The 144,179-nt window shown below is 40.3% G+C and overlaps 2 protein-coding genes across 3 annotated transcripts; one reads left to right on the forward strand and one right to left on the reverse strand.

Moving 5' to 3' along the window:
* Positions 1–14,823: 14,823 nt before the first annotated feature.
* Positions 14,824–37,457, reverse strand: HSPH1 (heat shock protein family H (Hsp110) member 1). Of its 2 annotated transcripts, XM_068672655.1 has the most exons (18): positions 37,195–37,457; positions 36,895–36,952; positions 33,641–33,781; positions 31,779–31,901; positions 30,668–30,767; positions 27,351–27,484; positions 26,673–26,917; positions 25,622–25,850; positions 24,588–24,694; positions 23,110–23,243; positions 20,730–20,935; positions 19,819–19,950; positions 18,929–19,066; positions 18,374–18,499; positions 17,745–17,852; positions 17,524–17,643; positions 16,222–16,383; positions 14,824–15,686 (listed from the first exon to the last, which is right to left on the reverse strand). In XM_068672655.1, the coding sequence occupies exons 1-18, from the start codon at positions 37,299–37,301 to the stop codon at positions 15,486–15,488; spliced, it is 2,571 nt and encodes an 856-aa protein (XP_068528756.1). In that variant the 5' UTR covers positions 37,302–37,457; the 3' UTR covers positions 14,824–15,485. The 2 variants fall into 2 exon arrangements, with proteins under 2 accessions (XP_068528756.1, XP_068528765.1); XM_068672664.1 differs by lacking the exon at positions 19,819–19,950.
* Positions 37,458–54,201: 16,744 nt separating this feature from the next.
* Positions 54,202–117,909, forward strand: B3GLCT (beta 3-glucosyltransferase). The gene is made up of 15 exons (XM_068672679.1): positions 54,202–54,465; positions 62,335–62,396; positions 63,718–63,757; positions 72,292–72,401; positions 85,758–85,834; positions 89,049–89,160; positions 93,852–93,988; positions 95,316–95,379; positions 102,255–102,386; positions 103,185–103,254; positions 107,549–107,662; positions 109,563–109,662; positions 110,632–110,751; positions 113,050–113,194; positions 116,271–117,909. Exons 1-15 carry the CDS (start codon positions 54,375–54,377, stop codon positions 116,436–116,438), a joined length of 1,542 nt encoding a protein of 513 aa, XP_068528780.1. The 5' UTR covers positions 54,202–54,374; the 3' UTR covers positions 116,439–117,909.
* The last annotated feature ends 26,270 nt before the right edge of the window (positions 117,910–144,179 follow it).

Below are 144,179 nucleotides of genomic sequence, written 5' to 3' on the forward strand. Positions count from 1 at the left end.
TGGGTCTGCTCTTTGCAAATTGCTGAGCAGCTTTGTGAGGCTGATGTGTGCCTTCAGCTCTCGCTGCCTTAATCGCTGGTCCTTTGGTAATGAGTATCTACAACATGAATTAGCCATCTGCTAAATACTGCCCTGCTCCACGTGTGCCAAATCCCCACATCCTTATTTGGGCAAACCTGCCTTTGAGGAGGAAAAATGAGTTTCCCTGCAAAATGTTCCTTGGCTCTTTCTTTCTTTCTTTCTCTTTTTTTTAGGGCTGTGTTGATACAGGCTCATGTCCTCGGTGGGAGAACTCCCAAGGTAAGCATTTATATTTTGAATACAATGCAAAAACCGGTGAAAAGGTCTTCAGTGTTGCTCAGTTTGAACACTAATTAAAATTCTTTTGATTTTTCACTGAGTTTAGCTTTCTTATATTTATCCTACATTGCCTCTACCTGTCAGCAGGGTCAGTGCTGCTCCCCAGACAGCCCAGCTCTTGTGAGCATCATCGTTGCACCCGTTTCTTTATGTTTGCCCTGAAACTAGGGGCAGAACAGCTGCAGAGATGTGCAACCAGACGAAAAACAATTTCTCTTCTCCTTTTTCATGATGAAGCCAGCAGATGGTGCTTACTGTCTGTGCACGATTCTCGGAGAAAGCCTATGAGAGCTCCTGTCCGGCTCAGCTTGTTCCTCCGCTACCCACTCGCTTATTTATGGAAGTCACCCGGGGAGAGCGATGAGGCTCACAGCCACTTGTCACTTTTCAGAGGGCTGAAGGATTGGACACCGAAGCAAAACACATCCCACAGCGTTGAGAGCTTTAGGATTTGAAACCCCTCTGATCTGGGCTGTTTTCACGGGCTGTTTTCTCAAAATGCTGCTTTGCTGCCACCATAATCATTTGTTTTTTCTTCTTTAGAATTGGAAGGTGGGAGGAGGAGAGGGAGTTTTATCATCTCCTTGGACAGGTTTCAAAATGCAGCTTGCAGGAGACAGCTTTTGCCTCTTGTATGAGGCTGCTGAGGCCCAGGGGAGCCTGTGCAAGCCGGGATAATTCACAGGGAATATTGATCAGCGTGCGCTTACAGGAGGAGTGCTCTGAGACCTCTTTAGCCTGAAAGAAAAGAGTGAAAAATGTCTCAGAAGAGTACCTTCCTGAGACATTCCCTGCACCGGTGAGGAAGTGCTACCCACCATAGAGTCATAAAATTGTCTGGGTTGGAAAATACTTTCAGGATGATCAAGCCCAGCCATCAACCTGACCTACCAGTTCCCACCACTAAACCATGTCCCTTGGCGCCACATCCACACAGCTCTTAAATACCTCCGGCGATGGGGACCCCACCAGTTCCATGGGCAGCCCATTCCAATGGTTGGCCACCCTTTCCATCAAGAAATTCGTCCCGATGTCCAACCTAAGCCTCTCCTGGACAAATTTGAAGCCATTTCTTCACATCCCATCACTTGTTAGAAAAGAGACCCACACCCACCTTGCTGCAACCTCCTGTCAGGTAGTTGTAAGGAGCAATGAGGTCTTCCCTCAGCCTCCCCTTCTCCAGACTAAACAACCCCAATTCCCTCATTTTCTCCTCTTATGTCTTGTTTTCTAGTCCCCCCACCAGCTTCATTGCTCTTCTCTGCACACACTCAAGCACCTCGATGTCCTTCTTGATGTGAGGGACCCAAAACTGAACACAGTACTCGAGGTGCGGCCTCACCAGAGCCGAGTACAGGGGGACGATCACTTCCCTGCTCCTGTAGGTCACACCAGTTCTGACACAGCCAGGATGCCATTCACCTTCATGGCCACCTGGGCACATTGGTGGTCCTTCTTGCCAAGGGGAGAAAATATTTGGATGCCCACCTGTACTTTGGGAGGCTGAGGGAGTACCTGTGGAGGAGCACATCATGGCTCGCGGCAGGCTGTTCGGTGTTTATGTACATGAGCTATGCTGTCATTTGATGAGCAAGAGTGTGAGCACAAGAGTGCTGAGGATGAAAAGCTCTATTGAATGTTTACACCATTCACACCCATTCAAAGACCTTAACCTGTCCTTATTTATTCATCTATGTGTTTCCTTTCAACAGACACACAAACAGAACAGAAAATAGCCCGGCAGACTGCACCTTGCTGTGAGCACATCTTTTATTAAATATTATTCTCTTTCTCTCATTCTTTGCAGCAGGATTATTAGGACTCCATTAAAGCAGTGATTTCTACCTCCAGCCATGAGTCGACAGCTTTAGTAATAGGTAACAATTTTGCTTATCTCTAAAACCAGCAGGAACTTCATTGAAGATAATGTGCATCCGATCCATTCTCCCTGCTTCCAGGCCTGCAGACACCCCGGGTTACTGTGGCCCCACCACAGCGGTGGTGCTACCTCCATTTCCAGTAGTAGCCTGAAGTTTGAATGTCTCCTTTGATGATGGAAGCAGAAGCAGTATTCTCATTTTTTTTTGCATTTTTTTTTCTGTTCGAAGGATTACCTATTGTACAAGCCCAGCTAGGTTTCCTACATGGGAGGGCAATTTTAGAAACACATCAAGGCTGGCTAGAAAAGGCGCTGGTCTTGTGGTTGGCCTGGACTGGTTTCCTGACTGCTCTTACCAACTTTGGCAGCTCACCAAGGGTTGCAAGTAACCTTCTGCTGCTTGGTGCCTGCTCTTGACAGTCAGACCTCCATTCTTGGGTTTTCTCGAACTACATCATTTCTTCCTGGCTGCTGGAAACTTGGTGAAATCTCAGAAATGTTGGTGGTTTTCTGAGACTGTCAGCTGGTTCTTTTTGCCTCGCTGGAAATTATGCAAACTAAAAATCTCTGACTGATTAAAAACTGTGTGATCTGTTCCTATGTGGGTAGTGTGAATCAAACATTTTTCTAAATTATTTAGATGTGTCTAGATTATGTCTAGGCTTGAGCAGAGGAACTGAGGGGTTCCTCTAATCCTTGGTCTGCAAGAAAAAGGACTTTCATATTCAGCTCACTTTCTTTGCTGTGTCTGGGACCATGGTGCATGCACAGCTCCCATCACAGAAGGTGAAAAGTGCTCAGCAGCTCCGTGGCCCCGTTTCAACAAAGCACAAGCAGTTGCTAAACATTGAGCTCAGCGGGAGACATGCAAATGTGCTTCCTTGCTTTGATGGATTGAAGACACAGAAAGGTCTCTAAAACCCGCTTTGCTACCAAGGAAGTCAATTGCAGAGCTCCTATCGATTTCAATGAGAGAAAAATCCTTCCAAGGGTAAGTAAATAAATATAGCTCACCACTACAGCGATCAGCACTCTCACAGCTTCGAAATGTGAAGTGCTGAGCATCTCTAGCCTGACGGCGAGCGTGCTTCATCGCCCAGCCCAGACCTTCCCCCATCTTTCTGCCTCCATCTGGCCCCAGGAGCGAGCGAGAGGAGTCACATCTCCTGCGGGTCACCTTGGGTTTCCATAGTGACTCTGGGAAGGCGATTGTCTTATCAATCAGAACCTCCGTTACTTTCATAAGCAACTATAAAATCTCTTCTGGTTTCTATAGCAACCATCTTTAAACCCATATATTTGTTTTCTCTGGTCTTAGCTGAATTGTTGGAAATAGTGCAAATTAACTGCTGGTGCGATATTTCTTAATTTTTTTTTTCCCCTTTAGCTATCCTATGCTGTCATCCACAACAGCACTTGTGATGAGGCTATTGTCCTTTTGCTTCAGTTACTCAGGTCCTCTTTGCTGCATAACCACAAAAGCAACACATCTTGAAAATCATCGTTTTCATGAGGAATGCAAAAACCCAAAACCTGAGGAGTTGTCTTTCCCTTCCCAGTCCAGGCCCTTGTATCACTCTGTCCCCAGGCACTGAGAAGAACAAGCAAGCGGTGATATTTTGTTCCTCTATATCCTTCTTGTGATAGCTTGCAAGAACAGAGCCTTCCCTCCAGTAAGCTCAATGCAGAGCACAGTCATCACTTAACAGCAGCACTGCGAGTTAGTCAAATATTATTGTCTGCGTGGTGTGAAGAGTGAGCACAAAGTTAATGGCCCATCTACACTGCAGACCCAGGAGATGTCAAGAAGGTTATTTTTTTTTTCCAGCCTAAATGTGGCAACAGCAGACAAAGCTGATATCACATTGTCTATGGTTTCATTCAGCAGACAGCAGGCAGACATAAAGTTATCTGAAATAGCTGACACTGGCACAATGACAATAACCCTCTTACTTCATCATCCGACTATAAACACCCATTGCTTTTCACTCTCGCAAAGCTCATTTTTCCTGGGTAGATCATAAATGGAGAATGTGTTTAATTCAAGGTTATAAAATTAGTAATAGATAATTGCTCAGCTCTGAAACTCCGGGGCAGGATTTCTGGAATCCTCGGCAGCAGCAGACGCAGCCACACTTGTAACTTTGTGCGGCCTCCAGGCTGCTTAAAAAGATAGGTGGACCCTCCAAGGGGAAGAAAGGACTTGGATTCCACTTAGGGTGCTGTTTTCTAGCTGCCCTGGGCTTTTCTTGTTCTTCTTCCCCTGCATTAGGAAAACAAAGTTGGGTTTGCAAGATGACAGGATGGTTTGCTTCTCTCTTCATTTCTAACCTGTGCTACAAACCAGCACTTGGTCCCTCGGATGTTTCCCCTTGCCCAGGGCTGGCCCTGGTGCCTTGTGCTGGCACCATGGCAGTGGCAGCTCCCAGGAGAGCTGGGGGGGATCAGGTGTGTTCAGTGTCCAAAGGAGTGAAAGCATTTGTGCTCAGTAAGAAAAGCAACCTGCCGTTGGGTGTGGGAAACGAGCTGCTGGTGACTTTGCCAAGCTGTGAGCTCAGGACCAAGGCTCCATTGCATTGCTTTGGACATGGCAGACACCCCAGAGCACAGCACCGCAGCTCACACTGCTATAAATGCTTTGCAGAAGGGCAAACTGTTCTCACTGGGAGCTTTGCTGGAGCTGGTCCTCATCCCTCAGCTCCCAGTATGTAATGGGTTTACATGGCAAGGCTTTAGCAGTGGGAGAGTGACCTCTGTAAGAAGAGTGCGATGTTAGATAAGGGCCAGTGTCTGCTGGCTCCCCTGCGGCCCGTGGAGAGGCCCCTGGTGGAGCAGGCTGTCCCCCTGCAGCCCATGGGTCCCACATGGAGCAGATCTCCACACTGCAGCCCCCCCATGGGTGGAGGAGCCCCCGGTGGAGCAGGTGGATGTGGCCTGGAGGAGGCTGCGGCCCATGGAGAACCCCCGCAGGAGCAGGCCCCGGGCCGGAGCTGCAGCCCGTGGAGAGGAGCCCACGCAGGAGCAGGGGGTCTGGGGGGAGCTGCCCCCACCCGTGGGGGACCCGTGCTGGAGCAGTTTGCTCCTGGGGGATGGACCCCGTGGGACGGAGCCGTGTGGGAGCAGTTCCTGAAGAGCTGCAGCCTGTGGGCAGCCCCCGCAGGCTCAGTTCAGAAGGACGGCATCCATGGGAGGGACCCCACGGGGAGCAGAAGACTGACCATGAGGGAGCAGCGGAGATGAAGCGTTAGGGACTGACCGCAGCCCCCATTCCCCATTCCCATGTGCTGCTCGGGGAGAGGAGGTAGAAAAGGGTAGATGGGGGGAAGGTGTCTCTACTTTGATTTTTTTTTTTTTAATTTCTCACTGCTTGCTAGTAATAGGCAATAAATTACATAAATCTCCCTATGCTGACTCTGTTTTCCTCGTGATGATAACTGTTTGTTGAGTGATCTCCTTATCCTTATCTCAACCCCTCAGCACTTTTTATCATATTTTCTACCACTTTCCCTTTGCGGAGGGGGAGTGAAGAGATTGGTTGTGGTGGAGCTCAGCTGCCCAGCTTGGTAAAACCACCACACAGTGTTTTTGCCCAAGCAGATACCCCACGGTTTTCAGCTAAAAAGAGCCCAGTGAAGGACCATGAAGACGAAGAAGGGGCTGGAGCACCTCTCCTGTGAGCAGAGGCTGGGAGAGCTGGGGCTGCTCAGCCTGGAGAAGAGGAGGCTCAGGGGGATCCCATCCATGTCCCTAAACCCCTGAAGGGGAGGTGCAGAGATAAGGAGCAGAGCTTACTTACAGCCTGAAGGGGAGATGGCAGCAGAAAAGGATGGGGCACACAGGGAAGCAATGAAGCAATGCCAACTAGCAGGAAAAGCTGCTTTCCTCAGGCAAATGCTTGCAGCACCTCGGCCGTCATTTCAGTGAAGAGCTGCTGTTGCTGGCCAGACCTTCTCAAGAAAATTTGCACAGCTTTGCCCTCCAAAACACAGCTAGTAATAGATTTGGGTCCATTACATGTGACATGGCTTAATGAGAAGCTCGCAGACTGAGACTGCTTAACACCGAGCTGTTCTCATCTAAATTTCAGGTGATACACAGGCAAGCTCAGAAGCCAGAGCCATAAAGCACCAATCTTTTACCTCTGCCAATCTGAAGATGTTACAATATTTTCTGCTTCCACAGAGAACACTTTAATGTCTGTAGAGGCCACTGATGCCATGTTCTGGTTCTTTCTAAATAGAAACTAGAGAACAAGTCATATGAGGAGTGGCTGAGGGAGCTGGGTGTTTCCCTTGGGAGCCAGGGGGATGTGGGGTGGCCACCATGGGGCATGCTGTGTGCCAACCAAGTGGTCTCCATGACAGGGCAGAGCGGCTCCTCACACAGCACCCATCCTGTGCTGCAGGTGTTGAGCAGCTTGCAAGCATCTGTGAGCAGGAACGGAGATGTGCAGAGCTTTATTTTTCACTTCTAATATACCCACAGGAACATCATTTATCCCCTCCTGTGGTGTTTCAGTGCCCTGCTCTCTGCCAGGTATTGAGCTGCATGCCCCAGTCGTCTTTCAGGCAGCTGCTCCCAAACACAGTTTTATTATTTATGCTGCTCATTTTCCTGCTCCCATGCCAATCAGATGATGCCCATCCAGTACTAAGTACTAAGACCCACTCAGATTTGTCCTCTGGCCCCCATTGCCGCACTGCTGAGACATCTGAGACCTTAGCAGTGGTGACCAAAGGACAAGCCTTTTCCCTGCTCTTCAGCAGAAAAGAAAGCTGGAGTGTGAAGGTGGGCATGAAGGGTGGGAATTCAAATGGTTTAAGCTTCTTTTCAGACTCCAAATTTCCTTTGCCTTTTATCTCCCTTTTAAAAGGCAATTAAATTGTGGGGTTTTGAAATGGGAAAGCAGTTATCTGAGCTCAGCAATGCTCATGGAGGGGCAGCAATCACCTCTTTGACTTCTGATAGCAGTGGAAGGAGGTGCATTTCTGTGTATATCTCTTATATCTCTGCAGGCATTATTGCTGGTGCATGCAGCAAAGAGCACCGATACCGAGTCCTGTGCTACATGAGGCTGGGATGGATGCCTGAAGATACAGGGTCACAACGGGCATTGTCTGCGTGCTCTAAAGGCAGGTAAGCAGTCTGCTGATTTCTGCAGGAAAGATTGGAGAAGGTTAAAAGAATATAAATGGGGAGGGAATTGCTTTTTTTCTTTCCCCTGCAGGAGGAAATTGCTAAGGTCTGTGACTGCACCTCTGCGGAGGTGAGGAGGAGTGAGTTAGGTCTTCCCCAGCACTTCGTGAGCCTTGCCCCAGAGCCAGATGCACCCGGTGGGAGTTGCTGCAAGTCACCGTGCTTTTCTGTGGGAAGTTCCTCCCCTGAGACATTCCTGAAGGATTAGTCAGCTTCGCATGCCTCAGAAAGAAACCTGTGCTGCAGCTTTGGAAAAAAGAATAAGAAAAATAAAGCCAAGCAGAGCTGTAGCACAAGCCAGGGGAGCTGCCCATGAGGACCAGGGGCCTGCACACCCGCAGGAGCTGCCTGGTGGAAGAGGTTGGATGAGGAAGGATCTGGCCACAGGGTTTCTCTTGTTCATGCACATCTCCTGGTCACCTGCAAAGGCCAGGATGGCCGGGGAGGTCCCCAGCCCTCGTAGCGACCCCAGGTTGAGTCTGTAGGGCAGAGCCTACTGCACTAAGCACAGGAGCAGGTACCTCAGTGAAAAACGCTGTAGGTTCCAGGAGGAAAAGTCATCCCAGAGCAGAAAATTGTCTCTATTTCATCCTTCTAGAGAAGAGTGGCCATGCTGGAATATTTGAATTAGCCGTGTGTGAATAGCACATCTCTGTCTAATTTTGGAGAAGTGTGTGATAAATCAAATACATCCTGAGCAGCCCTGAATGCTCGGGTTTGTTCCAGCTATTGGGTAGGACAGAAGAATAAACATGTAATTTGTGACTAGACGGCTGCATCGAAAAGCAGTGTTTTATTCACATGAAGTAATTTGAAATTGCTTCAAATGAAAACCTGAATTCAGTGTTTTGATATTGGTAAATAGCAGAACAAAAGTGATTTTACTTGAAACTAAAAATGTCTCCCAGGTTTCCCTTCTAGGCCGAGGAGGTACAGGCATCTTCCCACAGAGGGGGTTTTTGTCGAAAAAAGTTAATTGCCAGGGAGGACAAACCTGTGGCCATGGCCACATCAACCCCAATTTGTCCATCTCTTTGGTCCAGGACTGGGCGGATGATCTCCATCACGTTCTGAAGCCTCAGCCCTCTTGGCAGGAGGATCCACCTGCAGCCTGGCTTGGTACACGTGCCCCAGCTTTGTCTGCTTCCCACCAGCTGTGCTGGCGGAGGAGGAAGGTGCCTACGGGGAAAATAACCCAAATTTCCAAAGTCTTCAAGAAACGAACATCAGGAATGTATTTAAGATGGATTGAAGTGGTTGGCTTTGACTTTTATGAGGTTACTCCTGTTGTATATTTATTGAACAGATTGAAAACCTCATTTGAAATGTTTTCTAAAAGAAAATAAAATCATTTTTACGCTAAACATGCTAAACCAGCCTCTTTCAGAGACAGCCAGGCTTTTCCTTCTATTAACCCCAAAGTGAAATGGTGCTGAAAGCCATGGTCAGGCAGATTGCTTTCCATTTCAATAGACTCCAGTTTCCTGGTGTTTTCATCATTTCTTGACCAGCCCTGATGAAAGTTGCCAGGGCTGATGTCTGACGTCAGGAGAGGTCTTGTGAGGCTTTGAAGGGACAGCTCCAATGAACCAATGCATTGCTTAGAAAACATCCAGGGCAGGGAACTTCTTCACAGTAATTTCAGTACAGCAAAACGGGGAGCATCTTGCTGTGTCAACACGATGCGTTTTATTCACTGAACATCATTCTTTACAGGAAAGCAATTCTCAACTCTTCCATATTTAAGCAGGCTTACAGCAGAGGTACAGATTTATTTCTTCCTTTTGCTTTCCAGGCTGCAGACACAGACGTTACCCAAGTGGTATCTCTATGGACTTGCATGGCTGGGCTCAGATCTGAAGCAGTAGCTCTCATTTCCAGGGGGCCTGAAGGCAAGAGTTAACCCCCAGACATGGTGCACATCCCAGAACATCGCAGCTCTGTGCTATATAGGGTATTTCTTTCAAATGGTTTGGGATAGGGTTTCTCAAAAAAAAAAAAAAAAAAAAAAAAAAAAAAAAAAAAGGATTATGCTTATTTATTTTTTTTTTTAGAATACTGTGAATTAGTTGCTTTTCAGGTTGCAGTCATAACTAATCTTCCCTCTCCCCCTGCTTTTAATCCGTAAGGATGCATAATGTAGATTTTATTGATTTTCAGCATTTCAGAACATTTACATTAAATAGGTGACCATGCAACACGCCTCTCCTGCGTGCTTACATCCACTGGACCTCTGGCCCTGGTGCGAGTTGGTAAAGTCTGATTTTCTCTGATTAACCCTGATTTCACCACCCATGGGTTCCTCCCACTGTTACCAAGAAATATTTTGGTGTCACGATTTGGTTTTTGGCAGGTTCTTAAATGCTTCTGGAGTCTGCACGGCGGAGCCCCACCAGTCATTTTGCCTGCTGGCACTGGCACATGCTGGCGGCACACATCGGTGGCAAGCATATGAGGAGGGAGGAAAAGCATATTTTCCCTAATGAGCAGCTGTAGGTGTGCATCCCCACTTCAGATCTGTTATAGACACCCATGTGATGCAATTTCTGTCCATTAAAACAGCCCGTGCTGCATTATCTCAGACCTTCAATTACCAGGTAATCGTACAAACGACGTGTCTGTCTGGCTCAGGCCAGGACAAAGCGGCAGCCGAGCAGCACGCTGCCCCTCTCAGCAGTCTGGATCTCGGTGCTGGTGGCAGAGGTTGTGTGCGTGCCCACAGCACTGAGGGCTGCACCCTTGGGAGCCCAGCACCACGAGGTTGTGACGGTGGGCTCATAAATCCACCCTTGGTTATGTGCTGGCTTGTTGTTAGCACAGCTACATTCGTCCCCATGTAGCGTTTCAAGTCAAACAATTTAATGGCCCGTTGGCTAAATGCTGAAAAACCTACCTGGAATTCAGCAGGAGGTGAGGAGTGAGTAAAATCTCCGTGAGGACACTGGCAGATCACCCTGTATCACACGAATCCTTGTGGTTCGGGGGAAGCTATTTACTGACGTGGGTCTGCCTTGCGCTCTGCGTGGAAACCATGTTAATGTTTTGTTGTATGAAAACGTTTCCGAGGCAGGGATATTACTTCGTTTTTATTTGCTGGGCTTTGTGTCTGGCCTGGCACAAAATATCATTCACTGAAACGTTGATACTGGCATGCATTTATGTGCCACTGCAAATCGGATGAATGATTAGAGATTTATCCTTTATTTTACCGCAGATATGAATCAGCGGCTAGCACACACAAACCCAGCTGGATGCAGGCTGTGTGAACATCCACCAAGCGCACAGGCCTGTTACAGACAGCTGCTTTTCGATGGCAACACAACTGGGTTACTTCATTATCACCCCAGCAGCACCGCGGGACACCTCAGCTCTGCTCTCAGAGGTCACTGGTGGCGATCGCTGCCCAAACCACACCAAGTGACGTTTGTGGTGCTGGTTTTACTTCGGGGTCAATCCGATACATCTGAGCTGGAGATGCAGCTGCTGGAAACACGCTGCAGGTGACAGCATCAGCACAGGCACCACGTGCCATCAGAGCCCCAAGAGGGATCAGCATCTGTGTGTTGGGGTCTGCCTTTAAAGCCACCCATCACTGCAGGCAGCACTGGGCAGCCTCTGGAGCCTGTGCACCTGCCCCTGTTTCGGTAGATGAGAGGTGACACATGAGGACAGTCCTCTTGTCCTCTAGGATGGGTTTTGTCAATTCCATAGGGAATTTTTTTCCTACTTCCCCATGTACATCCTGCTGCTTTCTGAGAAGCAAGAATATGGTATCCACATTTGAAACCGACTTCCTTCAGGCAAAAAGGCTAGAGACACAAATTTAAGGTATCTCAAACACTAAAAATGCAGATGTTGAAAGGTTTTATTAAGCTTCTTTTTTTTTTTTTTTTTTTTTAAGCAAGCAAACAAATCCCTGCCAGCACCTCGTGCAACCCCAGCCTTCCCCCTGGCAGAGCACCAGAAGCTGAGAAGTCCTTGGCTCTGTGCAAGCACTGCTCTGCAATAACTAAAACATTGGTGTGTTATCAACACTGCTTTCATCAAAAACCCAAACCACAGCATCACACAAGCCTCTGTGAAGAAAACAAGCTTTCTACCAGCCAAAACCAGTACAATCACCATCCTCTGGAACCAACACCAGTTTGGGGGATTGATCAAGGTTCATGGAATAAGTAGCGCCTGACTTGGACTATTGCATAAACACAATTTTTTTTGTTCATCTATTTACTTTTGGAACATTTTTCAAAGAGGTGTACTGTGGCTTAATTATAGGGAGACAAATCACAAAATAGATATAATCAAAGGCCCCAAATACACCTCTAACAGAGCAGTGGAGGCCCTGGTAATCAGGTGCTCAACTATAATGGGGAAATTAATACCTTGCCTCTGCTGCATCCAGAAACTCACCTGGCAGCCCAATACCTTTATTTATAGAGACAACCAGCACCCCTGGTTCACATGAGTGAAGAGCCAGGACCCAAAGATCAATCAGAGCAATGCTTCAAGTCCCTCCTTCTTTTATACGTTGTTTTAAAGGGTGACAATCTCCTCTCTTTGAGCTTTTTGTTACATGAATACTGTGATCCTGCTTTCTCTCCTCCTCTCCCCAAAACAGCTTCCTGGAAGACTTTTTCCTGGAGTCCTTCATGGGCACAGTCAGCATGCCTGCCTCTCCCCCAGGTTATCTTGTCTTCTTTTTTTCTCCCCCCACACCAGGAAGATTTAGCCAGCCAGGCAGAATCACCATTCCAGGCTACAGAGTGCTGACAGAGCCCCAAAATCTACCCGTTCACCTGGTGCTTGGAGCATTCTGGTTCTACAAGTCAGCCACCTACTCAGACTGGAGTTCCCAAATTTGGGGGAAACCTGTGCCTAAGGTTTGTGCACAGGCAGCAGTGCATGCAATTGAGTTCTGTACAGCTGGTTAAGAAACAGAAAGAATGAAATTCAACCTGAGATGCACCACGTGGACTGCCAGATGGTAAACCAAAACTTCTTTGTGTTTGTAGGAGGTGTACTTCATTGTCCAGAGAGTTTATCCCGTTATGGCTCCATCATTTTGATCATGTACATCTACAACAAAAGCAAGATCTATTGCAAAAATGTGAGACACAGTAAATAAAAGGAACATTTCACTGAGGGACAAGATAATCAAGTGTTAAAATGCATTGGCCGAACTTTAATAATCTATGCACTGTTAGTCCATAAAAATATGCTAGATCAAGCCTTTGAGAGTGGATATACAGTAGATGAAGATTTAGCTCTTTTTTCTTTGTCCTTAATCCAGAATTACAGGAAGATCAAATTTCAGGCAATTCACGTGGTATGAGCTTTTAAACTTCACTTTAAAGACAGAGTTAATTCACAAGTTTTATGTTGACAAGATAATGGCAGTTGAGGCATCTTTATACTCTGAACTAGGGTTAATAATGACCCCATAAGGCAGTAAGAGTAAGTGCTCTGAGTGTTTTTCACTTATGATCTTTAATATTCTTAGAGGGGATTTGACCTCCTTGTATACATCACGCACATTTCTAGAAAAGAAATTCGTGACTGTATTCCTTAGACTTCTCTATGATCTTTGAAAGAAGTCCAAAGAACCCAAACACAGCTTGAGAAAACCATTATCTCAGTAAGAATACACTGAATACTGATGGATATTCTCCCTATTAGTAATGCTGTAAGAACAAAAACAGTTGTAAAGATCTTGTAGGGAATTTAGGAGATGAGTGTTGTAAGTAAATGACTTCACTCACACTATCCAAGACACTCTGTCAAAAGGCTTTCAAAACCTTTTTGTAGAGCAATTAAGTTTTCTTCCTTTAGAAGAAAAAAAGAAAGACAGACCTTTGTGTAATAATCAGGAACAGGGTACGAGGCCAGTAAATCACCATGCCAATAAGATTAACCTGGCCAGCCATCAATTCCTTGCACTGCTGAGCATTGCCTCAGTATGCTGCAGCATGAAGGAAGGAAACTGCCATCCCAAACATCCTCCCCTCCCTGCTACTGATGTTGAAGTGAAAAAGGAAACAAATGGCATTCATGTGTGTCTGGTAAAAGATAAATTAAAAAGAAAGAAATTCATAGAATTAGGGGGAGGGGAGAAGAGGAAAAATTGAATCACTGATTTCTGCCTTCATTTTTTCACCTCAGACTAAAGCCTAAGCACTCTAAGTATTTAAATAAGCCACTTAATCATTAGGGATCAAGCATTTACCACACTATTAGCTGCTATGTAAGTGTTCCAGAAACCTGTGAAAACAGACTCGTCTGTTCTCAGTACAGACTTCTTTTATGAAAGTTCATTAGAGGAAAAATAGAGCAGTACCTTCTCTCAAGGTAACTGAAGACATAATTCATCACTCCAGGGCCAGCAAAGCTTCTTTCTGTAGATCCAGGACTAAATGTTCTGGCAGAATCCTACTTAAAATAAAGTGTCCTCACAAAGCCTTTCTCTGATCAGGCTGTTTCCTGCTACAGCATCCTACTGATTTTGCAGTGTAAGTTCTGGTGTGTTTTATAGTGCCAGAGCAACACTTTCCAGTTCAGCAAGTAATAAACCAGCACACAGTCATCTGTTAACCCTTGATGCTGCCATTACACTGGTGTCTAAGTACTCCACCTTCTACACTTCAAACAGGATTTTGAAATCTGATGGGACTTCCATAGCTTCTTCCAGCATCCAGTGTCACATAGTTACACATGGACTCTATGCTCTAAGGCATCAGTAGAGACGACACCTTATGGAATATGCTTCCAAGAAGAAAAATCCTTCCCTCCTGGCTTCAGGTGCCTAACTCCATACTGTAGTTTGATGGCTCTCTCAGAACACAAGTGATCTTTTCAGCATCCTCTGCTACACATACCTAAAAACTAAGCTCCTTCAGACAGATTTTAGAGGAATTCTTAATTTTTTAAATTGCTACCACTGTCTAACCAGAGCCATTTACTCAGAATGGTATGAAAAAATTTAAAATTTTTCAGTTTAGCCTGCAACAAAAATGCAGAGCAAAATACTTAAACTAGAGCCTAGTTTAAGTATTTAGCCATTTTTAGCATCTTATTCTGAACTGCAGATCCTTGTCTCCAGGGTACAGGATTTTGTACATTCATAACTTAATGCTTTGAACTCACTGCACAACTTTCTTCTAAGACAAAATCATTTAGGTTGAAAATGACCTTTAAAGATCAAGTCCAACTGTCAAGATGACCTGCTGAGTCCCATGACTAAACTATGTCCCTTCTATCTCTATGCTAAATGTTGAGGGTTTTTTTTTTAATCTTGTGGAAGAACAAACCAGCCTTGTTTATCTGTTGCCAACAGCAGGAAGGTCAATGCTTACACCAGAAGTACCAAAACCAAAAAAAAAAAAGTCAGGAGATACCAGTAAAATGAACTTTATTTTAAAGCTCATTAAAAGGCTTCACAATAACACTAACAGAATTAGCATTTCCTTCATTTTATATACCCCACATGAAAAATGTATTGTTTAGCAAGAGACGAAACGTAAGCGTTTCTGCATGCTACTAACACATTTCACCATCTTATTGTCTGATAAATGCTTTGAACTGCAATAACCAAAAGCCTTAGAACAGAAAATTTATTCTGGAAAGTCCTTATGAACGGGACAGACACTGGCTTTTTATTGACATACCCAATCAGATGTCCAGATGAAAGAAAACTACCTTGGCATCTACAAATGCCTACGAAGGTTTCGATTACAACCTTTTGAAGGAGCAGTATATTTCAGAGCAAGGGCTTCTTTTCATCTTTAGTGATGCAAATGGTTAAATACTGCACAGAAGCTTAGTATGAACTCACAATTCCACAGGAATCTGAAAGTTACCAAGGCAATTTTCCTTTTAGGATAGTCATGACCAACACTATTACTATTCTTTCCTCCCATAACACAACATATTCCAGACAAGTTAAGAAAAAATATAAATAGTTCCCAAAACAATGCATTCCCACCCCCCCAATCACATACGACAGCAAAAATATCTTCTGTCATGGGATGAAATAACTTGCTGCAAGTGCTGTGGTTTAGTCCAAGTCCATGTTAACAGTGCTTTGATCACTTGGATGACATTCGCCATTTTGTTGAGGCATTTCTGAATTTTTGTCGTCTTCCCCCATGTCTTCAGTTTTATAATCGCTCCGTTCATTCAAGGGGTTTTCCTCCTTAGGAGAGTCAACTTTTGGTTTTGGTTGGGTCACAATAGGCTCACAGACATTGTTCAACTCCTGGAAGAGCGAGAGGAAAAAATGTGCTCAAAATATGTATTAAGGACACATCAGCTTCACTATTTGAAGAATCCTGTGCCTAAAAGGCTGTTTTAAAACTTGCTTATTTGTTTCTCAAGTAGATACTGTACCCTGAAATAAAATAACAGATTTACTTCTCAAAGTTCAGTGTGCAAAGTCCTTCACTTAAAATTTTCAATATCACGTGTGATTGTTTTCTTTCTTGGTTTTGCCTTTTTTTTTTTAAAGAAAAGATTTTGTACCTTTCAGCCATTCTGAAAAACAATCTGAGTTTTTAAGGTGACTGAAAGACACAATGCCAATAGCTCCACAGAATTATTAACAGTATGGCACAGTTCCTCTGCTTTCTACTCAATCTCAGTCTGTCCACACTTCCAAGCACCCTTAAAGAATACTGGAGCAGTCAGGTGAAATAAGAAAGGAAGGGGTGGAGGGAAGAGGCAAGAAGTCAGTCTAGCTTTTTATGCTAGCCTATCTTTACAAACAGCCTCTAAAGTTAGTGTACGGTACTTACTTGTAGCTTTGCCTTAATTTCACTTGAACGCACAGCTGGATCCTGATCTAAGCTCTTCTTAGCCTGTGCGCTCACAGCATTGTTCATCCACTCTACCACCTCGCTAACACACTTCTCTACTTTCATCATTTCCATTTCATCAATATGGATGTATTTTTCATCCTGCACAAATACACATTTTTTATTAGTTAGTGATGTCAAGTTCAGCGGCATCAAGTTACAAGAATATCCCAGTTATTTACCAATTATCTTCATTGATTTTCAAAAAACAAAGTCAGCAACAAGTTAGATATGTTACAACAAGAGACAAGAAAAACAGACAAATGTTTCCTTTGTTCAATATTCAAATAGGAAAGTTAATTCACAGAGCAAATACAGACTTCACAAAGAAGTTGCCGTAAACAAGTTGCCCAATAAAACACCACAACATTCTTAACACTTTTTGCTAAGTACACCCTCCTTCCCTTCTTGAGAATCTCACACAGACCCCTAGCAGTTAAGAACATGCCATTCTGCTGTATGTAGAAAGGGTTACAGAGTTGTTCAACTCTGAGCTCCAGAAACAGTCACACAATTAACTGATACCAGGGCACTAGACCTATTCTGCAGCATCACCCATGACTTTTGCTGGGAATTCAAAAGATGGATTCGATGTACTTAAACGTACTGTATTCATTAATATTAATTTCAAGACGATACAACTACTGAATAATTTAACTTAGTGCTAATTTTGCTATTATAGCTGTGAATACAGAATTATTTGTTGCAAATCTCAAAGTTATTTTGGGTGTTGTGGACTGCCCCATTAAAACCTGAGCACTAAATTTTTCAGAGGCAGGCACGCTTCTCAAGAAAGTATCTTCAAATACCAGTGGCAAAAGAAATGTGTACATAAATATGCACGATGTCTTAGTTCCATGTTTTAGTTCCTCCCAGGTAGCTTTTATACTAATGCTTCTCAGCACAGTACCATACCCATTCTTGTTTCCAATAGAATGGAAAGAAGAACACAGCTCTGAAGAAATCAAATTAGCCTTTAAAAGGTCAAGAATCAGACCAGTCTAATCCCTCTTCCTCTTTTAAGAATGTACTTTTTGGCCTGAAAACATTGAGAAGCATCAAGCAACTGAAAATGACGCACTGCGCAAGGTTTTGTTGAGTACTAAGAAACATTTATGGTGTTAAATTTGTGACCTACAAAACCAGACTGCAGCTAATCTGAGAGAATGTGAAACCTCTGCCAGCTGGTGGGCCTCAATGAGACCCTATGTGGTAAAAGGAAGGTACTTCGAGGCCACATACCTTATTCCTGAATTCCCCAGCTATTGTGGCATAATACTGGAGCCTGTGTCCCAGTTCTTCTAACACCTTCGGTCGTTCCTCTGCTTCTTGATAGCGCATTTCAATTGGGGTACCTAATTTCTAGAAAAAACAATTCCCATGCATTACGGATTTCATCAACATTGTTTACAGTGGTATTTTGGAAACTTTGCTTTTCACTTTGGGCATAATAACAGACCTACCTTTAAATCCTCTAGTTTGTCTACATACACCTGCTTAGCTTCATCCTCGCCCTCTTCATACAGCCAGCCTTCTGTCTCTGTTAGGAGCGCAGAGAAGCTTTGAAGATCCTGTGTGTCAATATAAATCAACATATCAAACACCAAAATAGGCACCAATTGGCTATGCTAGTCTTGTAGGAACAGTATACTGGTAAATGTAAACAATTATTGGCCTCCTACATAAACATTTCTTTTGTCTGATTAAGTCCAATAAACCACAGCAGCTTCTGAACTGAGAACACACACCTGCAACATAGGCAGCATCTATAGCCACTTGCCTTGGGCTAGGCCAACGATTGGGCTGCGGTTTTAATTCATGGTTTTGCCTATGAATACAACACAGCTTCCCTTACTAGTCAACAACTTTACTTGGAAGCAAAATAAGTTCTGTTGCAAAGGGAGCGAAGTTGTTAGGGATACACACTATTTGCTAAGCCTGACCCTAATTCTGGATCAGCCCCAGCATTATTCAATGGAATTAAGATTTCCAGCTATTTCCATGACAGGTGGGTGATAAAGCTTGACCAAGGAGTACAGAATAGATATTTAATGTCAGTATTTACAGAGAAGGTGCTGAAACTATAACCTACCTTTTCACAAACAAACTTCTCATATGGTCCAGACAATTTGTCCCTGAACTCATACACATATTCCTCCACTGCATTCTTCGCATCATTTCTCTCTTTTTCCAGCTTGTCTTGCATAATCATCTTACCCTGTGCAATCACAGAAAAAAAAAATTAATTAAAAAATACCTATATTCAAATAGCTTTCTAACAAGCACGGGTGGTGTAAAACACTCAAATCTCCCACAGACCTTAGCTCACATTAGCTTCTGGAATTCTCTTAACTACCAAGTAGACTCACCTGAAGAAATGTAATGTCCTTTTCTAGGTTACAATAGCTTGAACCAATCTCTGATTTCATTCCATGCACCAGTGCTCTGAAACTATTGTTATAAACAACACTCCAATCTTTTGTTAAGATTTCTCAGTTGTGCTGAAGTTAGACAGTTATTAGCTCACTTTAAGTTAGCTGAGTTTACCCTCTAGGGTTACAGTAAAGTATCAGACATTGCGCCTTGAAGAGCAGACAAGTGGTTAATAGCTGCAAACAAGAAAACAGTCTAAGCCCCACTAACTCACCTCTGTTTCAATATACATATTGAGAAGATCTTTTCCTAACTGCCAAACCAAATTAGCTTCAATAGGCAGTTCCACATTCTTCACCTTTATCTTGGGTTTTTTAGCTTCTGGAGGCTGATCACCTTTCTTCTCATTTGTCTGAGTTGGAGAGAAGAAAAATAAGATAATATTCCTGACTTCCTTCTGATGAATTAACAGGATGATGATAGAAACATTCATGGAAGAACATGCAGAGATTTTGTCTTCTTTGAGGATCTTCAAAATATACTTGCAAGGCACTTTCCCTTCAGGCTGCCCACCTCTCATCCTAGCCTCTTTCCAGTCTATTTCACAGCAAGTACTGAACAACAGCAAGGACATTTCCCAGATATATTATCTATTTGCAGGTATTTCCAGAAGTACCCCTCTATAGCTTAACACTTCACTAGTGGTGCTGACAGCAGCAAGATTTTAATCCAAAAACATTTTTCATCTTACACAGATGAAAGGAAACTACTAGCAATATCATGCAGGCACATGTTTTTCACATTGATTATCTCCCCTTCGGTTTATGAGTTCTTAATTCCAGCTTCTCTCAGCACACCTAGTAAGTTGGCCTCTTAACAGCTGTTAAATTGAAGTGTCTGCACCTCAACCAAATTAGCTACAGAAGACTGCATAAAGACAGGGAAGTGGTAGAGAGGGACTTACTTCTTGCAGGATTTCTTTTGCAAACTCTTTATGAAAAATCATCACAAGATATACAGATTATTTTTCATAATTACTAAAAGGTTTAAAAGTGAAAAAAGGTTTTGAGTACCAAGTTCCTTACTTTTTTCCTGGAATATTACAATTTTAAATGCCACCATTATACAGTATAACATTTTCAACAGAGTTAAAGGGTCACTCACTTTCTTGACATCTGGGGTTTTGTTTTCTTCAGAGGGAGGTTCTGATGAAGGGGGAGACTGTGACGTTTGCTGACCATCAGTTTGTACCTGGGACTGTGTTCCAGCCTCACTGTTCTCTTGCTGGATATTTTTCTGAAATGAAAGCCCAGGCACAAAGGATGTAGAAGGCATGTGCACTTGAATTTAATCAAAGTTACAGGGCACCACTTCTGATGCACATACTATACCAAGTGCCCTAGAAAACATTCTGTGCACACGCAGACACACACGCTTTAACTGATACAGACTAGGAATAAGATAAGAAGGACCTGGTGAAAATGCTACCTACCAGTACCACCCTGGCAGTATAATACTTGCGTGTGTGTGCATTCTACCACTTTCTTTTTAGAAGTGGCTTTTAATTTATTGAGTCATAGCTTAAGGTTTCTTCCCCCCTCAGAAAAATATTAAAGCATCAAGTCCACCACATTATTCCCCACTGTTCCCCTTCCCATCAATGCTGTAAAAAATGGTCCAATTTTCCCTTCCACGAGAAGTTCCAAAACTTCACTAATACAGAGGATTACGCGCAAATCCTTTTGACACAGAACACGGATGACTAACAACCCAAACTACATTTTCCTATCTGGAACACTCTGATAACTATATCAGCTGTAAGCAACCCCACCCTCAAGCAACCTGCTTCCTGCCATTCGGCATTTTCCCTGAAAAGTGAATTTAAAATCCACATCATTTTCAAGATGGTAGTGATTTTCTCCTCTTCTTATAAATGTATTTTTCTAACAGCTATGCACATCTCAAAATTAGCCTCATTTTGCATCCTTAGATTTTTTTTCCTCTTCCCAAGTATGTAGCAGCAGGACACGTTTTCATCAGCAAGGATATTCACACACAAGAAAGGGTTAACTCACATCATTTGAATTTTCAGCAGGCCTCTGGTCCTGGGTTTCCACTTCAGTCTCAACACCAACATCCTCACTATCTTCACTTTTAACTGGTTCTACCATGGATGCAGTGGACACACTGAAAATGCCATGAGTATTAACACGGACTTTCACTTTGACTTTTGACTTCTCTCCGTCTTTCTGGGCTGCCACATTCTGGATAACATACCTACCTAGAAATCAAAAGAATCAGAATTCACACAGTGGAACAAAATAGGTAACATCACAGAGCTAGAGAAATACTTCTCTTCCACACAAGGACAAAAAACATTTGACCACACCACTAATACCTGTGCTAATCTCATGGTCCCCAAATGAAATGAGTACTATGAAATATAAAACAAAAAACATTATTGTTCCATCAGTTTTACCTTCCAAATACAAAGGCATAACATTGTCATCACCTAGGGTAGGTTCTCCTGTCACTATTTATACAGAAATATGGAATAAATATGGAAAGTAAAAGCTTGCTCCCCTTGCTTGTATTATGTGTGATGCTACCATGGGATGAACAAAAGCTAGAAAGATTTAATCTAATGCCAGTGTTGCGGTATGTTGACCTACAACACAAGATATAACAGTATTTCTAGATTTCTAGAAGTATAATTAATTAAAAATTTATTTTTAGCTTTTTATCCATATAAGTCTCATGATCTTTTACTCTAGGTGAAAAGTGAAATTGTTTTGTCTCCCACAACATTTGACATTTTGAAGTAAGAAGCAGACAGCTAGCTTAACAATATACAAAAAGCAAGATCTGACACTCAAAAGAACAGACTTGTTTTGCCTTCCTATTATATGTATATCACAAGAACAGTGACCTGAGATGATGCTTTACTGATATCCTCACTGGCTGGATATACACATGCACCATTTCCTCATCAGCAGATCTGATCCTTATGCATACAAGCTTTTATTAGCTTACTTTACAGACCAAAGAATGTAATCCCCTCTCTTGTAAATCCAATAACACTGTAATTGTGACCTGTCCTCTTTTAGTAGTCTCATCAGACCTACTGACTCACCCATTAGGGCAACTGACTCTGTTCTGAGCAAAATTAATTGGTGAATAAGCTGAAACCAATCTGATTTTCAAAATCCATGCTCAGTTGCAACAGAGGAGTTAAGCATCTCATTTGTTAAATCCATATAAGTTGAAATCCCACTACTAGTCTTTACAGGAATAGCTAACATAAAAGCAAGTCTGTCATTTCCAGAACTACAAAATATTAAACTGGCTTCTAAGACAGTGTTTGAACTTCGTGCTCTCAGTGAGCCAACCAGAAGTTGGTTCACTGTAGGGAAAATAACTGATTTTTCCTGCTGGGGAAGTTACAGGTGACTGAAAATTATAGGTGACTTTGCAGTAATTAGGTAGTAGGTGAAGTATTGGTAAATCAGACTGATGTTTCTGCCCTGTGCATTCCCCCAACCATAAAGATTTATAAAGTTCATCTTTAGCACTATGATTCTGGTGAAACTCTAAGTGTATTGTTATCAAACTGAACAGCTATATTATGAAATACCTAACCAATCAATAGCTCAGAGGTACATGCAAGTTATTTTATTGAGATTTGTCATTGTTTCTACCAGCCTGAAATACTCAAGTCTAAGAGAAGTAACCACTGAACTTTCTAACAAAACCAAGCAATTACTTGACAATTCAACAACTTCTAGCTTAATTTTAACGTGCAAAAATGCAACATCCAATTGCATGCCTAAAACTCCAGAGCAAGCACTTAATTGACCTATCTTTACCAAAAAAATATTTTTCTAACTGAATTATGAACTCCTCATACCTGTCATCACTGTCAATGTCATAATTTGTCAAAAAGGATCAAAGACTGCTCACGTTACCAACAGAATTCAAATCAATGCCTTAGTCTTGCAGTTCCTACTGTTTAGCACTCAGTAAGATTTAAGCAAAGCAGACTTATGTCACACCCAGAAAGAACAGAAAAAATGCAACATCCAGTAACAAGATATATTCACTGCTCCTGTGTAACACACATTTAAGTTCTCTACATACAGGAGGTATTTTTCAAGTGTTCCTAGATTGCTTTAGCAGAAGAGATCTTGCAATTCGCATTCTAGTCATGAGCATTCTGTTACAGTTCCCCTTCAGTTCACTATAGGAAGGAAGCAACTTTTGAAGCCAGACAAAATCCAAATTTGGTTACCTATGGAACAGGACAGTCAGTAACTGCGTCCACAAGAGACCAAAATCTAAATATACACATCACACAGCTTTACTGCAACACAGCACACCACTATTACAGAGCTGATTCAAGACCAACATTGCTATCAAACAACTTAAGACAGCAACACCTCCAAGACAGTTACTTACCAATTTTTGTCTCTGGATACGGGACTCCAATAGGATCAGAATAAAATGCTTCTAGCTCAAATGGACCTTTCCTGTAGAAGGTAAGAACTTTGGAGAAAGGTGCTGCATGATTTCTGCTGAACACTTCATGAACCCTATGATTAGGAAAAAAAATCACTTTTAGCATGATCTTTGAGCTGAAATACCTTAATTTAGCATCAGAACTCTTTTAAAAACACCACTATGCTTTGACACATTTATCCTTCTGAACAACTCCAAGATACTCCTCTACTGTACTGCAAGGAAAATAAAATACTGTTGTGTATTGCAATCAGATAGTATCCTGTTCTGCTAATTTTGAGTCTCAGAAGCAAGTAAGTTTAATAAGTTTTAGACGTAGGTGGCAGTTTAGCAGCAGTCCTCCAAAATTTGTTTCCTCCAAAGACACTGAGTTTGGAATAGCATAATTTAAACCACAATTTGCACTGTTCCTCACTTAAGTCTCAAAAGGCTAATTATAGTCCCATTAATTCCTTACTCACTCAGCTTCTATGGCTCATTTGAGAACACTGACACCAGATTATTATTCATTCCCTGATATGACAGAAAGACAACTAGCTTTATTTTATGTTCTTCTTCTAGGTTCTGTCTGCCATTATGCCTGCCTGATTCTGATTTCCAAACTTTTTTTAATCTCCTATGAAAGCATCTCATCTAACAACCTAAGAGTGAGAAAACAAGAGCTCCACCTAGAATGGGAATCCGGAGTTTGCTCTCGGAAGCCTGTGACAGAAGAAACATTAAATTCTGCGTTTTCACAAGAAATACAAAAGAGAAAGCTGAGTTACAGAGAACCTGAAGGAAAAAAGGCAAAAAAGAATATGAACAGCTACTCTAGTACTTTAAGCTCCCCAGAAGTTAACCTCAGCACTTCCAACATCTTAAGACAGTAAGATGTATTTCCCACAGGCACGGCACAGTTAATAACGTAGGTCAGAGTTTCAGACATGGCAATTCCAAGAAATTTGTCTTATGCAACCAGAGGAGTTAAATTTTTGCTTCTGTTTCTAGCCAGACAAATAGTATCCACTTAAGCTCACAATGTTTATAGTGCATAATATTACTACAGAAACCAGAATCTTGATAGATGTTAGGAACACCTTGGATAAAAAAGCCATAAGGAAAAATGGTATCGGTATACAACAGTTTTTGTAGTTCATTTTATATTTCAAAACCTGACAAATACAGGTAATGTGAGAGTATATTGCTTGTAGGTTCAAGTTTTTTTTTTTTTAATCTTTAATGTATGAGGGTAATTACAGCTAAAACTTTAACTCGTGCCTTTACAACAGAATCTCCACCGTGAACGACCTGTGGCGTATGACGTACAAGCCTTTCTGCATCAGAGTGCCAAGAACCTAGTTTAAATGCAACCGAAAAAATTATCCTTTAAATGCAAAGGCTAGAAGTTTCACAGAACTGTAGTTTGAGCTACCTACCCTTCAGTGTCCTCTGCTTCTGTGTTCCACAACAGAGATATTGGGAATGGTGTAGCATCTGTCACAGAGAATTCTCTCACTTTAAAAGCTGGAGAAAGAATTGCACACTAAAAGAAAGAGATGCATTACATTACACTTGGTTAATTGCTCTAGCTCCTGCCCCCAACATTTTAACGTATTTAAAGACAAAAAAGAGAACTGTGGTGACTTCACTAGAACAGAGCTAGGTGAGTTGCTTGATTTCAGTAGTCTTGTAAGAGAACACAGATATACACGTATGTTCATATTTTTGAGTAAGCAACACTTTCAACATTATTCTTATTGCAGCTTGTGAAAAAGGTAGCAGTCTAAAGGAATGACAGGACTGTAAAGAATGGAAGTGCTGCTTTACTTAGGTCTAAAATTAATAATAAAATAAAACATTAGGCATGTATTTTACAGGTTCTACTTCCCTGCAGACAACTGATTGCTAGTGATAGAAAGCGATTAGTGAGATCGGGTAAAGAAACCAGTCAGAGAAAGAATCGAAATAAGGGAATGAGTAAAGCAGGGAAGGAAGACAATGAGTGATTTGCCTGTAAAATATAGTTCATTGATTAGAATGTATAAAAATAATTTGGAGGTGACAGGGAAAATAGAATAAAAGTCAGTTTTGCATTGACAGAAAGCTTGATACCAGAAAACGCAGAGCTGCAATGTTCTAGGTTCTACATAGATCTCGTACACTTTCTTGATAAAAACATCTCAGCTTGACAGTGACTCTTAAATTCCACTCACTAGAAAAGATTCCTAGGCCCCTTCATCTGAAGAGAAGAGCAGGCTGCTTATAGAATACACCCAGCATCAGTACTTTAAATAAGCTGTTGCACCACAGAAGAGTGCTCTGAATTCTTTAACAGCATAGTCCCAATTAAAAGACTCAGTGAGCAATGTATGCACACTTCACCATTTCTCCCAAGTGCTTGGCCACCTCTTCAGACAGCACTCTCAGGAAATTTAACTTTTCAGTTTCTCACATGCTGCCGGTACCATACCTGCAGAGCACAGCCTCTAGCTATGGCTTCATCTGCATTCAGTGTTGTACTGACATCTTTGCCAAAGAATTTAGCAATCCTCTCTTTGACAGCAGGAATGCGCGTTGCTCCTCCCACAATCTCTACAGCAGTCACATCTTCCACTTTCAGCTGTGTTTGTTCCATTAATGAAAGCAGAGGCATCTCTATCCTTTTCAGCAGGTCAGCACACAATTCTTCAAACTGAGACCTAAGAAAAGAAATACCACACCATGACTGTCCCCTCCCCTTAAGATTTTCTGGTATTTGTTTCTAAACTGATTTTGATTTCTGATCAGGTTTATTAACTACTCTACAGAAAGACTTGAAAAAGCTAAGCCCCTGTGAACAGGCTGAAGTGACAGCCAGCAACAAGGCAGTACAAGAACAGCTGCTTACAGATTTTCCTATGCTGCTATCAATGTAGCTAACATAGTAAGATGAAGGTATTGTTTTGGCAGGCACTGTATGTTTGCCTCTAAGCAGAGGTTACAGATAAGAGTGCAGAAAACTCATACTTCCTTTACAAAGAAAATCTGTTTCGTAAATACTGGAGGAAAAAAATCCACTCACTTGACAGCAGTTAGAAGATTAGTAGTGCAGTGACTACAAATGAAGTTGTGCCTGTGAGTGCATGCAGAAAAGATACACAGGGAAAGACTATTTACACTACGGGCATAATATAGTCACCCCCAGAAGTGCCATTTCTGTCCTCCATTTCTCTCCCAATATCCACAGTTCAGTAAAAGCAGGAAAAAAAAGGAGAGCTTGAATTGTTTCTATCTTAAGAGCAGTATGGGATTTAGGTTACCTAAAATATACTGCAGACCTAAATAGCCAACCCCCCGCCCTGGTTTGCATGCATCAACGCATGGTTTTAAAAGTGTGCCATTTTACAGGAAGAACAAGCTTCTTACGCACGTATTATCACACTGAAAACAAAGGCTGAAGTGTAGTGCTCAGCTATCAGAGCTTAGTTACTTTAACACTTAGAAACTCAAGCAACAACCTAACCATCTCCTATAGAGCTCACCTGTTCATTTTTCCAGATACATCAGTATCATTCATGAAGCACTCAATGTTTAGGGGAATGTCTGTGCTATTAGAACTCATCAGTTTCTTCAGCTTCTCACACTCCTGATACAGACGAAGAAGAGCTCGAACTTTCGATTTTGGATCCAGTTTGTACTTCGTTTTTATTTCTGCACAAAAGTAATCTACCAACTTTGCATCAAAGTTCCTTCCACCTAGGAAAGGGTCAAACGCTGTGCCAAGTACCTGGTTTGAAAGAACACAATTTAGTCTAATACTCAACAGAAATCAAATAGAACAGCAGTCTTCCAATGCCAGCAAGCATTTGTTTTGAAAAAGGTAAGGGGCAAGTCAGCCTGTGTTTGGCTTAAGTATTTATATAACCACATCTGTAAAAAATTGCTTTTCAATTTTACAGGGGAAGTAAACCTCAGTGGGTGACAATCCTAAGTATTCACGATTTTAATACATCCACTTAGTTTAAGAGGTAGTAATTACACTACATATCTCACATCGGTGTATTACTGAGCAATTTACAGCCTCCATTTAAAGTCATCCTAATGAAGAATACTGATAAAATCTCTGCACCTCAAATGCAAGAATTATTTCAGAATTTTAAAAACAGGTTTATACAGCTGATTCTACTGTCTCAAAGTCTTTCATCATTTAATCTTACTACCTTTAGTTTACTCTTGTTGAATGCACAGGCTGATACTTGAAATGCAGAATGTCCCATATCAACAAACACAACTATTCGTGGCTTCTCTTCAGGTGCTGGAAGGTCTTGTTTATAAATCCCATAATTCAGAGCCACTGCAAAAAAAAAAAGAGATTATCAATGTAACCTCTGGTTAGTCTCCAACTGAATGCCATCACATCCCTGCAAACATTAAGCTACAGAATAAAGAGCAGCCAGGAGAAAAAAAAGGCATTCACCTAAGCAAGGTCTTTCCTACATGAAAGCTTTATTTCATTAACATGGATGTCATAGGACCCAAGAAACAAGTCCTTCCTCAGTCATGTGTATGCTCTGTCCCTAAATGTTTAAGCATGCAAAACTAAGAATCCATGACCCTGTCTGAAGGTTTAATCTCCTTTGATCTGTTTACTAACAGCTCAGTTTTTAGTGTCTCATACTAATCAAAGATGCAGAGTGTTTTAATAAGAAAAACCCAGTATTGAATTTAAAAAGCATCTCCCAGGCATGAAGGTCATTTCTCAGAATGCTATGAAAGGTCAGGAGAGGCTGCAAAAGGGAATAATCTGTCTACACAGAGCATCAGGCAGGCACAAGTTGTGAAGTGCTGCAGAAGTGTGGAACAGAAGCCAGTGTGGCATATAAACACAGGGTGATACAGTCAAAGGACAGAACAGTAACAGTTCTGCTGCAGCATTTTGGATATATAGCAGTGTCACAGGGAGGCAGGAGGCTGATGCAGTAATTAAAGAAAAATAAAGGCCTAGAGAGTTTCACCTACACAGTTATGTAGGAAAGGCTCAGATTTTGGCATATGTAAATGCACATTCTCACATTTTCTAGCCAGAAGAAACCCCAAACTGAAGATAATAGGCCAGGCTCCTAGCCAGATTATCAGGCAAGAGAATTAGAACATTAGCGAAGGTGGTAAGGAAGGCAGAGAACACATACTCTGAGGAACAATGTTTTATTATCACATTGACACCTTCTCGCATAAGGAGGAAGGGACACTGGCTCACTAACTTCCTTAATCTGGATCTACTGGTTTTGATGTGAGTATTTGGAACAAGTTCAGCCTCATTTCCCATTGATCAGTGGCTTGAGACTTATGGATTCTGGTGTCCAGTGAAGTTGCCCTGCACTTTGTACACTCATTCTCATCTGTGTAGATTCCTTGGGGGTCTATAAATTCTAGCCCCCCCCTCAATCAATCCCTCCCACAGCCAGGTCATGAACAGGTGCTTAACTAAACCCCAACTATATTGCATGGAATACATCCAAGTGTTACATCCTTGAGATCTAGATTTGATTAAAATGTGAATGAACAAGACCAACATAGTGTTTGTATTTTTTTTTGAGCATGCTGAACAAGTTACCTTTGTTCCCAAGTCACGTCTTATGAAGAAAATAAATCACAGCAGAATTTGTCTCTTTAGAAAAATACACAAAACTTTTTATTTTCTGCTCTACTATAACTAAGGACCCCACCCCCCACAGATATTATCAAAGACTAACACTTAATATTAGAAACTGTTGGACAGTACTCAGCCTTACTAGGTAAGGAAAAGAAAATGAGAAATGCTTTGTTGCACAATAAAGGAAAGCTGCTGGTACTAAGATGAAAGATCTACATTTTTGTGAATTGCTCATTCCAGTGGCAAAGCTTCTGAAGATCCTTACTAAAAAGCATACCTGATGTGGGCTCCCCACTTACCCAGCTCAAGAATTCACATTATCACATTTCCTAGAGCACTCTTTGCTATATAAAGAATTAAGCTAAAACTAGATGATGTGAACAGGCACATATGGCTTCTGTAATGATACTGTCAGATTTGCTCTTCATTAGGTGCAAACACATTGCATTCAACAGAAGAGTCATACTGACTGAAGCATCTATGTTTATTAGGATTCTTATGCTTTACCAGATACTCATCTGAAAATTATTACAGAAAAACTTTAAGATACCATTCCATCAATTTCTGTTAAAAATTACTTACACACTTAAAATTATCTTCCTTAGAGGAAGAGCAGCTGACATTATCTACCCAGACCTGTGCAAAGCATTTGACACTGCCCTGCATGATATCCTTGTTTCTAAACTGGAGAGACGTGGATTTGATGGATGGACCACTAAGAATGGAATCAGCTGGATGGTCACAATCAGTGTTCTGGTCAACAGCTCAATGTCCAAGTGGAGAACACTGATGAGTGGTGTTCCTCAAGGGTCAGTATTGGGACCAGCACCATTTACATCTTCACTGGCAATACAGACAGTGGGATCAACTGCACCCTCTGTAGGTTCACTGGTGACACCAAGCTGTGTGGTACAGTCAATACTCTAGAGGGAAAGGACACCATCCAGAAGGACCTGGACAGGTCTGAGAGGTGGGCTTGTGAGAACCTCATGAGGTTCAACAAGCCCAAGTGCCAATACAGCTGGGTGGACTGCAAGCAGCCCTGAAGAGGACTTTGTGGTATTGGTTGATGAGCAGCTCAATGTGAGTCTGCAATGTGCACTTGTAGCCCAGAGACCTACCATATCCTGGGCTGCATCAAAAGCAGCATGGCCAGCAGGGCAAGAGGTGACTCTCCCTCTCTGCTCTTGTGAGACCCCACCAGGAGCCCTGTGTTCAGCTCTGGGGCCCCCAGCATGAGGAGGAAATGGAGTTTTAGAGCAAGTCCAGAGGAGGGCTAAGGATTATCAAAGTGCTGGAGGAAAGAAGTACTAATCAGGAAACAAGTGCTAATCATTACGATATTTAAAAAGTAGACCCCAGATGCAAACAGGGAATGTAGGAAAACTTAGAATAAGAACATTTGTTTTAAGAAAACACCAGACAAGCTCTTGGTTGTGCCAATGCATTTTTAGAGTCCTTAACACATTAGCAGGAGGAAATCAATTACCAATTTTTGTTTTAAAACCACAATTATACCAACAAATACTTTGGAAGTTAAGTGTTAACAATTAATCAATGAATTTCTTTTAAGAGTGCCTACAACCCATAACTGCGCATTGTAGGTTTTCTTCCAGGAAATACAGGCACTAAACTAAATTGACAAGGCACATGCAGCAACTCCTAAGTATATATTCAAGGACATAACCACCACGAAAGCTTCATCTCTTCTACCCCTTCACACAAGACATTAAGATGGAAGATGCAAAATAAAGAGAAGAGAAACAGGTGTTTAGAATGTTTGTTTCATGTCCAATTTTTAAAGCCAGCACTGTTTCCTAGAGTAACTACATACACCTGCTGCCATAGGCACACTTTGAAGAAACTGCTGTTTTCCATACTTACCAGCTGTCATGTCATTCATTAATCTAAGACAGTTTAATCCAACAATCTGGGCTGCATCCAGAACAGACCTCCTTTCAGCATCCGTGAAAAATGATGGAACCTGAAGAAAGCAGGTGAGAATGAGAAGTTAGTAATACCAGAAAATGAGACACTTAATCTGAAAGCATTCATAGAAATTGTATCTATTCCTCATCTTCAAGAATGGGGCTCACTGCAAATTTTTAACATGTAACTAGTTTGCTGAACCAAGACTTTAAGTACTCTACTCAGTCAAGCTGAGATTAAATAAACATCAACTATTTTAAATGAGCATACATGAGCAAGAAGCAATTGAATTATTTATATACAAATACCAAGGACCATAAATACTGGTGCAAAACATAAAACAAGGTGTTACGGAGATAGAGACAGAATAATCTGTCAATTAAGTGATACAGAGAAACTGCTTTGGCCAAAATGACTTCAGACAAGTGGTAAGATTCTGAAGGAGTACATTGATAATTTGCTACAGATCTCTCTCATCAGCTTTGGACAGTGACCTGTGATGTCCTCAGAGATTGAGTGTATCATTAGATGACATTAACTTCTCAGATATCAAGTAGACAAACTCTTCTCAACAGATTCAAATGCTTATAGATACAACAGGAGACAGATTTGTTCAGTCAGTGAACACAGAGGCAGATGGCATTTTATACTTTAGAATGGAATGACTGTTCTTGATCTGAGATAGTTCTCTTGTACAGTCATAAATTGAAAAAAACAAAGTTAATTAATTTCATCTGCCAGAGGGTAAACTTTGATAAAAAGGTGTCTTTGAGTGTGCTTAGTCATGGAATGAAGTTGCAGAAGGGTAAACACCTGGATCAGGGGCATTCTTTGTCCCAAAATTCACACATTTCTTAAGGGAATGAGTTCATGAACTGGCTCAGGGACTAGAATATGGAAGTAGCCCTGGGACTTCTTTAAGTCAGAAGCTCTAAAGCTAGTTAGGATTAATCCCTTTGTAAGCACTTATCTGGAGTTCTTTTTCAGTATACACGAATAGAAACAAAATGTCCTCAATAGTTGAAGTTTAAAAGACATAATGTTCCTGTGCACTACAATTACTTACAGAAATAACACAGTCTGTTACTGGCTTTTTCAGGTTACTCTCCGCAGTCTCCTTCAATTTAGTCAACAACATAGCTGAAATCTGCTCCACACTGAAGATATGCTCCTCATCCATGTACATGACCTGAATAGAAGAAATAGGGAAAAGTAATGCCATCATTTCAATGGGAAGAAAAATTAATTTTGCTAGGCTGACTAATAATTTAACCTTGACATGCTTAATTAGTTTATTATAGAACTGCAATTTACAATTCAATTTACCAGTTAAATGTCTACAGAAGCAATAATTACATTTTCAGATTTAAAACACTGAAAACAGCATCAATATTATAGATGAAGAAATTAACTGGAGTTTATAGTGATTTTAGAAGTGATTGAGTCTAGAACACAAATAAGGCTGGGTCACATGTCATGCCAGACAGTAAAAAATCATTAATTTTTATTTATTTTTAAAACTGCTATCAACTACAGAAAAGTCCCAAACTACCTGCTCTTTCCTCCTGACACTTGTATATGTCTGCTCAAGACTTGTGCAGCTCTTTTGTTAGAGGCTCCTCAACAGTTCACATGAACCAACTAAAAACTTAAGATGAAGCTCGGCAAAAAGTTTAATTTCTTGGTAAGGGAACAGTACAAAAATATTACTGAATCAGTCTCCTGGGTAATAATGCCAATGATCAAATGAGGGAGCACGTAACAATTGATTCTTGAAAGCAGTACTTGCCTTTCATCCACATCATTCCAATGGGAAAAAAATAAAATATTTCACTTTTAGCAGAGAAACATCCCAGTCTAACCAAGTAAGACAGACTGAATCAGTTCTTAAAACTTATTTTTTGCAGTTAGAATGAAAAAAAGGCAAAAAAAGCTACTGATTTGTTCTGCAAAGACTGAGGAAAAAAGAAGAGATACCAAGTAGCACTATTCTCTTACTACACTACACTTCCACTTACATAAAAGACTCCTACATGCACTTTAAAGGAAAACATTAATTTCTGTCTGCAATGCATATTAACATCACAAGTCACAATCAATGTAAGAAAAGGCACCTCCTCTTTTTGAAAAGCTCAACTTTCCTTCCTTACATTTCTTTTAAAGCATGATCTCTTATGCAATCTATTCATTACCAAGGCCTGATTCTATACTGAAGTTTTGAGGCATTAGTTCAAGGTATAGAGGAAAGCAGCAAACAAAATGCACAGCCTTAAGTAAGCCAGGGTCTTCATTAGTGAAGCAGTATTACATGTGAAGTTACAAGGCTTTGTTATTTTTGTACACTTTTGTACATGAATCTAATGCTGATGGCACCTATCCTAGGAAAAGCTGACATTTTACCACTGAACTTGTAGTGTAAGCAAGACTCAGACCCAGACTGAGTTGTAACTGGCCAGTTACAAGTCAAGTAACTTATAGGATACCAGACAGTCCTAAAAGAAATCACTCACTTATAACAATTCTAAACCAAGTTTCACACTACTTTCTAAGGAATATGTAACCATGTAATTAGACTGTAACAGTGCATTCCACACAGGAGTGACAGAAAGGTTAATACTTCAAAGTAAAGCCATACAACCTTGTAATTATCTTAGCAGTTCCTCCACTGTAATGTTTGAGCTGGATGTACAATTTGCCAACAGGGAAGCTCGTATTTCAGCAATTACTTGCAAATGAATCTTAATTTGATACTTAACATGCACTACTTAAAGATCAAGCTGGCTATTCATACAAGAGCTCCTCTTCAAGAGAAAGGTTAAAAAAACCTTTAGGGTAATGAAAGGAAGCTTGCATTTTGCTGACTAGGCATTGAAATGTAAACTTTCCCATGTAGATATAAAACCAAGAAGAGTTATACCACAGACATACCTTTACTCCAACTCCACCATTCTTCATAGGAACTAGATCATAACTCAACTTCTCTTTTTCCTTTTGAACAAAAGGATCATTAAATGCGCGGCCATGGAACCTCTTGAAGTTAGATACTGTGTTGTGGGCATGAGTGATTTGCTGCAAGGAAACATACGACATTCAGAAATCTATTCTTCATCAGCCTGCAACATTCAGTGCTGCTATATACCCCCCAGCATCACACATTTTAAGAAAATTTCACTTACCACATCAGTTTCTATAGAACCTGTAATTAGTATCTGGTACTTTATACTAACTCATTACTACAGAAATCTGACTCAGAGGGCTACACGCTTACAAACCATCATATATTATTTACTATAAATACCATAAAAGTGTCTCTAAAACCTCAAAACAATCATGTGAGCAATATTATTTTATAGTGCCCATTCTTTAGTCATCTACTTTAGATGCAGTTCAAGTAAACGAATATGCTTGCAGTCCCCAAGCATCTGCCACATCTGTGAACTCGTACTCCAACCCCAGCCAGCTCACCTCCAGCTAGTCACAAATTGCCATCACATTAAGCACACAGAATTATTCATTCCATTATTAGCTTCAAGACAATCAGCCTCCTCATTCATTTCAATGTTTTTTTTTTCCCTTCAGCTCTTCTTAAACCAGGTGAGCTCCCTGATCACATTCACCTAGCAGTCCCTTAAATTCTTACAGCAGACCATAAAAGGACACAGTTCACAGACACAGTGAGAAGCATGAGACACTATTTTGGTCCCAATGTCAGTTTAAAGTACACACTGAACTACAGCATGAGCTGCCCACAGAACCAACTGACCAAGAGAAACATTCTTTATCAGGAATACAATGCAGAACAGAAAGCAGACAGCTAGACTGTCCTAAAAGAGATACAGCACAGATCTCAAAGTAGAATGAAACCCATTCTTTTGGAGAGAAACTAAAAGCGCGTTCTTCTCTAGAATAGCCTTAGGCAGGCACCAACAGACTGCATGGCATTAAGTCAAATGATAAACATTTTTCTAGCTTTCACTACCTTCAAAGAAAAGTATCAATTTCCCATTGCATAAAAAAATCCATCATGGAATTAAAGAATGCAAGCTACATCTCATACTAGAAAGCTATGAAACTACGACAGTTCTCCAAGAGAGCAGTTCCCTAACAAAGAATCCAGCCACATCTGTACTATTAAAGACAAACCTTCAAAAAGCTGTGGGTGGGGAGAAAGATGTTACACCCAAATTTCCTACTGCAAATTGTCCCTGACTTATTCTAATCACCCGACAGTAATCAACAATTACTAGGAGGAACACTAGTTTGTACAGGTTGAAATCCTGCCAGAAACTATTCCAATACTGTAATGCAATAGAATATTTAAGTTGCTGTGTCCAAGACCATTTCCTGGCATGGCCTCATTTATTTGTATAGCCATAACTCCAGCGTACTTGAATGCTACGTAATTCATAGCTGTATTGTTGAAGAACATGCAAGCAAAAATAATTTTTATGTAGTGGGCAGAGAAGCACAAACACTCTGATGGCTTTTACAGCCTAATTTAGAATTACGCTCACAGCCTTTTCCAAGAGAACAATCTTTAGATATTTTTAGAGTAATTGTATGCCATTAGATCTGTAGCATGTTTCAATATCTTCCTGCTTAGTCACAATTAAGAAAGAGAATTATGGTCTGTTAACTAAGATACTGCTCTCATCTGCAGTGCTATCTGACTTATTTAAGAGGAAACCAGTTCTCAGAGAATACATTCCAACAGCAGCTCCTCAAGTTGGAAAGAGATCACCTCTGAGTATTATAAGCTCTCATGTAGTCACACTGTTGAAGTCACTAGTCAACAACTTTTATTTTTTTTTTAAATAGGAAACAGAAGGGAAGGGACCACCTTACTCCTTGATTTTAGTAGCTAGCACACTCGAAGACACAGAAGATGTAGCTCTCAGTTGCTCATGTGAAGAAACTCCCACATTTACAAAAGAAACAATATACCTGCCAGACTGAACACTTACAGCAAGAAAAGTAGATGCTCACCAAGCACAAAGACAACATATTAATATACATTAAAGGTTAGTCTGAAGGCAACTGAACTCACAGGCATTCATCACTGGGAGCACATTCCTTTAAAAGCAGTTTTAGAGACAGAATCTACTTTACTTTCAGCTTGCTTGAAGTCTTCAGCTGCACTTAACAGAACATTGAAACACTCTCAAGAGCATCTATGTAAGATTTACATCACTTGCTGTTTTGAGTAACAACTCATTTTTGCATACAAGGGAATTGTTAAGTTTCTAATCTGAATCAATGGAATCACAGTCAAATAAGCAAAAGCAATGCTAAAATCAAGCTTCTCTAAAGAAAAAAACAGTTACATATTCACTATTTTATTCCAAACATTAACCTGTAACTGGAAGGGTATGCACAGATGCAAACATATAAGCCATTCACATTTCATTGGCCATTCAAAATTAAGTGAGATATTACAGGGGAAAAAAGTCTCCTTTAGTGTTCTCTCCATGGAAACCCGCTGCAGTCCTTCTACTACAGGAGAGATCTGCACAGGCCAGCAGAGGCTGCAAGCTTGGTCTCTACCAGCAGTAGTTATGCAACAAGCCTCTAGTTCAGGGCTTGACAATACCTGAGGATTTATTTAAGCACTACATTTAGTTACTCTGAGTCATGAGAGAATTTAGCTCTCCCTTTAACATGAAAATATTACTTCAATGAAGAAAGCATTCAGTATTTCTTCAGAACCCATTCAGAGCAGCTTAACCAATAAAACTTGATGATTTATATTTTCAAAAAACCACGCAAGCATTCACCTTTCAGTGGAAGCAAAAGTAGTAAGGTACCTTAATTACTTTAGGAACCTTAGGCAACACTTTCCTGTTCCATATAATTTTAAGGAGCTCTATGCAGCAATTCAAAGGTTTTACCGTAAATGCAAGGAAAACGGTACATACAGGCATTAAGAACAGAAATATGATGCTCAAGCTGTCAGAAAGAGAGTGATCAGTTGGAAAATATTACTATTAAAGAAAGAGAAAGCAGTGAAGTTCTAGCAAAGCCAGCCTGCATTTCTCTGAGGGCAGCACGGCACAGAGGGCAGGATCTGACAATGAAAATTGTTACTTGATTTTAAGTAGTAAACAGGGACTCTTTACACCCAGAAGTACTTGAGCAGCTTGCTGCGGCTGTTTTGGAGTTGTGAGCGCCTGGCAGGGACCTACCTGGTTTTTAGCCGAGACGCCGATCGCTCTGTTCTTGGACCCAAAGGAAACCACGGAGCTGCAAAGAACAAGAGGCGGCTTAACTCGGCCCCCGGACCTGCTGGGGTGGCTTTTACCTTAAAACACCCTAATTTCGGCGGGGATTTATTAAACCAGGGGAGGGAAGGCAGGAGGGGGGGGGGAAGCTGCCCCGTTCCGGCCCGGCGGCACCCCCTGGAAGCTTCCAGCACCTTCCAGCCGTGAGGGGGGCCCCGCGCTGCGCCCCAATGTCCCCCCCATGCCCCCCCCCCCCGTACTCACGGCGTGCAGCGGTCGCTGAACTCGTTGGCCACCGTCTCGATGCCGCCGGCCCGCGCCACGGCGATGTAGCAGCTCTGGAAGCCCAGGTCGAAGCCCACCACGGCCATGGCCGAGGCGCCGTGAGGGCGGCGGTGCGGGCGCTGCGCGGGCGCGGAGCAGAGGGCGGGAGGCGGGCGGGCGGCGGCGCCGCTTTAAATACCACAACGCGGCGAAGTTTCCAGAAGCTGCGGCGGCCGCTCGCCGGCTCCACGTGCGGCTTCCGCTTCCGCCTTCGGCCGCCTTCTCGAACGCTGCCCGCCAATCGGCGCCGCCGGGGGAGCCGTGACGTCAGCGGTTGCCATGGAGACCGCGGACGCCGCCGGCTCCGAGGGGGGAGGGGGCGGGGTCAGGCGGGAAGGGGAGGGGTTGGGGGAGGGCCGGGAACGGCCGGGCCGAGGGTGGGGGCGGGGGCGGGGAGCCCGCCTGCTGCGTGGGGGTCATGGCCCCGTGTGGCCCTGTGTGGAATCACAGAAACATTCGGGTTGGACAAGCCCTCCGAGATCACCTGGTCCAACCATCCCCTACCACCAATGTCACCCACTGAGCCATGTCCCCAAGCACCACGTCCAACCTCTCCTTGAACACCCCCAGGGACGGTGACTCCACCACCTCCCTGGGGAACCCGTCCCAGTGCCTGACTGCTCTTGCTGAGCAGAAATGTCTCCTCATTGCCAACCTGAACCTCCCCTGGCACAACCTGAGGCCATTCCCTCTGGTCCCATCACCAGTTATCTGTGAGAAGAGGCTGACCCCCATCTCCCCACACCTCCCAAAATACCAGTATTTTGCCCCTACTCCTTTTCTACACACCATGCTGTACAAAACTACCTCTAAAACTTCGCTTCACAACAGATTTAACATTCAGTTCTCTGTCGGATCTTCACCCTTGGGTATATATGGGAAGGAATTGGCGCCCTAAAATAATGCTTGCTTATTTTAGAGGAGGCGGATAGCTGAAAATCCACTGAGACTGTTCTGTGGCTGTAGCTGAGGATGTAATTTATAACTTAAATAGCCAAACATTAAGGCCTGTGTGTCTGTTGATGAGGTTTTCCGTCCCTGCTTGACACAGTAAATGTTCCTGATACCGCACTTCCAATTTTCAACAAGGAGGTCAATTTCTTCAAATTATTTAAGGTGCTTAAATGTCCCAATTTTTCTTGGGTGATGCGGATATGCTCAAAATGCTTCTGTCTTCTTTACAAATGTATTAATTCCTTGAATCAGTACTATTCTTGAATCCTGAATAGTACTTCTATAGAGCATGAAGGTGAAAATCCAGTCTCTTTATTACCAGCTCATCTGTCCGTCAGCCCTAGCCCTATCTAACAACAAGCTGCGTGCCTCATATTTTCAGTGGTTGTTTAGAAAATCCTGTTGTGTATGTGATAAACATACAGCGTAACTGCTAGTTTCAGTGTCAGCATAGATGATAAAAGCAGATACCAAACATTCCTTTTGCTTTTTCATCCTTTGCTGTAAATTGTTTATCCTTGAATAGAAATACGGAAAACTTGACTGTTTGCCCAGATTTGCAGCTGGTCTCTAAAGGGAGAAAAATGTTAAGCTCAAACAGTGAATTTGGAAGTTACTCTGCTGGCACCATCTATCCGATGGTTTGGTACGGTGTTGTGCAGTGCAGTCGCTAGGCTGCAGCTTCACGGACCTGGGATCCCAGCAGAGGAGCAGAGTTTTTCTTGGCCTGGGGCTGTTGTATCACGAATAACAACCCTGTGGTTTTCATTGCTGCCGGAAGCCAACAAATATCAGATCAAAGAGCTATCAAGAAATGATGCGGCATTGATTGGCTAAAGTTGAAATGCTGCTTAGGCCTGATGGTGAGATTTGGGTCTGTCTGGCTAGTCTGTGCCACTGTATATACAGCCAGCAGCACTGGAGTCATTACAGATGTGAGTTACCAAAAGTTTTAGAGACAAGCTAATACACCTTTTATAAAATCTAGGAAGAAAAAACAAACAAACAAACAAAAACTCAAAAGTCCTGGAACTTTCTTCTGACGATATGGAGGTTGTGTGTGTCTCTCCTTTCTGAATAGAGATACTGTGGGTCACTTAAGGACACATAAGGGTCACATAAGGACAGCTGAAATGTCTTGGGTTGGGGGAGAACACTGTAACTAACTTCCTCTGGGGATTACTTTTGTTGCAATGCTTGTGAGTTTAGAGAATAACTGGTGTGCTGCCCTTCCCTTCATTTGTCCCACCGCAGCTCATTACCAGGATATACAATGGTTAACCAATGTTTTTCAACTTTTTAAAGTTGCCGTGCACAGTTAGAATATTTGGGTAGACTGAGCAACACTCGTGTTATCTATTTAGGTGCTTAGCTTATGGTAAATAAGGAGATGGTTCAGTGACCATGGTATATATTGTGAATTTTCCTTTGCTTCTCAGCATGTGGAGCTACGTAGGTGCTCCTGCTGTCTGTGGCAGTTAAAGGAACCTTTAATTATGTCCACACTCTGACTTGGAAAAAAAAAAAAAAAAAGAGCAATCTGGTCTTCATCAGCCCAAGCAATGCTTTAAAATAGTAGTTGATCAGGCCTTTAAGGAATTGTTTTTATTTGGTACTGGATGTTCTATGTTGTGGCCTCTACCAGAACTAGAGGCATTAATGTGTGTTGAGAAACTGAATTTGAAACTGGGACAAGGGTGATCTCATCTCTTACACCAAACCTAATGTTTGTAAACTGTCTTGTGGGGTAGAGTCAGAATGACATTAGTGTATACACAGTGAATATTACCATAGTAAAACATGACCCAGGTGAACTAAAGAAGACTAGCTAAAGACCCGGTGGAAGGCCAAAGTATCACAGAACACAACATAGGAATCTATTGGGTTCTGAGGATTTCTGCTGTGTTTCAGGGGCCCAGATATTGAGATGTATAAAGAATGCTGCCTCTACTGTCCCAGCAGACCTCCTGTACGTAATCTTCATGTTTTATTTAAAACAGAAAACAGGAAGACCCACCCCAGCACAGGCAGGCAAGATCTATACATTGCATTAAAATTAAATAGACCTCTGTATCATTTATTTGGGTGTTTCATGTGTGTACTCACTTTCCATTTGTGGACTGAGCTTGCATTCCAGCCCATGCTGTATCATTCTGATCTATTTGGAGGCTGCCTGTCCCAGCTTCACTGCAGCTGGCATTCTGTAACTGTAAGCAGTTGGCTCCTATGATAGTACCCAATGGACTTGCTGGTCAGTCTGAGGTCCTCATATTTTCTGCCTCTCCTCATTTGAGAAGGCCTTTAATGCAAACCTGGAAAGATTAGGGTTCTTTCGGTCTTGGGTATGAAACTCAGTTTCAAAGGGTAAAGGGTATTTAAGATCATTGCTTATCCCAAAGACAGGCAGATGTTCCTATCAAGTCATGGTTCTCCAGAACTATGAATAAATTTGCAGCATGCCTCCAGTAGTTCCTTGCTATACGATACTGCACTACGGTTATTTTATTTTATTTTTTTGACACGGATTTTCATGTCACTGTGTTAACACTGTAGGATGTTTATTTTGATGTACAAAAACACTTTGCAACATGAGTGAAACAGATGACAGGAATAAGTAAAATGCCATGGGGATTTGCAGGCATATACATTTCTACATCCACATATAATTTGAAATGCCAAATGTTTGTTCAACTATATGAAGCGATAAGTCACATTATGCTTGCAATTAACTAAGTGTTTTCATTTGGCCTTTTGTCTTTTCTGTATAGGAAGCATTAATGATAAGGGTTTATGGCATTATCCTTGTTAATACTTTGATCCACATACTTAGCCTGGAGAAGGAAAGAAAGAACGAAGAGGATATGCGCCAAGGTGGTAGTGTAAGCTGTTTGAAGCACAGCAAGCAGTGGGCACTGCTTTCCCAAGGTTGATGTCTGAGCTGCGTGGTTAAGAGCATCCCTAGTGTGGGGAAAACTCACTTTAAAATAAATAAATAAATAAATAAATAAAAGAGCAGCCTATTTTATTATTAGGTAAGCATTCTTCATAGATTTTGCATGCCTCTTGGTAAGTCTCAGCAGTCTGCAAACTCTAACGCGACTCTTCATGGCTCTGTCCATGTCTCAGCATACTTTAACACCCAGCATAGCATGGATCCAAATCCCATTGTAACCAAGGGGGGGGGACGCTTTATCTTCCTGACACTCTGAATAAGATTCTTAACACAAGAATGGCTTTTTAATCTGAGTACAAGGGTGTCCTTTTTTCTGTGATCTCCTTGTTTTTTTTTTCCACACTTAATTTTCACACTGAATAACAGATCTAAGCAGTGTGCTTATAAAACATGGATTAAAATGGAGAAGGTGTTGCTTTTGAGGTTAGCATGAGTTACTCAAAAATTAAGTATTATAAGTGTTTGCTTTGATTGCTGGGAAACTACCATTACTGTCTCACATTGGTTAAGCATTCTTTGGATTTCAAAACAATGCAACTAATGCAATGCTGGAGAAGGTAAGTTAAAAGTTATAGTGCTGAGGTTATTGTAAACATTGCAGTCTTAATCACTTACCTGTACAGATGTTTTAATGCCTTCACTTAATCAGCTGGATTGTCCTACTGGAAAATGTGAAGACTTCAGGAAAAGGAACACTAAAACTATTTGCTTTGTACTTAATAAACTTCTCAGAGTATGGTAAGTGTACCATGAATGACTTAAAATTAAAAAAAATAATAATGTTAAAAGGTGTTCAGAAGCATTAAATAATACTAAGCCTTAAGTATTCGTGAAGCTCAAATAAAGAATTTGAGTGATTATCTGTTTGCAATTCCCTCATAACTTTTTTTTTTTCCTTGTTGCTTGGACACAAGAAGTGTTTTGAGCAAGAGAAAAGACAATCTGATTATGGTGCAAAACAAATTTCATGTAGGTGACCAGCTACACATCACTAATTGGAAAGAGAGAAGAGTCGTACAGTTTTTACATAAATACAGAATTTGATTGCATAAACTGTCTGGTGCCTAAGTGCAATTAATAAAATAAATACATTTGTAAATGTAAGAAGATTGCAAAGAGGCAGAGTGGATTAAAAAAAAAAAAAAGTGCTTTTGACTGGTTTGTGTATATCACATCAAAGAAACCGGATCTTATTTTTAAACAGAGAAAATGAAAATGGGTATAAATGAAAATTTGGGGGGAGGGGGTTTTAATGGAGAAAAAGAAGCTGAGTTATTACTCCTTGATCTGATAGCAAACCATCTGGCAATATGCTGCCAAATCATTATGTATCCTTCGTATGACTCAGTGCTAATGAGATGTGCAGGGATTATGCAGACTTCTTGTGCTTTCAACATCGGTAGAATGTTTTAAAAATAACACTTGCAATATTAGTATGACATGTACTTGCGATGAATTTCTGACAGCAATCCCAACTTTTTTTTTTTTTCATTAGAAAATATCCCAAGCACTTCAAAGACCATCCAAACTTTGATTTTTATGTGAACTAAAAAAAGCCAAACAACACTCAAATATCTATACTAAGAAATTAATTTTTCTTTTTCAACAGCTTGCTGAACATATACTGACTAAGCAGTTAGGCTTGAACACCATGAAAAAGCAGATAACGAGATATAGCTCCACTGCACTTTACTGCAAGCATGCTTTGAAAGAGCCAGCCTTTATTACATCTCTAGTTAATCTTTTTGTAATCATCTTCTAAAGTGTCTGTGCGTGGCATGGTGTGTGTCTGTGTTTACAAGAAGTCCAACATTTTCATATATTGTTTCCTAAGAATAGGCTGCTAGGTTTGTTATTTGCCTGCTTGCATAGTCACGAAGTAAACAATTGCCACAAACAAACGGAGTACTGCAAGAGGGTTTTCTTTTAGCATTTATAGCATGTGCACGGCTATACTTAGAGTAAATTAGCTATTACAAATACACAACCATCTTAAGCACACTGTCACAGAAAACTTGATAAAATGTATTTTGCGAATTTAAACCTTCAGATTGTCTTCATGTGAAAGCTACAAACAAACACTGAATACAATATCAGATATTAAAACTTAAAAATCAGCAGGCTGAGTAAGTGCTTTAAAAGGCCTGATTGCTTTCTCCTCCATCAGAAATGTCTGAAAGGTTGTACATCCAAGGCTTTTATAAATGATTCTTTAAAAGAAAAAAAGAAAACAGGACATGCTTGACTAAGAAATATTAAGTGTATTGTGGAAGTTGAGGGACAATGAAAGGAGCTTGTTTATTTGTTAGGTGGACATAAGGTTCAGTTATGAATCTGTGGTGAAAATAAGATAACCTAAATCCTTAGCTGTAGAAAGGACTGGTAAGCGTGAAGGAAGCACTATCAGAAAAACTTCATCAGAACATTCCACTGTAGAGATACAGCTCTTAGCACAAGACTACTTCATGTGATCTGGACACTTGTGTAAATTAAAGTATGATTTATTGTGTGTAGTACGAATAGCATACTCTGTAAAGTGGTATAAGTAATCCATTACTTAGATTTATTTAGAGACTTCAATTTACTTGCACCACAAAAGTATTCTTAGTGGAGGATTTTTATTTATTTTTTTTAAGTTTAGACATAGTCATCTAATATTCCTCTCCTATAAGGATGAGAGCAAAATTCAAAATAAAAATGAGACGTACACATTTAACAGTGACTGTCATTAATGATCTCCTGGTAGACCTTTCCAATATGTATTCTTTATAGTAATGGATGGCTGCCTTTCTAAAAAAAAAAAAAAAAGGTTTGATCTTTGAACATGGGCTAGATTCAAGGCTCAATGGACGGAACTGGATTGTCATGCAAGAGGTTTGATTTTCATGGTGTCCCAGGAAAGCCCATGCACATGCAACATGCTGAAGATGAGAGACTCTAACCAGATGGGCCCAAAAGGTGGGGAAACTAAAATAACGAGCAACTTAGGAACTTTACAGCTTGTCTGAATTTACCCAAACTTTGCTAATATCCATTTTACAAGGAATTCAAGACAAAGCAAAAGAAATAAGAAATATTTACATTTTGAAACTCATCACACTCTAATTTTATTTCTGAGCTGAGTTTTGGCATATAGGAATGATTATTAATAAGCATCTCATAGTTGCTGCTTTTTTGTTTTGCTTGTTTTTTGTTTTGCTTGTTTGCTCAGTAAAGAAAAACAAGCTTATCTATAACATGTGGACATTGGGGGGCACTATAGCCTCACGTAAACCTCCTATCAAGTTGTACTATGCTGGTTCTGCTTCTTTTTTTCTTCTAGCATAACTATATAAGGCAAGTCAAAAAGCAGAACTAATAACTGCCTATGTATTTTTTTTTTTTTTTTTTTAGTTTGCTTTTAAGTAATCATCTTGCTCTAAATGGTAAAGGATTTCTGACTAAGAACTGATGTTGCTTAATTTAAGGAACTCTTGTTTCAAGAGCTGATCTACAGATCATCTGTGAAGCTTTCTGCTGAAAACAGAAAGATGTGCTTCTCATCCCATCTGCTTTCGTGCGTGTGTGCCCCAGCCAACCTACAGTGAAGCTGTGCAGTAATGCAGAAAGCAGGAATTGCTCTTGTGTGGTTTATTCTCATCTCCTTCAGTTTAAAATGATTTCTGAATTAAAAGCTGCTTTGCACTGGTGACATAGCTGACATAGCGGATATTGTTATATGCTTCTGCAAATGCCACATCTCTAAGCAGCTTACTTTTACAGTGTATTTAGGTCTTTTTAATTGGATCTTAATCTTCTTGCTGGCAGGTACAAAGTTTGTTTTAGATCAGGAAACACTTACATGTATTCCACTTTTGAAATTAATACATTAGTGGTATAAAGCATATGACAAATACTTATTTTAGCTATTGGCATGTGTGTGTATATTTTTATATATATGGTTTTTTTTAAGTATTATTTTTTATTTTCCCCTGGAGTTAATTAAATTTACTGTACAGAACAAAATATTCAAATGGTAGATAACTAAAAACATGTTACCATTAGATTAAGTCAACAGAGGTTTCATTTTGAAAATTGACTGACCAGTTATATGGTGCTTACTACTGCGGGACAGACATGTAAAAAGGAATACAGTATTTGGATTAATCTTCAGTTTCTGGCTGTATTTGAAGCAAGACAACAGGCTTTGGATAAAGGCTAACTGAATGACCCTAAATTTGGGGCTAAATGGAAATCAGCATAAAAATATTGCTTATTTTTGGAAAACGTTGCCATCAAATGAGGTATCAGAAACAATAACAAATCGAATATCCATAGTATCTGCTATAAACTGTTTATGAACCTGTAGAAGTTTGCAGTGTTAGTTCAAGCCTTGTAAGAAATGTGTTCGGTAGAATCTGACCCAGATACAAAACTCACAAATAGATAATTAAAATAAATTTACTGGGTTTTCTATTTGTAATGCATTATCTGACCAGCTATACCTGTTTATGCTGCTCCAAAACTGATCGCAGTGCAGTTTTGCAAGTTCAAGATCTTTCCTTCTACAAATATTTAAAGGCTTACAAGTAAACTTGGAGCAGCACACAACCCAGTTTCTGACCTGAAAGGTGGACAGAAGCTTTAAATATACAGTGGGAGAACCACTGAGGATCAGTGAGTGGGTCAACATAAGAAGAATCATATTCCTCTATTCTTTAGTGGAAAAAGAAATTGAGAAGAAGCTTGATACTATTTCTGAATTCTGGTAATATTACTGAAAAAAAATATATAAGGATTTTTTTTTTTTTTCCTAGGCCCATAAATGATAAAACAAGATGTAAAGTCCTAAAACTGAAACAGGTAAGATTTAAGTCTGACATCAGAGGGAAAGATAAATAAATTAAAAAATATTCTAAATATGAGTAGAGACAAATACTGAGGCACTGGCTAATTTTTGCATAGCAACTTCTGATGATGGGTGTTTCAAACTCTCAAAATGGTTTTACCCAGTTCATTGTGCCTTCTCACTAGAACTGGGAAAGGGGCAGAGGATGACTAGGGACTGGCTGAAGAAGTGGTGTCCTGGACTGTACTTTTCCTTTCATGGGGGTTCATTTTGATCACTGAATTTGGTGCTCAGTGTCAGCCGGGGCATGGGAGTCTTGCATAACTGGTAGATGGTTTTGATTTGTGGTGTCTCCATGCTTTGACAGGCAGCATGTGTCCTGTAGCTGTGAGTACACAGAAGGAAACCTCAAGAGGTCATTTAATTCATAAGTCCTGTCCCAACCCTCCCCACCACATAATTTTAATACTGTACATTCTGTAGTAGAATCTGTTGGAAACAATAATTTGTCTTTCAAGCCTACTTATCAGATCAAGGCCCTTCCAAGTACATTCTCTGCCAAATAATGGTGATGAAAAGACAAAATTGTTATTGAGAACATCACTGCTGAGTGTTGTAGGTTGGCCCTGGCCAGCAGGTAAACACCCACACAGCTGCTTGCTCACTCTCACCCCTTTGTCCAGCAGAACAGGGGAGAAAGGAAGAGCAAATGCGAGAAAACTTGTGGGTTGAGAAAAAGACAGTTTAATAAATAAAGGAAAGAGGGGAAGGAAGAAAAACAACATGAAGTGACGCAAAGGCAGTAAGTCACCACCTCTCACAAGCAGTGCAATGTTAGCCAGTCTCCAAGCAACAGCCACACTGGAGTTCAACTCCCCCCCTTCTTCCTCTAACCCAGTTTTTCTTGCTGAGCACGGGTTACACGGTGTGAAGTATCCCTTTGGCCAGTTCAGGTCTGTGTTTCCAACTGTGTCCCCTCCCAGCTTCTCCCTCAATGGATGGGATGGGACGGGGTGCAAGGACAGCAGCAGAAGGGCTGCTGTGAAGAAAGTTAACTCCATCCTGGCCAGACCCAGCACACCAAGTCTGTGCAGATTTTTAGGTAAAATTCAACACTCCAGTTGTTTTCCACACTGCTTACACACGGCTCCAGTTACTGGGGCTTACTGTGCATCTCTTAGGCATTTTCTCAGGGTTTGTGGTGTTTTTGTAGAGTGACATAAAGTTTTGTTACTGCTGATAAACACTATAGCATACTGGGCATGTCCAAAATGTGTTTTTTCCAGAGTCTTAACAGCATTTTTGATTTAGAACTGTAAATTTTGCTTCAGTAATTTCTTTCTTTATGGCTTTGACATCAATGTCCTAAATATCTTTGACTTTTTTCATGCATCATGTTCATTTGATGCTGTTGCATGTGAGTGGCTCTGTACCACACTGACATTCTGTGTTGTTGTTGTTGTTGTTTTAATCCAATTTCATTTGAATTTCTGTATCAAAAGCAGAAGTAGTCCTAAGGGAGCAGTTGCTGGTGGACACAATTTAAAACAGCTTTGAGGCTAATACAGGCTGCAGTAAGTGCAGTTGCTCTGAAGTGGCACCAGACTGTAGTGGCTCCTAAGACCCATTTCATAACTTGCCCTCCAGGATTTTGACTGTTCCCCCAGCTTGGAGTCATCTGCAAGCATGCTGAAGGTGCATCCCTACAGGAATTGTTTGGGACAGTGATTAAATAAGGCCAGCAGCTGCCTGTATAGCTCAGAGTTATCAGTATGAAGGCAGCTGCTGTGGTTTATCACTCTGTGTTCAGCAGCTTCAGATACCAGGATGCAACCTAGCACTACAAAGTCATTGTCAAAGCTTTTTTGGGATCTTTGAGGTTTGGACTCTCTCTTGTTATCTTGCTCTACACCAGAAAGCGTTCCTGGCTGATAATGATCATGATTCTATGAAAAGAGGGCTCTTCTCTGTATCAGTTCATGCAACTCACTAGCTTTTTAAAACCCTATGTGCTGGGATGCTGTGAGAGTATCCATGTGTCCTGCTTTGAAGCCCACTCCTATAGAAATAGCGTTGGCATTAGCTACTCGACTAGAGATGAGCTTTCTCTCAAGTGTCATTAAGTTAAGAGCAAAGGATTTATGAAACGATGTAGCTACAAAGCTATGGAGACATGACTAAATGAGAAAACTATGCCTAATCTATTTACATTAAAATAAAATGTGGAGACCTACCAGCTAGTGAGGATTTTCCAAACTTACTCATTCTGGGGCGTGATTATTGTGCACATCCAAGCTGGATCACAGGAGAGCTACTTCAGCTAAAGAATCTAGCTCTTATATTCCTGCCATTGCTTACAGTGTTCTGATGAGAGTATAATCCCCTGAATTTCTTGGGATTACTGACATTAACCATTGTAAGACAGACATACCCCAAAGTCTTTGGTATTGCCATATTGCAGGATGGATTTTTCCTGGGTTTGAAATCTACTCTGGATGTTGCACACTCTTTGGACATCTCTGAATGCCTACTTGTCTGTCCTACTCCTCGGGAGGTGTGGTTTTCTTATTATTTTTTTTTTTGCTGCCATGTTGGGATGTCATAACAACTCTTGACTTGATTCCGAAACTCTCATAGCTTACAGTGCAAGTGTAATAAAACTATAAAATACGTGGAAGCCACTTGTGAGAATTGTAATGTTGAGGCAGTAAACTCAGCGGCTGATGGAACCCTTGAGAGAGCACATCAAAACAGCAGAAAAGTTGCTGGGACAAAATCAGAGGCCACTATTTGCCTGTCCACTGCAGTGTTCCTTGAGCAGCTCACCTTGTTTTTCTTCCTGCCACTATGACCAAGTGCACAGTGGAGAAGGGAAGGCAATTCTTTATACTACTCTTTCATTTCCTGTGGGAACAGAAGAAGGGAAAATAGTCAATATGTCTGCTAAGCTCTTATAATACATGGGAACATTTGGTTCCTATGTCAGTTTGCTCACTTAGAGCCCTTGTTGTTCAACTATACTGTGACTCTCTCCATTCAGGTGGTATTTTCATATATTGATAAAAAGAGACTATCAAGTACTTTAGGACTAATGTCTGTTATTTTCAGATAGCTGCACTTCAGCAGGGAAAATACAAAGAGCTCCGATATGCTTGGTAGAGGCAATTTTGTGTCAGATGGAAGCAGCAGGAGACAAAACAGGAAAGAGTATCAAGCCTGACAGTTCTTCTAGGCACGCTGTTCATTTGACCAAAGGAGTCGGCAATATGCCCGTGGTTTATAATCAAGGCTGAAAAGCTTCATTCCTCTACATTTGCCTCTAGAAGCATTACCCTTGTTTCTCCTTGACTGTGTGCAATACAAAGACAGATGCAAAAATCATCTTCTTCTCATCACCCAAGAGTCTCAAGAAATCAAAATAATGCTTTTCCCCCATAATTTTAGCCTGACTGCTATTTGTCTGCAGATACCGATTCTGAAAGTTTTTCAAAAATCTTGGACTAAAATAATTTATAACTGAATCATCCTGTCAATATCACATGGGATTAAATCACTTAAAATGGTCGGTTCTGAACCTAGATAATTTCTAATCAAATAATTTGCTTTCAGAAGTAAACTTATCAAATAAAACTGGACAAAACACTGAGTTTCCAAAAGTAGAAAAGCAAAAAAATGATAATTGTACATGGTTACAAAATGTTAATACTAGCTTAGGGATAATGTGCTTTATGTGCTTTCCACTGGACACTGGCAGTTTGATATATATATATATATATATATATTTTAGATAATTTCAAAATACTGTAGTAGTTAGAACAAAGCCAAAGAGAAGGTAGAAGTTTAGGGGTGCAGAATGACTAAAGCCAACACGGTGACTTTGCACATCTGAGGATGCACTAGAATACAGTCATTGAAATTTAAGGCCGGAAACAATATGGCAAGAACAATAAAGGATCAGATTCTGCAACTAAGCTATGATCCTGTGGGAACAAGGGAATAAAGGCTTCGGGGGCCTAGGGAGAAAGAGGAAATTTAGTTTCTAGCTTCACCTTCCAAAGTATTGCAGTTTCCAAGGTTGCATCTCTCCTACACAGACCTCTTGTTTTACTGCTATTGCACATTTTAAAGTACAAATTTAGGAAACGTTAAACTTGACAAACTGCAACCATAGGTTATATTCTTTACACTACCTGAATAATAAGCATCACCATTTGTTTCTCTGAGATTATGCATTTCAGAAGGTAAATCACATCTGGAATCTGGCAGTGCAGAGGCAAAAGATGTGCAGTGATACTTACAAGAATGATCCGATCAGACATTTTAAGGTGGGGACTAAAAAGGAGATCGAAGCACTGATGCCTAAAGCAGCTTTCTCAAGATGCTGGGGATCTGTGTCATGTTCCATGAATTGACAGAACTCCTGATTCTCACCCATGGCTTAGTCTTTATGATTCAAAGATGCTGAATTACCTGTATTGTGATGTCCCCCTCTTCCATCCCAAGCATGCATAATAAATAAGTGGACTAGGCTGTCATCTTCTACCTTGGAACTTCTCCCACTGTTGCCTGTTTTTCTGACATGACTATCTGAGCATTTTGTTCTGGGCTAGAAACATTATCTGTTCTTTGGTTTATGTAAAGGAAGAACTGAATAAAACATTAGCCCAAATGGCACAGTTGGAACACATGTATATATTGTGAAAGTTTGTTCTTATGCTTTGTATAATAATAAACACTTGCCATAACTACTACGAGCTTCTTTCTCCATTGGGACTCTGGATTCTCTACCTTCTTGCAGCCACTGATACACGAAAAAGCTTAGAATAGTAACACTGGATCTATTAAGAGGTGTAAAGACTTAAATTTACCATGTGAGGGGTCCTGTTGATCTCTAACTGTTTAGGCACATAAAATGGTTTTAGGAACAAAATAATAGCTGAAAAGTTGTACTCATTCAAATCTTGGACAATTTTTAATTGGTGAAATATTGCTCTGTCTTTTGGATCAAACTGTCAAGCTGAAGTAAAGCAGCAAATCTTTCACAAATTGGTAAGTAAAAAAACTCAGAAATTCTAGAGGCCTTGTATTCACACAGTTTACACTACTATACTAAATTTTATTGACTAAAATATAGTAAAACAGATGTAAAATTTCTGTAACACATGCTATTGCAAGTTTTCAGAGGACACAGTCATTTACTTTTTTAATTACTCTTTTTCCAGAAAGTCCTGATTTACTTTTAATTCTGGAAAACATGCCCTTTTTTTGCTTTGTTTTCTTCTAAAGATGTCATCTGTGAAGAATAAATTACTTGAAATGCTTAACTTGTATTTAATATCTGGAAAAGACGTCCTACAAGGACAAAATAAATTCAATATGCATAACTCTACACATATATATTCGACGGTATTTCTTTGGGATTTAAAGTCCCCCTAATTAATATAAAACATGGGACAGCATCAGTGCTACATTTGAATTAGTTATTAATGTATGATATATGTAATATTATCAGGAAAGGAAGTTTAGTGTTGCTCTGAACTTCTGTATTCGGTACAAGAAAGTTCCTTATTTTCATCCTTCCTGAATTGGAAATTCTCAGTGGGGTAGTTAGAACAACAAACAAACATAATCTGAGTCTGTATGTACAGTAGAATCAAAAAAAAAAGGATTTATTTCTTCCCCTTCACAGCCCTGAATATAAAACATTTAAGTGGTGTTCTTCTTAACAGTTGGAGAACATTACGATATATGTAAGAGTTCCATATTTTGAGTAAGGTTGTTACAGTAAAAATTCTACTATACTTCAGAGAAACCAAAACATTGACTATATCCCATCTTTTTTTTTTTTTTTTTTTCTTAATGACTGCAGGGTAGGGAAACATTCGAATATGGGTGTTTCTCGACCATCTTGAAAGTGAGAAGTAACGTGTTTATCCCAACTGTTGAGGGCACGATCACTGTTACATGCATACTTGCAGAAACCTGCGCAGAACAGAGAAATAGGAGAAAGGGCAGGAAATGTGTCTGAAACCTACAGGGAAAAACAATCAAAAGCAGATATACATGATACGCAGAAGGATTCATAACTTTTATATTGTTATGGGTTTAGAAATTGAAGGATAACTTAATACTTTTTTTCCTGGTAATGAGCATGCATGTAGAATTAGAGAAATAAACACAGTATGAAGGTTTCTACTTCCTTTATGTAAGAATAATTGTTCTTGAGGCCAATAACTTATTTAGTGAATCAGAATGTCAGCAAAAAGAGATTGTTCTGTAAGGGAAATAACAAACTGTGGTTGCTCACTCTTGCGTCCAATTTTCCCCTTCTTTCCAACACCAAGTAATATAAGATGGATCTATGCAACTAGATTTAGCAAGTCTAAATCCCCAAAGAAGTCTGGCTAATATATTTCTATTGCGGTGGTTTTAAGGGAAGTGTGAAGTCTGCTACCAAGTTACAGTGATATAGATGTGCTTGACTGAACTTGCAATGAGAGTGAACATTTATCACTATGAAAAGATTTCCATTCATCTTCAAAATCACCTCTCTGGCATACTTAAGGTACCCTACTGAATGCTTGATCTGTCAGGAAAAGAAGGCAGTAGATCTAAAAGCTGCAGAGTATTTATGAAAGGTCTAGGTCAGGTACTGTGCTGTTGGCCTTACTGAATTAAAAACAGGCAGTTTATGGTTTTCCTGGAGGCTGAACCAGATGTGTCCAGTAAGATCGGTGGGTACTGAGTGATTGGGTTGGTAGGAGGGGAGTGTCTGCGATGGAAATCTTCTGTATTTGATGGGAAAATGTGTACATACAGATCTTTAGGGAATTCATGGCTATAAGCACCCAGTGTGTAAGCAATTGTTACCTCAAAATGCCAGGTGTCACACTCTAAATTGCTTTTAAGGGCACAGAGGACCTACACCTTACATGTAAGTAAAAGCAAGATTTTTTTTGTTAAATAAAATGTAAAGGATTATTAATTCTCATTATTAATGCAGACCTCGTTGCTACAAATGAAAAAAATGACAGTGAATGGTGAAAAAATGACGGTGCAGTTAACATTGCACATACACCGCTTGGTTTCTACGCCTTTGCTTCATACTCACTCCAGAATACATGGGGAGTCATTTTTTGTTTGTGAACAAGCTTTCATATTTGTGATCTTTCTCCACTGATCTGCAGATCAAGAAAGATAGACAATTGTAGTCTTGGACACCTGGTCGATTAGAGAACAGGCTGTCACAGCTAAACAAACTGAAATAAATGTGCGGGCAGGTCAAGAAAGTTCAGACTGGCTGCAGCCCCGAGGCCTTACACACAGAATCACACACACACAGAATAGGTTGTGAGGCATTGGAACAGGCTGCCCAGGGAGGCGGTGGAGTCACCATCCCTGGAAGTCTTCAAAAGACGTTTAGATGTAGAGCTTAGGGATATGGTTTAGTGGGGACTGTTAGTGTTAGGTCAGAGGTTGGACTCGATGATCTTGAGGTCTCTTCCAACCTAGAAATTCTGTGATTCTGTGATTCTGTGATTCTGTGAATAAAAAATACACATTCAATAAAAAACTTGTGGCCTGTTCATGGCAGTCCAAGGGCTATGGGGTTACACAGGGAGTTATGAGGTGGCTGCCTGGAGGCTTAGCACCCTCTGGGGCAACACTTTGTGAGGCATCGAGGGCTGTATTAGGCCACTTGTTAATTTGGACCATGTTTCTGTAGGAGTGCTGGATGTCATTTGACAATATTTAAGTTTGTTCATGAGAAATGAAGAAAAAAAAAACTTATTTAAATTGGACAATGGAGAAGCCTTGTTGGAGGACCTCCTGTGGAGTTTGCAATTGAGCATTAAGAACTAAAGACATCTTAATTGTTTTTTTGGTAATGGCTGCTTGATGTTTGATAGTGATTACGGAGCGCTGTGCTAATCAGGAGGATTTGGGGCTCTAATATTGCCAACTTAGTCCGCACCTATATGATCTGTAACTTTACAGCCCGTAACCACGCGGTCTGTAGCTATAAATGCGGGCACGTTTCATTATTCAGGGTTTTAAAACTACGGACTTTTAAATTTTAAAAATCCTCCGGCCGCAGCCGCCCCTCAGGCAGTCACCACAGGGGCGAGAGGCCGGAGCGGGCGGGCGGCCGCCCGCCAGAGGGCGCCGGGGCCCCATTGCACCTCCCTCCCTCCCCCCCTTCCTCCTCCTCCTCCTCCTCCTCCTCCCGGCGCTGGCGCCCGGTCCTGCCGGGCCCTGGCGGGGGAGGGAGGGGAGGAGGGCGGGCAGGCAGCGGCGGCACCGCCACCAGCCGGAGGCCGCTCGGCAGAGGCGGGCAGCGCCGTGCCCCCCTCCCCGCTCCTCTCCTCTCCTTCCCCCGCCGCCATGGCTCGGCGGCAGCCCGGCTGCGAGCGCTGGCTGCTCCTCGCCGCTTGCGCCCACGTCCTCGTCCTCCTCCCGCCGCCCCGGAGCCGCGGTGAGTGACCGGCGGCCGGGACGCCATGGCGAGGGTGAAGGGAGGAGGGCAGGGGACGGGATGGGATGGGAGGGAAGGGAAGGGGACGGGGCACCCCGGCCCTTCGCCCTTCCCCTCAACTTTGTTTGAGGGCGGGCAGCGGGGCTCGGCCGCTCGGGCTCCCCTCAGCTTCCCGCCACGGCGCCGCCTGAGGGGAGGCGGCGGCGGCTCCGCGGGCAGGGGGCAGCCCTCGAAAAACCCCTTCCCTCAACAGCCCTCAACAACTCTTTACCTCAAAAATCTTTCCTTCAACAACCCCTTTTTTCCCTCAATAACCCTTCAACAGCGTGTGGAAACCGCCCCCCTGAGCCCTGTGCTCCCGGACTGAGAGCGGGTGTCTCAGAGGGGAGAAACGCTGCCCGGTTTCCTTCATCGCGAAAGAAAAAATAAAACCTATTTTCTTGATGTGTCTTGATTTCTAGAGACCTTTTCTAGGCAGGTGGGGGGAGATTGCGAGAGAAGGGTTTGTCAGCGGTCGGCTCGCCACGGGCTCTTGGAGTTGGGAGCTGTTGCCTGAAGTGCGGAAAGCTGAAATAAATGTTCACAGCTGTTCAGTTTCTCCTTATTTGTGTTCCCAAACGCACCCAGGCTCTGTCAGCATGGGCTCATCAGCTCATTCTGAGCCTTTGGGTTTGATTGCCTTCTGCTAGCGTGGCTTGTGGATCAAAATCCTGCCAGAGAAACCTTGTACAAATAAACTCAGTTTTTAGCAATGCGAAAGGGTGATATTTTGCTTTTTGCCTTGTAAAACGTTTTTCCTTTTACCCGTGCAGCTTGGGCTTTGCAGTCCTGATGCCCTACTGCTCGTCCTGAAGCTGTGTTTCGTGCCTCTAAGAATGAGTAATTTTTCCTCCAGTGGTTCAGCAAGATGCTGTGGCACCCATAACTTCTAAGAGGGTTGTGATAACACTGAGGATAGCAGCTTCAATTTCCCTGTGTGTGTATGTGTATATAAATATGTTTTATAGGCAGAAGTGGAAAAACTCGTGTTCTTGCTTGTGCAGTTATCTCTTGCTTTGTAGATGCTGCTATAAAATTTGCTTACCTAAAGCTTTTTGCAATAGCAAGGCTTTCTTCTGTCTTTTTTTTTTTTTAATATCTTTTTATTGTAAAGTCCTTTTGTAAGTACTGTAGGCTTTTGAGATGGCAAGGGTAATAAGTTTGCAAAGCAATCAGCTTTGCTGTTGGAAATCATGTGGATTTCATTTCACAGGAGAAAACAGCACGTCTGTTAGTCAGTATTTTATAAATTCCAGCTTGCAGGTGACACCTTGCAGAATGGGGAGATGTGTTCAGGTGATTTTGTTTGGTCTAGCCTTCAGACACTCGTAAGGAATAGTGATGGTGTTTTTTTCTTCCATGTTTTTTCTTTGGTCACCTTTATAAAGGTACTGGTGTATACAGTGCTCGCTCAGACATTTCAATGGTTTACAAGTGGTGGTTTTAGCTGGCTTCTTCCTAAATGTGCTATGAGCTTAAATAAATCAGTAAAAAATACAAAATGAGTTGCTTCTATTTTATAAAAAGCTTCAGATGCTGAAAACTTGCTCGCATTACCTCCTCTTCCCCCTGCTTTCTTCCCAGTCTTCAGCCTTACTTGGTTAGATCAGGTCTTTGATGCTTGTAGGGTAGCAACAATAAAGAAATGTCATTAATACGTGGATGTAAATACATAAAACTAATTTATTTTGCCTGCTAGTGCTCTCACGCTGTCTCATTATTGAAGATCCTATCTCTTTGACTGACAGTGGCAGTGCAGATTTTATCTGGAATCATGTCAATCTGTAGACTCTTAGGTTCTTTGAAAATATGGGGGGAAGAAAAACAAGCAGCCTCCAGCCAAAGCAAAAATAGGCCTTTCATTAAATTGTAATTAGAAGTATAAGGAAATCTTTTTAAGTGTTTTGTCTATTGTGCACAGCTTTTGTTATTTGAAGTGGTTATTAATTGTGATTTTGCTGTACGTAAGTCATAGAATCACAACTTCTCTGTAGCTCATTTAAGTCAACCCACAGCTTGGTGAAGTGGTTCAGGCGGCCTTGAATCAGACCATCAGAGAGAAGAACACCAGAAGCGTTGCCTCGAATCGTTTTTCTTTATGAAGGCAAAAGAAGCAACTCCTCAGTTAACAACATCCTTTGCACTCAAAGGACATCTAATCATAGTCGTTGTTTATACTTGAAAGGGTAATACTGAACAAGAGGATTGCTTCTGCTTTTATAATACAGTTCTATTACATTTTATAGTGTATTATATTTAATCTACAGTATTTATTTCTGCTGTCCTAACAGTTTGTTGGTACGTATTCATGCAGTTCAGCTGCTGATTGATGAAAATAAATTGTGGGTTTTTAATATATTTTCTAGTGCCATAAGCAAATCTCCTTGCTCACCAAAATTTTGGTTGAAATAATGAAACGACTGAGAAAAATAATTTGCCATTGAAATGGCTTTTATTCCGTTCTCTGATTAAATTTCCAATTTTTGTGGAAATTGATACAGAAATATTGTCTAGCATTTCAATTGATTTTGGCCCCGCTTTCAAAGGAAATAACGGTAAGCTTGATGAAAAGAAAGAGCTTTAAGATGTGTCTAAAGTTTCTTTGCTTTCCTTACTTAGCCTCAGTCCTCGAGCAGCTAGCAGGAGGAGGTGAGGACTGGCAATCGACACGTGTGGCTTCTGGCTGCTTGTGCCAGAGCATGTAAATAGCTGCCTGTGGTAACAAATGTCAATGAACACAATGCATTAAGTAACGAAGTGACAAAACAGAATTACAGCTTGCATCTAATAGAGTGCTGGTGGGTTGTTTGTTTGTTTTTTGCTTAGATAGCTTTGATTATGAGAAATTGTATCATTTATCACCCTAACCTTTTTGGTCTTGGTGGTGCCTACAGAGTTTTAACTATTATTACCAGGTGATTTTTTTATTCTGGTTAATATATATTCTCTGTGCCCGGTGATAAGTCAGTGGCCCACTTGAGGTTTGTTTTACCTCAACAGAATCAAAGGGATAGGGGCAAATCCTGGCTGTGGCAGAGGTAGCTCTAACTCCAGAGATGGGTGCCTTTCTCAGGGAATTCTGTGCTGAAAGAAATCTGCTGTGGTTTTCTGAATTAGTAATGATATTTGGGCATGAAAAGTTACTCATTTTTTTTTAACAGTAGCATCTGTAAGTTCCCAGATATTGGTCAAACTTCTCTGTTTGTGTACCACACACACAACAAAAAGATGCTCTTTCCACAGAGCTTCTAGTTTCCACCTGTGTTGTGCAACTGAGTGGCCATGACCTGTGCCTGTAGTTAGATTTTTTTTTTCTGTCTGTGCTCTGCTTCTGGGCATAACGTTTTCAGAAACTTCTGGGGAATTAATTGTGGGTGGATGAATTTGTCTTAGAGATAACCACTGGCTTCCAGGCACTGTAACTTCAACCCCGTGACCCCATTGTTGATGAGTGTTACACCAGCTGGACTTAGCATGTTCTCCTCGCTCCACTTTTTTTTTTTTTTCTTCTGATAAATCCCTAAAAGAGGATATTTGTGTCCAGACTGAGAGATCAGGTTGCTTAGCCAGAGCAGTTCATCTTGGCTGTGCGTTCGTAAGATTTGTTACCCCATAAGTACATACCTGTTTAGTTCTGAAGACAGCTTTACTCATATCAATTTATATTGTGTGAACATAACGGATTTTATAATAATGTTGTCCAGGGACCGTGGCATAATCATTGCTAAAATAAACTTATATGCTCTGCCTGGGTGAAAAACTCAGATGCTGTTGGGTGAAGACCCTTGAGGCTTCTTTGGAGTGTCTTTGGGGGTCAGTAGTGCTTCAGTAGTTTAAAAATAATCAGAACAGTTCTTGTCTCATCCTTAAAATGCATAAGCTGGAAAAAAAAAAAAAACACCTTCCTAAGATATTTAAAGTAAAAGATACAGAATCATTTAAATAAGTTTAACTGTTGGAAAAGATGGAGAGGCAGCACATCTGAAATCTCTGTAAGGGTAAAGGTATAGAGGGAGACTTGACATACATCGCTGTCAAAGTTCAGTTTGTTTAATACATGGTACATGTCGGTGTTGAACTTGCCCTTTATTAAGGTCAGCTGCAACAAAATCATTTTCAGCCAGGCATATTCGTTTGACCGTCCTCTGCAACAGCACAGAACGACTGGTGTGGAAGGTGGTCCAGGACTGCTGGCTGGTTTTGAAGGTTCACCTCTTGGAAGCTGAAGAATGGTCCATCCCCACGTGCAGGAAGGCAAGAGAAGACGCCAAGAAGCCCACAGGGATGAAAAAGTTCCTGCTGAAAACTCAGATACAAGAGGTAGAAGCAAGGTCAGGTCACCCTGGGAGTAACACAGAGATGCTGAGTGTGCAGGGATGGGGTTAGGAAAGCAAAAGTCAGCTGGAGTTGAATCTGGTGAGGGATGTGGAAGGCAAGAAGTGCTTCTGAAGCTGCACTGACAGCAAAAGAGAGGGAGACTAGGAAAAATATGTTGAATGGAGGAGGTGAACTGGCAGGATATAGAAGACCAAGGCAAAGAAGGTTTTGAGTTCCTCATCTCTACTGGTAAGGCTTAACCTTCCGCAATCCCAGGGCCATAAGACTCGTCAGAGAGTCTGAAGCAAAAAGATTTAATCTTACTGGAGCAGGGCCAGTTTAGGGAACCTTTAAACAAACAGGACATCCAGAAGCCCATGGGAGTTGATTGAGAAGCATCAGCATGTTTTTATGAAGAGGAAATGATGCTTGAGCAACCCCACAGACTTCTGCAACGAAACGCCTGTGCTGGTGGATGTGGGGAAGCAGTAGGTGCTGCTTATCTCAGCGTTAGCAGGGAGACAGTGCTGCCTGCCAGGATGTCATGCCTGGACACTGGTACCACCAGCAAGTTTGTGTATGTTGTGAAATGAGGGCGAGATGCCTGGGCTGCCACTCAGAGGGACCTCAAAAGGCTGGGGACATGGGATGACAGGAATCCCATCAACTTCAACAAAAGGAAATATGCCATGTCCTTCCCCTGGGGAGGAACTGTCTCCCACACCAGTGCACACGGGGGGCTTGCTGTCTGGCCAGCAGCTCTGCAGCAAAGGCCTGGGGCTCCTGGTGGACAAGGCTGACCAGGAATCTGCACTGTGCCATGTACTGGGTTCAGATTTTGGCCCCTTGGTACAAGAAGGACATTGAGGCCCTGGAAGGGCTAGGAAGCTGGTGAAGGGCCCAGAGCACAAGTCCTGTGAGGAGCAGCTGAGGGAGCTGGGGGTGTTTGGTCTGGGGAAGGGGAGGCTCAGGGGAGACCTCATTGCTCTCTGCAACTGCCTGAAAGGAAGCTGTGGGGAGCTGGGGGTCGGCCTCTTCTCACAGGTAACCAGTGATAGAACCAGAGGGAATGGCCTCAAGCTGTGCCAGGGGAGGTTCAGGTTGGCAATGAGGAGACATTTCTGCTCAGAAAGAGCAGTCAGGCACTGGGACGGGTTCCCCAGGGAGGTGGTGGAGTCACCGTCCCTGGGGGTGTTCAAGGAGAGGTTGGACGTGGTGCTTGGGGACATGGCTTCGTGGGTGACGGTGGTAGGGGATGGTTGGACTAGGTGATCTTGGAGGGCTTGTCCAACTTTAATGGTTCTGTGATTCTGCTCAGCACAGGTGAGGCACCGAGTGTGCAGTGTCGAATCTTGGGCTTCCTAGTACGAGAGAGACCTGGATGTACTGGAGTGAACCCAGAAAAGGTCCTTGATGGTTGTTAATGGATTGGAGAGCCTGACATATGAGGAAAGGCTGAGAGAACTGGGGCTGCTCAGCCTGGAGAAAAGAAGGCTCCGGGGATGTCTTTCTAACGTGTAAATACCTGTACAGGGTGGGGGGGAGGAAAGAAGATGCCTTGATTGGTGTGGTTGGACTAAATGGTCTGCAGAAGTCCTTTGCAACCTCAAGTGTTGCATGGTTCTGTGATACAAAGATGTTAAAATAATTCCTTGAGGAGCTTTATGTGTGTTCTCAGAAAGATGCAGTGTGGAACAGGTCTTTTTTTCCAGTATATCTGAGTCTTGTTTGTTTTGTTTCAAGCATCACACACATTAAAATTTTATAAATCCTTGGAGCTGTGTGGCACGGGTTATTCAATGTTACGGTGAGGGAGGCAGCGCCGCCTGTCAGGCACAGCTGTTTCAGCTCTCAGTGTGCCATTCCTCCTGTGCAGAATGAAAACAAACCCGTGAAACTTCTGCTTGTGTTGATTTCTGCAAATAAGCCAAATTTACGTGGTGATGCTTCTTGTTAGTGCTGTGCAGTGAAGACATCTCTCAGAATAAAGGTGTTGGTGTTCAGCTTGGGATTTGGATCATATCTGGTAGAACGTGGGTCTGGTTTGTGTAAGGGAAGATATCCCTTATCTGCTGTCCTGAGTGTTAGGCTGGAAGACGAGGATGAAAATGATCAGTACATGCAGTCAGAAAGGGATTTAATAGTCAGATTGAGATATTTGCTGTGCCCTTCCAAAAGAGAAGTGGGAAACATTTCTTGAGGCTGACTTTTGGGGTGGAAGGAAGGGGGGGTGACCCCCATTTGTACCCTGTTTTCTTCTTCCTGGCTTGATGTCTTATTGAAATGTGGCTATGGCCAACGTGAGTCTACCGTGTTAAAATAAGTTGGGGGATGTCTACATCTAGTGGTGTGATTTGAGATGACCTAAGGTGTCAGTGGGAAACACAGCTCCTGGATTTTCATCAGATTTGGTCTCCAGTTGAAACAGGTTAGGATTAGAGGCAATCAGAGGTGGAGCATCACAGGCTTTGCACAATCTTGTCTTCTCCCTTTCCTACATCCCAGATTTCCAGCCTAAAGAACTGAGGGTTGCTGGTAATTCGCTTTGAAATCATTTTCAAATGGTAAATAATTTAAAATTGCAGTGAGACACTCCACTCGAAACTCGTTTTTTTCTCAGTTTTTAAGAAAATCATCTATTTAATTGTGATGAGGAGTACCTTTAGTTCCTTCCAAGTCACAGCAATTAGTTTTAATTTGCATATCTTCAGTACACTCAACAAAAAGAGTCGTTATGAAGAATCTTAGCAAAGCTTTCTTATGTTAATAGGATTACTGCTTTACAAGTGAGCAAACTGAGACAAATCGGTTAGACTCCATCAACAGGAAGGCAATCAAAAAAATTACAGAACCCTTTCTTAGTTTTTTTTTTTTTTTTTTTTTTCCCTTAATGCAAACCAAGAGGATATGCTTGGGGAAGTGTCAGCGTTAAAGACTTAGGACAGGAAGTTTGTGCAAATCTTCTCTGCTGTGTCTCTTCTTTTTTAGAACACTTACTTGGGTCTCTAAAACATCAGCAATTTAGACGTGTTCAAAGATGGCATTCAAGATTTATATTCACCATCTTTGACTCAAATTTACATCAGTGATGTCATTTCTGTGGTTCCAAGTGAAGCTTTGATAATCCAAACCTTCACCTGAAGGCAGAGCGGAGTACAGGTCCCCATGTGATAGCACATTATGCTCTTGTCAGGTGAACTATTGTACCGAACAGATGTGTTGTGTTTTTTTTAATGGGGTTTTCTTGCCTTGAAGCCAAGGTAAATTGGCTTCACATCAGAGTGTTTTTTTGTTGTTTTTTTTTTTTTTTTTTTAGACATGTGCAGGAATAGAACTGTCAGGCATGAAAAGTATAGGTTTTGTCAGAAAGGGCTGTCTTATGTTCCTGTAAGATTATCAATATAGTATCATATAATGTGAAAAATTGCACTTTTTTTTTCTTTTTCTGTGGAGCTTTGTCAAGTGTGAAAATCAGCTCCTATAGTATCTAAAAACATCTGCTTTTTCTTTCAGCTTTTGCTCTAAATGTAATTCTTGACAATGCAGAAGATACAACTGAACTACCAGTGCTGCAGGTAATAAATTTTAATTGCCGGAGCAGAAACATTTTACAGCCATTATAAAATCATCTAGAAGAGACCAGAGGAAAAAGTCTTAACATCTGTGACATCATTAGGACTTCCGTGGTGCTCATTGTCACTTGTTATCCTGGTCTGTCAAGCAAGATGTCTTTCCTGGGACACACAGGACATGTAATTCTGGTATTGTTAGCATCTTAATTTATCCCCTGGATTCTTAGAATGACTGGAATATACTTATACTTGCCACCTTTGATTCTTTCTTACATTGAATTTTCTAATTTATTGTGACATTTTCATTAAGAGAATTATTAGTTTGAAGTTTTAATGTGGAACAAAAGTATAATTGAGAAAATTTTTCTTTTTCCAGGAGAACCTGGGAAGTACATTAGAAACTTACATATATAGTATCATTACATGTTGTCCAGAATAGTTCTCGATCACCTTTCTTATTAGAGATGTGTCTTCCTTTCTTCTCCATTTTGTTAACTGTACTATACATTGGGAGGGAAATGGCTGCCTTCCTGTCAAATGAGCTTTATTGCTACCCAGATCACATCTCAGGTAAAGCTTGCTTATGAAATTTCAAATTAACAGATTAGAAGAACAAATGGTCAGAGCTAGCCCTGGCGTTCAATTAAAGAGCATACTGTGTGTGTGCGTGCATGCCCTTTAACAGACCTCTATATACAGATTTATGTATATACATGCACACACGTGCACGTTTATACATTTGTAACAGATGTGTGTGTTTACATAGAAGATTTAATGGAGAAAAATCAAAAATACTGGAACTAATCAAGAGTTAGAATCTATAACAAGTCTTTTAAATCTAGTGATCTCACATCAAATGCAATAGAAGTATGGTCAGAGATGTGTGTTTCTCAATATTTCATTGCTGAATATACAGTACTTTTCAGAAATTAAAAAGATCCCAACTGCAAACTCCTGATATGCTGCCATGCATACGGCAGACTAGATAGCGTCATCATGGTTTCGTTACTCCTTGTGAAATGCCAGAACCACCTAAATCCAGCATAAATGTAGAGTTTTATCATTCTTACATAGGATATAATTTATGAAAGCTTTTGTGCTGTTTTAGTTTCAAAATCGTTTCTCGTGAAATCTGAGGTAACTCCTAGAACTCTTCAGGATTACTCTTTTTAAGCAGGAGCATAACAGAAAAAAAATTGTAAACAATTTGTTTTTCTCTTTAATAAAGGTATTGTAAAATATGTTTTATCGTCATATTGTTCACCACTCTACAGAAATACTTGAGTTTTCGCCTGCATCCTAATTTTGTTTTTTCCCCTTCCAGAAGTCTGAAAAAAGTGGAACAGTGAGCAAAAGAAGCAGAGGTAAGTACAAAATTGTTTTGTGCAAACTTGTACTAACCTTGTATTGAAGATTCTGTATTCCAAGATTGTTTTGAGTCCAGCTAGTTTGTTTTTATTTGTGGCTGTCTTTTTTTGTATAAATAAAACATGGTTATGCTTCAAAAAGCGAGTCTCTGAGCAGTGGCTAAATGCTCAACAGCATTGCTAATTAACTGCTGATTCCCAAATACTTTTTTGTTTTCCTTGCTCATGTAGTCTCATCAGACATAAGCTTCTTGATCTTCATTTGTATTTGCAATCCTTGTAGTTAAGCTTTTTTTTCCCTGAAAATGTGCACTTGCACTATGAAATTGATGCATTGCTTTTTGTCATACACAGAATTTTAAATCAAATTTCATGATACTTAGTAGCAGTTCCTGTAAAAATTTAACATGAAACTGAATGTTACCAGTCTGCCAGGCTCTGATTATAATTGTAATAACTGGAATTACAATTAGTTACTGGTAATAACTTTGTAATAACTAGGAACAAGTATTTGACACCTTTCTTAAACATTAATGGCATACTGAGTGGTAAAATAAATTCAGACTGTTATGGTATTTCTCATTCTTCTATACCCCGAGCACCCAGATCTGCTTGTTCTAAAACGAGACATGTTGACCATATTTCTCAGATGTTGAGAGTTCATTCTGACTTCAAAGCTGAACGCCAGGAACATTATCGTGCTTTTACTGGAGTTGCTAACAGAACTCTTAATGGCACTGAGATCTGTTGTTTGTTTGTTTTGTGGAGTTGGACTCTTTTGAACCTAGTTGCAAGCTCTGTCCCTAGGACAGCTAACTGTTCTCCCCTTGGCCCACTTAGCTCCCATTTTACCACTGAAAGGTCAGGACCTTGTTATAGAAGTTTTATTACTCTCCTTTCTTGATCACCTTTCCTTATGTGGTGTCAAACGAAGGCATTTTCCTTAGTCTGTGTTCTTTCATCTCTTTCTGTTGAATCTCTTAGTGTAACCAGGTTCTGGTTGCTGCTTTTATCACCCTCTGCAGACCTGTTGTGTCTCACCTCATAAAACATCCAGAGAGGCATCGACAGACTTCCTTTGGCTTTTGCCAATGCTCTGTTTTCATAACTTTCTATAAAATCTCATTACTTAGGAAAGCTATATATAGGCATGTTACGATGGTACATTACTGATGTAGCTACCATCTGCCATTTTTTTCCTTAAAAGCAGACAAATGAAAGTATTTTATACAGCAGGTAGCAAAATTTAGGAACTTGTTATAGCAGGAAGCCTACAGTACTGTCAGTTTTCAAGAGGATCAAGCCCGTAAATGTATGGGAAGAGAAACAGGCAGTGATTTATTCTCTAGCATTTCCTAATCCGTTAGTTGCAGATGCTGGTAGAGTATGAGGAGTTCTGGATAAAGTGAAGTGTGGTGTCCCTACATAATGTTTCCTGTTGCAGTTATTAAAGACAGTAAACTGGACTAGGAGGATCCAATACATCATTTCTTGTGTTCTCTATCTTTTTTAATGGAGACCCTACCTAGCTAGTGTGCCCTGGCAGCCAGGAGGGCCAACCATGTCCTGGGGTGCATCAAGCACGGCATCGCTAGTAGGTCAAGGGAGGTGATTGTCCCGCTCTACTCTGCGCTGGTGCGGCCTCACCTCGAGTACTGTGTGCAGTTCTGGGCACCACAGTATAAAAAGGACATGAAACTGTTGGAGAGTGTCCAGAGGAGGGCTACGAAGATGGTGAAAGGCCTGGAGGGGAAGACGTACGAGGAATGGCTGAGGGCACTGGGCCTGTTCAGCCTGGAGAAGAGGAGGCTGAGGGGAGACCTCATCGCAGTCTACAACTTCCTCGTAAGGGGGTGTTGAGAGGCAGGAGACCTTTTCTCCATTAACACCAGTGACAGGACCCGCGGGAACGGGGTTAAGCTGAGGCAGGGGAAGTTTAGGCTTGACATCAGGAGGGGGTTCTTCACAGAGAGAGTGGTTGCACACTGGAACAGGCTCCCCAGGGAAGTGGTCACTGCACTGAGCCTGTCTGAATTTAAGAAGAGATTGGACTGTGCACTTAGTCACATGGTCTGAACTTTTGGGTAGACCTGTGCGGTGTCAAGAGTTGGACTTGATGATCCTTAAGGGTCCCTTCCAACTTGGGATATTCTATGATTCTATGATTCTACCTATTAAAAAAAAAAAAAAGAAAAACAAAAGCTTTTCTAATATGCACATTTTCAAGCGTTTCTTTTAGGAGGGTAGAATCACAGGACATGAAACAGAGTAAAATTCTTGATGGTTCTTAGTTCCTGTATTTTTTTTTTCATCATTTCATTTTTTTCATCATCTTTTTCAAACTGTTAGCCCGTTGCCCACCCAGAAAGTGACGTGGCTTTCTGAATTTTCTTGCATGGATGTTACAGCCCAGACACAAGACCAGTGCTGATGTTGGGCCATCACTGCCACACCATGGTGAAAAGCCTTGCCCCTCAGATGGGCATGTAGGTACTTTAATGGTGGGCTGTTTGTCCCCAGAAGGTAGGCTATTGCTGACCAACAATATTTTCAGCTTTTAGCATTTTTGAAGAACAAAAGCAGATCTCTTCTTGAAGTGAGGCACTGGCTGTTTCACATAAGCGTAGCAATTACTCATCTGCCATATGTTTAAATGTGTGAAGGTTGGGTTCTGGGAGTAACACTTCTGCTGAGAACTTTGCTTGAGTTTGATATATGTTGTGATTTCTGAGAACATAGGATAAATCTTCGTGGGTGAGTATAGACAGAGTAGATAATTGAGAAAGTTTATTGAATATTTATCATTGCTTCAATGAAGTAGATGACATTGGCAGTGAGGATCAGTGGAGTTATTTATAGCTTGAGGCTCTAGGCAGGATTTGGCAGCTTCCGAGGCTGCAGTTTACAAACTTTGTAGGCTGTAGTCCAGCTTCAGCGCAGGTGTTGAAGAACTAATTGGCATCGATCCTGTCTGTAGTATTGGCCTTTCTCTTGCCAGTGATGATTAAGCTTATCCTTTCACATCTGCTTAATTCAGTGGGTTAGGAAACCTAAAGACAGAGGATTCAGAGGGTCACTTGGTGAGCACTGTGTTGATTGGAGCTATGGTGCAGTGATTTCACCTTCTTTGGAAACTCAAGCGCTTAACTTGAGTGTTAGATCCCTCGTGTGGAATGAGAGGGCAACTTCCAGAGGATGATTGAGATCCGAGGAATGTTGAGTTGTCCTCTCTGGAGCTATTCCTTTCACATCTACCAGCTTTTGGCTCTGGGGTGGGGAGTTATTTGTTTTGGAGGAGATTTTTTTTGTTTCTTTTCTTACGTGTTATGCGAAAAGGGTGCAGTAGTACTGAGGCTTCTTTTCTTGGATTTGATTCTTGCAAATGTGGTGATATTTTACCTCCTCTGATCTGCAAACACCCGCAATACTCTGAAAGGATCAAAGGGGTTTTTCTCAGTAATGTCCTTTTAATATCCTGCCTGGCTGAGTTCTGCTTGTTATCCAGGCTCTCTAAGAATTACTGTGGGAAGCCTGGGTGGAAAGGTGAGAACAACTTGCAAGGTTTAAACCCTGCTGGTTAAGTATTTGATATTATGAGCATGAGACGCATGGAAAAATCATCTTGAAAATCATTCTCTGCCTGCAAAGGTGTGAGGTAGGGAACTGTTATTTATCAATAAGGATTTCTTTAGTATCAGAGCAAATATTATAGGTGACGGACCTTTCTTTCTAAGTAAGTATTAACACAAATCATGAGTTCTGAAGTGGTAAGCAACATACTTAATGTTATCACAAAACTGTAAAAGGGTATGCAATTTGTTAAAGAACAGGGCACTATTATTGCCAATTTTAAGAAGTGTTCTCAAAAACATGGCATGTTTGGAACTGATTTTAAAGGTTTTTCTTTTAGATGCTAATAAGGCAAATGGTTTAGTAAAATCAGAAAGCAGAAGTACCGCAAACATGCAAACTGTTGAGAGTTGGTGTTTGAAGTTAGGATATCTTTCAGTTCTCATGCTGCAGGCCATAAACAGACCACCAGTCATTACAATGCATATTGAATATATTATAAATAAATAAGCACACACATTTGAGATTGCATGTATGTGTGTGCACGTTTATCTATGTATAAAGATACACTGCTTTTAATCCAGAAATATCCAAATAATTTCCTCTAAACACATTTGCAAGTTATTGTTCTTAGTGTGAGAAAAGATTTATCTTTAACTGTGGGTTTAACTTTATACTATGCTGCAGTAAGATTCTTGAAGTACAAGATCCTGATTTGGAGTTTCAAGTTGCTTTTAGAGTTGGCATACCACGGAAGCCTACAGAACATGCAAGTGGCCTAATTTTTTGATACTGATGTTGGAAGCTGAGTTTTTTGATACATGTACTAGAGTCTCCAGTTTGTGAGTTAAAGCACCACAGTGCTTCTGCAGTTTATTATTTAGTCAGACAAAAATTAAGAGACATTTTATCCTTTCTCACTGGAATAAAAACTTTTTCCATTGTGCAGATAGACTTAAACAAGTTGATTTTCTTTCCATCATTTCTTTGGAAAGAAAAACCCAAAGAAAAGAAGAGCTAGATTTAAGCACCATTGATGGAGCTGCAAAGATGTCAGCAGCATTCATTTACCTAATAGACCAGTGCTTAGAGTGCACACTAGCAGTTTTAAAGATGTAGGTATCATTGGCTTCTTTGCCAGAAATGATTCGGACCATGTCACCCATGCTCCAGGGAAGTGTATAAATCATCATGTAATGCTATGTCTTTTCTGTTGATGCCTATTCTACCTTCCTAATGATGTGTTTCAATATTCAGCGAGTTAGAGAAATGCATCGAGATACCCACTGTTCAAGGAGAGTAATGAAATCTGGAAGCTCAGGAGTTGTTTTCATTCTTCTCCATTTCTAGACCAATAGGAGGGAATGGTGAGACCCACCTCAGAGTATGCCTGCAGCCTGGTAATTAAGAGTCTGACTTGAAACACCAGAAACCCAAGACATTCAAGGCAGAGATTCAAGCCCACATCTGCCTCACAGATGAGAATTTGGGTTTCTTGCATCTGGACTGGCTAGAAGAAAAGGCTAGCAAGCAATAGCATCATCATACATTCTTCCAGTATTTGGAGCTTTTGTCCTCTTTTTCCTGTTTAATTATTTATTTATTTTCCCCTGAAATGTTTGTTCTAACATTTTCAGTAGTTCTGAATTGTTTCAAACAACCTTTTATGGTGAGACTTTGCCAAAAAAAAAAAAAAATCACGATATCACGCAGGTCATTTTCTTGTGCTGGTCCTCATACTTCAGTGCTAGTCTTTCAAATAGCAATATTTCCCCACTTTCACCTTTCAATTAATATAGTGATAACTCCAAAGAAGGTGTATTTTGCATAGGCACTGTACACTCTCTAAAACACACGCTGCTGGTAATGGCTCGTTAAAAGTTCATTACCTCTCCATTCTGCTTAGCAATCAGACATGGTTGTGTTAACACAAGTTGCTGTCTTCCTCTTTCCCAATTCTTTCTTTTTTTTCATTGTGAACTTGGAGCACCTTTCCAATCAGCGAGCATTTGAGATTGTTGAAGATAGTTGAAGATATACCTGTTTTCCAGGTACAGAAATGCCTGAGGGAAATAAACGAGAAAAGAAGACAGCAGGAAAAAAAAAAATCAGTGTATTAGTAGCTCTTTTGGATATTAATCTTCCAAAAGACTCTCTTCTTTGTCTTGCTTGGTTGGCTATTTCTCAGCTTGAGAAACAGTTCAGGTGTGCAATAAAGAGGTGAAAATTCTACATGCTTTCAGTTGACATTTCAATACAGAGAATACTTTCTTTCATGAACTATTTTAAAGTACCTGTGCTGGGGAAAATGCTTTCCACTGGATTAAAGCAGTAACACCAGACTGGTTGTTAGAGCACTCCTCGAAAGTATTTCGTTGGGGGATATCACAGCTGTTGTTAAATGTACCGTAAGTGAAACTGGCTGTAATTCAGATGTTTGTGTATTACCGATAGTAAACCAGCAATTAGACAAAGCAGTCTGGTTTTTACTTTTTATCTCTGGGGATGTTTTCAGCGTTGTGCATATAGATGTAGCCTTTTGACTCCTGCTAGCATCAGTGAAGTGTAATTTTAAATTTTGCGCTGATTTTAATTTCTGCACAGGAAAAATTAGCAAATTTTGTGCTAGATAGCAGTTGCTATTTAGAAGATTTTATTGTGCAGGGTGTTTTTAAGCAGTTTGTAGGGTTGGGGTAGATCAGGCAGGAGTGTTATTTGGTAAAAATGTGAAGTCGGAGCTTAGATCTATGTCAGTACTTATGCCGTCTCCCCATTTTATCACCAGAAACCTTGCACAATTTGACATTTTCAGGGTTTGTCTTGGTGAATAAGCTAATAAATTGAGGGAAAAGGATATCAGGAAAGGCAGAAAAACATGTAACTGGCAACTCTGAGCTGTCATAGGTCTAAGTTAACAAGCAAGAAACTGCAGAACAACAAAGGAGTGTAACCAGTGGTCAGATGTTGGACACTGTAATGTTCTTGTAAATTTAGTGAGGATTATTTGGTGTTAGTATTCTTTTTATTGCCACTGTTTTTTTTTTTGTGATCCTCCTTCATGTGCTCAGTCTCTTTGAGAATATTTCTCTCTTTCTTTGAGTGTTTATTCTCTCCATCTTTGTCGTTCCACTGTTCATTCCTTCTACTCTATTTGCCAAGGTAGCATTTTTATCCCAGAGGTCAAAATCTCAGTGTGACAGCAGGACTTTTTTGATTTGATCTACTTGATCTACAATGCAGAAGTACACATTTTGCAAATAAATATTGCATGATATAAAATTTGAATTTCTGCCGCAGTGGCGCTGCAGATTAAAAGTGCTGAAATGCTCTGCTGCCTGACAAGAAGCTCCATCTGCCTCCTCTGAGTGCTCAGCCCTTGGGAGGTTTGTCTTCGCACAGACATTGCCTGTAGTAAAATCTGGCTGTTTTCAGGCAACTATGACTCTGGATTTTCTCTACTGAACTTTCTCTTCTGGACTGTCTTCAGTGTGATATCTCCTATACCCCAGTGAAAGCTTTGTTTCAATGGAGTGCCAGTAACTGATCTTAAAAAGCTCTCCTACAGGGTTTATATATATATTTTTTTTTTTTTCTGCCAGATTTCATAATGTTCTTAATGAATGGTCTTAAAGTTTTGCTTTTCTGAAGTTTGACTCCTACATCTTTTCTGTTACCTGTATACCTATAAACAATATATGTATATATATATAGGTGTGCTCTGTGTATTTTCCACATTTTTGACGTTCTGTACAAATCCCATAAGACTTCATAATTGATTTATTTCCTTCTGTCACATTTTGGTGTGATGTCACCTTTAAGCATTAATTCAGCTCCCTTTTCTGTGCTGTCTTCTCCTTGAATTAACTAGAATCTCTTCTCTCATATGCTTGATCCAACTGTCACCTTGATTTTACCAGAACTTAAATGCAGTCTTCAATCCTTTCACTCCCTGTTATCTCCTTGAGCTCTGAGAAAGTTTGTTACTGTCCTTTTTTTTTTTTTTTTTCTCTTTTAGCCTGTAATTGGTTAGTTGTTGACTTTGACTTCTAAGCTATTACACCCTGACTTCCCTCACCTGCAAACTTTCTGTCAAGCTTGTAAGAATTTTTGAAGGGGTACCTGTTCTCTCCTCTTCCTTTTGCCTTCCTATCCTCTGCTGTGTACTGTTTTTGAACAAATGCATGTTTTCCTCAAAATAATCCCTTCACACTTTCAAAGCTATCTACTATCGTCAAGAAAGCTTGATCTGAAATCTACAGTTTCCCCATGGTATCATCTTAATCATCTACTGGTACTTTTCAATAAGCACTTTTTTTTTTCTGTCCATAAGTGCCATTAAGTGGCAAAGCCACTTAATTACTTTCTTTCAAATTTCTCAGTCTCCTTTCCCATTGAAAATTCTTAGTTGTGATGGCTTTGAACACTGTGAAGAAACACGTGAGGTATTGATACTGCCCTATCATATAAAAGAGTAATACCTCAATGTTCTCATGTGTGTCTCACTCCATCTAATATTTGCTTCCAGCTAAGGTTTTAAGTTCTTTATTGAGGAATCCTCTTTTCCGATTTATGTTCATCCACTGGCTAGTGAGGTGGGTGCTGGTCTCTGACTGTAATGTTTTGTAATATTTAACTCGGTTGTAACTGGGAGTGCAGGGCTAAGGGAGAAAAAGCAATTTCCTGAATGTGGCAACTCTTTCTATATGCATAATTCTCTTTGTTGCTGCAGATCTCATCCTCAAGACATGGTTTTTATATGTTAATCCTTAAAAGGATTGTCTTGGATTTATTTTTGTGTGAAATTACACCTTTTTACTATTTTCCTGTAATGTTTGTGTAACTAAAGAAATAGCTTGCTGTGTAGTAATTGGCACCCACAACTGGGTTCTCAGCCGCTTGGGATCAAAGTTGAAAATAATTTCTTTTGTCTTTTAAATCTGTTTATTTTTTTTGGTTCACAGAATTAAAAGAAATTGTATTTGTCATCCAGAGCCAAAGTAATTCATTTCATTCCAAGAGAGCAGAAGATCTAAAAAGAGATATTTTGAAACAGGCTGCAGATCTTGGGAAGGTACGTTAAGATAATACAGATTGTGCTTTATCTATGTTTTTCCTGCATTTTATTAAAAAATAGTTTTCTATTATGCCCTTTTTCTGTTCCATTGTATTGCCTTTGTTAATTGTCTTCCATGTGCGTATAAGAAAATTGTTTCAATGGTTATTCACTAATTGTTCACCACTATTTATCATCAAATGATTTTAATTTGAACTTCCTAGAAGGCATTCGATATAGAAGTGATACAAAGCAAAAACTGAAGAGTAGTTTTGCCATGCTAGTGTAAACGGTTTTTGTTTTTGTTTTTTAATTAAAAAATAAAAAGGTGCTTTCTTTATGAGGTAAACAACATAATCACTCTCGTAATACTTAGGATATTTTTTAGGTCAGTACATCGTTTTATTAGTGTGGATGAAAATGCAAATGCTGTAATGTAGATTTTGGTCAGAATTTCATTGCACAACTGTAGCATGCTGTTCGGCTCTGATTTTAACGTAACTCTGATAAGAAATTTTACTTGTAAAGCTTTAGCCTGAAGAGAAAAGTTTGTTAGATTTTTTTTTTAAGAGCTTTGCATTGAAGGTTAAGATGTATATAAACAAGGCTTTATTTTCTCTGTCTTTAATAAAAATAAATTTAAAAAAAAAAGAAAAAGTAGGAGAGGGTTGCATATGATACAGCCTGCTGTGAGGTTATTGGACCTACTTTTCAGCTCCAGGATCTTTGGTGTAAAGGAAAAATAAGTTTGATTTAAATTGTGTCTGGTGTATCTTGGCCCTAAACTGGAGTGCCTAAATTATGTTCTTGGTTGCTTTAGACTTCGTTTATGCAAGCTTATCAAAACTATTGCAATTAAATTCATTCTAAATGTACTTTTTAATCCCTTAATGAAATCAGTCATGTGAACAGCCTTTGCTCTGCAGAGTCCTCTTAGGGGGTGAGGCAAGTGTGCAGAGGGGATTATGACTTTAATTGTTAAAAATAAGGATTTCAGGTGAATTCTCTTAATTGGTAGTGCAGAATATGAATGATTAAAAGATCAATAAGTGGAAATGTAAATAGTTTCTGTGAGGCAGGAGCATAAGCGCGTTTTATGTGAGAGAGGTAAAATCAAGTTATACCTGTGAGTCCCTCAGCCTTTAGCAAACTGAATTGGTTTTAGGAAAATTTATTTTGTTGTTAAGGAGATTCCTTTGTGGGGATGCTGAAACAGTAATGCTTTTCCAACAGTAAGTGCTACCTGTTAAACAGCAATTATGGAATTTTAGAGAAGCAGCGATGAAATTATATAGCAGCAAAAATTTCATACCTGAAATCTGGGAAAAGGGGAAAGCCATTAATGTACAGGAAAAAATGAGTGTAGCTGGCATGTACTTGGGGTGTGCAGCCTGTTTTTTATAAACTCTCAGTTCTACTGTAGGCAATGGAAAGGCATAACCCAATAGTACTAATTATAGAGAAGAGACAGAAGATTACTGGAACCCTGCCCATCAGCATTTGAAGTTTGCATTTTTCATTAATAAGAGTATATGTGAAATTGTTACTTTGACGTAAAGGAACCTAAGTCCTTGTCACTTAAAGAGAAATGGCAGTGTAAAAACAAAAGGCTGGATCAGTTGTATCAGGCTCACTTGCCTGTTTCACAGTACCAAACAGTAGATATTTAGTCCATAAGAATTCATTAGTTAGTTACTATTTTCAACTGTTTTAAAATGAGAAGTGAAATCAAGTTGCTTGATAGATTTAATTTTTAATGGCACTAGCGTATCTGCCTTGCTTTAAAATGGATTATATCAGTCACATTCGTATTTACTTTATATCTTTACAAGTAATTTGTCCATTTCTTTCAGAGTACCTTTAAAAAAGGTGAATTTAATCTATAATTGTGGTCACCAGTAGATGTCAGTATTGTTTTCATTCCTTAAAGCGTAATTAATCAATATTTATTAAATATTAACCAAAACTCTTGAGATATATTAAACAAGGTCTAGAACATAATGATGAAAGTTTAAGATTTTCACCAATTTTATTAATTTTCTGAGATTTCTATTCTAAGAAGCTCTGTAAACCAGACCTTCCTAAGGAAAAAAAAAAAAAGAAACAAGCTGCTAGTTTATGATATTGTAATATTTGAGACTGTTCTTTCCATCTTCTTTAAAAATTTAGCAACGATATTACTTTTTTGGTTATTACGTTTAAGACTAAAACGCAGATAAAATACTGTCACTAAAAATGATGGATTTTGTCTGAAATGCTGTTTTTGATGCAGTTAATGCTATTCAATTGCCTGTGATCATGATACTGTTTTGAAGACAAAGGACTGCTGCATATTTCTTTATGATAACTAGTAAAGTAGTTTAAATACTTTTTTTCCTTTCCTTGAGGTTTCTTATATTGAACACCCTCAAACAATTTATCATATTCAGAAATCTTTTATTTATTTTCTGAAAAGCTTAGAGATCAAATGGTATCCTGTAGATATTAACCAGAAGAAATAGAGCAAATTGGGAAATTAGTAATATTCACTGCATTCTTGTTTAAAAACCAAGAATGTAAGAGGAAGATTTTAAGACTGATACCATGTACTATTGGAGAACAAAAATGAGTATCACGTACTTTCATATGAATGATGTGATATATGAACTCCATTACACAGAAGTGTTCTAGCTCTAGTTTGCAGTACTTTTACCATTAGGCTTACTTAGTTTTGAGTGAAATCATGTTATTTGTACCATCTCGTAGAAATGAAGTATCACAAATTTAAACTAGTCCTGCATATAAAGGGAAACACTGTTTCTGAGGTCACGGACTACTACTGTAGTGATTATTAAGTTCAGTTTAAATGGAACAAGCACATTCATAAATATGGAAACGTACACAGAAAATACCCATACTGCTTGAGTAAATGCTTGCTTCGCTTAATGTTTTTGTTGAGTTTTCATAATAATGTTTCTTTGTCAATCTGTGACTTTCCAGTTCAGGGTTTTGAAGTGTTTGGGTGAACGTAAAAACAGGGGACAAATGTTAGAAGCATCCTGTAGTTGTGTTCTTTCTTATTGAAAAAAAAATAAATAAACTGCAAAATCCCTTTGTCCAGAAGTAAAGAAGGAACAAAGCTGATCAGAAATCCAGCTGGCTGTTGGTCTGTGCCGCAGAAGTTCAGTCTGTTATCTGACAGGTTCATGCTTACAGAAGGCTGTGTTTTTTTGCCTCCAACACCCAGTGACCATAACTCAGCACCCTTGCTGCTTTGTGTCCTCTGTAACCTGGAAAAGCCTCTTGGTGCCTGTCTCAGCTTTGTTTTATTATGCCATTAGAGTCATGGCCTCGGTATCTATTGTTCGTGTGCCAATTGCTGTTGAGCGTGGCATTATGTGCTTTAAAAATCTGCTACTTTTAATTACCTAGGCTGTACTGGCAGCAGCATTGCACTGCTTCAACAAAATGACAGATTTCCTTGTTAAAGCATTGAGAGGAAACAAGTTGAAAGAGCTCACTTGAATTTTAATGTATACATTCACCATATTCCTGTCTGAAATGATCTCCAAATTGTTCCTGCTCGTGTTTTGACCATCTGTGAAAGACTACTTTGGGGGAATTTCTAGAGTATATTTTCTTTGCTTTTTAATTTTCCTGTGGGACATGCATTCCTTTTCTGGGTGAATTAATGCTTTCTAAAGTTTTTCTTAGCTCAACTTCCACGTCTGCTTTCAGATTCTTTGGAGGATTCTTGGTGAAGTTCTGTTGTCTAAATGCTTCATTAAATACTTTTCTGTTATTGTTGGATACTATTCCCACTGTGAATTCTGGTGCCCATATCTCACCTGAAAGAAATTTCAAAATACTGTATCAGGCTGAGGTGGAAATAACTCTGAAAAACGCATCTATGTTTTCCTTGGGCTGTAGTCATAGTTTCTATATTTTGTTCCTTATTAGGTGTATTCCACAAAGGAACAGGGATACTTTTCCAACAAACTCTGTAGCTGGATTTCTCCAGTGATTCTGAGTATTGGAGTAGGTCTGAACTGTTCTGTGTTTTACCGTGACTGTAAAGCGTACATGCATGTTAATAAAGCTTTGCTTATAAAATTTGGTGGAAGAACTTCTTCACTGCGACTGATTTGTTTAATCTGTATATTTAGAAGAGTATATTTAGCAGAGCTATTCATAGGCTTAATTTGCTGGAGGCCTTTTAAAATTAATACCATCAGTGCAGCCCCATCCATAATGGATCTGAGGCTTCAACTTGCAGATTTCTTCCTCAAATTTTGGATTCTAGAACAGCTTCCCACACCGTGGAAGCCGATTCCACCTGTGACTGGTCAGGTGTTTCACTTCTCAATCTTGCAGTTTTAACAAAGCTTAATGAATTATTTAAGTAAAGTGCTGGGCTGCATTCAGTCCTGCCAATCCATCTCCATGTGTAGAATGATTCAACTTTATGACTCCCCCACCTCTTTTTTTGTTGTTGTTAGAACAGAGCTGGTTTACACATCACTATTTTATTTCCCAGTGTTATTAGATCAAATAACATTTTTTTGTTACCATGTTAGTGTACAGGTCTGCTTCCTTCCTACAAACAGCTTTCTTTTCAGCTGTAAGGATTCATTCAGGCCAAATAAATTCTGCAGTCTCACAAATTGTTTCTGTCACCTGTAGTTCTTAAAATGTTTATCCCTTAAGATGTCAGTTTATCTTGCCTGTTGGTGGACAGTTTTTATTGACTTCATTTATGAAAAACGAGGCTCTTCAGTGCTCCTTCTACATTAGCTTTCCATTGCTTTCCCCTCTAGGTAAAACGAAGCTCAGGTGGCAGTCTGTACTGAAACTCATTGTGAAGATAAGTATCACAGATGTCATGACAGGATCTTATATTCCACTCTGGTTGGCCTGATTCTTGCTTGTCTCTGGCTGATCAGTGGGGCTCTTTCCACAGCAAAATGGTGCATGTGGCACATGCCTGGCAATGATTGTGTGAAGGTATCTTGCTGAGACAACACCGCCTGAGCTTCTGTGGTGAGGGCAGAGATGCTTATAGGTACATGGAGCATCTGACACTCTTACTTCTTCCAGAATTCAAGTCCCTCAAAGGGGAATAAAAAATTGGAGTAATGATATTGCAGCAGAAGGGAGGAAGGAAGAAATTACAGCCTTTTATCAGTGGCCTCCTCGAATCTCTGAGTCTCCTCGGAGGTGACTAAATCACGTCAGAGCAAAATGTATCCATGAAATTGGCCAGTTTAAGTGATTTAAGCACTGCCTCTCAGGCTCTTCTATGATAATCTCTACATAAATCATGAAATTTGAATGAAACAATTTTGCCAAAGTATGTTTTTCTTTGTGAAGAGTGAATAAGAGTGATCTAAAGGCTTCATTACAGGCAGAGAAGAACAGAAGTAAACTGCCCCCCATTTCTATGTACGTATGGGTTTTGCAAACCAGCTGACATTAGGACGGACTTCATAGGTTTTGAAAGGTCAATTTTCTAATAAAAAAAAAAAAGAGCAACAACCTCCCCCTCCTCAAAAAAAAAAAAAAAAAAGCTTAATTTCATTGTTTGCAATGTCTTTATGCATTAGATTTGGATGAGAAAGGATTTATCGTGGCTGATAATGTTAGATTTTTTTTTTTTTTGCTTGAAAGCAAAATCTATCATCAACAGACTTCCTAAATTGAGAGTTTTATCCAGATCAGTTGGTAATATAATTATTATGGTTCATCACTAATACTTGCGTTCATGAATAATATCTGTGTACTATATGTCATGTGTCTGTCTTCTATATGATCATTTTTATATGGGATTCTTGCAAACTATGAGCAGTGCAGACAGTATTTAAGACTGGTTTTTATCCAGACAAGTGATTGTCGTGGTTCCGCTCGAGTGGGCAGCCGAGCTCCACCACAGCCGCTCTCTCACTCCCCTCCTCAAAGAGGAATGGGGAGAAAATATGTGGAAGGGGCTCAAGGATTGAGATAAGGATGAGAAAATCACGCAATAATTAGTGTAACGGGCAGACAGACTCAGCATAAGAAGACAGATAGTAAGATTTATTGCTCATTACTAACAAGCTAGAGAAGTGAGAAACAAAGGAAAGAAACCAAAAGCACCTCCCCCCCCATCCACCCTCTTCCACCTCCTCCCCCCGAGCGGCGCGGGGGAATGGGGGTTATGGTCAGTCTACAGCACTTCTTCTCTGCTGCTCCTTCTCGGTCACTCTCGTCCCCTGTGCTGTGGGGTCCCACCCACGGGATGCAGTCCTTGATGAACTGATCCGGCGTGGGCTTCCCACAGGCAGCAGCTCTTCCAGAACTGCTCCAGATATGGGTCTGTACCACGGGGTCCATCCCTCAGGAGAAAACTGCTCCAACCTGGCCCCCCCACGGGCAGCAGCTCCTGCCAGATCACCTGCTCCTGCGTGGTCTCCTCTCCACGGGCTACAGCTCCGGCCCAGAATCTGCTCCGGCAGGGGTCTTCCACAGGCGGCAGCCTCCATCGGTGCAGGGCCACCTGCTCCACCGTGGTCTCCTCCACGGGCTGCAGCGTGGAACCCTGCTCCACCGTGGTACTCCATGGGCTGCAGGGGGACAGCCTGCTCCACCACGGTCCTCACCACAGGTCGCAGGGGAACTGCTGCTCCGGTGCCTGGAGCACCTCTCCCCCTCCTTCTACACTGACCTTGGCACCTGCAAGGCTGTTTCTCACTCCCTTGACTCTCCCGGCTGCTGTGAGGCGCAGCGTTTTTTTCCCTGTCTTAAATATGCTCTCACAGAGGCGCAAAACAACATCGCTTATTGGCTCAGATCTGGAAAACAATGGGGCCCTTCCCAAACATGGGGCGGCTTCTAGATCTTTCTCACAGAAACCACCCCTATGTCTCTGCTACCAAAACCTTGCCACGTAAACCCACTACAGTGATGAGCAAGCAAATGGTGCTTCCATGCAATTTATTGTCATTCTAGGCTACTGTCACGTCACATACATGTCTGGTAGCATTTATTGTAATAAACACTTAAGTCTCTTCTGGATTTTTCCACATTTTTTGTCTTGTTACAAAATAAAACTTCCTTTGGGATGTTGATGATAATTATCTCTCAGAAGAACGGAACAGGGAAGATGTTGGATAATTCTAGGGAAGGAAAAGGAAATGCAGAATAAACTGGTGAGATCTGTTTTATCTTTATTAAGTGTCTTCCTCCAAAGCTATGCTTTATAATTAGCAAGTTCAAATGCTTGTCTTAGTTTCCAGAATTCTGACTGCTGCTCAAATTAGACTGACTTAAAATTCATAGAATTGTATTATTAAATCCCAGTTAACTGAAACTGTAGTAAATGTCCTATACTAGCTTATTTAGGCTATTTCTACATAAACAAGTAGCGTGTTGCAATAGGAACAAATACACAGCCCAGTGCAGTTGTTGCTGAGGAGCTAGCACCCATGTTACACCATGTTTCAAGGGGTTTTACACTGGACTAACTCTGACTTGTTTCTGGGAACTGGAGATCTGTTTGCAGATGCAGCACGTCTTTTGGTTTAGTTTCATCCCAAAGGAATATAATTTGTGCACTCTGTGGTGCAAGAAGATGCAGTGAGTAGAAAAAAATGCACAAAAATGCATGCTGGGCTAGCCTAGTCTGAATAGATAGAGCAGGGTTAGTAGGAATTAGTTTGGGTCTAGGTCTCAATCTTCTCATTAGGTTTGAACTTCAGTTAGTAAATATCTCTCTTTTTTGGTAGGTATTAACAATTATGGTAATCATTTTGAAGTGGGGCAAGACCTCTGAATGCTGTTCACATCTCAGTAATTATAAGAATGGAGTTAATTAGCTTTTTATGTCGTTCAGTTCAAAAAGTCAGGAGTTGCTAACTCTGTTAGCAAGCACTAATTGAAGACTGGCCTTCGTTTTGGTCTTTGAAACATGTAGCCGGTCTAGCTTAAAAAGAGATTGAGTTAGAACTATTTTATGTTTTTAGACACTTTTGGAGGGGGTGGGATGTAATTAATCTGTTGATGAACATATATTTTGAATTGTTTTTTTCATTTTAGTGGTTTCTTGAGTCTTTTCATGTCCTCATCATCTGAATGATAATCTGTGCCTTTCACCCAGAAGATTGGAGGCAAGTGTATCAATGTAAACACATTTTCTTCTCCTAGCAGTGGAAAACAGGCACACTTAAAAATTCCGAGTTGAATGACTGTTTCTCAGTTTGCTTCAGGTGACCTGATTGTACCAGTATTTGAGGAAAATTCTGTGGAGCCACAAACATAATGCAAACCAAATGCACGCTGATGACTACTGAAACAAATAATTCTTTTTGGATAACAAGAACCTTACCAGATTTTTTTTTTTTTTTTTTTTACTGATTTTCTAATTGTGGGAACTCCAGGCAGCGCGTTAGCAATTGACAGCGCTGTAATAAGCATGCTGAAATTTACTCCAGCTATTGTTGAGGAGCAGCCTGGTAAAATCCAAAAATCCATGGCTACCAGCATCTTAGCCACATGAAAAAGTTAGAGCAATGATAATTGTTGGGGTTTGAAACAATATATTGTTGCAGAAAGCTTTATTTTCATGATGAAACAGTTGTAAAATCAATCCTTATGCAATAAACTAACTGCCTAAAATGGGCTTTCAAATACAAATACTTACTGCAGCTATTTTGTCAGGCGTTGAGTTGTTGGATCTGGTGTGTGGGCGCTCAGCAGTCAGTGCTTTGGGTATGCATTCGTGTATGCTTCACAGAGTTGTGTGCTGAGGATTTCAATATAATGTGCAGTAGGAAAATTAATTAAAATTCTTCTTCTACAACTATTCCTTCTTTTTTGCCTCTTACTTCAAGTTATAGTCACGGACACTTCAAATCACTTTCTTAAGTTGCAGTTATTGCCTTGGTGTGACTGGGTAAATGCTTCCATCATTCCTTAATGTAAGATCAGCTGAAGCCAGATGTATACACGGCATCTTTCTCTTGATTTATGGAGGCAGTGTACTGCTGTGGCCTTTCCCTGAACCCTTTGAAACTGCACATAATATTTTCAGGAAAGTTGGTACATTTTCAAAATGATAACTAGGCATCTGAGAGTAGAACAGAGAGACGAGGATGACTTGTAATATTTGGATTCAAGAGCCAGAGTTTATGATTCCAGTTCTGCTGCTGATTTACTGTGAAACCGAGCATATCACCAGCATCCTTGAACTTCAACTGCTAGAAGTAATACTAAATGTTTTTAAAGATGCGTTTTCCATTTTTTTACACTTTCATGTCATACAGAATTTTAAAGATAAGAGGCTGTGTCAATGTTCTTTGAGTTGGTTTAAAGATGTGGATCTAACTCCTTTAGTCACACATTGCTTAGAGCTTATTTTGTGTGCAGAATTTACAGCTGTAGCGTGTGGCAGGTATTGCTGCGCTCGGCGTGCTGATACAGCAGGTGACACTTGGAGCTAAAGTGGTTTACGCTTTATTTCAGGCCACAAGAGATTCCATTTTCTGTTTTTTTTTTTTTTTTTTTTTTTTCTTGCCTTTTTAAAGTCAGCTCGATTGTGAAAGTGGAGAGGACGGTTTCTTGGTCCTTAAAAGTGATAACATTATCTTATTTAGATTACACGTGGTGTAAGTGAAATTTAAAGTGTTAATCTCTGGGAAGGCATACGGGCTCTGTAATTGTGGAAGCATGATACTTTCAAGGTAAAGAAAATTAGTGAATACAGCAGAGGGTATAGATGTTGTAAGGACTTGAGCATTTGGAGGAGAGTTTTTGAGATGCACAGAAACCGTATCGGACTTACTGTAAGCTTATCACTACTTTGGTTATCTAGCCATCCTCTATAAGCCAGTCTGTGTATGCCCTTTTGCTTCCCAAAGCTGCTATTGCTTACCTTTTGCCCTTTTTCTATATTTGTACCAAAGGAGAATAAGTAAAATGAATAGATTCAGAATGAAAACGCATAAAATAAGAAAGGAAAAGCACAAAGGTCATCCTGGTTAGTAGTTTTTTTTTGTTGTTTTTTTTATTGGGGGGGGGGGGGGGGGAGAGGAGAAGGCTATTCTATCTGTACAGTTCTTTTAAGCATTTCACTTGCTAAATCAGAGTTGATGCATTGTTAGAGATGAGTTGAAAGAGTGATACATGCCAGAGGTGTATTTTCATGTTTTAGAGGGAGTTAGGTATGGACAGAAAGAGAGCAGGCTTATGAAAATGTCAGAGAGAAAATACACCTTTTCAAGTATCAGATTGGCTCAAGAAAGAGCACCATTTGTGTATCATTACCCCTTTGATTTGCACAGAGGAAAGATTTCTTTCTGTTAAAGTGGAGATACCAGAGTAAGTGGTAGAGCTTCCTAAATCACATAATTTCATACCTTTTGCATGGAAAATGTAATTTAAAAGAATACAACATCAGCCTTTAATGTAATATAGACACTGAATATGTTGATATTAACTGTCTGTATCTCAGTCTGACTCCACATGAAATAAAATCCGTGGCCATATGCAAATCCTAGCACAACTGTAGGGTTTGTATGCATGTAAAATCAGATGTTCATGTAAAGACAGAGGTTTGTCCTTTTACCTTATCTGCAATCCCAAAAGAGAACATTTTTACTGTTTCTCCATGATGTGTATTTAGATTGTTGTGAAACACCAGATGTTGATCATACTCTTACTAAGATCTGCCCCATCCAGTAAAAAGCTCTGGACTTTGTGGTTTTGCAATAAATCGAAACTGCAGCCAGAAGCATTTTGATAGATTGGCTTGAACTAGAGCCATAAATCAGAACAGCTCATGTTTTAGATGCAGCTAAATATCCTGCTCCAAATTAAGGTTTTGGCATAGTTCATTTTCAATCTGTGTCATTCACAAGAACATAATAATAATAAAAAAGAAGTAGGTAGTTATTTTTGATAGAGTTAATGCAATCCTGAAAGACACAGTTTATTCTCTACAGTGATAGAGATGTTTTCTTTAGTGTATGAAACTTGGGGGTTTTATGTATGCTGAGTTGCTATGGCTTAACTGCCCTTAAAAAGGTTTTAATGTAAACCTGACATAGCAACAAGTGTAAACTTTATCGTACAGCGTTACTTAGAGAATAAAATATTTTTGTGTTTCAATGTGAATTTTATGCCAATGACATCAGCTTACGTTCATGGGAAGCATTCATCAAGCCAGAAATGACTGGCATGTGCGTGGTGTAAGTGGAAAGGAATTAAACCCATGGGAGATGAAGGCACTTCGTGGTGGGAGCTGCAGCCTTTGCTAGCCCAGCCGAGGCGATGCTGCTGCAGCCCCGTGTCTCCACGAGCAGCCAGTAGTGAGGCCGAGCATGCGTTCCCAAAAGGTATGTGTACACTTCCACGCAGTATTTTCTCAGTCGTGGATCAGCACAGACACAAACCACAGCACTGCTTGCACACACACACGCTATGAATCCTCTGTAGATCCTCCCAGAAGCTTTGGATGCTCGGGCTATCCAGTAGTTGACCCCTACCCCCCCCCAGCCTCCCTGCTACCCACTTGCACGGGGGTCTTTCCAGGAGCTGGTGCAGACTGGCAGCCCTACCAGTAGCTGACGCCTGCTCCCAAGAGGTTCTCCAGTAGCTGGGACCTCCTGGTCCCTCCGGTGACCAGCTGTCAGGCTCCTTGGTGTCTCCAGTGTGTGCCCCAGCTCACGGCTGCTCCAATACTTGGCTCCCAGGTCTCTCCTCCTTCTCTTGTCTCCTCCTAGCCCAGCTTTTGATGCTCATGGCACTGACACACACCCCACTCTGCTCAGTTCCTACACGGACACGTGGACCCATCTGACTTGTGGTCTCCTCTCCAAGCACACCCATGCCCACAGATACCCTGTGCCCAGGAAAATAATTGGAAATAGAGTTTAATGAGAAGACAGCACAGACTGTGGTGATCAGTACAGGGCACAGCCAGACAAGCATCCTGCCAAGCAATGTTTCAATCAACCAACCCCTTTTTTTCCTTCTAACTCCCATTCATTTCTCATTAAACCACCCCAGCCATCTTTTCTACAACCTTCGATTCTTCCTCTAAGCATCTCATAGTAGGTTTCGTACCATCCTGTAATGCTCTTACCCTGAATCCTGTAACAAATCCCCCCATACCCCTGTAGGCAGTGACCCCCATCAGGCTGTAAGGTGAGCAGCTTACAGAGGGGAGCTGGCTCCCCTCTGACAGCTCAGTTTTCTCTGATAAGGTTTGTAGGGTTCCTCCTCCCTTGTCACTATTGCTCTGTGCTTCTTTGTATTTATAGAGACGAGTCTTTAATCACATTACTGAACAGTTCACGTAATGGAAAGCTGGGATCATGTGCCTGCAAGTAGTAAGTCACTGGTGTTGAAATGCATTTACACCATGAGCTCTTTGTTAGGTGAATTTTTGCAATGGAATATGCTTGGCTGGTGGCAAAAAAAAAAGTTTAGACAAACTGTTTGGGAGGTTAGGCTTGTCTGCTAGGAGGGTATTTGAGTCCCTACTGCTGCAGTTGCCCAACAGGGAGGTTTTGGTCATTTGTGAAGCTGTTGTGACCCTCGTGGTGCTGCAGTAGAGAATTGTACTTGTGAACGAACAGCTAGTAAGTCAATGGAGTAAGGTACTGCCTATATAGCACGCATCATATATTTCCCACCTTTTACATGTATGAACAACTGAGTAAATTTCCCTATTTGGTTTATCGATGGGTGATCTTTAAGGGGTGTTTTCTTGGGAACTTTCTCCGGAGTTTTCTGCTAAACGTCTTGATATGCCACACCAAAGAGTTTTCAAGTAACAAAAGAACAAAAAAGTTATAGGAAGATTTTATTTTGTAGGATGCTTTTTCACTTTTTCCGTACAAAAAAAATGTTAACCTTTCATCTTGATTTTTGTTTAAACCTGTGAGTTTCTGTCATGGTGTTACTGTGATCATTTAAAGCTGAATTTAGCAAAGTTAAGAGTATAAAAAATCTTTTAAACTCTGTAATGAGACTGTCAATGGCAGCCTTTGTAAAATAGCCTACGTTATTTATGTCTTTCTTTGCAGTACAAGATTTTTATGGTAAGATAAAGAAATGAATATGATATGTTGCTTCGTTGATTACATAGGATTTCTGAAAAATATTTATCTCAAAGTATATTAGCTTTATATGCAATACAGAATTAAGAAATCACGAGTTGTAAGAAGCACTTTCTCTAAATTGTTGTTCACCTTATTTTGTATCATTTCAAATCATTTGTTCTGCAGGGCTGCATACCAGTAAAAGCAATGAAGAACCAAGTAGTCATTGCAGATTTTTTTTTTTTAAAGATTAGCTGGTGTTTAGGGAAAAAAGGTATATTATTTGTGTTTAACAAGAGTGTATTTATTTTTCTTAAAGGAATTACCTATAGTCCTGCTTATTCATGAGATCGACAGGCATGAAGGTGCATGGACCATATTGCCATTAATGAGAGAGTAAGTGTAATAAATGCTGGTTATTTTCAGGTTAATTATTTATAACAAAGAATATGGCTATGAATTACTCACTCTTTTTTTTCACAGAAGCAACAGTTTTTGGATCAGAGTTGTTACTTTATGTTTTTACTTTCTTGCTCTTTTTTTTTTTTTAGCCTTCTAAAGCAGTTTTCTGTTAAATTTCATTAAATCAGAGAAGCATGTTCTAAATTTAAGAACAATTATAGAAGTGATAATATAACATAAGCGAACAACTACCTGCCTCAAAAAGTTAGGACTTTGAGGTCCACTCAAAAGGGACTTAACATTTTTAGAAAAGGAAACTAGTCTAAAGAAATACCATTTTAAAATGTGTATTTTTCCATTTGCTCACAGTGTAAAGTGTAAGGTATTTCAGAATCTTTGACTTTTCAGATTACTTGGCTGAATGAAGAGGATAAATCATTTAAAAAAAAAAAAAAAAAAGTAATAAATAATACCTGTATTGGGTTTCTGTCTTCCATTGCTCACAGTGTTCCTAAGAGGCAGTGCTCCTCCACAGAGGAAAGGTATAGGTTTTGACATCTTTTTAGAAGTTTTGATGGCCAATTTTCATCTTACCATGCTCAGAGGACACAGGGAATTTCAAATATCTTTCATTTTAGCTTATGCAGATTGCTCTGAGGAAGACTTTGCAGCATTTACGTGGTAGTATGTTACAAATTGTTAGGAAGCAACAATTCCTGTTTGAGAAAGACCTGAAGCTGAAGGCTGACTTTTGCCTCAAAATTGCTTTTGAAATTGATGCCAGAGGCTCTGCAGCCTCTTGAGGTTTAGTTTAGCTAATGGCACATCAGAAGAACAATAATATTACTAGAGGTACTCAAAAAGATATTTCTTGGTTTGGTTTTGGGGTTTGCATCGGACTGATTACAGAACAGGATCTTCTTACTATTCTCTTCCCTGCTTTCCATTGCTTTCTGTGTGAGCAGAAACATGAAAATGGTGCTTATGTAGTGGTTATCTTTTAAGATGCATGTGAAAAAGATGCACAAGGAGAACTGAAGTAAATTGAAAAATGGGAACATGATGTTCCAGCTATGTCAACGTTGGTTTTCCTTCTTTGCTCTCCTTTCAGTGACCTAATGGCTTCTCTTCTGAATTATTTATGTCTCAATGACAAGGCTTTCAGATACAGCTCTTACAAGGTAGCAAAACTCAGATGAAAAAATACAGATACTCATTTGTCTGATAGAGATTTTTTCAGGAATTAAAAAAGAAAAATCACTTTTCAGATTTCCATCTTGAAGAGAATTCTGGAATATCAAGTTCCTTGTGCTTGTTTCTTTTATCATTTTTGGCAGAATAAATGCTTACAGTAATTTAGAAATAAGTTAATGCTGTGGGGCTTGTACTAGTTAGGTGTTTTCAATGTAAAGAAGAGGAGGAAGAGAGAAAGATTCAAGGGATCATCCCATTCTGCAGGAGCTGACAATGCTAGGAATTGTGATGTTAGATGCATTCTTACCTGAAAACTGCTTTCACAAGAATGGCTTCCCTCAATTTCATATTTGACAGTAATTTTAAGGAGGCCTCTACACAGTTAATAAAATAAATAAATAAATAAATAATCTTACATTTTAGTTCTTGGGCAGAGGTTAATTAGGAAGATTTACTTTTCTGAAGATGCAGTCATAAGACATCCATTGACATACAGCTTTCTGCTTGTTTTCTGCTTGTCCTTCACCCACCTGCTTTCATATAAATGCAGATGTTGCTCTCCTGAAGCTCTAGCTGTTCACTAAAACACGAGAGAAAAGCCTTCAGCCTTCATAGGGCACTGAATACCGTGCATATTTAAAAACATGAAGTTATGTGATACCATCCAGATACTTATTTGGCAGGTTTTAGAAGGAACAACTAGGAAGTGTTATGTCAAATAGGTTTTTCCTAACTGATTGTATTTTGTTTGTTGCCTGAATGATAGAAGTGCCTAGGTTTCAGTGTTGAGAAGACAACAAGTACATGATTTTACAAACTGAAAGGATGAATGAAGTGTGAGTTCTTCTACCTATTATACTTCAGCAAATCAAATATCAAAAGCAGAAAGCAGTGACTGATCAAATACCATTGCAAGACACAGAGGAAGCGTAGCTTTACAGGAATGTGTGACTTATCCCAGAATATAAAAAATAAACTAGTTTAGTACCAGGCAACCATCTGGTGCTTCTAGCACATTATTTGAAGACCTGTAGATGCAGATGTCTCATGCTCTAGCAGAAATGTTTTTCAGACAATGCTGTCTGTTTTTGTTTCTTTTTCTATTTGTTTTGTTTTCTAAAGAAAATATAGTTCCCTAAAACATAAATAATCCCATCATAATCCCATCACCCTATTTTACTTGTTTTTCCCAATTTACATTTCTGTTGTTTATTTTCATTGCTGATTTTAGCAGTAAGCAGTGCTGCAGAGGAAGAAGGCTGTGATGTCTACAGAAGCCAATTTCTTATCCCTTTCCTCAGATGATTTCTTTAATTGAACCAGCATAAAAGCTATGAGAAGGACAATTAAAGATTGATTATTTTTTAAATCCCAGCATTACAATGTCATGAATTTTTAAGGCTTTTTTTTTTCTTATTAAGTTGTGGAAAAATCATTTGGGAATAGTGGAGAAGTTAAAGATAACAGCTTCATGAGGGAGTCAGGAAATCTGCATCAAGATTAGTGTTAGCTTTGAGGAAAGTGGCAAGTCCCTTCAGTCTGCATAACCATATTGAAAGAGCTAATGAAGTTTTTAAGTTGGGGACAACGATGTGATCAGTGTCAAACAGCTGTCATAAAGCATCTCCTTAGGCAGTTCCAGGATTATTGCAATGTTAGGTGCTCAGTAATGTGGCTCGTTGGAAGAAAGTTGAGATACAGAGGGGATGGTAACTTAAACTGCTGCCTATAAACTTGGAATTGATAGATGGCTACAACTGTAGTACATGGACATTTTTGAGTGGGTGTTCTTCATGTTTGTTCCTTCTTTTTGGACTAACTAATGCTATTTAAGTAGATAGCAGTGGCAATATATCCATTCACTGTCGTGCTCTGATTATGTAACTCTACATTAACACTAAAAGCTTCTGTGTAAATTAATAATTAATTGCCAAGTACTCGTATTTGGGGAGCTTGAATCTATCCTTCTGTTTGTAAGCCAGTTTAGTAGTAAAATGATCATTTCTTTTGTTAGCTTCTCCATTGCCTATGGTAGGAATTCCTCGTGGATTTTCTTCTGTGAAGAAGATACCAGAATACAAGTTGTAAAGCTGCTAGAAACTCTTGGAAGATTTGATGCTTCTAAGGTGAAGTAAACATTTAGATATTTAATTGTATTTTTAATGTGCTCGAATAGGTTTTTAGATTAAATGGGGGAATCATTTTTTTTTTTAAGTACAGAAGTATAAACACAGAATTTTAGGATTCCATGTTATAGAAGCGTTTCAGTTGTCAATAATTCAATTTCATATCACTGCTTGTATGACTTATAGCTCCAAGGATTGGAAAAGATATTTTCAAATAGTTTAAAATAGAGGAATAAGTTTTTGATGCTGAGGCTGAGAGTGTGCAAGGTATTTAACATGAACCACCATGAGAACATGTCTAGGTGTTGAATAACTGTTAAAATTGAGCAGAAAAGAAATCCTTCTGTGGATATCCCAAAAATGATGTATGAGCAGTAAAAAGATTGATGCAGTCTGCTGTGTCTTCCCCTCCCCTTTTTCTTGTCTGTTCTCTACTTTGATTATCATCAGACAGAGTGACTGATACTAGTCAAACTGTCCCTGATCTAATATGTTAGGGTATTTTATTTGCATTCTCTTTCTGAACTGTCTTGGTGATAAGAGAGAAATAAAAGCCTTACCCGCTGGAAAAGAAAGAACACCAGAAGACTTGTGGAACTAAAGAAAAAAGCAATCACCAAGGAACACAGTTGAATTTGGCAATGCAACTAATCAGAAATCTGCTAATATTTAGAGTTCAGAAAACTCAGCTCAGTGTTCAGAAAAACACCTCAGCTTGATATCCTTCAGTAAAAGAAGCCAAAATCTCCTGTGAGAAATATGCTTTGCCTCGTTATTGTTACCTTGACTGAATATTGAACTCTGCTTCAGATCTCACTGTAGTGTATTTACTTCTGTTGTAGGCATGTGGCCTTGTTGCATTTTCATACAATTCTATTTGAAAATGATAACAATAATTACTTAAATATTGTACATTTTTTAAACACACTGTCTTCAAAACAGCCTATTGAATATTTCCAAGCCTTTGGAATATCCGATTGTTTCTGCTCTGAAACACTTCTACTTGATGTTTCCTGAACAGAAACATAACATTTCTTCTAGATGCTGCTTACATGCCAATTTTAAATCTCTCCTTTGCAGGTGTGTAAATCCTAATACGAGGACAAATTATGTTCTGACCTGCTTTAAAATGAAAATAAAATGTTTTGCTTTTATAGAGTGATAGTCATCTTAGTGTAACAGTCCATAACCAATTCCTTATATCAAGTAGTAGTCCATCATTTACATAATTTAAGATGAGCTAGACCAGAATGAGCTCATTCATAATTCATTCTATCATGTCAGCAGGCTGCATAATAAAAAGCTGATATACATTAATCATAATAAAAGGTCTACAAGGGGCATGTGAATAGCTGATGAATCTGCAGCTTTTCAATCTCAATATGTAGAGGTTGGTGACAGAGCTATAGGGAGTGCTGTGAATGCGATATGAGTGAAAACAGATGTGTTGAAGCACTATAGGAGACCATAGAGGAATGTTACGAGAATGACCTGTGCAGTTAACCAAGGATATTACTGACTGCAGTAAAACTAATAAACAGTGAGGAATATCTGATTTACATAAAAATGACAAGGCCAGCACTCAGATGATGAGTTGTGTCTGAACATAAGGAAACACTTCTTTTTTTTTAATGTGAGAATGACCAAGCCCTGGCACAGGCTGCCCAGAGAAGCTGTGGAGTCTCCCTCCTTGGAGATCTTCAAAAGCCACCAGGGTGTGGTCCTGGACAGCCTGCTCTGAGTGTCCTTCAACCCCTCTGTGATACTATGATTTAATAATCAATTGATTCAATCTGTGCTTTCATAATGAGAGACAGCAAGGTTAAACCAAACTGCACGTGCCACTCCTCTTCCTATCATCCTAATAGGATGATAGGATGATTGTGGCTCCAAAGACATGCAGAATGAGCAAACCAAGCTGGTGGGCAGCAGTGACTTAATAGCTCTTAATAACTATATGCAAAGTACTTTGTGAGTTCCTTAGTACGTAACTGATGTCATCTTTTAAAACCAGCCTGCACAGAACAACAACTCCTACATATCAGTGTAGTAAATAAGTGATTTACAAACAAACCAGACTGTGGAGTATCAGCTGTAAACTGGAATGCCTTCACTGTGTTGATTTGTGGCTTAATAATGCCAGAAACAATATTCTGTGAAAGCCAGAGAAGGGTGTATGTATGGATTTAATTTTAGGTATTTTATAGAGAAATGGAAAAAAAAATACTGTAATTAATGGATCGTATTGAAGTAAAAAATGCATCTAGAATTAAGGTAATAATGATAATAATATTGCTGTCATATGAAAATGTTAATATGTATTATTGTTTCTTATTATTATGTTTCTGAAACCGAGTAGAGTACTTGTGTTTTAAATATTTTGAAATCTTGGAGGCTCTAAAAATGTTAAAAAAAACTTTTGGCAGAAATGCTCCTAAAGAATTGCTCTGATATTTTTTTCAAGGCAGTCATCTCTGTGCTCAAAAATTAGTGTGTTTATCCGTTTTCTTTCATCTCCCAATATTTTGTTTGTTTTTAAATTGTTCCACTGAACACTGTTGAATTGTTGCAATAAAGGAAGGAGAAAACAGGGTCTGTTATGATTGAAGATATAAGTTGAGGGCTGAGTAAGTAGGTACCTGGCAGCAACTCCTGTGTAGTTGATTTAAAAGAAAAAAGAAAATGGTGGAAAAATTCTTCATCCTTATCTTTTCATGTAATGGATAGTGTCAGTTTAACTTTGGCTGTTTCCTCAACAGATTCCCGAACAGCACTCAGCCTCAGAAGGCACGTGGGGATTTTGGCAGCAAACAACTTTTCAGCCTTTGTTACCTGAAGAAGTAACTAGTCAAGTACAAGCTTTGATTGATTTAGTTTTACCGAGTTTAGCTGATCAAAGCAGAGGAGAAAAATAAGAATTTTGGGGGGAAAGCACTCAACACCTCACACACACATGCATTCATTTGCAAGGCAGGTTACACCTGCATCAGTCCCTTGTAGGATCAGGATTCTGGGCAGGAGTGGCATCCATTGAATTCAGCTTGAGTTGCTTATATGGGTCCTAGCCATGAGCTGGCCACACCAAAGGATCCTTACAGAGGTGAGGCTCTCAAAGCAGGCAGCATCCCATAGCTTTGACTCAAGTGTGTGGGGGGAAACAAGTATCACCAGCAGCTCCTGGTGTCTGTCCTTTCATTGATTCTAGGCAGCCAGGTGCTTGCCAGGCTGAATGTCCTGTGGGGCAGTAATGCTTTCATGCTTCTGCCATGCCTGGCCAGTTGATTTTGGCTGGAGGTGTGTCCTGTGCATGCAGAGCTCACATTGCTGACTTTCCCTGCTTTGGCCAAATCTTACACATTGTAAGTTTACACATTTTTCCTCATTTACTCTGGGCAGGTATAAAGTTTAGCACAACCTATATAGCTACTTCTGCTTGGAGGTAGGAAGGTGGCTACTGAGAAGGATGCTCTTGGGGTCAGACGTTTTTTGGAGGTGGATGCTTTGACAGTACTTCTACTTGAATATTTTTCCTTTTTTCTCAAATTTTGTGCAAATTATTTATTTACCTTATATCAAGTTTGTGAACTATTCTGATGCGTGGTATTTTTCATTGTTGCTGACAGCTGCCCCTTTAAAGGAGGAGAAAAATGAAATATGCTAGGGAGTATGGAGAAGAAGTATCTTTAGTGAAAAAAATTGCCTTAATTAGAATCCTTTTTAGTGATGAATTTTAAATTGTCGGAAAAAAGGAAAAGGACGGTCTGAGTTCCTGTCATTTTTGCTGACAACTCCACACTTGAGTGATTTAATATAACCATTAGGGTAACTGAGAATTCTGTTTCATCATTTGTACTTGTAACCATGAGAAACATTTTTAATATATATATTTTATTATATATTATACATAGTAGTCCTTATTTTGCAAAAAATGGGGCTATTCTTGTTTTATATCCATTCTAAACAGAAATACTAGGACAGCTGATAATAATGTTAAAGAAGTAGAATTTCAGTTGCTTAAATATCTTCAGATACAGCAGAATCAGTGGTAAATTCTTTAATGTATATTAAAAATTCTAATAATAATAATTGTTTTTGTTTAGTTTACAAATGCATACTTGAGACCATCTTCACTTAACTGTTATGAAAATCGAGGTATTTAAAATGTCTTTGCTTTTTAGGTTCCCTAGTGGAGAAGGGTATAGACAGATGAAAGCTCAAAATGGATGTATAAAAAGTTCCTGAATGCAATGCAGTGCTTCTGAGTGTCTTACCTAATCAGTAGTCAATCTGGGTGGTCAAAGATGGGAACAGGTTGCCCAGAGAGGCAGTGGAGTCTCCTACGAATGTATTCAAAATGTGGCTGGATACAGTCATGGGCAACTTGCTCTGACTGACCCTGCTTGAGCAGGGGGCTGGACCAGGTGACCCCCAGAGCTTCCTTCCAACCTCAACTGTTCTGTGATTCGGTGCTCTCTGAACAGGTGGAATCCAGGGCACATGCTGAGGTTTTAAATTACAATGTGCACCTGCCTTTGTTTTCATTTCTTACCAATTTTTGTCTGAATTATTGTGAACAATATGCTTCCCTTGTTTTTGTTTTCAGGTTTGCTTTATTCAGCATGAATGCAGTCATCATCTTCACTAAAAGGATGCTGTAGATGAACAAAATTGTTTCCTATATTCCTTTACAGGAGTGGTTTTTAGGTAAAGCATTATATGATGAAGAATCTACAATAATTCACCACTATGCCTTTGCTGAAAATCCGACAGTCTTTAAATTTCCAGATTTTGCTGCTGGATGGGCACTTAGTATTCCACTTGTTAACAAGTAAGAATTGGATTTTTAATCACTTCTTAATTGTTTATTGATAGCAATTAAGTTTTGAATTTCTACATTTTTTTCTAGATGCTAATCAATATTATTTTAACAAGCTATGAATTCATATGGATTAATATTTTCTCTAAAAGATGAACACGTGCCTGCAGTGAACTTGAACAGCTACGGATCATGTAAATATCCAGAGTCAAATTTTAACTTTGAGCTGTTTATGAATACTGATTGCAGCTTAGCTAGGGCAGACAGCTTGGGATATACTCAATCACTGCAGGCTGGCAAGCTGTTTGATTTCATGCATTGGTTTTCTAGCCTATGCTGGGCTCTTGCTGTTGTTACTTTTATTATCAGCATCCACGTTAATACCTGCAAGTCCACTTCAGTTTGAGGATCTAAGGTACAAAGATACCCAGCTAGTCATGGTAATGTACAGCTAGCTCTGGGTATGCATGCCCAGATTTGTACTCCTACTGTGAACTTACCCTGAAAATACTCCTTAGACAAAATTCAGTTTCTTCCTTATTCTATCCATTCATACGTAGCTATTAGAAATAAACACTTAAGAATTACACTTAAGAATTTATAAACAGAAATAAAATCTCTGTATCATTGTTGTGCCTGTACACATGATTTATTTTGCTAAATTCTGCCTATCTAAAAGTTAACATCATGTCAGCTAGTTTTCAATACCATCTCTGTCATTTTAAAAATGCAGACACCTCCAGACAGTAGTTCTATTCCTGGATTTTCCAGTGACTGCACTGCCCTCTAGAAATGTTTCTCTCATGCTATAGAGAGAGCCTGGATGGTTAGCTCAGCTTAGATACTTTGTTTTTAAATTAGATTTTAAAAGTTCATATATTTCAGAAGTCAAATGCATCTTGCTGTAGGAAGATCTTTCCATAAATTGAAGGTGCTTAAATATTGCAATTTTTAGTATACAAAAAAGAGAATATTGTCTGAAGTTTGAGATGCTGATATGGATGGAGCTTAAAAGACACTGCTGCTTTAAATCTATTGAAAATGTTTTGCCAGACTGTTCTAGTCTTCTCCAGATGAGAATTTTCTTCTTGGGCAGGAGGAATATGTCAGAATGTTTGTGTTGAAAACTAATATTAACATCATCATATTGTGTGCAGACAAAAAAAAAAATAATACAAAAATGAAATACAAGTTGATTTTGGGGGTAAGAAATATAGAAGTGGGATTATTTATAAGATGGTCAAAAACACCAGCCACACTTCACTGCGTACAATAGCAAATATTTATTTTTTTTTAATATCCTTTATTAAGTGAGTAAATTTCATCTTTAATTTCATAGGCTTGCAGTCAAGTTGAAAAGTGAGCCACTCAAGTCAGACTTTACTATAGATCTAAAACATGAGGTAAGCAGTATGCTATGCTTGTGAAGTAAGTAAAAAAAAAAAAAAAAAGTCAAATATATTGGACTATTGATAAATTTATAATGGAAATGGTGTATTTTGGTGTGAGATTGCTAAAAATTCTGAATGCAATAGCATGTTTAATTTCTTTCCCTTGCCTTAGAATATTATAACGTAATGCTTTAAAATCGCGTTTCAAGCATGGAAGAATTCATAAATAAAATTGCGTTCATATTAATATGCATGATTGTGTACAGTGAGGTATCTTCTGAGGCTTGCTCTATGGAGAGGGAGAGAGTCTTCTAATTAATGAAACGTACACTGGCATGAAGAGCATCTCAGACACTGGCAAGCCTCATTTACTTTCTAAATTGGACTCTAACAGCTAGATATGTTGAACTTCGGATGAAATAGCTTGAGGAATGGAAACTTTTGTGTCAGTGTGATCAACTTGCAGTGTGGCAGTTTGGAAATTTCTTTGCCTTTGGCTTCTAACAATTTTAAAGCGTACCTACTAGGTCTTCAGAGAATAGGTGAGTTGACTGAAAGGAGCATGAGAAGAAAGGAGTGGGGATCTGAAAGAAGATCAGTGCTGCCTTTTTCTGAAGTTTTTGTATTTTTTCTTCTTTCAAAATGTTTATTGCAGCCCAGGATTTTGTATTGTCACGAAAGGTGAACTGAACTGTGGGGCAAAGGGAGTATGAATATGGAGTAAGCTTGCTGGTTTGGGCCTGAAATAATGATTGATGTTGAATTTTAAAAAAAAAAAACAAAACCCCCAAACTCTCCTAAAAGTCAGCTATAAATTGTGGTTCTGGCCCAGATGGAAAGGAGGAAATAACACAAAAAAGATCTTAAAACTATTGCTGCGGTTCCAGATCTTTATGCTGTTATGGTTAGAAAGCGCCTTGTTTCCAACATAAATCTGTAGTGTATTTATAGAGTATGCATTGGTAGCATATTTAATTGAATTTGATTTTGTGCCAGTGCTGTTCTTTCACATGGTTTTCCCTCCTTGACTGATGTATTTCTCCAGAGCAATTGGACCCCTCTTAGCCTCCATTTTGCCACATGAAACACGCCAACAAGCTGTTTCTTTCCACTTGTTAATTTTTCTGAATTCAAGACCTTGCACTACACGCTGTTAATCTCAGTTCTGTAACTTACCTCAAAGTCATTTGGATATTCACAATGTTCTAGTCTACCTCAGCACTGACAAAGCCTCTAAACATAGAAGTGTCATCAGAATAAATCATTAGGAGATTTTTCTTTTGTGTGCCACACGCTGATAAATGAAAAGCAATTGATCACTTGTCTGGAAAAATTATTTCTCTCTCCTTATTCTGTTAGCAATTCTTTGCATATGTTTCATTTCAAATTTATTGCTATTGATAACCTGCTTCAGCTCTGTGGTTATTTCTTCTGCACAGTCTCACAGCTCCCTGGAGACAGATCCATTCCTCCTCATTTATTTTATAAATCACTGTCTTCTTAAATCATTTCTATCTTCCTACAGCCTTCTTGTGTGAATCAAGATTGACAACACATGAAAGGATATAATCTGTGGTCTTTAATGATTGCACGTAATATTTAAGTTTATGAAAGATGATAAATGTTTTAAGAAATGTTTTAGTTTGACAGAGTCCTAATAACGCATTCCTCTAGTCCTTGGTGTTTTACTGTGCTCTGTATCAGCTTTTTTTAACCTTCTTTTTTTCCCAAGTTCTTACTTATCTCCATAACATTTATCTCTCTTCCCATCTGGAACACCTATCTTTAAATACAGTCATGCTGTTGTTCATTTTTAGATGTTTTTTTAGACTTCTTGTAACTGCATGGTATAGCATATGTCCTGCTACTCTATACTGGAAGTGAACAATATATATATGTATATATATATATTTATAGTATATTTAACATTAGATTTAAACTAGGATTGAGGCTATATTTCATCTTTTATTGTATATCTATTTCCATTATTTTGAGGACAGTGTCATCCTGTTCTATAACCAAAAGGGCAGTCTATCCTTGCCCCTGAAATAGAACAGTTTGACACTAGTCTAAGGATTTTTTTTATTCAAGATTCATTATTTAGTGGGAAATCAAAGCACGTCACAAACCTTCATAAATAATTAATGTTAACTTACAGTTCTTAAATGTTATTTGTGCAGCACAAGCATTGCTTTTTTTGTTGTTGTTGTTCATGTGGTAAATATTCATTCTGACTAGCTGAATTTTGAGCTAATACAATCTTAAAATGTACTGGAGGCTATGAAGTTACCTGGTCTCCAGGCTACGGGACAGGGTCAAGAACCACTTGTTACACCTGTAGCATGACTATAGTGGCAAGGCAAAGAGAAAACCTTGGAGATCTGATAAGGAACAGGCAAGGAGCATACAGAAGTACATGTATGTATATGTTACATGTTCCATACTTCTCCATATTCCTCCTTTATTCCAACCACTATTAATGGTATTAGGCTGAACTGCCACTCATGCTTCTCCATTTTCTTCTATACAGAGAGGCCCTTCTCTTTAGTACTTTGTTGAACTCACTTTTAATGCTAAGACCATATGTGCTTCCAAAATACTGCTAAAACAGCAAAGAAACAGACCCCTTAACAAAGGTGAGGCTTAAAGAAATCAGAATTTACAAACTACAGAACTCGTGTATGGAGAACCTGGAGCTTAATTACAGTGCCTTAACTCTAGTCACTGCCATCAGAGCACTGGTGGCAACTGTGTTTGCACTCACAGCTGTCGTTTGTATCCCATCAAGTACAAATTAAAATGCAGTAATTTAAATTCATTTCAGTGCAATTAAACTAAAGACTTCACTGTGCAATTGGAGTGGTCTGAGTGCATCTGTATATGACAGCCCACTTACAACCAGCAACTTCTTAAAAACTCCTCAGTTAATTGCTTTAGTGTGTGACTGTACACTAAGTGCTTGCTGTCTAAAAACTTTCAAATCTCTAAGCTTAAGTTTCAAGAAAGTGGTTAGAATCATAGAATCATAGAATATCCTGAGTTGGAAGGGACCCTTAAGGATCATCAAGTCCAACTCTTGACACCGCACAGGTCTACCCAAAAGTTCAGACCATGTGACTAAGTGCACAGTCCAATCTCTTCTTAAATTCAGTCAGGCTCGGTGCAGTGACCACTTCCCTGGGGAGCCTGTTCCAGTGTGCAACCACCCTCTCTGTGAAGAACCCCCTCCTGATGTCAAGCCTAAACTTCCCCTGCCTCAGCTTAACACCATTCCCGCGGGTCCTGTCGCTAGTGTTAATGGAGAAAAGGTCTCCTGCCTCTCGACACCCCCTTACGAGGAAGTTGTAGACTGCGATGAGGTCTCCCCTCAGCCTCCTCTTCTCCAGGCTGAACAGGCCCAGTGCCCTCAGCCGTTCCTCGTACGTCTTCCCCTCCAGGCCTTTCACCATCTTCGTAGCCCTCCTCTGGACACTCTCCAACAGTTTCATGTCCTTTTTATACTGTGGTGCCCAGAACTGCACACAGTACTCGAGGTGAGGCCGCACCAGCGCAGAGTAGAGCGGGACAATCACCTCCCTCGACCTACTAGCGATGCTGTGCTTTATGCACCCCAGGACACGGTTGGCCCTCCTGGCTGCCAGGGCACACTGCTGGCTCATATTCAACTTGTTGTCTACCACGACCCCCAGATCCCTCTCTTCTAGGCTGCTCGCCCAGTCTGTACGTGCAGCCAGGGTTTCCCCGTCCCAGGTGCAGGACCCGGCACTTGCTCTTATTGAACTTCATGCGGTTGGTGATCGCCCAGCTCTCCAACCTATCCAGATCCCTCTGCAAGGCCTTTCCACCCTCATTCGAGTCCACAACTCCTCCAAGTTTGGTGTCATCGGCAAACTTGCTCAAAATACCTTCTATTCCTACATCCAGATCGTTTATAAAAATATTGAAAAGTACCGGCCCTAAAATGGAGCCTTGAGGGACCCCACTGGTGACCGCCCGCCAGCCTGACGCAGCGCCATTCACCATAACCCTTTGGGCCCTGCCCGTTAGCCAATTGCTCACCCATCGTATGATGTTTTTATTTAGCTGTATGGTGGACGTTTTGTCCAGTAGGATCCTATGGGAAGCCGTGTCAAAAGCCTTGCTGAAGTCCAAAAAAATCACATCAGCTGGTTTCCCTTGGTCCACCATACAGGTGATCTTATCATAAAAGGAAATCAGGTTAGTTAGGCAGGACCTGCCCTTCACAAACCCATGCTGGCTGGGACCAATGACTGCTTTGTCCCCCAGGTGCGCCTCAATACTTTCGAGAACCATCTTCTCCATGATTTTACCAGGCACTGACGTGAGACTGACAGGCCTGTAATTGCTAGGGTCTTCTTTCTGACCCTTCTTGAAAATCGGCACAACATTTGCCAGCTTCCAGTCTACCGGGACCTCTCCAGACTCCCAGGATCGTTGAAAAATAATTGAGAGAGGTTCCGCGATGACGTCCGCCAGCTCTTTCAGCACCCGGGGATGAATCCCATCCGGACCCATGGACTTGTAGGGATCCAGGTGGAGTAGCAAATCCCGCACACGTTCAGGGTCGGTTGGGAGTTTGTCATCCCCACCGCCCCGGTCCTCCAGCTCAGGGCACCCTGGGTCCCAAAGCCCATCATCGGCATTGAAGACAGAGGCAAAGAAGGCGTTAAGCGTCTCTGCTTTGCCTATGTCATCGTCTGTGAGAAGACCTTCCCTATCAAGGAGCGGCCCTATGTATTCTTCAGTTCTCCTTTTTCCATTCACATATCTAAAAAAACCCTTTTTATTTTCTCTCACAGACACAGCCAGCTTCAACTCTAGGTGTGCTTTGGCCACACGAATTTTCTTCCTACAAACACGAACAGCATCCCTGTATTCTTTCCATGTCACCCGGCCCTCCTTCCAGTCGCGAAACACTCTCTGTTTCCGCCTAATCTCCATAAGAATGTTCCTGGTCAGCCACGCCGGCCTCCTGCCACGCCTGCCTGACTTGCGGTATTTAGGAATTGCCTGATCTTGTGCTTCTAGGAGGCATCGCTTAAAGAGTGACCAGCACTGGTGGACATCGAGGCCTTCAAGAGCAGCTTCCCAGGGGACCTTGCTGACTAGTTCCCCAAGCAGCCTGAAGTCCGCCTTCCCCATATCTAGGGATGAGGTTTTGGTGGCAAAACCTCTTGGTTTTGGTTCTGTTCTCAAACCTGCCTCCAGTCCTAGCAGCACCTGTAACAAACAGGCACTTCCCTTTTATTCTTCCTGAGTTCCAGAAGTGGCTGTGTGTAGCTTACTGGATTTTTCTGAGGATGCTGAGATTCTTCAACAAGTCAGCAATGTGCCCTTGCCACTAAGAAAGCTAGCAGTGTTTTTGACTGCATTAGGCAAAATACTGCCAGCAGCTAAAGGGAAATGATGCTTCCACTCTATTCAGCATTGATGGAGCTGCACCTGGAGTCCAGTCTGGGATCTCCCCTGTACAAGATGAAAATGGACGTGCTGGAAACGGACTGACATAGGGCCATGAAGATGATGCAGGGGCTGGACAAAGTGACCACCAGAGGTGCTTGCCAGCCTCACCCTAAATTTTTGCACACTAACTCCATTTCATGAGGTAGCATGGAGAGTCTTTCCCAGAATATCCCTGGTTTGTTGGCATAGCAACCTTTTCAAAAGTCAAAACTGTAATTTCTGATAGTTAGGCAGAAGCAACCTGGGGATTCCTACATCTTGAGTCTATGCTCAAAGAGCTCTTGTACAAAGTGGAAGATGCTTTCACATCTTTGAGCTGTCCTTGAGAGAGATTAAGCATTCAAAATGTATGTCAGTGCAGCAGGGAAGCTCTGAATCCATATACTTAATGAGATGCTCTTTTCTGCCTTTTAAATTTTGAGAAACTTCACTTTGTTCTAGCAAATTTTTGAACAATTTTAGATAAACTGGAGTTAATCTTTTAACTGGTCTGAGGAAGGCACCCAGCATAGAATTTATCTGCATGAATATTTAGTCTGGCATTATAAGCAGTGTAAAAGGTTTGCAATACAAATTTTGGGCTAGTCTGAGTGTTCTTGACGTTTAATAAAATACGTATGGAAGTATTCATTTAATTTGTAATAAAATTAATAACATAAACTCAAGGGGTATTTTCTTTGTCAGCTTCAGGCATCACTGATTTGCCTCTTCCTTTTTTTTCCTGTAAATTTTTGCTGGCTTTTTTTGGTTGTTCTTCCATTTAAAATAGACAAGGACCTACTATAGTTTAGAACATCTACATTTTCTTTCAGTGTATTTTACAACTTCTCAATGTCATCGCTGATCTCAAATTTTAAATTTAAAATTTAATTTCAAATTGTCACTAAGGAATGTGTCTCTTTTGAAAAGCTGAAAACTTCTACATAGGAAGAAGTAGCCCTACCTATTCCAAATTATCAAGAGAATTTCCAAAAAGCAACAAAATAAGAACTCTCCTTTAATTTAAAGGATGGTGCAAGTATTCATTCCACCTCTTCTTACAAAAGTTAGAGATCAGTTGTTTTGACATGCTTGAATATATTACCTTAGTAATATATTATTAATATTATATATTATTATATATTAATATATATTAATAATATATTAATATATTAAACTACTTTAATCCTTTAAAACTTGAGTATGTGTAGAATTTGTTATAGCAAAAAAAATAGATGTTGGCTCTAGAAATGTAAGCAAGAGGTAAAGTATCCAGCTAGTAAATCAATAAAGTCACATCCTCTCTGGCACCTAATATTTTCCATTTTCTTTATTAAGCTTAACTTGTACTGTGGTTTCTTTGTAAGCCCTGAGAATGTTTATCCAGTTTTTCTTACTGATATAAATGCTTTCTGTTTTCATAGATTGCCCTGTATATTTGGCAGAAAGGGGATGGACCCCATCTTACACCAGTGCCTGAGTTCTGCACAGATGACGTGAACTCGTATAAGGTTGATCAGTGTGCTACAACATTCAGTAATTTTCTGCCACTTTGTGTAAGTCCTGAACTTTAAATATCACTTGCTTAGTTAAGGTAAAACTCTTACTAAAATGCATAATATTTTACTTCAAAAAATCTCAAACCTTGAGACACTCAAGTACAAGTACTCTTTTTTTTTTTTCACAGATGGAAATATAAAACTTTGTTTAGGCTAAAGATAAAATGTAATACAGTATTTGGTACATTAATGTACAGTCCATCTCTTCTGCCTCTAGGAGAATATACTTACGATGTTACACATTAACTGTTGCTAGAGGTATAAAAGTGTTCCATGATTCCAGGATAGCAAAATTCTAGGTGTCAAAAAGGAAAATAAAGGTGGTTAATATTTTTTTTTGTCTTTTGTAGAGTTGAGGAAATCAAGATTACTCACCTGTAGATTTTAAGCTTCTTTTTATGAGCATCATATAGTTCAGCATTTCTCATAGTGATTATGTTAATTTCAAATAAATTTAAAAAAACTTTTTTTTTTTCAGACAAATCATTCCTAGTGCAACAAATTTCACCACTCACTTTCTTTTCCTAATGATAGATGTTTTGTTCATGTTAGAATACTACATCAACAGAAAAAGTGTTTCAGTAATGTTATTCTAGGAATTTTAAATCGTTAATGATCTTTTTTCAAGAGACAAAAATTTCAGTTCTACTATATTACTAATACGCTATTGTACCTGATACGCTGTACAATAAAAAGGTATCTTCTGTTTTATTTTATTTATGGACATACATATCCTATAAAATGTTAAAGGCAGAGCCTGCAATTACAAAATTCATTTTTGTTCTGTCCAAATAGAAAGACCCAGTGAAAAAGGAAGATGTCTTTGTTGCTGTAAAAACATGTCGGAAATTTCATGGAGACAGAAGTAAGTTGTTGGTTAGTCAAGGTAGTAGGTCTGTACAATATAGTTCATGAAATTAATATATAAAAACAAGCTGATACATGCTGTCCGTGTTGCTCTGAGGACTAACTATTTGCAAAATTCACTGGGAAGCATGAAGGCTTCAGAAGTCTCACTGAATTATTCTTTAGGTAGATTTTTTTTTTCTATTCAGAGTTCTTCAGGAAGGCTGCAAAATGTTTAAGACAAAATTACAGTAGTTTGGTGTTTCTTAGAAATTGGTTGACAATATTAAAATTGAATACATGTATTACAAATATGCGTAATTATATTGATGTAACTTGGTGCTATTGTGATATTAATACTGCTGCTTTTTATATCCTTCAGTGTGTTCCCCTGCTAGTTGGATCAGTTCTGTTCTTTGTGCTAGCAATGACACTTGTGCAACTCAATGGTGACTGCTTCAGAAATTTGAGTAAGATGAAAGCTCTCTCCACTTGCTCTTTTATTGGACTGGAGAGCAGGATAAAAGGAAGATTGAGTGGCTTATGCTGTCATATTGCTTCCACCTGTTGTCACCCTAAGCAATTGGGTGTGCACAGGTGTTTTATAATGCTTGGAATGGGAAATTTCATCTCTTGTAGAAATCTATCAGCTGTAGTACTTTGAAGCCATGGTCCAGATCAAGAATCTCTCAAGTGTGCAACACTGTAGTATTTCATCTGGAAGTTGTGGTGTTCTACAAGTAATGATAGTCACCATGAAAACATGACCATAAACCACGATTTCCTTGGTTTAAAAAAAAAAAAAACAACAACCACAAAGCAAATAACGTAGCACAGTCCAAACAAATCTGTACAGTGGGTATTAAATTCTGTCTCAGGCACCAGAAAAATACAGAGATACACAGTAAGGCTTAGCTAAGTTGAGGCAGATACAGTGTATACAAAACTTGGAAGGAAAAATTCCAAATTAACAGTAGACATTGTACCTACTTGCTGCCACTTACCAGTCCATTCTATTTTACTTTTATGTTCTTTGTTAATAAAGAAATTCACTATTTATTATTTATCATTAATTTATGGATTTATGTGAATTCTGTATGTCCTTGAATACTCCAGGCATGTAGTAGTGTCAGCATACTTTGTTCATAAGCTTAAAGTGATTATTATTGGGGAAAAAAATGAAGGGCTAGTATTTGTACTAAATTTTGTGTGGTATTTGCCACACCTATTGTCAGAGGACAGCATGAAGATAAAAGCTCTTTTCTTAACTAAGTCCCCATATACTGATGCATCTAAAACTGTAGGTTCTATCACTTCTAAATTTAGATTTTTTGCCAGGTGCTTTTCTTTCCTTTGAAGATATTTTAATAACTTTGTTGTTACTGCACTTGATGAATGCCTCTTTCCACTGTTTTGTGATAGTCATTTGGATATTTTTAGCAAATAGCTTTTGACAAAACAAAATTGACTGTCCTGTAACTGGAGTTCACTGAAGAGTTCTCCTTTCTGGATCCATGTTTAATTTCTTGAACCAAATTAAAACAAACAAAAACCTTCTCAAAAAGGAACGTATGACTTCAAAAAGGTAGCGTAAATAAATATCCTTCAAGAAACACATGTTGAAGACTGAGGAAAATTCTTGAACTTTCCTCACAGTTTCCAGTGTTATGCAATAGAGGATAATCTTACTCAAGATTTTGAATGGTTAATGGATGCCAGCTTCAGAGAGCTCCTTTTACCTGGTAAGTCATTTTTTTATTGTATACCAAAATCTACATAATTGCAACAGTAAGGCTTGGAGTTTGATGTACAAAAGTAGCTCAATTTAAGTATTTACTTCAGATATAACTCTCCTTCATACTGTATATGATAATATAAGAAGATTTTAAGACTTCAAACATACATCAGGATTCTAGAAATTGCAAAATTAACAAAATTAAGAGTTAAGAGCTAACCTTCTGTAAGTATCTCTGCAGTGTGGTATTAAAAGTTCCTTGTGATCACTAGTTTTAATACATATTGATAAATATTTGCATCAGTGGTTGGTCAGAAATTTTCAAACAGCTGCACTTTCTTTGGAAAACATGTTAGAAATTGGAAATTTTTGTGGGGTTTAATTTACAATAGTCATATGTCTGTGACACTTCCATCAAAACAAGCAAGGAAAAGAGCTGCTTTAGCTACTAACTCCCTTATTAGACCATTTAACTAAGGTGACATGCAGGTCCCCACTTCAGTGAACTGTTTTTTCATCTATACAAAGAAAAAAGGGGACTCTACCAAAGAAAGTGAGAGGCTTAGTCCTTAATAGCAAATAGTTGTGTATGTTAAAGCACTGTTCTGAGGTTTAGGTCCTTGTTTGGAGAAGAGTGGGGAAAAAAAAACACCTTTAAAGGTGTGCCTCCACCAGGTGAATGGTGGAAGAGTTTTGTGTATCTGAGACATTTCTGGTTTGGAGCCTTAGTTTCCAAAAGTGTTCTGGTTTTGTTCTTCTGAGGAACATTTTTGAAGTGGACCACTTCTACAAAATAAGAAAATCATTTTCTCTACCTGTTTTTTTTGTTATTCTAGTTGAAATAAGTAAGTTTACATGGTATTCTCTGCCAATTAGTGCATGATTATGCAGTGTTATATGATCTAAAATTAGTATTTAGTACACTAAATAGTACTACTAGTTAGTACTACTATTTAGGAGATAAAGTTAATATAGTGTGAAATTCCTGACTTTGCAATTCAGAATTTCACCATAATGTTATATGAACATTTTTTGTACATAATTCCCTTAAGTTTTTAATGCAAAAATTGTGAGAAGTTTTAAGTGCCTAAAACTTCTAAAAGCAACATTTTCTCTTGTGCATTGCTACAGAAGTGGAATTTTATTTTTTTTGCACATGCTACAGCCTTTTCTATTAGTAGATTGAGTTCTTACTATCTGTCTAAACAGTCCCCTTTTAGTTCATTTTAATGTTATAGAACTGACCTTTGGTCAATCAATAATTAACCGTACAATTAATCCTTATGTGATCAGAACAGAGGGAAGAAAGCAAGTAGGTAGGCAGCAAACATTCAGCTGAAGGATGGTTCCAGAAAGGGGCTGAAATGAGTTACTCACAAGCATCAAGGTTAAATAGTGGCAAAGGGAATTTACATAAATATTTCCTTCTAGTAGGAAAGCAGTTTCTCTAGTGTAGAAAATTACGTAAATTGTACATAGGTAAAATGCTTGGGATTTAGGGCTTTGGTGACAAATAACTAGCAACTCCTAATGGGACTTAATGGAACATAGAGCAGGCAAACAATGAGAGAAGAAGCACGATGTTTCAGAGTAGTTGCTCATCTAAGTCCTGACCTCTTAATTTTTAAAATGGAAGAAAAATCATTGATATTAATCTGATCATTCTCTTCTAAACATCCTACAGGTGTTCCTACCATTCTGTGTTGTTTTTGTTTTTATGTGTTAATCATAATTCATTCACTTCAGGATATAGAGCAGAATAGTTCCAGCTGGAAGGGAAGTACAAAGGTCAAGTCCCACTGTCAGACTGCTTTGGGGCTGACAATAACTTAAACATTTATAGCATCATTACTAGAATTGTGTGTGATGCATTTTAAATGTTTAAGTCAAATGGCAGACTCTTAAGGAAAGGGTTGTGCTTGTTGACAATGTTAAACAGTCCTTTGAATAGAATCTGCAGGGGATAAAAATTGGTTGTGTATTTATAAATGTTCTTTTGTGAGCGTGCCTCCACAGATGGGTGCTTTTGAGCATTAACATGGTGTTGCTGTCAAATATTAGGTATATAGTGTTTCAAAAGATGCATTCGGTCTGCTTATGCTTCAGAGTATTTTCTGTGCTGTACAGTTGGATATGCTGTTTTTATAATGTGACAGTTTCAATACTGGAAGAATGATTGGTCTCTAATAGTCTTCTTGCTGATGTATGCTATAAAGTCTAACATGGCAAGTATAAAAGTAACGAATTCCATAGTTGGGTTTGCACAAATGTAAACATCACCCTTTTCAATGTAATATGAATGTGGCTATAGTCATATTCTTAAAGGAAATTCATTATGGTGTAAATAAAACTGTCCTGCCTAGCTGACATAAAAATGTAAAAATGTTTCCCTAAATATTGTAGGCAGGAAAAAAGAATGAATGCTTACAACCTTGATGCTGTACAGGAAATATTATTTTCTGGAAATTGTTGTACTGGAAATATTATTTACAGTGTGAAGGAATATGTCAGTTAACGAGGACATCAGCATTTTAATCTAGCAGTTACTTATGTTTCAATGTCAACAACTGTTTTGCAGTACCAGTCGTAAAGCAGACTTGGGAAAGAGAAGCTGCACTTATTGAATACTACAGTGATTACGCAGACAGCTCCATTCCTACTATAGATTTAGGCGTACCTAATACTGAAAGAGGTGAGCTGGTGGCTGTTCTTCTCACTTTTGCAGGAGTGATTGTGTAAAGATGATATGCTTCAGGATGATGCGCATATTTCATTGGAGGATATGTAGAGGATGACATCTAGAAATTGTGTGTTTCTATAGCACATTCCTGCAGCTAGAACTAAAAGAATGCTTTTGTCACACAGAAAATGGATGGAGAGCAAAGTTCACCCAACTAGATAGAATATTGTATTTTTTTTTTTTTTTTTTGAGTAGAAACCTGCTGTGAGTATGAAAGGAGGGTGTGCTGACATACTCCAAGAAACAAAAAACGGTGTAATTACCCTGGGCTCACTTTGGATTTATGACCAAAGGCCTCAGACAGTGCCAACTGGTTTCTGAACATAAATTACTTCCCATATGGTATTCAAGTATTGTATGCTTGTGTCTAGTATGCCTCAATTTGGATTCAAAAGCTAAACATTAATATTGGAAGATTTTTTTTAATGATAAATGATGTGATTTTAAAGTGGTAATTTGCTTTGAATAGGAAAAAAAGGCTGTGGATGTGATGGCTCCAATGAATTTATTCATTTTAGGGTTTAATGTTCTATTGTTGTTAGGCTTGCGGTGTCCGCCACGGGCTATTACCTTCTCAATTAGAGGTGTCCAAGCTGTGGCCCGCTAGCTTTATCTGACCCACTAATTCAGTTGTTCTGATCTCTGGATTATTTCCAGCTGTCCTTTTTTCCATGCAGCTTATCAAAGGCAGACAGAGAATAGTAATTAAAATAAATTATGTTTGTGGTTTCACAAAATCAGCAGAGCTAAGGCTTATTTTATTTCTGAAGCAGAGAGTGCATTTGTTCAAAATATTCTCACTGGATGTAGCTTCAAATATAGTATTCCATCCTTATCTTTTAAATGGAGGAATTTACTGGGACCTGAGTTGCTGGTTACAAGTACAGTAGATTGGTGGATAGGGGAAGAGTAACTGACATCGTCTACCTGGACTTGTGCAAAGCATTTGACACTATCCCAATGATAAGCTTGTCTCTAAATTTGAGAGACATGGATTTGATGGATGGACCACTCCGTGGGTAAGGAACTGTCTGGATAGTTGCACGCAGAGAGTTGTGGTCAGTGGCTCAATGTCCAGGTGGAGATGAGTGATGAGTGGTGTTCCTCAGGGAACTGAGTACTGGGACCAGCACTGCTTAACTGTCAGTGACATGGGCAGTGGGATCAAGTGCATCCTCAGCATGTTTGCTGATGACACCAAGCTGTGTGGTGCAGTCAACATGCTGGAGAGAAGGGATGCCATCCAGAGGGTCCCTGATGGGCTCAAGACGTGGGCCTGTGCAAACCTTTGGGCAACCTGGTCTGGTGGGAGGTGTTCCTGCCCATGGCAGGGGGCGTGGAACTAAGTGGTCTTTAAGGTCCCTTCCAACCCAAACCATTCTACGATTCTGTGAAATATTTATGTACAAGCAATGGACCAGATGCATCATGAAATACTATGAAAATATTTTGGAGTACTTTGCAGAAGATATTTCTGTCATAATCTCCTCCTTTTACATTTTCAGAAATTAAGAGTAGTAGTTCACCACAAACTGTCCAACAATTCAATAGGATAGCTCAAATATAGTTTATTTTCTAGGTTTTTTTTTAATAATCAAAGAACTTTCATACTTCAGCATCCTTCATAGGTATGGTCCTGCATTGAAAGAAATGATTGTGTTGGAACTATTTGTACAAATGCCATTCAGTGTAATGAAGGATATAAATTAAACTTGCATCTCAAATATTTTGCCTGTCATTTCCAAAATGTTTTGCATAGTGCTGTAAAATATTATTATAAATCATAAATAATTGTTTATTACAAAATCTCATCATATTTAAATCATATTTTCTGTTACTCCTCTTCCTTTAGGCCACTGTGGGAAAACTTTTGCCATTTTGGAACAGTTTTTGAATCATAGCTCTTCCAGAACTCCTTGGTTAGTCATAGTGGATGATGACACACTGATAAGGTATATGTTGCAGTATTTCAGGAATCTCCACTGTTCGTGTTGGTAACAGTTTTAGCAGTATACATCTCTTCCTCTGTATTTAAGATATACAACTATATTTTTAGTTATTTAGCTTTGCATTCCTTCAAGGAAGAAAATTGTCCTGGTTCCTTGACTGAAATTAAAAACAATGTAGTCTTCTAACTTGATAAAAAAAATATGCACACAGCGTTACTATGTAATCCTATAGCCTCGAAATTTGAAGGTTGCAGAGCGTGATCCTTTAGTATAGGCATGTGTGAGCTGATTGGTTTTAGTCATTTGCTAATACACTTTTTCCCTTGTGTTGCTTGCACAACTGAGCCAGGAGAAAGATTTTGTAGTCGCTTGTCACAGCCATCTCAAACAATATTCAGAGACTTGCCTTTGTTAGTAAATTGGATCACATTTGCATGAAAAACAATGCTGCAGTATAAGAAAAATGAAGCACAGTAATCAACCATCAGGAGAACGTAGTCATGAACATGAGAATATGTGGTTCAAGATAATACTTTACGTCAAATTATGCCAGAAGAAGAATTTGGAAGAAACTGTAAATGTAGATAAAGCAGTATTCGTATAGTTTAAGCTAGCTTTTTTTCTTTCAATTCCTGAGCCAAAGTCATCATTTGCAAAGTTCTTACCATTGTTTGGAAAAAATAATATATGTTTTCTGATATCTGACTGTTTTGCTGAGAAACATGGCCTACTTCAGAAAAACATTTCTAGGCTAACTGGTCCATCATTTGAGCAAATCAAACAATCATTTCTCAGTAAATAGTCCGTCATAAATTCCTGTTAAAGTTGGTATCTCTGTTTCTGTGGAATTTCTGGATTTCTCCTATCATTTTTGTGCTGTTTACTAGAATACTACTTAGGCAAGCAATGTCTTTGTCAAAATAAATATCTATATGGTTTAATTTTTCTTTTCAATGGGTTTTCCTCTTACAGTATATTCAGGCTCCGAAAACTGCTCAGCTGCTATGACCCAAATGAAGCAGTATTTCTTGGAGAGCGTTATGGTTACGGCTTGGGAACAGGAGGATATAGTTACATCACTGGAGGAGGAGGGTAATGTATTTAAATTCCAGCTGAGAACTCCATCAGTTCCTAGTTTGAATGCACATGTTTTGAATTACAATACAAATCAGTTGCAACAGAAACAGTGATGTTGCTCAGTACAACTACAATGGAGTGATGCTCCAAGACCTAAATATCACAACTAGTCAGAAGCTGTACAGCCCAGTAGGAACAGGTTTGTAGAGCAAAGCGGTTGGTGCTGAGCACCATGCATGCTTAAGGGGAGTTCATTTTAGCTTGAGTGGTCCTGTGAACAGTTACCAGTTATCAGCACCACATGTTGTCCTGAAGCAGATCATACAGCTCGATGTCATTTGATATAATTCATTCTGCACACTCAGACCATCTTACATCGTGATTCAAAGTGTTGTGAGCAGAGACAATTGGGACACTTGCCTAAAAAAACACACTCCTGAACTGAACTGTGGTGGAGTTTGCAGGAGAACCTAAAGAAGCACACTTAGTGATACAAAGTGCTGCAATGCAAACATTCTTTCCTGTTTCGTTTTTTTTTCCTGTGTCCAAGCATGGTTAAAAATAATGATGATTCTGTTTCTGTTTTTGAACTTTATGCAATGATTTATGGAGAGGTAGCTGAGCAAGGAGCTTGATATTTATATCCTGGAAAACAGTTTCTCATGGAAAGAGAACATTGTGGGTTGATCTCACACATGAGAGAGATGGGCTGCTGAGATTGTATATTGAATTTGGTTTAAATTAACGTGTGCGTGATCATTTGGTTTGGCTCCTGCTACAATGAGAACCATCTTAAGATTCTCATCTGTCCGTCTGAGCCTAAAGCAAGTAGTGTGGACATCCAAATAGCCTTAGCGTCGTTCTCTGTGAAAAGTAATAACTATAATAGCTTGCCAGTTTTCTTATCCATCCATGAGTAAATAAAGATCCGCTGACTTACCTTCTCGTTGTTTTGCATAGTTGCAGAAGGTCTTGCTCGAGTACGGTTTATGCTAGAGTTGAGAAAAAGACCTTGCTGTTTGTTAGTTACCCATCCTGTACCTCTGTATCTTTAGTCTTCATGTCTTAGTTTCTGTTCTGTCATCTAGATGTAGAAGTTTGGGGATTATTTTTATTCTTGGGTTTGAGCAGATGAAGGCACAGATCACGCGTCTTGCTCCATACTCCAATTTTGAGGTTTGTCTAAAGTGAAGAACTCTATATAAATGAAAGGACATGATCCAGATAATCAGCTAGCAAGTATCTTCCCCAGATGTGGGCAGTTTCCACCACACCTTCTGCATAGCAACATGTGCTGGTCACAAGTCCTGATTCTTTTTTTCAAGGCTTTAGCTGACTTTTCCTCCTCTGATCTTAATACTGAAATATGACTTCCTATTGTGCTCACCATTTTTTGTCTTTTTATGACACAAGCAGCTGATCTGTCTTCACAGTTGCAATGCTAATGTGAAATATTCTACAGCTCCCAATCTGGCAGTATTCTCAGGCCAGGCTTTTTGCCTTAGCCTCAGTATTTCTGCAAATTTTGCCATGTCCCTGTATCAAGCAAAGGATTGTCATGTTGTGAACAAACTCATGAAGCTGTGTAGCAATTTTGGAGTGTGAATCTAATTAGTGGAATTTGTAGAAGCTGGAGCACGATGTATTGAAGTGTGTTGATGTTGTAACTTCAGAAAAGACAGCTAGGGAATGCTAGACAAGAGCATATTCCCTCAGCTGTTGAATTTAAGACATCATCATGTTTCTGGTCTACTGGAGGCTTATTTTAGTGCTAATGATCTAACAGCTGTGGGGCTCTTGTTGGTATTTAGATGAGCAAGAGAGGGTGAGCAGAAAAGCCTTGTAAATAGCTTCAAGGAACATTTTTCACTTATAAAGAGAACTCTGTACAGCAGAGGATTCAAGGAATGACAGTTCAGATTTCAAGTTCTTTTCCTTTTAATGGTTACATGAGAAGTAACTAGATGGTATGTTTGACTAAGACAGAAGAGGAAGTCCTGGCAAAACGTAAGGGTAATTAGCTAGCCACCGTTTTTACTGCTGATAAGTAACTGTTGGAGTAACAGCATAATTCATTTTCTTTATGTGAAGTAATTATCTTTCAGACAATGCCTCTTGCATTACTTGTCAGTACTGACTTTTCAAATTTGGAAATTTCTGATAAGCTGCACCAGAGGGCTACCTGTTGTCTTTCAGTTTTATAATATGTATGATTAATATTTATAATTAATATTTAATTATTTACAGTTGTTTGGCTTCTCTAGTACTTATTGTGTAATACTCTTTTTTTTTTTTTTTTTTTTTTTAACTCAGGATGGTTTTCAGCAGAACAGCCGTTCAGAAACTACTTGCTAGTAAATGCCGGTGTTACAGCATGGACGCGCCTGACGATATGGTTCTTGGGATGTGCTTCAGTGGCTTAGGAATCCCTATAACACATAGCCCACTCTTCCATCAGGTCAGAGAGTTATTTTTGCTAGTGTTTATAATACATTTTGTTCTTTTAAGTATACACATAAAATGTGACTCATAAATATTACACATCAGTCTGCTTTGTAATAACTATAACCAAGATGCTATTGCTGTAGCTTACTTCTCTCCAGAACATCTCCTCCCACGGGATGCCGTCCTTCCCGAACTGAGCCTGCGGGGGCTGCCCACAGGCAGCAGCTCTTCAGGAACTGCTCCCACACGGCTCCGTACCACGGGGTCCATCCCCCAGGAGCAAACTGCTCCAGCACGGGTCCCCCACGGGTGGGCGGCAGCTCACCCCAGCCCCCTGCTCCTGCGGGGGCTCTCCATGGGCCGCAGCCTCCTCCAGGCCACATCCACCTGCTCCACCGGGGGCTCCTCCACCCATGGGGGGGCTGCAGCGTGGAGATCTGCTCCATGTGGGACCCATGGGCTGCAGGGGGACAGCCTGCTCCACCAGGGGCCTCTCCACGGGCCGCGGGGGAGCTTGTGCTGCCTGCCTGGAGCACCTCCTGCCCTCCTGCTGCACTCACCTGGGGACTGCAGGGCTGCTTCTCTCTCATTTCTCACTTCTCTCTCCCAGCTGCTGTTGTGCAGATTTTCTCTTCCTTCGGTCTATTCTCCCAGAGGCACAACCAGTGTTGCTCCCTGACTTGGCTCTGGCCAGCAGCTGGAGCTGGCTCTTAACATGGGGCAGCTCCTCACTCCTGCAGCCCCCCACTACCAAACCCTTGCTTACTATGTAAACCCCATACGTCTATGTATCCAATTCTTCTAGTGATTCAGAATTTAGTATTCTGAAACATATTATTACTTAGTGTATATGAATATAACATTAAAGTGTTCCTGTAACTGTTGTTTTTATGGAGGGTTCTGAAGAATCATACAAATACCTTTTGATAAATTGGCCTATGGTAGCACAAGCAAAAAAGGTCACAAAACATAATTTTCTTTTGAGCATATTCTCCAGTCTGGGAGAAGAGGATCGGAATAGATTTAAATCATCTTTCTGTTTTCCAGAATTTTTCATAATCTAACTGTGACATCATAGTGGAAAACATGATGCATCAAGTCCCAGAGAGATTTGTTGCATCGTGAACCAAATAAACACTTTGCCTTCCTCCCATGGTACTAAAGAGAAGAAGCGCTTGTGATTTTTCCAAACAGTGCAGCACTTTTTTAAAAATTAGCATTTAAATCAGTGAAATGTTGGATGTTTTTCAGAAGTTAATCTAGTTTAAAAACTGGGAAGATCTGTGTAGCTGAAAATAAACTGAAATTAGGATAATAGCCTCCTTGAAAAATTAGTAAATTACCAACTAATTCAAAGCAGCTGTCAGGGAGGGAGGAAGAAGTTTGCTAATTAAATTATCAGCTTTTCCTGTATTGAGATTTTCTTTCTGATTACATTTACTATTTAGGGAAGTGTATGACTGAGAACACACTATTCAGAATTCTAATTATTTGTGCATATATAAAAAAATCATATTGATTTTTCTTTCCTGGTTTATCATCGCTTCTTTCAGTATAAGTATGAAAGAAAAGCAATGCATCTTCATCGACAGAATTACTGAATAATTTGCTTGTAGAGGCTGGGGGGTGGTTTTTTTGTTGTTTTTAAAATGAGAGTTGGAAAGACTAGAACTCATTTTACAGATTTGTAGGAGTGGCACTTACACAACCAAACAGAGCACTTCTTTGTAACCCTTAATAGTGTACATTTGATACAGAATCACTTTGAAAGTGAAATCCTAGCAGTCGGATTTTCCACACAGAAAATTACAGTTGAATTGTAATACATCTTTACTGTCACTTATAACAAATTCTAATTTAGCATTCCTTAAACAAAAGTTAAGCCTGAGGGGAAAAACTACTGAATAAAATTGGAGTGTGCTCATTCTCTGAATTTCACTATTATTCAACAAATATTTTTAAAACCAAGAAACCAAAATTGGATTTTTTGTAAACCAGAAAATTATTTTTGGGCTCCCTCTTGATTGCACCAAATGATTTTATTTTAATTCTTTAAATAAATAGTCTGTGGTTTAAACATAAGAGGGGGAAAAAAAAACACAGCTCAGATTTCTTAATGTCAAATTTCCTTGCCTGGTTTTATGACTGGCTGTACATGAAAGAGCATGACGAATGCAGCATGTAGAATTCATTATTGTGACCATAAGTAGGTGAAATGTACAGTATTAAATTAGTTACGAGTTTCAGCATCAACTCATTGATTCAATTTTATTTTACTTATAAAAAAAAAAAAAGAATGCATCTTTTATTAAATCATTTTAAAAATGTTGAAACAAGGTGCTCTCTGAGTAAGTTTTTGCATGCCTTTCTTGCATTTCTCTATACAAAATTTTTATTTACAACAGGAAAAAAAAATAGTTTACAGAGACCACTACAGATTGGGCTTGTTTGCATAGTGATGCATTTACCTGCCATTAAATTGTCAGAGAAAATAAAACATGCTTGGCACAATAGGAAGTCAGCTGCATTATGTGCATTTGTTGTAATTCTGTCTCTTCTGATGTGATGTGATCAAGAAAAATGATGCGGTTTCCTGGCACCACAATATCACCTGCGTTTGGTGATCTTTTGCCATCATAAAACTTCATACATTTCAGCTGCTATATTTAGGACCCTACAATCCCACTGGCAGTGCTGACATCTCTCAGTAAGAGGAGGAACGAAGAGAACATCACGTAAAATCATTTTCTCATTGTTGAATCCAAACTGAATGTTTAAACAGATGTGATGCAAACAATACTGCTTGCTGCTTGCATCCATAGATAGCGGCCATTTCATTTCAAGAAACAGGGCAGGGTTATTGTCAGTGTACTTCATACCATGATGACTGCAGCATGAGTTTAAGATCTAAACTAATGCCTGTAATTTAACAGAATGATGTAAAATAACCATTGTTGTCACCCTATATATTTGTCAGTGCCACGTTGCTTTGTTATAAAACAGAGGCCATCAAGCGGTGATCCTTTCTGATTCCAAAATTGTCCTTCAGAACTGATTACTGGTGCTTTTGGTTTGTTCTTCCTTCTTAGGCACGACCAATGGACTACCCAAAAGACTACCTTTCTCACCAGATTCCAATATCGTTTCACAAGCATTGGAATATTGATCCAGTGAAGGTATATTTTACGTGGCTGGCACCAAACGCAGAAGAGGTACTTAATGGCAAGAAAGTTGGTTACAACAGGGAGGATTTGTAAGCAGCAGATGAATGTACTGCAGATGAGAGGCTGACACTACTGTGATTTTTGTGCTGTTCTTACATTGATCATCTGTTCGTAATATAGATGTTGTTGTTTTGTTCCTGGTCGTTACATTCCTTCAGAGTGATGGAAGAAGGCATGTAATTGACATTTGGATTCTTTTGTTAGTTTGGTTTCTCTTTAAAATGTTTTAGGGCTTTATATACCAATGAACTTGCCACACATTTAAAATGTCTCCTACAACTTTATCTATGTTCTGTTTTGGACTTGGAGTCAGCATCAATTCACATTTCCTTCCTTTGTTCTTGCAAAAACTGAAGTTCTTTATTTGGGAGCCTAACACCGAACATCTGTTAAACATGTATTGACCTTCGTGTCTGCTTGACCTGCAGAAACAGTTCTCTGAACTGTTCTAGAACAGGTTCCTGATACATGAGAGAGGAGACATGAATTTGTTTCTGTGACCAGGAGCTGGGTCATGTGAAGGCCATGTTCCTTGATACTCGTTTCAAACAGAAATATTGTAGTTCCCTTGGATAGGTGGACCAAGCGTGAACTACTGTTTTACCTTTAAGTTGATCAGTATTTCTGAATGTCGTGTTCAAAATACGCAAAAAGGTTAAGACTGGGATTTCTGAAGTGGCCACGGGAGGTCACTGTGGCTCCTTCAGAAACCTAAATCGCTGTGTATCTATTTGGCAAGTATAAATGTGACTTAAGGATTTTCAACGAACTAACACTTCAGTATTTCTGACGTGTGCATTTCAGTAGTGCGTGGATGCCAGCTTTAAAAGGTTTGTAGGATTTCTAATTTATATCACCAAGATAAGTAATTTTATGCTTAAAACATGTAAAAAGTGATTCATATTTAAATGTTCTTGATTTTTTTTTTCTTTGAGCAATTCAGTTTTGTAAAAATGTTTGTACAAAAACCGGCATTGGTATGTTCTGAACTAATTTTTATACTGTAAAACTGTTACTTCAAGAGAACAGAATATGGCACTTGTATGCTGTTATTTAACTTCGCTTGCTATATCGTAACCAAATACAGGGTCTTAAAGCCATACTGCTGAAGTCATTTGTGGGTTTGTTTCTGGATTTATTTTATTTTTGGTAGGTTAGAAACTGATTCCATTCAGAGTAATGCAATACTTGTTCTTACGCCTAAACAGGGGAGCCACTGATTCCTGTTTCAGTAATTACTGAAGTTGTATAAACACTTGTTTGTGAATGTAGCTTGTGGAATTAGAAGCGTTTTAATAGCAAGCACATATTCATAATAGATTCAAGTACTGATTAAATAGGAGCAATCAATGTTATGTTTTTTTTTTTTTTTTCCCACTATCAGTGCCTTAAACAGTAGACATTTTACTGATACCAGGAGTATGCTGTCTGGTACCACGGATGTATCGTTAATTATGTTTACTGTTTAGAACTGTGAGAGCTGAATAAAAGCATTCTTGTTAAACCTTTTGTGCCTTCTTTCTTTTTGCAGCAAGAGTACAGAATTCTTTAAGCACCTGCATCGTAATTTTATCAGCTGAATAATATTCGATGGTCACTTGTACTAAAAGAGTGTTTAAAGATTTTTGTTTGATTTCATATTCAGTTCTTAGATATTTCGCCAGATGAGGTTAATTTTCAAGTCTCTGTTGTGCAAATGGAAAATGTTTTTGCAGTGGACTCTTCATGTGATTGGGAATCTTGAAGCTATCACAAAACTCCATCTATAATGATGCTGTTAATCACTTCCAACTTCAAACTGGTGACATTTCACATTTCCTTGGGCCTTGTGGAGGCAGAATAGGTCAGGCAAAGCTGTTCAGCTTTGGATCCGTACTGTGTTGCACTTCTGTGCTTCTGTCTTAAAGACTGGGAGACATTGACTCACTCATTGCTTGGTCACTTACTTGAAGATTTTCTTCTGATGTGACTAAGGTGATAGTAGCTCTTTAAAATCCACCGTTTCTCTTGCCATTTCCTGTGGGCTTTACTGCAAGGATCCTGGAGGTATTAGTAAGTATAAGACTTCTGATTCCAGTCGTTATGGTTTTGAAAACAATGAAGCAGTAATTTACTGAAGTAGCCTATCCCAAAAACTCATTCTAAATTTTGAGATATAACCAATGATATGCATCCCTAGCAGCAGCATGGCAAAAGTGACGTTTTACTCCATGAACTGAAAAATGTAAGGTTTTATTTATTTATTTATTTTTTCAAATAGGGAGTTTCTGAAAAAAAAAACTCTTCAAAATTGAAGCCTTACATAATTAGTTTTAGAAGACTCAGCAAGGCAGTTACTATCTGAAATCTGGACAAAACTGGGCTGTAATAAGCTTGAGCAGTACTAGGATTTTTAAAGAAACACAAGGGGGTTATAAATGGTGTAACGTTAAAGCAAGAGAATAGAAATTCACAAATCACTTGTGGAGCAAACAAATTAACATGGAATTGTAAAGTTGTATGAAGTTCCCTTTTCTGAGAAGTTCCAGTTTCTTGGGCCCTCCTCCCCACAGGCCTTGTCCCATGGTACTCTACCAAGCAGATTTACACTGGAATTTTCCTCTTAATGGATTATAAGTTAATTAAAATGCTTCTGATCTTACAAATACTAGCTGTGGAATTACTTGGCATTTAATAAACAGTGAAATACATTTTTTAACTCAATAAAATGTGGACAATCATCCCATAATTACCAAGTTATTATCTGCTTGTGAAGAACTCTGTCAAGTGCAGTTTGAATGTCTGAAAAAAGATTAAAAGTCTTATCAGAATAAGACAGGATTTTGTTTTACAAGTGCTGGCTCGCCTCCATCAAGTCTTGCCACTTGTTCATCTAAGTGGTATAATTAACGCTTCAGCAAATGCTCCTCTTAGAGGCCTGTAATTGTCCTGACAGTCTTTCAAAATCTGATAAAACATTTGCTGCCCTTTCAGCATCCTCACAGCCGCTGTGTATGAGTGCTCTCATGACCTTTGCTAGCAATTCAGCCACTGCATTTGTAAGATACTTCAGGTTTATTGAAACAGTGTCCTGGAATGTCAGATGGGTTGCAATGAACAGGGCAGAGAGGCTGTAGAAGTGCAGAAAGCGAAGGAAAGAGATACTGAGGTGAAGCTATAAAACTGTACCACAGTCTGTGCAGCTTTTATGCTTTTATTTCATTTGTGTCCCTGGCAGCTTGAAGGATTGTGGATTTACCTTCATTATGGTCAGCCTCCAGCTGCACTCCGTTGCTTTGGTTCCTCATGTGTAAATCCAGCACCATTCTCCAGCCTCTGCAGAGCTCCGAGTGGAGGTGGGTTGACTTCTGCCTGTACATCCACCTGCCCACAGGCAAGGTCCCAAAATAGTAGAAGTTACAGTCAGTTTTAAACACCACAGCTAATGCAGCTTGCAGCTCCATGGGCAAACACAATAACAACACTGTTCTTCTTGGCAAGCATTATTCAAGCACCGCAGCACTCTGCTGGATGCACTGAAAAACACAAGGTTGTACTGCAGAACCATCCAGCTGAGGGACTGAATAGACCCCAAGTGACGTCGTGGCCAGGCTTGTTGAATTGTCATTGCCTGTACAAGATGTGAAGAGAGATTGAACAGAAGCTTTAAATGCAATGAGGTGAGTCAGATTCTTACAGCCCCTTGAGCTGTTGACCTGTCAACACTCATTTAAGTAGGAAACATCATACATTTGGGTTAAAAAGTAACATATTCTATCACTCATTTTTTTTTTTAAAGACAGTGAGAAACAATGGGAAGGGTGATAAGGATCTGTAAGAACATTGGGAAGTTGTTCAGGGGAAGACTGAACAGCTGAGAATTATCCATTCGAAAAGGCACAAGTGGAGCTGAGGTCTGCCTAATTACGAGTGATACAGAAAGGGTGAGCAGGGAGTGATTTTTCACACTCTGATAATGAACTTGTCGGAGTAGTTTCAAGACAGGTAAGAACTCTTCCCACAGCACAAAACTAAGCTGCAGGACCCAGAAGCACAGGCTGTGCAGAGGCTGAAAACTGCAAAACGACTTGTACAAAATCACAGAACAAAAGTAAATGGCTTATAAACATAGTGGTTTCAAAAAACCTCTTCAAGCTGAGGCTCTAAACTACTAATACTTAAAACAGGGCAGATACACTGGGCTAAATAGACCTGTGTCCTAACTGTGACTCTTTCCGTGTGATACCTGTATGCATACAGTTCAGTTCGAAGTGGAGACTTGGGGTTTTGGGGTTTCTACTGCTGGTGGTTGTGGGTAGTGCTTCAGTCCCTGTGTACACAGAGCATCAGAGCATCCCATGCTTGTGTAAGTCCGGAGCCACCTCTGAGCTGAAGAGTCTCAACAGAGCATCTGTCAAATTCCTGCTTCCCTCTGCTCTGTCAATGCCTGAGGAGCCCGGACAAGAAAACTCTTGCCAAGGCTTGGATGATGGGCTATGCATACATTCAACCTTAAGTGCTGATTCACCACAATTTATGGGCCAAGGGACATGCTGAAGACAAGATTCCCAAAGCCCAGGCTCTGCAGGGCAGTCAGCCAAGCTCCCCTTGCTGAATATGGTTTTAGGATCCCAGAGAAACTGAGCAACTTTTGATGCCAGGAAGTGAACAAGCTTTGGAGCTGATATGTCAACAGCATCAGACCTGTCTGTCAGTAGTCTCTTTATCTGGTGGGCTGATCACTCTGGGAGAGAGTCTCAGAAAAAAAAAAAAAAAAAAAAAAACAACAAAACAAAAAAAAACAACACCTTCATTACAAGTGTGAGTTATGGTTTGATCCCCTAGGGATCATGTTTGAATACAAAGTGCTTTGAGGTCAATCTGCACCAAAGTCTAACTAGAAATGACTGTCTGCTGCAAGGCAGGGCTGAACCTGTGTTCTTTCTAAATCCCGTGTTTCATAGGAATAATTTATGTCTCTCCCTCATTTGGCTGACTTCCAGTTTCATCAGACAAGGCATCATAACTCAATAAACCTCCTCCTGGACGAAACAATTCTCTTCACCAGCTTTCCTAATGTGGCAGAGAGAAACCCAAGGCCCCTTCCCCTTCCTGCCACGTTTGCTCACACAGTGCCTGGGGGGAGCTGCTATCCAACCCTATTATCCTCACAGCTGAGGTGCTGGGTGAAATACATTCATCTTTTGGCCTGGTGGCCACCCATGGCTACCAAGCAGACTCTGCCTTCCCTTCCGAGTGCTAAGGAACTCCAGGTCTCCTTTAAGGGACTTTCACCTCCATTTTTTTGTGCTGCCTGCGAGGGCTGAGGGACTCAGTTCTTTGTGTGTGATTTCCACCGATCACCCTCCAATAAAAACTCTTTAAAGGTTTCCACATCTCACAGTTATTTTGTTTTGTGGGGGCCTGGTTAAGGTTTTTCCTGAAGGATGCCCCACCTCTGCAGGGCTGACATCTGTCACAGCACCTTCCTTTAGGTTTCTGGACATCCTACTAATAATTGTCACAGCTATTCGTGAAGGTGACCTCCTGATAGCCACTGTTTCTGCTGGAAATATATTAAAAGCTATTAAAAACAACGACAGATAATCGTTAGAAAGCTTATTCAGTAGGATGCACCTTCAGATATCTGAAGCTTTTCCTGTGCTTATAACACTTTCCTTCAAACTAGGTGTTCAGCTGACCTGTTTTGTGTCCCTTGACATCACACCATAAGAGGTGCATGCCCTGGATCCCAAGAAAGCTCTGTCCTTTCTGATTCACAGAGCCAAACCTCTTGGACACGCTCCAGCCTTCACTTTGACAGCCCTGTGAGGCTACAGCTTCCTTCCACATGTCCTTGGAACTGCTGCTCCCTCAAGCCCTCAGGTATCCAGGAATGGGGTTTGGCTGGGCAAAACTGTGCTGAACTTCACCAAAAGGACCACACAGCCTCCTTTTAGGTTGCTGTCACTCTGGTAGGCTTTGCCAGGCCTCATTTGAAGCAGTTTGGATGGCCAGCTGAAGATGTATCCCGCTCTCATGTGCTTTGCCACACCCTGACTTTCTGGCTTTGCAGGTTGAAAGGAAGGGACGCAAGGCACACTTTAGACTACACATCCAGTTGAGACCAAACGTTCTTGAACACCTTTGCACAAGCAGCTCTGACAAACAGGCATGAGGGGAACATGACAACCCATGGAGCAGCACTGCCACTGGCTCTGGGTCTGCACAGGCCCATCAGGCCCGAATTGACATGAGAACTAGCAGAAAACTCTGGTAATCCAGGAGTGAGATCTTCTCCCCAGGGATTGCAGTGTCCTCTGACACACTGCAGTTCCTGCCACAATTTGTCTCTAAAGACGGTAATTTATTGCTGAAACCACAGCAAACTGGCAGAGAGATGAGGGAGGGAGCTGTGTGGAAACACAGCCTTGGGCCCACACAGTGCCACCATTGTCCTAACCCTGCTCTGAGGCATTTGCTTGCTGAAGCTCCAGGCAGTGAAGTTGCTTGGCTTTGTCTGTAGTTTCCACTTGTACATGGCAGGAACTCTAGCTTTTTAAATCCTACAAAGTCTCTTTAATGCTGGAGCTGTGAACAGAGCCAGGCCATTTCTCCTGGTGTGAGAAGGTGAAGAAGATGGAGCTCAGCTCCTGGTGTGTATTTCATTGACTCCAGTCAGTATTAATCACGCTGCTGACAGGACTGGAGGCAATGCTGTACTAGCTGCTTCTGAGTGAGCAGATCCTTTATATTTTATGTCCCTCTAAGAATACCTGTCACAGCTACTTCCCAGAGGACAGCATTTACACAGAAACTCAGGATCACAGAGTAGTCCAGGCACCCCTGGAGGCCCCTGGTGCCCCCCTGCCCAAGCAGGGACACCCAGAGCAGGCTGCCCAGGCCCACGTCCAGGCGGCTTTTGGAGCTCCCCAAGGAGGAGACCCCACAGCCTCTCTGGGCAGCCTGTGCCAGGGCTCCGTCACCCGCCCAGCACAGCAGTGCTGCCTGGTGCTCAGAGGGAGCCTCCTGGGTGCCCGGCTGTGCCCATGGCCTCCTGTCCTGGCACTGGACACCACTGAGAAGACTTTGGCTCCACCTAACCTACACCTTCCCATCAGAGACTTCCACACATTGATAAGATCCTCCCTGAGCCTCTGCCTCTGAGAGGTCTCTGAAGCTGCTGAATATGGGTTGCGATCTGACTTATTTTTAGTTAGTTGACAGGTTCTCTTTAACTTTGCAAGGTGACTCCAGGCACTTTCTTCTAGAGTCTATTTACACATTTTTAGCAATCGTCACAGTGCCAGGCATTTGCTGCATGGTGAGAAGCCGCTGGGAATAATTAGCACCAAGGGGAAAATGTCAGAGAGATTCAAACATAACATTTATACAAAATACTCCCACTTTTTTTTAGTGCCAGCACAGGATCTCTGCAGGGCCCTGACCCTGGATCCATGCACCCTACACATCTGTGCAGGATAAGCCCCCACCCAGGTGCCCATTCCTTCCCCCTGCTTGGCCAGTGATGCCCCAGGAGCTTTCCACAGGAGGGTTTACCTGCAGCTTGTGGCCTCATAGGAAACAGCTTATCCCGTCTGTATCGCTTACTTCAGGTCACAGCTCAGCCCATCTCTCCTGTTGCCTTGATTTTGCCTCCCTTTTTTCCCCCTCTCCCTTTTGCCCATGGTCCTCCTGCTGCCTTCATCCTGCGGGAAATTAATTGGCCAATTACCGCGGTGATGTGCAGGTTTTAAATCTTCTGCTCATGAAGGAGAGGCTGTTTTCAATTACAACCAGTATGTGTCTAGGGGCTGTCCTGCCTGGAAGGTGGAGCTGTGACACGGAGAGGCTTGGTGACCTGCTCCAGCTCCCCCCAGGTCTGTGGCTGCCGTGGCATCCTGTGTGGATGTACCTTGCTCACACCAGCACACAGGCAGGCTGCTTGTAAGAGTGCACACTTTGGTTATTTGCTGGTCGGATTGAGGTTTCTCCCTACCCCGGCCTCTGCATGGGTACAAAGAGAAGTGCTTGCTGCTGAAGCTGAGCATCAAACACCTGAGGGGAATCAGAATACAGACTGGTGCAGGCAGATATCTCCTTTAATATTCACAAGCAATTGCTTCCACTGTGAAAAAAAATATAATAATATAATAGCAGCACTTCATTCATTGCCCTTGTGGAACTGAAGAACCAATTTACATCTTCAAAGCATGCCAAAGCAGCCAGCTAGCTAATTGGCAGCCCCACTGCCAAGTGCAGGGCACACCAGGACTGGCAAAGGAGCCCCGAATTACTGCTCTCTTCCGAGGAGATGCTCTCTGGTGTTGGCTTTCCGCAGCCCCGTGTCAGCCTTCAGAGGAATTACTGATTGCTGGTTGAAGGGACAGGCATTTGCAGGCTGGGCTGTGCAGAGCAAAGTTTCTCCCTCAGATCACTTAAAAATATAATGTAATTATGCCTGTCTTTTAGACAGCTCTCAGGAACATGACCTATGGGTCGTAGCTTAGAGAAGACAATCTTAAGGCTGTTTCATCTCATAAGATATGAATACAGTTTTCTGTAATGACTCTGACCCTCAGAAAAAGTGTCCTATTCTCCATTAAGTCCCCCAAATAGTGAAAAATAGAGTTATTAATTGCAGATTTCCAGATATCCATGCCATTTTCTCCTCTCCCATCTGCAAATAAAGAAAACCCCTGATTTCAGTGACAATCTCAGTGGAGCACGTGCTCAGAGAGAATATATAGAAGTGTTTCTTTACTACATTTGTACATATATAAGACCCATTTCAAAGACACCTGTTTCTGTTAAACCTTAGTGTTCAAGAGCTCTGGGGAACTGATTTTACCTAGTGCCCACAAATAAGTACCTTTATTTACATCTGAACTGGGAAATAATGGTACAATATCTGTGAGCATACAACTAATGATTTATCCTGTCCTGTGCATTTTTTTTTTCAGGTGTGCCTAATGCCTTTGTTGGCTAAAACCCTTCCTGACGTGCCTGCATCCCACAGGCTGAAGTTTCCCAAAGGGATCCAAGCATTTAATCATTGCGACCAAAGTAAAGAAAGAAATGTGATAATTGTGAGTGGATATTGGGCTTCTACATCTCAGGTGCAGGGAGTAATGTTGCAAGACTGTCTTAATTCTGCCTTCCTAGAACATATCTTAAAATGCACTTTTAGTCATACATCTCAGCAGAAATAGTGCACATAACACATACAAATCACATTTGAGTTGACTGAGTCATCCCCTGGAGGGTAATATTAATTATTCAAGAAATACACATCCATGTGGCATAAGAGCTCTTTTCTTTTCCTTGATAAACTATCAAGAATGTTTAAAAATCTATTAAGGGTGTGACATAGCTTGAAATACCTTATAAACTTTTAAGTATTTTCAAGATAGGTTCAAAGAGATTGGAGATCACCGATGGTTACAGCTGGATGTGTGGACTCCCTGGCTTGCCCTGCCTCAGCATCCTTTCTTGAGCAAGCCTCGTGCCTTCAACCTCTCCCTGCAGCCTCTGCTCCTGGGTGGCAACATCCTTCCTGGGCAGCACTGGGTTGTCTGTCCTCACAGCTGTCCTGTGCTCCTACCAGTGGGAAGCAGGACTTTTAAACCACAAGCTATTGAACAACAAACATTATAATCTTTGCTGGGCAAGTGTCTCAGGTCATTTTATTTATGAATATGGGAAATTAAAAAAAAATAAAAAAATTACTCGCAGGGTAGAGTATATTTTTTTCATTTCTCTCATTGTTTGTTTGGGGGTGTAGATCAGACCTGTCAGCCAGGCAGGGAGAAATATCCTGTGCCAAAAGCTGAGGTGGATTAACCTGGTGGGGCTTCTCCCCAGGGTGCTGCAAAGCTCTAGACTTCATCAGTCCTGCAGGGATAATCGCAGGTCTGCAGGTTCCTTCTAAAACCCTTCAAACTTTCCCACCCCTTGGCTCTCAGACCCAGTACTGCTTCAGAGATCCCATGGCTTACCAGACTCTTAGGGGTTCTTTTTCATGCAGTGTTGTTTGGCTTCCCTGCCAAAATATTTTTCTCTTTTTCCTCCTACCTAGGCTTGGTTTTTTGGCATAATGAACCTATCATCCACACAGAGATTTAGCAGGGAGGCTGAGGGGACCTCAGCAATCTGGAGTGCCCTTTACATCATCACAGCTGTCTCATTCAGACCAAGGCTGTCTGAGAAGTAGGAAATGCCCAGAGCACCTCCGATTTATTCTCCTGCTCCTCCCACTTGCCATTTTGCACTTGTTTCTATGCACTCACATACCAGAATATTTACTTTGCTTTTCTCCCACAGAGGAGATACTCATGCCATCAGCTGACAGGAATGATGTAAGGAAGCACCCCAGGTCTGCTGAGCGTCAGCACTTCTTGCAGTCCCTGCTGCACAAAATGTCTGCAAAAATAAAATCTGACATTTCCTTGCATGACAGCACTCAGCTGCCTTCTGCACTTTGCACTTCGCAGCACCTTGGCAAATCTCCTTTCTGCACTTTAACAGCCAGCCCCTTACCTGGTGGTAAGGTTCCTGCATGTAATTGCTGAATGTGTTCAGGATTTGGCCAAAGTGTTATTGTAAAGAGGAATTAGAAATGCCTGGTGAGTACAGTCAAAGTGGAATAGCTTTGTAGGAAGAAGCAGAGCTCAGCTCTATAAAAATACAAAGAAAAGGGGAGAGATTTTACCACCCATTGAAGAGCAATGCACAGTCAGAATTTTGTCCTTAATCAATTCCTCTTGCACCTGGCAAACTCAGCAGTGCCAATGAACACTGCTGTCATATCATTTCTATGCAAAACTGGGAGAAAATTCTCCATAGTCTGCGGGATTCCTTTTAGCATAATTTTCTCAGGAAATTGGGCTGTTTTGCTCTCTGCTATGACCAAGAGTCTGTAGCTAAATGCACTGAGCAGCTGTTTTAATTCAGGAGTGCCAAAAGTCCTGGACAGCCCCATGGTGGCTCTGCCTTCAGGAGGTGTCCCATGGGGTTGAGAAGAGCAGAAGGTGGCCCTCAGCCTGTCAGTGGATTCTTGCAGGACTTGACAGTGGGCTTTCAGCCTGTGTCTAGTAAGAGGCAGTCCTGTATTAAGGCATTAATTAAACAACTTCAAGATGCTTTCTGACTGTGTTTGTGGTGAGGAGAGCTTTCTGGGTGCTGGTTCTTCGCATCCTTGAGAGTTGCATCTAAGTGTTTGTCAGGGCAGTAATAATTAGGTGATGGAGGTGACTGTATGCTCGGGTCCACACTGCTTTGGTTCAGGAGGTGACACCAGAGCAGCCTCAGGCTCCTCATGACAAGGCTTGTTCACCTGGGCACAACAAGCCTCTTCCTCCATATTAAGGTTTAAATAGTCTCAAATATTCAAAGATTGATGGCATCTCAATTCTTTTTAACCATAGCTTTTTCTACTGACATCCTTCTTTGTGATGATTTAGTTATGACGCTAAGCAAAATTTCATTCAAAACCAGGTCTTGGTAATGGTTTGTCTTTGGGTAGGGTTTATTAATAGCAGTCAGCCATAAAAAGTCCTTCTCCTCCCCACCTGCAGGTTTGCAGGCAGTGCCTATCTCCTTGTACACTTGGGGTGATCCCAAGAACTCCCTCCCCAGCTCACCTTCAAGGCCCAAGCACTTCTCCCTGCATACACCTATTGCTCACCTCCTCCTGCCAGAGCTTTGCCATCCTGACAAACGGGATAATATCCCACAGACACAGAAAGGACACGAATCAGCCCCCCTGAGGATCACTGCAGGTTATGAGACTGCTGTGAGAAGCCTCTACAGGACAGGACTGCCAAAGTCACCTCCCTCTGCCAGCTCCTGGGGTATTCATCCACCGCGAGCAGCACCAGTGGGGTGCACGGAGCACATCCCATAGCAGCTTTGTTGCAGAAGCAGCAGAAGCCCACCAGCATGACCACAGGTATAGGACAGGACAGGAAAAATAAGTTTAGGGTCTTTGCAAAACCTTGTGTGACCTCAGGAATGTTATTCTGTGCCTGGTGAGGCGCAACAGCTTCAGACATCAACTGGTACCTCAGGCTCGTGGCTGTTAAAGTGCAGACAAGTCCAGGGGAATCTGCAAAGCCACAGATATCTAAAGCCAAACACCTGAAACTAAGCCACCTTCAATGAAGTGTGTGTCTCTGTTTTATTTTACCTTAGTTCTATGGCCACGGGAACAACCTGTATCTCTGGAAAGCTAAGTATTCTGGTTACAGTTAATTTTATCTATGCTCATGTGTTATACTTGATAGATGGGCACCCAGCACTGGTTTGGTACACGTATAGGTTTGTATTTAAGAGCAGGATAATTGCACAACTCCTGCAAAAAAAAAGCTCTTCAATAAGGCTTTTTTCTATGAAACCCACAGAGAGGCACGTTGTATCATAGATTCATTTTGGCTGACAAATATATTTTAAGTACTGCTCCTTATATCAGCTCTGCCAGTTCTTCTGTGCTAATAAATATCAGCTTGGGGAATCAAGACAAACACAATTATGTAAATAAAAACCCACATGATATAAGCAGTGCCAGCCACCAAGTCATAAAACTTTGTGTATTGAAACCCATTAGTGGTAATTCTAGCTATATCTGCCTGTCGGAAAGGAACAGATTAAAATATTTTCAAAGGCTAAAAAAAGACAGGTGTTCCTCTTGATTTAATGTGCAGATTTAAAGCCAAGGTGAACTGCTTGCTTTCAAAGAAAAGGGAGGAAGACGGATGGGAGCTGCAACATCAGCTGGGTGGAAGGCAGAGCTGCCTGACGGCTTATCTCAGATGATTAATGTGGGGTTGTCTGCCACGGTGAGCACTATGACTGCCGTGTGGCTGATGGAAAAATAAAAGCAGGCTCAGAGGAAACAGTGGGTAGGGCTCCAACATAAACATAAGCCCAGACCTACCCCGGGGCTTGTGCTTGGGATCGAATAGAGAGGTAGCGCTTTGTTCAGCTCTCAAAGGCCATGCAAACTGAGCTTTTGCCTGAATGGAAATTTCTGTGGAGGTCATAAGATGATGGAAATGAGCACAGCGATCAAATCCACTTGAGGAAACGCTCTTGAAACCTCCTTCATGCGTGTGAATACCTCTGTGAGCTGCCTTTACATAAAATCCTGGGAGTTATTTGGTAAAAACTCTTTTATCAAGTAATGGAAAGCAGAATCTGTATGACCTGCTGCTTTCAGGGTCCTTTTTCTCCCTGAATATCATTCAAGCTTTGATTCTGTCTCTACTTACTGCTTCTCAGTGAGCAGCTAGCCAAAACGCAAATGACCTAAGTGTCTGGGCTGCACAAAACTGAACAAGTTTGAGTCTTTGCCTTTTTAAAGCAGCACCCAAAAAGCCACTATTTTGTAGCTCTCATTAGGACGTTGTAAGCAGTGCTTATGGAGCTTTTCCTACTGCTTTCTTGCTGTCTTCTCTGTGTCTTACTGCTGTGTGTCTGCTGTGCGTGTAGCTCTGATACACCACCATGAGCTGTCTCTGCATTATAATTGTGCTCTCAGGAGGAAACGCTGAATGAATCGATATTGCACAGGCCAATATTGCATAGATTCAAAGGAGGCAGATTTCATTAGCACCAGCTATCACTTGCACCGTGCTTTTCCCCTGTTAGACCAAATGTATCCCAAAGTGTTGTCACTGGCCACTGCCTAGCACTCAATGCAGGCATTAACAGTTTCCCTAAGCACTCAGAAAACTGAGCTGATCCAGCTATTACAAGCCAGCTCTCAGTGGCAAAATTCCCAGGGCTGGACCAAGCAGAAGGAAGTAAGGGGAAAAACTGAGTTTTGGACGGCAAGATGTTAAAGCCATTGCCCCTTGTCAACATGTTTCTTAGCTGTAGTAAGTCCCATTAGGCAAATGAGGTCCTAGGGTTACATCCGTGCGGGTTTTGTTGCAGGATGTGGTGCCTGGGATTTGTGGCTCTGCTATTCTTTGCACACAGTCATTATGGCAACAGCTGCTCTTAAATAATGCATGCTAGCTTGTGCGTTTTATCAGGTTCTTTTGAAGATGTGGTGCTCTCTTAAAGCGGTTAGTTAGGGTTATTCAGACACAGTTTAACTCTGTTCCCCTGTAAGAAACGTTGAGGAAAGGACCCTGAAGCTGTTTAGGACTCACATGGTGTCCTCCATCTGAACCAGAGCAGTGCTGAACGCTGTCCTCAGCTTGCTTATGTCCCCACTTCCCTGGTATCAGCACCACTGGCACATGTTCTTGTTTCTGTTTCTGTTTGTTTTCAGTGAGGGTGTGGCAGCGGAGAACCTTCAGAAAAAAATCTCTTTTTGGAAACATTGCCTACAAGCAGATTGTTTTAATGTGTTAGCTTCATAAGGAATAAATGGGTGGGGATAACTAAAGTCCAACATACATGTATCTGCTCTGGAAACTTTCCATTTAATTATTGCATTATTTAGTTTGATTTCTGGGCACTGTCTGGCACATTCATGGAGCAACTGATTGCTCCAAGTGAAGGCAATGCCAGTCCTGTTTCTGTATCAAAGCTGGTGAAGCTGCCCTGGGTCAGCTTCAAAAAATAGGTCCAAAATATTTTGAACAATATCATATGGAGAGGGATTCTGTCATTAGAGTAATCTTATTTTTCAGACTTCTGCTAATTAAGTCCAATGGTTGGATGACTTACAGTTTTTTGCAGGATTTTAACCACACTGAAAACATCTCCAATCATGTCTTCAGCTCTGATGCAGAACCTGAGATTGTGGACCAGGATCTGGCTGTGGAGATAGAACAAAACCTTCCTCTCCCCAAACCCTATAGGCTCATCCAGGTTTCTGTCCTTGTCATTTTTCTACTTCCTTTTCTTCCTTAAATGTATGGGATCCCTCACTGCAGAGCTTTTAACAGGTGTGAGACCTCACAGGGCTTTGACCACAGCTATACAGTCTCAAAGGAAAGTTTTCCATAGATAAGTGAAATCATGTGTAGATGCTTGAAAACAGGAGTCTAAACATAAAAAAGACTCTAACAAACAAAAAACTTCCTATCTCCTGCAAGACAGCGCAGGCCCAGGACCACTTTAACTTTTGCCAGCTTTAATGGTCCCACTACAAAGTGATCACTAACATCTTTCAGGGTGTCAGTGCGAGCTGCACATCTTTGAAGATCACAACTTTAACAGTATCAGATAAAAAAGTTTCTGCAAGTTTATATAATTAGTTCTTCAATCAAAATCAGGTGTTTGATTCTTATTATTTAAAAAGCCATAAATGAGAACCAGGTCTGGAGTTCTTCGACTAGAGTTCAAATGACGAGTAATGTTTGATATGAGGTAGGACAGAAATCAGCTCTCTTTCCCAGACTGGTTTGGCTATGCACTATCAAAATAATTAGCACTCTCTGCTAATTAGGCAAAGGGGAAATGTCACTAAACATGTCATGAAGAACATGTCATTTTTAAGCAGCCTCAGTTAAGACACTTCCAGCAGCCATCAGGTAAAGCATGGTATCAGGAAAAAGCATGGTACCAGGCAAAACAGAGATGTTTTAAAAGAGTTATAAAAGGTACCCTGCAGATCCAAATCTTACAAATTTTTAATTACATTAATTACATCCTCTTCCAAGCAATTTTCCAGTGCCAGCATCTAATTCTATTTTGATAAAATTGCCGCAGAGAATTATTTTATTTCAGGAAAAAAAAAAAAAAAAAAAAAAAAAAGAAGAAAATAAAAGAAAATAAAAATAATAAGTGGTCAGTCTGAAAAAAAAATAAATGCTTTGGTTCACTAGTGATTTATGGCTTTGCATGTATAAGCAATTAAATCTAACCTTACAAAATATCTAATATTAACTGTATGAAAGCTGTTCAAACAGTTGAGAGCCACTAAATTCAGCACAATTATAGGCCATCAGAAAAGTGTCTGGTAATCCTAGTACAGAACTACACATAATTTGTGCAAATAAATATAATAGCTGGTGTATTTGGGCTGCTAACCTGCATTTATTACTGAGCATAAAACCAGAGTATGATCATCCCTCCATTTTTTGACTCTGGACTGAGACAAAGCTCAGTTCAAGTGTAGTACATCTCCACACTGTTTCTCAGAAACTCAGTTGCCCAATTTCATGTAAAGTTAATAATAATGATAATTTTATGAAAATTTAAGATAGAACATTTATCGTGTTGGTCTTGTGCTGGCTTGTTTGTCCAGCAGAGCTGTGAATATCAGCCTCCAGAGTCCTGTGGAAGTCACCCTGCACGGGCCTCCCATCAGCACACTGCAGTGACTGCAAGTAGAGCAGGCTCCCAGCTTGTTTTTTTTTAAACTTTTCATATGGCAATTAAGGGATTTGGGATCTTTCCTTTCCTCCATTTTCACCTCTTTCCTTTTTAAAATCACTAATTGTACTTAGCAATGTTTTTCCAGTGGAGACCTTAAAATACATCAGAGCCACAAAATGAATTATCCCCCTAACCCTCCTACACCATTAGCTGGGAGGAGGAGCTGGCTCATCCCCTCTTAACTAATGCTTCTTCTGTACTCTGTAAAGAGTCAAGAAACTTGAAATATGGCATTACTAAGGAACTGTTTATAATGTGCAGGCCCAATGTTTTGCTATGCAAAGCCCTTTCTTTGAGTTACTATTAGCTTGAGTCAAATTATTTCCTGGTTTGTGCCCTGTGCAAGCCTGTAGTATGACAGCTCCACTGGGGCCATGCAGTGACATACGCCAGTTTGGAAGCTGACTCCCCATTTCTATACATAAATCAGAGCAAGCATAAGCCCATAGCCTGCTCCTAAGAATTACTTTAAGCCCCCAGACAAACTCTTTGCCATTTAACATTTGCAAATAATGTCTTCCTTCCTTCCTTCCTGCCTGCCTGCTTGCCTGCCTTCCCAGCAGCTTTAAAATGCCACAGATTCAAATAAGGTTGAAGCAAAACTAGCTCACATTTAGGTTTTCCCAGAAACACAGACACTATTTCTGATGAGAGGCCTGGAGCACCTGTCATACAAGGACAGGCTGAGAGAGCTGGGCCTGTTTTGTGCCCAGTGACAGGATGAGAGGCAACGGGCACAGACTGAAGCCCAGGAGGCTCCAGCTGAATATGAGGGGTACTTCTTGACTGTGAGGGTGACGGAGCACTGGGACAGGCTGCCCAGGGAGGTTGTGGAGTCTCCTTCTCTGGAGATATTCAAGGCCCATCTGGACGCCTACCTGGGCAGCCTGCTCTAGGGAATCTGCTTTGGCAGGGGGGTTGGACCCGATGATCTCTGGAGGTCCCTTCCAATCCCTACAATCCTGTGATTCTGTGAAATGAAATATGCTTCATGCTGTAATTGTGAACCAGAGGGGCTGCTTTGGTTTGCTGAGAGTCCCAGTGGGAGTCTGAAAACTGGGACAAGGCATTCCTTTGGCTCTGGGGTCAGACCACAAATTTCCTCTTTCATTTACATGATGAAAACTCTCTCACTTTTTATTTTAGCTCTGCATGGTCTAATTTAACTCAATTTTATTCTCTTAAAATTTTATTCTGATGCTTTCTGAATTCCACAGTCTACTTCTTGCTCTCCACGGACTCACTTCATATTCTTTTTGAGGTGAATACTCGCCTGATTCTGTATTATTCACCTAAGATCAAAAACCACAGCTCTGGTTTTACAAGCATTTATCCCTTGCTTGGGGTGCACTTTCCACATGTTATTTGTGTTTTTGACCTAAAAAATGTCAAGTTCTCTCCACACTCAAGGAGAATCAAGAAGATCCTCTACTCATCTGGTTTTGAAGACTGAAGGGTGTTTGCAACAAGTCAGGGTACTAAATTATGGACAGGAAAGTTATTGATATTCAGTCTGCCTCTGCATGAGGAGGAATCAAATGAGGAGGGTAGGGAGGAACCAAGGCAGGAGCTGTTCTTTGTCTCTTTGTTGCTTATCTCCACAGATGAGTTTTTTTTTTTTTTTCACTTATAGAAGAATATAAGCAATAGGTGGGATAGAGAGGTGACAGAGGCATACCTGGATTGTCAAAGCAGGTCATCAAAACTTGTTAATGCCAAAGTATCCCTAGCAACAGAGGCTTCCAGGACAGCTGGAAACTCAATGAGTTGGCAATCCATAGTGGAGGCTGTTAGGTGGAAATTGTCCAGGATTTTATAAAAAAGCTGAGACCTTACTTCCCATCCATGGGCATTATCTGCCCTATCTCATGGGTCCCTTTTCTGTGCTCTGCCTTTAGATTGTGGAATAACTTCTAACAACTGTTCCATGGGTTTCTTCCTGTTCATCATTAAGTTCCTTAAGGCTGTGTTGTCTACATTTGCCTCCTGATTTTCTCCCAAAGCCACCCAGTTTTCCTGTCTGTCTGCTCAGGGTACCTCTGAAATGGGTACCTCTGAGCTGCATAAATAAGTGTCTTCTCCAGATGCCTGTTTAAAATAAAACTTTGCCTTCTTTCTGGCAGTGCTCACAGAGGTTCAGTGCTCAGTTCAGACTGTCTTCTCCATCCTCCTCTCTCAGACACTTTAGATGAGAGCACCATCTTGACTTTTGCTTGGGTTGAAGCTGAGTGTGTCTGCAGTGCTGCCTTTCAGTGCTTTTGCTCAGACCTTGAAAAATCCATTTTCCCTTTTTCATTGCCATGAAGAAGGCTGCTGTTAAAAATAATTTGAAAGTATACCATTTTAGCCCTGTCAAATCTTCCTGTACACCTATCCAATAGATTGTTTTTGTCTGCTGCATCCAGTGACTTCAAGACTCTAGGATTTACCTTTACAGATATTGTAACATGTAAAGACATCCACCTCTGTGAGTCTTTTATTTTGAACGAACGAGTTAAAAAATGGCAATTTTCATCTAGTTAAACATCATCTAACAGATAATGAGAGTGATGTCATCACACATAAGCCTTTCAAAGAAGGTTTTTATATTGATTTAAATACATTTGACATTGTCTGGGTGAGGTCAATGCTTGTTTCTAGTCAAATTCATTTGCTTGTTTCTAATTGCAGCATCTTATATCATTTATTGTCTAGATAGCAGCTATGATAAAACAAAGGAAATGAGAAAACTGGAGGGACTTCATTTTTATTGTTGAGATTTAAGAGTATTTTTTTTTCACTCTCTTTCTTTCAGGTGATTATGTGTTAGCTAACAAATATCTTCATAGGTACTTTTCTCAGCCGCACAGCCAGTTCCCAGAGGTGTCTGCAGCATGGGCTGAAGAACTGCAAAGCAAGAGGACACATCCAACCAGCTGAGAGGCATGGCAAGGTGTCTGGCATGTACTGAAAGGCTGCTACCCCAGTGCATCACTCATGGACATTAACTTCCTAAGATGCCTCCTCTGAACAAGGAATAACTTGACCAATGTGGTGGGCCTTAGGGAGAGACACTGTCTTTCCCTTCCATATGGGATACTCTACTTTATCTTTATGCATTAATTTGTCAGAATTACCAAATTCTGACAGAAGGTGCAGTCAGACTGGAAAACGGTGAACATAATCCAACCTAGCTGCCTGCTCAGATTCTGTTCATATGTGCTTAAAAGGGTAAAATATCCTGAACTGAAATGTCAGACTTGTTGAATATGTGCAGACATGTCTGTGAAGTCACAGTCTTTAACACTTTCTGAAGAACAAGCCTAGCTTTCTTCCAAAGCAGTGGAGAACACAGTATTCTCAGAAAGAAATATGTATATATATATATGCAGAAGGATTTTCTTTCCATAAGAAAACCCCAGGATGTGATGCTCAGTGTCACCCCCAAAATACATCCAAAATCCCTTTTCCTCCTGAGCTGAGGACTGCCCATCCCTGGAGGGAGAAGAAGGAGGAGGGGAGAAAACCATAGCTGCAGAATGGTGAAACAGTTGCTTAACTGATGAACTGAGTAGAACTACCCCAAGTCATCCTTTGCAGAAAGAAAAACAAGATACACAACCAAAAACAAAATAAAACAAAACAAAACAAAACAAAAAATGCATTGCACCTATAAAGCTACCCAGAGAAATAAAATGTCTCTGTAAAAACTGATGACTAAAGACACAGTAACTCTGAGGTATCCTGTATTTATGAGACTACCACACAGAAGCCCCCAGCTACCACTGTGCAAATGAAAACACTTAGATTTCTTATGTGGTGCCATGTCCTTCCTCAATGCCAATTATTGATTGAAAGCCTGCAATTTACTGGCATTCTCTCAATATATATTTCTTTTCCTGAGGTCAAAATGGGGAAACAACTGCGTTTACCTCCGAGTGAACTCTGTTTATGGTTTAAGGAATTTGTTTGTTTTGCTTTGTTATGATATATTTGCAGATAAGCACCTGACTAAACAACGTTAAATCTTTGTGTTAGGCTGTCTTCCAATCATGATGCTGTAGACCATAGGCATACAAGATTGGACTATTGTAATCGTCAAATTGCATCTCGGAGTCATATTATGTACCTTGTGGAAGTGAAATAGTACTCAAACATCAAAAGACTCTCTTCACCTTTCCCACTTTCATCCTTTCTTCTGGATCTAAATTGCAGTAGAACCATCTTATCTGTAATAGAAAAATACCTAGTGGCAATGGGCAAGGATTTTAGGACTCCTTGTCCTAAGGTACAAAATGCGAAAGAACCATCAAGTGAGGAAGTGCCTCACTTCATACCTTCAAAGTTGACAAAACTCAATACCTTTCAAGACCAAAGCTCTTTGGGCAGGTGAAAGTGGTCGGCATGGGCTGCAGACTGTTCCGAAGGAAGCAGTGAGCACCCCATAGCACACCCGCTGCCATGCCATAGGCAGCAGTTTTCTACCACAAATGCTCACTGTCACTTCCCTTTTGCTGGCATGTGACACCAAAGCGAATAGCTTCACCTCATTTTCAACTATTCCAACAGGAAATAGTTTGGTGTCTTCAAAGCAGTCCAGCAAGCAATCGATAATTCCCTCTTCAATTTTATAGTGACAAACGTACCTTACAAACGCTTTGATGTCACTGTGTTTGAGGCATCGGTGCCTATGAAGAAAACAGCCTTTTCAACTAGGGCTTTGTTTCCTCTCTTGAGAGATGAGCCTATTTACTCTAGGGAATCTATCTTCGTTAGGGGAAAAAAAAAAAAAGGCTTTATATTTTAGCTATGGCTTACAAATGACAGGATTATTTAATTTGCCGTCAGAATCGAGTGAATTACCACGGCTAACTTTTTGCCATCCCACTGGAGTGCCGAAGCCCCGTTGTCACTTTGTGTCTGCAGACCCCTAGGGAAAAAAAAAAAAAAAAAAAAACAACATTCTTTGAAGCCATGACAGCAATGTTTTTTCTGATCTGTTCCTTTTGAATGCTCTCCTATATCTGCAAGTCAACCAGAAGCAAGTGAAAACCTTTTTCCAAATAAATTATAGTAAATCTCAGGGCAATTATTGGTCTCCTTATTGACTGTTACAAAAACAGTGCTACACTTCCTTTAAAATCCAATGCCTTCTCTTTGGGGATATATCTGAACTTGGTCATGGTCTTAACATTGTCATAACCCACCACTAAAGAACCATTAAATCTTTCACGTTTGGCAGGGATGTCGGAAGGTCTCATGTTCAAAGCAGGAATTCGGACTGGGGCCCAAAACTGAAGTATTCTAGGTGCTGTTCAATGAGTGCTGAGTGCTATTTTTCAGTTGTTTCCTGACCATTAGAAAATGTTTTATTTCAAGGTTTTCTTATTTTCTTATTTTATCTCTCAGCCCAGATTATCATGGGCAATTGTTGCATCTCCTCACAGCATGTTGTGTTACATTTTTGCTTTATTCCTTTACTTCATTCATTTACTTTATTCATTTGGTGTCCCACAGACACCCATTGCACTGTGGCCATAGCTGCTCGTGCTTTCATTTCTTTGCCTCTGACTGATCAGGGCCAGCAGCAGCCTGATCCCTCCTGAATCTGTGGATCACAACCAGTGATGCTGCATTTAGCTGTGCTAATTGCAAAGAAGCATTTAATTATGAAGGAATGCATGCACATTCATACCTTCAAACATGCCAAGTAAAATTAGCTAGGGAGAATTGGGAGAAAAAAAAAATAATGAAAAAAGAAATGAGTTCTCTTCCTGTTAAAAACATCAAAGCTCTCATCTCACCCACTTTACCTTTGTTGTATTGATACTCTTCTGGAAAACTGCATTTTGTGATATTGTGGAGTGGAAGCTCTATTTTACAGTCCTACTAAAAAGCCAGCTGTTCACAAGATTATAACACACAAGTTGAGCTCAGCAATGGCATACAAGTATCTCCTCACTTCTTTTTTAAACATTTTCTGAGCACCTTTCTCAACAGCTTTAATACTGACGACTTCAGTATCTGTCATTTTTCTGCCCAGGAGAACACCCCCAGTAGAGAAAAAATAAAAGATCACACTTCAGGAGTCTGAGTACCAAGCATTTTGGGTGAGGGAGAGATTGAATTTTCACCAAAGTTAGTTGTTTCCATTGATGTCTTAACTTCCATTACCAAGGAAAAATTAAACATTTCCCCCATGGATCCCAACAGTTGCTCCATTAGGAGCGGTGAGTTGTTCCATACTGCAAACACCTGCATTAAACCCATGGTCATTGATTTGTATGGGCTTGCTCATGCACTGAATCAAAGTTACCTGCTAATGTGGATAGAGGGGCAGAATCTGGCCTTAAGTGCAATATACAAAAAGAAAATATAGAGATACATGAAACAGTTAAAGAAAAAATATTTCCGTATTTGGAAGTACATGTAGACAAATCAGGCTACACACACACAAAAATACAATAAATAATAATAAAAAAATGTAATAAGTCCTAAGGAAGCATGAAACTTTCTTAATATTTTTTCTGTCCGTGCCTGTCCCACTCCATGGCCCTCACTCCATTCCCTTCAGAGACTATTGCTCCTGATTTCAGCTGAACCAGGGCCAAATCCTAACACTTCACCAAGAAAAACACTGAAGCATAGTAAGCGTAGCTGGCAAATGCTGTGGTTTAGTTTCCTTGTGAATATTAATCTCTTTACTAAAAAATGCAATTTTCCATCTTGGTCTTTGCCATATCCCCACTCACTTGGACTCCCAGGGAACTTTTCAAAGATAATGCTCAAACCTGGTATTGTAATTGACTGGTTTGAGAAAGCTTTATTGATATACTTGCTCTAGGATGTTTCTCCATGGTAGTTCTCAGAGTGCATTCAAAACACAAAAATTCTCCATTTAATCTTCTGCCTTTGGAGCATGATTTTCCTTCTCCTCAATGAGAAGCATAACACATTGTACCCATGGGTTCTGGGCTGCCAGCTCTCTTCAGACACTCTTGGTCTATCTTAATAGAGATATGATGTCCTATAGTCAATGACACACAGTGTTCCTGCCAAGAATGTTGATTTCTCACTGTCTCTTAAGTTACTTTCCTCTCCATAGTTCAACTGAAAGGTACTGGCACTTCTGCAATTCTGAAAATATCCTATAAATTATCTTCCTGCTTTATATTCAAGTGAGCATCATACAGTTAATACATAAAATATTTTGATATCTGTGCCAGCAAAATATAATTTAGGTATTATTGTTCTTACTTTTGTGTGTGTGTGTGTGGAAGCATTCGTTTACATTTATGCTACTGGAGAGCTATTTTATGTAGTAGGATTGATACAGACCTCAATTTATAATTCCTTCTAATAATAATCTTAAATATAGATTAAAACATTGCTAACAAACTTGCATTTGTTAATGAATATGTCTTAGTACAAAATTATTAAAACCTAATTATAAAATATAGATATTTGGAATGAAAGACCTTAAAATATTTCAACTATCCTCATTAGTTCTTCCCCTCTGGTCTTTCCTGAACTTAGGGTATGCTTACCCCTGCAGTACCTTGTTTCATATATATTCATGTAAGGGCTTTTCCTCATTCTTTAAATTCATTCCTTTTCACACAGAGTGGGGCTCTGAGGTAACAGCAGAGGAAATGTAGCCATTACTTCTTATTCAATTGAACCTGTCTTTCCTCTGATGACTGAATTCTTAAATGGAGTAAAAGTGATAACACTTGGCTCATCCCCAGTCTAATAATGTTATTCTTTTGCTTCTGTCAGCATGAAATACTGCAGTGGCAGGACCAAGAGCCTTGCATACCAAAACTTCTCTGTGGCCTTTGACATTCAGCCCTGTGAGTCATGTAGTCACTATTCTTTGTGTTAAGCTTGAGCACTGAAAAAGATAAAGCTGGAAAAAAAGTATAGAAATTTCTGTTCTGATTAAGAAAAACAAATATCCTGCTTCTCCAAAGCTAGTGCTGTGGTTTTTCCTTTAAGAAATTATTGCATGCTCAGAGTCATCTACCTGAGTGTTGCACTGAATGCAAGCTTGCAGGTACTGTAGGCAGTCTCATGGTCTGTATGAAGGGTGATAATAAATTGATGCTGAATTGGGGAATAAACACATCTAGATTGAAATATACATCAAGAGCTGTCTTGAAGAGAGCTACAGCAATGGGTAAGTGACTCCTGTCTATTGTGATATTAAGGATGCCCTTGGACCGGGGAGGAAAAATACCAGGAGCAAGCTCCAGGTTCAAATGCCTGAGCATACAACTGGAGACGAGGGAACAGCCACCAGGTCTATGCATCTGCTTTATTCCTTTCAGAGGTGTTGGGAAAAGAGGTTTATTTACAGCTTCTGGGTTATTCTTCAGAGTGGAGGCTGACATGCCTTGTATACCTCAGCAGCAAAGCATATCCCATCTTGCTACCATATGATATATTGAAAGCTCCTAGCTGTAAATTTACAGATGGTTTCCAGGTATTGATTTTTCTCCCATGGCGAAACGCAGTGGCGGCACGATCTGTTCCTGCTCTCTGTCCTTTAGGGCTGGGTGGGTAGTGCAGTTTTTTATGGTGATTCACAACCCGTGGAGTACTAATGTAACTGAAACAACACAAACACAAGACTTCATCTTGGCTGAGGAAGCACTGAAAAGAAACACAGATGAGAAGTGTTTTGGTTGGGAGAATATTTTCTTATGGGAGCAGATATTTTTCTAGCTGTAGTTGCCAGAGATGTTCTTTATTATAAGAACATGGCCAAAAAATTTATGACCACTGCTAGACAGCTGTCATGGTGCTCAGATTTTGGATATGACATTGTAGCATGAGTTTTATTTTCAACCGTGCAAAATGACTGGGTAGCATTCTGCAACAGCAAAGCACATAAATAATTTTGCTGCTTAGAGAGCCTTGTCAATAAAAATAGCAATGATTTGTATAACATCGCTTTTTAATTTGAAGTAAGACCAGCTACACACTTTTAAAATTCCTGGCTCTGATTTAATATATTTCCGCATGCCTCTCTTTCTTCATAAATGAGAAATACAGGATATCTCCCCCAGGAGCTATGGATTGATATTGTATTGATACTAATAAAACCAAGTTTTGTAATAATTTTTAATTAAAACAGCAGAATATATCTTTCTGTCTTTTTTACTGTTGCAACTTCCTCCAGCATTTGTTTTATGATATGAGAGGCAGAAAAATAATCCTCTGGTAGAGTCACGGGATTATTATCAGAAGACATCTTTTCTCTTTGTGTTTCTTATAGTTTCCTTACAGTTCAGAAACAGCTAATCAGTATTTATCAGTGTCACAACTTAGTTGGAGTTCTAAATTATTATTATTATTTCTTTTTTTTTTTTTTTTTTTTCCTCAATTTTTAGACCGGGGCACTGTATTCAGATAAAGTATTGCTTCCCATCCATTTCTACAGGATACCAGTCTGAGGGTACTCTTCTTTGATTTACAAAGTCATTAAATGCTGCAGGGTGCTGGATGGTGTTAAAAATCGTGCTCACATAGCTCTACCAAAAGTGGTTCAAATGGTTATTGTCACCTGGAGGCCATTTCCTCCAGCGCTGAAGACATCAGAACTGATTGTACGAGCACTCCAGGCTTCTGCAGAGCAAAGTGGCCATAAATTAACTCAAATCCTCTTCAGCCTTAGAGGTCAGAAAGCATTGAGATAGAGTGAAAAACTGCCAAAAGGCAAGCTAAATTATGCCCTGCGATTACCTTACGTTTTCTTTACGTTTCACTAAATGGAAAGCACTTCTGAAGTCATGTGGATGGAAAGAGGGAAAAAAAGAGAAGATGCATAGTTGCCATTCAGTAAGTGCAGGGGCAGTTTGGAAACAATCTAGACTCTAAATGCATAAGCTGACTTTGTGTTTGGTGGGGTAGTTTTGATGCATGAAGGCAAAGGCAGGTTGGAAGGTCAGGAGAAGGCTACAGAAAGAGAAATCTGAGGAGGGAATAAAAATCAAGGTTCAGCATGATGAGGAAAAGCATAACTCTGGATAGTAAATGGGCTGGCTTCAGGAATGGTTAGTCCAATATCAAGAATTTAATGTAAATCTAACAGTCTTGGAAAGGTGGTTCAGGAAGTGAGCCAAGCAACTGAACTCAGAGCTTGTTATTCATATTCATTTTGAGTGGCTGTGGCCATTTCTTATTTGCAAGCAGCCAGCTTTCATTGCTCAGCTGCCTTGGAGGAGAGCAATGTGCCCGTCAGGCGTGCCCTTCCCTTGGCACAGGCTCAGGGGCAGCACGAGGGACCCCGAGTGCACGGCTGCTCCTGGTTGCCTTGTCCCCATCTCAGAGGATGTACGGGCATTGCACAGCAGGTCAAGGAGTATATGGCAACCATGGTGCCACAGCACAGACTGAATTCACCACTGGAGAAAAAAATCAATGAGGAGAAAATGAGGACAGCTGCTGAGCCTACTTTCTAGGTTCGGCACAGAGACGCCCACCAACTAATGCCTTTTATGCTGTTAACAGTGTTCCACTCCATAAGCTTTCACAATTAAATTGCAAACCCATCAAGTATCAGTTTATTTGTATAATGCACTCGCTGAGGCACATCGTGCATTTGCTGAGCAGCTGAGGCTTATCTCCCTGCACTCTGCAGGCTCTCTTCATGCCAGCGCATAAGTGATGAGAGGAAGGTTTTCCTGCTGGATCCTCAGCCCAGTGTGCAGGATGCCTCAACACACGAGGCACATCCACATCATTCTATTTATGCTGATAAATCCAGTCCGATGCCTGCGTTTTGTAAGAGCAAAACCTGTCAGTCTTTCTCAGAAAAACCTGCAGCAGAGAACTGTGCCAGTCATTCCCCCAAATGTCGAGCTGCTCCTCTTCTCCTCCTCCTTCCTTTTCAAATCTGGAAATATTGTCTTCTCAGCTGCAAAGGGAGCTCTCTGGTTTGCACATCCTCGCCCTTGAAGGCTGGAAAAGAGGTGTGCTCGATTTGTGATCTCACAGGTGTGCTCTTCCCCTCTCCATGCATTACATACCTATCTCCTCTCCAAGCTCTTCTTAATAAGACATAACCCAAGGCGAAACCCTCCTCCTCTCCTCAGGCCCCACTTCAGCCCATTTGTCCCCATGAATAACTCTCCTGTTAACAACTGAGCATTCCCATTCCCAGTAAGGAACAGAGGCTTGGAGTTTACAACTAAAGGATGAAAACAAGATCTGTTTATGACAACGTGTGACTTGGAGTCCTAACTTAGGGCACGTTCTAATTCCATTTTCCGTTTTCAATCTTGTGCTTATTTTCAGATTCAATTCTAAATTGGTTTTACACTCAATAGTAAAATGTCATCTTGTCATGGAGAAGCATTGTGGTCTCAATTTATGACTGTATATTATAATGCAGTGAGACCAATGTTGCCCTAGTAATGCTTTGACTGACACTGTTACGACAGTAAGAAAGTAAGAAAATAGGGATAATAGTACAAT

Source organism: Anas acuta, chromosome 1 (genome assembly GCF_963932015.1).
Source record: "Anas acuta chromosome 1, bAnaAcu1.1, whole genome shotgun sequence".
Taxonomy (NCBI): Eukaryota; Metazoa; Chordata; class Aves; order Anseriformes; family Anatidae; genus Anas; species Anas acuta.

Excerpts from the sequence above, each read along its gene's own strand:
- HSPH1 (XM_068672655.1), bottom strand. The coding sequence starts at position 37,301 with ATGGCCGTGGTGGGCTTCGACCTGGGCTTCCAGAGCTGCTACATCGCC. Across the intron at positions 23,244-24,587 it reads GAAGCAGAGGACACTGAAGG|GGTTCATGAAGTGTTCAGCA; the intron begins GTAGGTAGCTCA and ends TCCTAATCATAG. Across the intron at positions 16,384-17,523 it reads CTGGGGAATTCAGGAATAAG|GATGAAAAATACATCCATAT; the intron begins GTATGTGGCCTC and ends GTATTTGTGCAG.
- B3GLCT (XM_068672679.1), top strand. The coding sequence starts at position 54,375 with ATGGCTCGGCGGCAGCCCGGCTGCGAGCGCTGGCTGCTCCTCGCCGCT. Across the intron at positions 95,380-102,254 it reads CTATAGATCTAAAACATGAG|ATTGCCCTGTATATTTGGCA; the intron begins GTAAGCAGTATG and ends CTGTTTTCATAG. Across the intron at positions 103,255-107,548 it reads GAAATTTCATGGAGACAGAA|TACCAGTCGTAAAGCAGACT; the intron begins GTAAGTTGTTGG and ends ACTGTTTTGCAG.